This window comes from Mustelus asterias, chromosome 19 (assembly GCF_964213995.1).
Source record: "Mustelus asterias chromosome 19, sMusAst1.hap1.1, whole genome shotgun sequence".
Classification (NCBI taxonomy): domain Eukaryota; kingdom Metazoa; phylum Chordata; class Chondrichthyes; order Carcharhiniformes; family Triakidae; genus Mustelus; species Mustelus asterias.
In genome coordinates, this window is record NC_135819.1 from 54381497 (window position 1) to 54512945 (window position 131449).

General features: G+C 44.6%; 1 protein-coding gene across 2 annotated transcripts; it reads right to left on the reverse strand.

Annotated features, from left to right (window-relative positions):
* Positions 1-35118: 35118 nt before the first annotated feature.
* LOC144507572 (interleukin-17 receptor E-like protein) lies at positions 35119-89785 on the reverse strand. Of its 2 annotated transcripts, XM_078234720.1 has the most exons (18): positions 89535-89781; positions 78693-78726; positions 75289-75435; positions 72745-72854; positions 65553-65667; positions 64010-64054; positions 62113-62252; positions 60802-60870; positions 60064-60118; positions 58382-58545; positions 54735-54779; positions 53944-54001; positions 51710-51858; positions 50595-50660; positions 50051-50108; positions 39846-39956; positions 38286-38340; positions 35119-37192 (listed from the first exon to the last, which is right to left on the reverse strand). In XM_078234720.1, the coding sequence occupies exons 1-18, from the start codon at positions 89649-89651 to the stop codon at positions 37156-37158; spliced, it is 1575 nt and encodes a 524-aa protein (XP_078090846.1). In that variant the 5' UTR covers positions 89652-89781; the 3' UTR covers positions 35119-37155. The 2 variants fall into 2 exon arrangements, 1 of the variants encoding a protein (XP_078090846.1); XR_013500118.1 differs by lacking the exon at positions 50051-50108 and having other exon boundaries at positions 35120-37192; positions 89535-89785.
* Between the last annotated feature and the right edge of the window lie 41664 nt (positions 89786-131449).

Here is a 131449-nt window from a genome sequence, read left to right on the forward strand (position 1 = left end):
ACTCTAGGCTGCCATGAATGGACAATGCAACTGTGCACTCTGGAGGACCAGATTTGTCCCATAGATAGCTGACTGACATAGTCAAAGACAGTTTTGACCATTAACACACCCCAGGAGCACCCCTGGCACAGGTAGGCCACAGTGGTGGGCCATAACACTAGCAAAAGGAGCTGGAAATTTGGCCTCCAATTACATGTCGAGCCACCAAGATCATTCTGCTTTCCAACTGTAAACTTAATCCTTTTCCCAGGTACTTTTCCACAGTATGACAAACCAAAGGACAGAAATCGACTCAAATTCACTTAGAATCATAGAATCCCTACAGGAAGCCATTTGGCCCATCGAACCTGCACCGACCACAATCCCACCCAGGCTTTATCCCAGTAACCCCATGTATTTATCCTACAAATCCCCCTGACACTAAGGGACAATTGATCATGGCCAATCAACCTAACCCACACGTTTTAAACAAAATGTTTCCCTTTATTCAATACTTTAGTACCAATGTTCCTACAAACTTACATCAGTTGTAACACTTTAACTCATTTAACTTTAACCCTCTAACTCTAAGCTTTTAACTGAAAACAAATACTACCTGGTTTGAGCGATCTGGCCAGGCTGCTCTCCGATGTAGATCTTCCCTCATGGTTCTTTGTATAGGTACTCTGTAGAAAACCTTCAGAGCACACTTTGCGAAGGTGATTCTTGAGTTTTTGCTGAAGACAAAATAATCAAACATCTCTTTTTATCCTAAAACTTCTCCCATCCTTCCAGAAAGTTCTCTGGCACTCAGCCAATGATATCATGGTAACTGATCACAATATTCAATTATAGCCAATGGAGTTACTCAAGCAACTCCCAATGTTTATGCCAAGCTGCATGTAAGTTACATAGCCTCACAATATATGGTAACAATGGCTCTGGCATGTCTGGCATAGCCCAAACAACTATCCTTATTTGGGCAACACAGGAAGTGTCAGGTCACAGCACCCAGGACAGGTCATGACTCACTGCAGCCTTTCTGACCTGCATCTGGTGTTTAATTATAACTTGACCAAAATTCCCAACATGCTTGATTCTCGTTGTCACTGTTGCCCTCACTGTTGCCATTGGCCACCCAGCCACAATGCTCTCCAAGCTTCTGGTGGTGGAGGTCTGATTACCTTCCTGATATTCTGAGAGCATTTAGCCATGATTTCAATTGGGCGTGATGTGGATCATTGGCCTCTTCCTAGGATCTCCTGTGTCACTCAGTGAGCAATGTCCCAGGAATATGAAGCCATCAGGAATGCCTGCTGTCAGCTCACGAACATGTTTACAATGAGCCTTCATGCCGGCTTAAGAAGGCTGACAAGGTCAGAAACTTTGCTCTAATCAGTTGGCAGTATGGTGTCACAGTGGTTAGCACTGCTGCCTCACAGCTCCAGGGACCCGGGTTCAATTCCTGCCTTGTGTGACTGTGTGGAGTTTGCATGTTCTCCCCATGTCTGCATGGGTTCCCTCCAGTTTCCTCCCACAGTCCGGGTTAGGTGGATTAGCCATACTAAATTGCCCCTTAGTGTCATAAGGTGTTTAGGTTAGATGGATTAGCCATAGTAAATGTGTGCGGTTACAGGGATAGGGCAGGAGCGAGGGCCAGGATAAGATACTCTGTCAGAGAGTCAGTGCAGACTTCATGGGCTGAATGGCCTCCTGCCCTGTGGGGATTGTATGACATTCGAACAAACTATCTTCCACCTGTAACATTGGGTGGAATTCTCCCAAGCTGAGGGAATGGGTTTGAAAAGAGAGATTGAGATTCTAATGCGATCCAGTTCCCTTCTGGCACTCTCAGGGGTGAGTTAGGAATGCAGTGAGAACCCCCACAACTGAAGGAGGAACTCATTGAGGTAATTAAAAGGGAAATTATTAGCAGACATGTACAGGCTGTGGAAGCCCCAGCTAGGGGTAAGATGCTATTACTGTTCTCAGAGACTGCAATCATTGCTTGGCCGATGATTGTCAGGTGCTTGGAAGCTAGTTCAGTTGGTCAACACTTCATCCATCTTCAGTTGTCCTTCTCTGTTGTTAGCCTTCTCCGTGGCATGGGAGCTGTTTAGGAAGATCCACTGTCTAACTACTGAGTGTCAAGTTTAGGGGCTACATGATTCCAGCAGCAGGAGTTAACTTCAGCGACAGCAACCTTCTCTTTAGCCATATGCTGCATCATAAGGCCAAGGGTTAGCCCCGAGATCCAATTGGAAGGCAAGATGCCCAAAAGGGCCTTCAGGCAGAGTGGATCAGTGGCCCAGGCTGAGATTCTCATGGCAGGTCACTACTGACGTCTGCATCTTCATGGAGCAAGAGCCCCTTCCCACTGGACCAGATGGACATGTGTTGCCAGTGCTAAAAAAAGGTTGTCTTTCACTGGAGGCCCAACCTCCCCCTGTGTCATAAGACTATAATACCATAAGACCATAAGACATAGGAGCAGAATTAGGCCACCCGGCCCATCGAGTTTGCTCCGCCATCCAATCATGGCTGATATTTTTCTCATCCCCATTCTCCTGCCTTTTCCCCATAACCCCTGATCCCCTTATCAATCAAGAACCTATTGATCTCTGTCTTAAAGACTCTCAATGACCGGGCCTCCAAAGCCTTCTGCGGCAAAGGGTTCCACAGATTCACCACTCTCTGGCTGAAGAAATTCCTCCTCATCTCTGTTCTAAAGGATCGTCCCTTTAGTCTGAGGTTGTGCCCTCTGGTTCTAGTTTTTCATACTCGTGGAAACATCCTCTCCACATCCACTCTATCCAGGCCTCGCAGTATCCTGCAAGTTTCAATAAGATCCCCCCTCATCCTTCTAAACTCCAACGAGTACAGACCCAGAGTCCTCAACCGTTCTTCATATGACAAGTTCTTCATTCCAGGGATCATTCTTGTAAACCTCCTCTGGACCCTTTCCAAGGCCAGCACATCCTTCCTTAGATACGTGGTCCAAAACTGCTCACAATACTCCAAATGGGGTCTGACCAGAGCCTTATACAGCCTCAAAAGTACATCCCTGTTCTTGTATTCTAGCTCTCTCGACATGAATGCTGATATTGCATTTGCCTTCCTAACTGCCGACTGAACCTGCACGTTAACTTTAAGAGAATTTTGAATAAGGACTCCCAAGTCCCTTTGTGTTTCTAATTTCCTAAGCATTTTCCCATTTAGAAAATAGTCTTTGCCTCCATTCCTCCTTCCAAAGTGCATAACCTCACATTTTTCCACATTGTATTTCATCTGCCATTTCTTTGCCCACTCTCCTAGTCTGTCCAAGTCCTTCTGCAGCCTCCCTGCTTCCTCAATACTATCTGTCCCTCTACATATCTTTGTATCATCTGCAAACTTAGCAACAGTGCCTTCAGTTCCTTCTTCCAAATCGTTAATGTATATTGTGAAAAGCTGTGGTCCCAGCAGTGACCCCTGAGGCACATCACTAGTCACCAGCTGCCATCCTGAAAAAGACCCCTTTATCCCCACTCTCTGCCGTCTGCCAGTCAGTCGGTGTCTCTACCCCTCACCAAGCTGTTGCTTTCTCTGCCAGCAGGAAAATAAATTAGAGAGTTTTTTTTAAATTCGATTTAATTTGATTTATTAGTATACAGTGAAAAGTATTGTTTCTTGCGTGCTATACAGACAAAGCACACCGTACATGAAAGGCATAGATAGGGTGAACGGTGGGAAGCTTTTCCCCAGGTCGGTGGTGACGTTCACGAGGGGCCATAGGTTCAGGGTGAAGGGGGGGAGGTTTAACACAGATATCAGAAGGACATATTTTACACAGAGGGTGGTGGGGGCCTGGAATGCGCTGCCAGGCAAGGTGGTGGAGGCGGACACACTGGGAACGTTTAAGACTTATCTCGATAGCCACATGAACGGAGTGGGAATGGAGGGATACAAAAGAATGGTCTAGTTTGGACCAGGGAGCGGCACGGGCTTGGAGGGCCGAAGGGCCTGTTCCTGTGCTGTATTGTTCTTTGTTCTTTTGTTTTGTTGTACATAGAGAAGAAACAGAGAGGGGTGCATAATGTAATGTTACAGTCATAGCTAGGGTGTAGAGAAAGATCAACTTAATACAAGGTAGATAAGAGATTGAATTAAGAGCATTGTTAGAGAGATTATGAGAGTTAAAATAGAGTTTTAAAAGCATAGAACAAGAGTAAAAGACAGAATTAGAGGGAATGGTGGCTCAGCTCACAAGAAGTCGCCTCACTCCAGCATCATCTTGATCAAATCAGTAGTGTGATTGTTGGCCTGTGTGGAGAGCACATCATTTGTGAAGAATCAGTGTGAGGCATAGGTATGAGAGGAAATTAGCCTGAGGTAAGTATGAGTGTTCAGATGGAGATGTGAGGTGTCGGCAGGGAGAGAATAGAGAGGAGATAGAGAGGTGTGTTGATATGAGGAGTGATGGGTAGAGGGGATGGTGGGCAAGTTAGAGTGTGGGGATTGTCACTAGTTTTATGCCACTGTCATGCCCTCCCAAGTTCCAAGATCTGCTTGGTACTCAGTGACAGATTGGAGGGAACAAACTCCACATCACACCTTCCGCGGCCATTACCATCTATGCCTATTTTGTTGGAAATGTTACCCTCTTCTTCCCATTCTTGGGAGAGCTCACACCACTGCAGTCACTCAGCTCCCTCAACTGGACAACTAGTTAAGAGAGAGACACTCTTCCTTCCTTCCTTCCCAGGTCTCATTGCTATTCTGGTGAATGTAGCAGCCTAAGAGAGATAAATTGGAATCCCATTTGAATATTCAGAAATATGGAGCAGCATAACAATGGGAGAATGTAGCTAGTAGGAGCCTGGGCCACTACCATAGAACCTGAGATATTGTCATATGTCTAAAAACATAACAATCTTAGCAAGTGTGATGGGGAAATCTCTTCCATGCAGGAGTCAGTTGAAATTCTAAGTGCTGGCTAACTGGGTTTAAATTCATTGATCAGTGGAGGACTCTACCAACACTAAATTAAACTTGTGGGGTGGCCAAGCTGAGAAGAGAGAGAGAAAATTCCTAAATACAAAATCCAGAGTTAGTGAATATTAAAAGGAGGAAGGTTCTGACCCTAGATAGTTATACTTAAGATGTGAGCAATGCCTGTATTGAACTGGAAATTTACAACTGTGGGATCGTTGGAGATTTGAAGGGACAACTTCAGTGGTAGTCAGAGAAAGGCCTTAGTTCGAGTGGCTGAACTTCTAATATTTGATGAGTATCAAACTTGAGCTTTTCAGGGGTTGTAAGTCAAATGGGTATAGAAGGAAACTTGAGTTAGAAAGTTTGGCTTGGAGTACAAGTAATTTGCGTTCATTGTACTTTTAATATATTTAATGTAACTGGCTATTTACGATAGAGTGTAGTTATTAGTATGCATGTTCTTTGATTTCTGTGGAGTAAAATACTTTCGTTTTGAACCTTGTGGTTTCATTATTTTAGTGAATACCTGTGTTTTCCTCATTGGCCTCCCACGACGTGCAGCGCACTGAGATGCATTGTGTCGTCATGGGAAAGGAGCGCTAAATTGCCTTGAGCAAGTGTCTTGCCTGGATTACCCAACACTACCTCTGATAATGGCAACAATTCATCAACCACGTTGATTGTAAAAAGTACAATGGGTTACTAGGGAATTGAAAGTGTGCTTGCACAATGAAAGGTGGGGCTTAATTTCCACTTTCATCACTTGGATGATGAGATGAAGGTCAGGTGAGTTCTCAAACGAGCAATCCATTCTGCAAAAGTCTAGCCCAAATGTGGCAAATGAGAAAATGCCACTTCCTGTATCTGTCTATGCACTTACTCAACGTTTTCATTGAAGAAACAGGCCAGCTGGAAATGTTTGTATTGGACAAAGAGAAGCTGAGCGAGGCAACGCATTTGAATTTGGCAACTCAGTTTAGTTTTGATGCCGAAGCTGAGGTTCATCATCGCTGCCTCTACAAAAAATAAGAACAGCTTTTGTGTTTGTTCTTGAGCAAGATTCAAGCCAAACTTTGAAGTGGGATTTGTAAGCTGTAACTCGCAGTCGAAGGTCTTTACTGAACTCATTTAATTTTCCTTTCACAATGCACTATCTGCTGTAGAACGAAAGTGAATAGTTTTACAATAGAATGAATGAATCTGAAAGCCCTGTTTTGATATGACATGGCCTTTGATTCAATGCAGATATTTATGGTTGGGAATGACAAGCCAGAGTTCAGTAATTTTCGGTAAGTGCAACAGAATTACTCTGAAGGACGTTTCAGTTAGGATTAGCCTTAGAATTATCACACTAACTGGAGTAAAATAGATTTTTAAAGACAACTGCCTCTAATCTGAAGCTGAATTTATTATGATAAAAAATAGCAGTTGCCAGCTCCCTTTAATGACCAACCTCATGTAAATATAACATCCTGATTGAAGTGCCGAAGACCTGTCTCCCAGTACTAACCACACAGATTTTGTCATCGAGCATTTACTGTCATGACATGATTAATGCCTCAAAAATTAACATGATCATTATGTTACGGAAAGCTGTTGTTAAACTTACTGAACTTGCCACATTTAAACAAAAGCAGTGTGTAAATAAGTAGCTCTAGGTCGCTAATCCTTGCAACGATTGGGAAATTTATTTTGCTTTAACCTTTTAAATGGTGCAGAAGTTATTACACATTCCAGGAATATTGAATGAAAATTCACACAAGGAAGAAACATCAAAGCTGTTTTACATCCTGCTTTCAGAATCAGCAGATATGTCCACAGAGCAGATCTTGTGCAATAATACACCATCAGATTTATCTCAAAGCGAAAGAATACCATGCAAGATTTGTCATTTACTCAACAAGCTGCCAGAGGTAGTCGTAGAGGCGGGTACAATTTTATCTTTTAAAAAGCATTTAGATAGTTACATGGGTACGACGGGTATAGAGGGATATGGGCCAAATGCGGGCAATTGGGATTAGCTTCGGGGTTTTTTTTTTAAAAAGGGCGGCATGGACAAGTTGGGCCGAAGGGCCTGTTTCCATGCTGTAAACCTCTATGACTCTATGACTCTAACAGAGGTAAAGATAATATGAAACATATATTAACAATTCCATTAATGCAAATGCATAAGTTAAGAACTTAAATGTAAATCATGGCAAATACTACCTCTCCCGCCTGACAGACCATTGAGCAGGAGGTCACTGTGGCTGCCACCCACTCACTAAGCGCCACACAGTGCAAAAAGAAGATGAATGATCTGATCTGCTCCGCCAGGGTAAGTCCTCTCTCAGCTCGCTCCACAACCAAACTCTCATCCTGGCATCATGAACTCAAATGGCTACTCTCTCCACTCATCTTGCACGTCCATTCACTGGGCAGTGGGCGGACATATCAACACTTAACTCTTTAAACAAGACTTTTGCAACACCACCATCCCATCTGTCTTGTTCCTTATACTCTTTGCCTTCTGGATAGGGCACACCACACACAGGGGACATGTATTTCACCCAACCTCCCTCCACCCTCTCTGATCATATCTCCTTCTTTTATCTCCATGCAGGCCAAACTCGCACAACAAGCGAGAGCGAGCCCAGATAGCATAAGAACATAAGAACATCAGAAATAGGAGCAGGAGTAGGCCATCTAGTCCCTCGAGGCTGCCCCGCCATTCAATAAGATAATGGCTGATCTGAAGTGGATCAGTCCCACTTACCCGCCTGATCCCTATAACCCCTAATTCCCTTACCGATCAGGAATCTATCTATCCGTGATTTAAACATATTCAACGAGGTAGCCTCCACCACTTCAGTGGGCAGAGAATTCCAGAGATTCACCACCCTCTGAGAAGAAGTTCCTCCTCAACTCTGTCCTAAACTGACCCCCCCTTTATTTTGAGGCTGTGCCCTCTAGTTCTAGTTTCCTTTCTAAGTGGAAAGAATCTCTCCATCTCTACCCTATCCAGCCCCTTCATTATCTTATAGGTCTCTATAAGATCCCCCCTCAGCCTTCTAAATTCCAACGAATACAAACCCAATCTGCTCTGTCTCTCCTCATAGTCAACACCCCTCATCTCTGGTATCAACCTGGTGAACCTTCTCTGCACTCCCTCCAAGGCCAATATATCCTTCCGCGAATAAGGGGACTAATACTGCACACAGTATTCCAGCTGTGGCCTCACCAATGCCCTGTACAGATGCAGCAAGACATCTCTGCTTTTATATTCTATCCCCCTTGTGATATAGGCCAACATCCCAATTGCCTTCTTGATCACCTGTTGCACCTGCAGACTGGGTTTTTGCGTCTCATGCACAAGGACCCCCAGCTCCCTCTGCACAGCAGCATGTTGTAATTTCTTTCCATTTAGATCATAATCCAATTTGCTATTATTTCTTCCAAAGTGAATAACCTCGCATTTGTTAACGTTATACTCCATCTGCCAGATCCTGCCAGATAGCAGGAGGGATGACAGAGATTGTCGGCCTCACTGAGTTCAAGGAGGCTGCCGCAGAGCTCGCCACTGAGGAGAGGGTTCATTCCTATAGTGACGCAGAGCTTGGTCTCTCACAACCTTATGCAGATCTCAGCTCTGTCACTTCAGCCAATCCTGCAGTTCAAAGTGAGGACCGATATATCCTGAAGTACCTTCAGCCCACCCACTAAAACTGTCCTCTTGTCTTTTGCTGGCACCAGCAGACCACAGCCAGCTAGCCAGCCCAGCAGCAATCCGAGCCCCTGAATCGTGTCAGAGGATGAGGGATGAGGGGGCTCTGGAAGAACCACCATAGCGCTCACCGGCATCCCCCACAGTGCAGGGACACGGACTTCGGTGGAGTGTAGTTCAAGGTTAGACTCGTGGTCACTTTCTGCAGGACACCTTACAGACACGCTCCTACAGTAGTCAGAGACAGGGGCACTGCAGGTCTCAGGCACTTGGAGGCACTGCTGGGGACCAGCCACCCATTCATTCCCAGTCAGATGATGAGCCTCTGGAAGTGACTGCCAGCTCACTGATGGAGATACAAAGAGAAGCAGCAGAACATCGGGCAGATCCACGACAGTCACCCATCAGAGTAGAGGACATGATGGAGGAGTTCTTCCGCGTTCTGTCGGATGTTGTGGCGCTGATACCCAAATGTCTCGAGGTCACCATGGGAAGGTTGGACAACAGCCATGATGACCTTGATCCAGTGGGTTTTGCTGGATTTGCGCTTGGCCCTGCACTCCATGGCATCATCAGGATGTAGGCAACATGGGGACCAGGCACCTTGACCTCTCTCCCATTGTGCCACCACCTCCAATAGTCATGCCGGGGCCCTCTGGCACCCATAGGAAGTATAAGCATCAGCCAGACACCCCAGCGGCCTCCACTCAGGACACTCCAAAGGTGTACGGCCACTCAGAGTTCCCTCTGGCTGTGCTCACTGCAGCAAGGCAAGTCACTGAGAGTTCTTCAGCCCCTGAGCAAGAGCCAGTTATGAGGCCGGACCCCTTCAGGGCTCAGGCCATCACAGAATGTCCACCAAAGTCATCACAGGCACCAGGATGTAGCAGTTGGCTGGCTGTCTCCACCCCTGTTGTGGATGTCGGGCTGCACCAAGGTGTAGTGATCGGGTTAAGAAAATTAAAAAGCTTTGATATCACCTCAGGATCACGGGTGCTCTATTACTGTGAATAAATCAAACTTTTTCATAACCATTCCAAGGGTATATGAATGTAATGGTCAGATGAAAGCTGGTTTGGATCTTTGCAATCCTCTTAGTCCAAGGTTCAACTTTTCTTACGCTCAGAATGTCTCTTTTTAAGATTAACATTCATGTATTGCCAAAGCTCAATGCCCCTTGGCACCGTACACAGCAACATGGAAAGTAGGAGCAGGAGGAGGCTATTCAGCTCTTTGAGCCTGCTCCACCATTCATTATGGTCATGGCTGATCATCCAACACAATAGTCTGATCCCACCTTCCCCCATATCCTGTGATCCCCTTCGGTCCAAGAGCTGTGACTAACTCTTCCTCCAAAACATACACGCCGGAATTCTACCACCCTGCCCTGTCCGCCATGGGAATCGGAGCGGGCGACGGGCAGACAATGGGAAGGTCCGTTTACCTCGGATGGGATTTTACAGTTTTGGGGCGAGCGAGGCCATAAAATCCCACCCATTATGTTTTGGCCTCAACTGCTTTCTGTGGTAAAAAAAATTCCATAGGCTTATCATTCTCTGGGTGAAGAGATTTCTCCTCACCTCAGTCCTAAAAGGTTTACCCCGTATCCTTAGACTATGACACCTGGTTCTGGACTCCCCCACATTCGGGAACATCCTTTCTGCATCTACCCTGCCTAGGATTTTATAGTTTTCTATGAGATCCCCCCTCATCTTTCTGAGCTCCAGCGAATATAATCCTAAATTACTCAATCTCTTCATTATGTCAGTCCTGCCATCCCAGGAATCAGTCTGGTAAACCTTCTCTGGACTCTCTCCATCACAAGAACATCCTTCTTCAGAATAGGAGACCAAGACTGCATACAATATTCCAAAGCCCTGTTTATTGCAGCATGTGAGTTCCCATTGGCATGACACAAGATTGAAAGGCCGACGGGATTCCAGTGGGCAGCTGTTTTAATGAGAATTCATGAGATGCAAATGAATGCAAATGGCATTTGCAGCACCTGCCAGCGGAAAGACAGACTACTAACCCGCCATTGAGAGAATTGCAACAGGATTTTACTCCTTTTTGGTTCCTGCCAGATTCACTGCACCCACTCGCCACCAAACCTGCCATGGGCGGCCTGGGAGAATTCCACTGTAGGATTGGGCAGACTGCACAGCAGCTCCTCTGTCCCCTGTGTAATTGCATTGGATAAAGGGGCAATGGGGAAGGGGGTGAGTCCAGCACCCATTGGATTATACATGCTCTCCTGTATACCTGTCGGCAGGAGGGAGTGTGTAATCTAGCCCCATGGCCCCCCGATTGGAAGCTTAAGCAGTATTGAGTCTGTGGTTAGTAAACAAGATGTGGAGATGCCGGCGTTGGACTGGGGTGAACACAGTAAGAAGTTTAACAACACCAGGTTAAAGTCCAACAGGTTTATTTGGTAGCAAAAGCCACACAAGCTCCGAAAGCTTGTGTGGCTTTTGCTACCAAATAAACCTGTTGGACTTTAACCTGGTGTTGTTAAACTTCTTACTGTTAGTAAACAAAACAGAAGAAATAACTAAACGTTTTATGAATTTCTGGGAAGCCCTTTTCCTATTATGGCTAACAGAAATTATTCTCTAGTTATTTTTAAGCCACGGAGTCGTGAACTTGTGGAAGAGACTATTTGTATTCTTTGAGAGATCGCTGCTAAAACTCTTTAGCTGGAATTTTACTAGCCCACGGGAATCGGAGCGGGTGAGGGGCGGACCATGGAAAGGTCCGTTGACCTCAGGCAGGATTTTATGATTTTGGGGGAAGCAAGACTGTAAAATCCCACCCATTGGGATTTTTCTCCCCCTCAATGGTGTGTTTCTCAGTGGCAGGAGGCGGTGCAAACTCAGTGGAGGTGGGATATTATGGTCCTGCTGTAATCAATGGGGTTTCCCATTGAATACACTCCCTCACCGCCAGGAAACCCACAGCGGGGGTGCGTTGTCAGCGGGACCGTAAGATCTCACCGGTGTGAACGGGAGCAAGACTTCGTCGCCTGTTTTTTCCACAATGTCCCATGGGATCTTTTAATGTGTCGGGGGGCAGCGTGGTGGCACAGTGCTGCCTCACAGCTCCAGAAACCTGGGTTTGATTCCCAGCTTGGGTCACTGTCTGTGTGGAGTTTGCACATTATCCCCGTGTCTGCGTGGGTTTCCTCCCACAGTCCAAAGATGCATGGGTTAGGTGCATTGGCCATGCTAAATTGCCCCTTACTCTCCCGGGGTGCATAGGTTAGAGGGATTAGTAAGGTCAATGTAGGGATAGGGCCCGGGTGGGATTGTTGTCAGTGCAGACTCGATGGGCCGAATGGCCTTCTTCTACACTGTAGGGACTCCATGATCCTTTTATATCCAGGGGATTTTCACATTAATTCCATTGCAGTGTGAATGTAAGCCTACATGTGGCTAATAAATAAACTTTAACTTTAAGCTGAACAGGTAGACAGCATTTTGGTTTCATACCTTACTTGAAAAAACAGATTTACCTGAGAATGTGACAGCCCCTGTTGTCTGCACTGACCTTTCACTCTAAATTATGTACTCAAATCCGAGAGCGGGGCTTTAACCCAGAAGTATTCCGAATCAAAGGTAATAATGCTACCATTGTGGGGAATACCGACAAGAGGGGGGAGATTATATCAAAAAGGAAATGAAATTAGGGCGAAATAAGTACATAGAGGAAGTCTGAAGCCACAAGAATCAGGAAGACAAAACCTGAATAAGTGAAAACAGGAAAATAAAGCAAAGAATGTCGAAAAACGCAATGAATGCGTTCATTATTATGTCAAGAGGCAAATATTCTTATGATTGCAAAGCATTCAAAATGCTTTATAGATTCGAACTGCTTGTGCAATTAAGGGATACATGTAATTTCACATCTGTCATCGGTGTTGGAAATAATCCAGTTACTCACCCTCACCTCATACTCATGCTCGGAAATAACGCAATGACACCACCACAGCACCGATATGATCTGATATTCAACAGCAATCACATCTTCAATATTCAATTATAAACCCCTTGAAACTAGTTAATTAAGAGCTGTGCCTTTTTGTCCCTTCCCATGGACTAGATTTATTTGCAGGATTTTAGTGTTACCTCAGAAGGTTTGACCAGGTTTGACGGTAATCCTATCACACTCAGAAGTTCTCAAAACCCACCAGGCCCTTCAGTAGAGAAGATTGACCCGAATAATTTATTTAAAATGTCAAAAGGACTTGTTTGGTCAATGCAGACACGCTATTTGCAAGGGGCAGCACAGTGGTTACAACTGCTGCCTCACCGCGCCAGGGATTCAGGTTCAAGTCCAGCCTCGGATCACTGTCTGTGTAGAGCTTACACATTCTCCCCCGTGATCGCGTGAGTTTCTTCCAGGTGCTCCGGTTTCCTCCCACGGTCCAAAGATGTGCAGGTTAGGTTGACTGGCCATGCTAAATTGCTCCTTAGTGTCAGAGGGACCAGCAGGATAAACATGTGGGGGTACGGGGATAGGGTCTGGGTGGGATTGTTGTTGGTGCAGGCCCAATGGGCCGAATGGCCTCCTTCTGCATTGCAGGGATTCTATGATTCTATAAGTGGAGAATCCAGAACACAGGATACAATCTGAAAATTAGAGAACGGGCTATTATAAGGTGGGCAGCAAGTATGTTTTCCACACAGGGATGCTGCAACAATTGTCACTTTCAAGACAGAGACTGATAGAATTTTGAATGGGCATTAAGAGATATGGAGGTAAGGGGGGTAAATTGAGTTGAGATACAGATCAGCCATGTTCTAATTGAATGGAAGAACATGCTCAAGAAGCAAAATGGCTGACTCCTGAACCTATAGTTCTCTCACCAGTAGATGTTTAACAAGTTAGTCTCAGAAATGAAAGAATTGGCTTTAAGTTAAGATGGGAAAAATAGGCCAGTGTTCCTATTTTTGACTGCTATGCAGCAAACCCTATAGGATCTTCACATGTTTGTATAATATCAAAACCAGAATAGTGAACATCTGGGAGCGACCAATGGTCAAATGTTAACACTTAATGTTGTTGATGAATGAAAAGGATCCAGGAGGGCTTCCTGAAACAGTATGTAGATAGTCCAACCAGGGAAGGGGCCATACTGGACCTGGTATTGGGGAATGAGCCCGGCCAGGTGGTCGATTTTCCAGTAGGGGAGCAGTTTGGGAACAGTGACCACAATTCAGTAAGCTTTAAGGTATTGATGGATAAAGATAAGTGTAGTCCTCAAGTTAAGGTGCTCAACTGGGGGGAGGCTAATTACAACAATATTAGGCAGGAACTGAAGAATGTAGAATGGGGGTAGATGTTTGAGGGCAAATCAACATCTGGCATGTGGGAGGCTTTCAAGTGTACGTTGATAGGGATTCAGGACCGGCACATTCCTGTAAGGGTGAAGGATAAGTATGGCGAGTTTTGGGAACCTTGGATAACGAGAGATATTGTGAGCCTAGTCAAAGAGAAAAAGGAAGCATTTGTCAAAGCTAGGAGGCTGGGAACACATGAAGTAAGTGTGGAATACAAGGAAAGTAGAAAGAAACTTAAGCAAGGAGTAAGAAGAGCTAAAAGGGGTCATGAAAAAGCATTGGCCAGTAGGATTAAGGAAAATCCCAAGGCTTTTTATACATATATAAAGAGCAAGAGGGTAGCCAGGGAGAGGGTTGGCCCTCAAGGATGAGGGACGGAACCTATGTGTGGAGCCAGAGGAAATGGGTGAGGTATTAAATGAGTACTTTGCGTCAGTATTCACCAAAGAGAAGGACTTGGTGGATGATGAGTCTGGGAAAGGATGTGTAGATAGTTTGAGTCATGTTGAGATCAAAAAGGAGGAGGTATTGGGGTTCTTGAGAAACATCAAGGTAGGCAAGTCTCCAGGGCCTGATGGGATATACCCCAGAATACTGAGAGAGGCAAGAGAGGAAATTGCTGGGGCCTTGAGAGAAATCTTTGTATCCTCACTGGCTACAGGGGAGGTCATGATGTGGAGATGCCGGCGTTGGACTGGGGTAAACACAGTAAGAAGTCTAACAACACCAGGTTAAAGTCCAACAGGTTTATTTGGTAGCAAAAGCCACTAGCTTTCGGAACAGGCTGTCCCTTCGTCAGGTGGGTGGGAGTTCTGATCACAAACAGGGCACAAAGACACAAACTCAATTTACATGAATAATGATTGGAATGTGAGTCTTTACAGCTAATCAAGTCTTAAAGGTACAGACAATGTGAGTGGAGGGAGCATTAAGCACAGGTTAAAGAGATGTGTATTGTCTCCAGACAGGACAGCTAGTGAGATTTTGCACATCCAGGCAGGTTGTGGGGGTTACAGATAGTGTGACATGAACCCAATATCCCGGTTGAGGCCGTCCTCATGTGTGCGGAACCTGGCTATCAGTCTCTGCTCAGCGACTCTGTGCTGTTGTGTGTTGTGAAGGCTGCCTTGGAGAACACTTACCTGGAGATCAGAGGTCTGATGTACGAGGCAGATTTTTTACACAGAGAGTGGTGGGTGCCTGGAACTCGTTGCCGGGGGAGGTAGTGGAAGCGGATACGGTAGTGACTTTTAAGGGGCGTCTTGACAAGTACCTGAATGAGATGAGAATAGAGGGATATGGTCCCCGGAAGCGTAGGGGGTTTTAGTTAAGTCAGGCAGCATGGTGCAGGCTTGGAGGGCCGAAGGGCCTGTTCCTGTGCTGTAATTTTCTTTGCTCTTTGTTCTTTGTTCTTTGAAAACCACTTGGAGGAGGCACCATTATTCAACTAATGGCCATATCCCTGTGGAATACCAAAGTTATTGGAAGAGGAGGGGCAGGTACAAGCTGCTTAGAAAAACTAGTAAGAAAGCAAGAGTCAATTTACCTTCAGAGAGGTCATGGAGAACCTTCGAAGTTTATCCCCAGAATAGACTGCTAATCTCATGAAAGAAGAGCATTTTTTCCCCAATACAATAATCATATGGCACGGGTGGCACAGTGGTTAGCACTGCTGCCTCACGGTTCCAGGGACCTGAGTTCAATTCTAGCCTTGGGTGACTGTGTGGAGTTTGCATGTTCTCCCCCGTGTCTGTGTGGGTTTCATTTGGGTACTCCAGCTTCCTCCCACCCTCCAAAGATGTGCAGGTTAGGCGGATTGGTCCTGCTAAGTTGCCCCTTAGTGTCCCAAGATGTGTAGGTAAGGGGGATTAGCCATGGGAAATATGTGGGATGACAGGGATAGGGCAGGGGAGAGGACCTGGGTAAGTTACTCTGTCAGAGAGTCGATGCAGATCTGATGGGCTGAATGGTCTCCTCTGTACTGTAGGGATTCTATGATTCACAGCTCTATTAGTTCATTACCGATTTAGTCCACAGCATTTATGGATTTTTAAAATTTTAATTTAGATATCATATATTTGCTTCCTTGCATATTTCAATGAATCAGAAGTACTTCAGTACAAATATGAAGTAACTCAGTCCATTGTCTCAAACGTGGATCAATATCACTGGAGCACGATTAACAAATAATGAGGAGAGGCTCGGCAACTGAATTCAGGTTTCTTCCAGAATTATAGAATCCCTACAGTGCAGAAGGAGGCCATTCGGCCCATCAAGTCTGCACCGACCACAATCCCACCCATCCCTATTTCCATAACCCCATGCATTTATCCTGGCTAATCCCCCTGACACTAAGGGTCAATTTTGGATGGCCAATTCACCTAACCCGCACATCTTTGGACTGTGGGAAAGCCAGCTTTATTTACAGGCCCAAATCTCTATTGGAGAGGGAGTGTTCTGGAAGAGTTGGAGCCCACGGGCAGATAGATTTCCTGTTGCTCAAGATAGAGATTGTGGTTGGGGAAGGAGTGAATACAGCGTGTTCTGGAGAGCAAGCTCTGGATCAGAGCAAGGCGGGAGCCAAAAATCGCAGAAGAATGGGAGTTAGATTTTTTTTCTGTGTGTGGAGGGGGTGAGGGGTGGTGGAGGTAGCAGAAGTAAACACTCCACCTCCTCCTGGCCTGCAGGGAATACTAGATTAATATTTACTTTTCCTGTGCAGCAGACCTTGCCTCCCTTTCGCTGGAGGATTTCCTAAGGACGATTACCTGACAGCCAAGTACAATAAAACATTTAGATGAATGTCCCTGTCTCGTAAGAGTGGGTTAGTTGTCTGTTTTCTCAGTTCATACCTATTAAAATGGGAATCATGCGAATTCAAGGGGAGTTAAGTCCAAATGTGTGGCTTTTTTTAACATCCCACATGTCACAAACTCACCCCCATTTTGGAAGATAAGATTCCCCCATTAGCTTTGTCCAATTATGACTTCTTTTTTACATTACCTTGGTATGTCTTTATTTCTCAACTGTTTGCTTAGCATAGAGCAAAGCAGGAAGATGGCTGTGGTGGTTGGGGACCAATCATCTCAACCCCAGGACATTGTTGCCGAAGTTCTTCAGTGGAGTGTTCAAGGTTCAGCTATTTGCAGCTGCTTCATCAACCACGCTCCCTCCACCATAAGGTCAGATGTGAGGCTGTTCATTGATGACTGACTGCACAACATTTAGGTCTGTTCACAACTCAGGCAGGTAGTGAAGCCCATTCCCACACATAGCAAGACCTGGACAATATCTAGATTTGGGCTGACAAGTGGCAAGTAACAGACTTCAAAAGGTTTGAGAAGATAAAGGTCCACCACCACTTTCTCGGGAGGTATTGGATGGGTAATAAATGTCAATCTTTCCAGTGATTTCGATATTCCAAGAATGAATGACAAAACATTAAAAAATCCTCTTAAATTTTGCAATTGACTCAACTCTAATTGCCACTTCCCCTGAGAGTTATTCTTCAATGACTCTGATTAATTTCTGCACTACTTCTAGATTTAAGCCTCCTTCTTGCTAATTTGCAACTGCAAAATGAACTTCCATTATTCGCCTATCATTACTTGCCTCTTTCCTGGGCATTTTTACTGCAGTGGACTGGTTCATTCATCTTGTGAGTAGATGATGGAAGTAGCAGTAATCGCTTCTTTTTGTCCCAGTCAAACAAATGTTTGGATTCCTCACATATTTTTCTCATATTGACAAATAATTTCCTGTGCAGATGCACTTGTAAGAGCAAATGTTACCATCCACAACTGCAGTCACATTGGACAAGAATAGGCCAATCAAATATGTAACCATGAATGGGGGTACAGAATTTCCTGTGACCTTTGGATGTGGTTTCAAATCCGATCTGAGGTTCATAGGCGAAAATACTATTCTCATTGCTACCTGTTACCTTTCTGGGGGAAATAGGTTTTGAATTGGGCTCATTGTGCAAGCCCATTGTGCAAAAGTGCTCTATTATTCTGTTTGGAATGGTGCCATCAGATTGACTTGTAACTTTGAGAATCAATGAATAATGATTCTGGATTCCCCAGATAGCCGATTTGGAACAATCTTTTTCCCGTGAGTGAATTTTTAATAATTTTTAACTAGAATTCAACTGCATTCAGTCCTTCAAACAACTGCACTAAAATAGTTATACAAAGGTAATAGAAACTACACATTGACAGGGAACCAAGAAATAACAATAGAAGCCCAGAGATTTGCTGAGTTTCCTCTTGGCGCAGCATTTACTCTGTAACTAATTGTTTGGCTTTTCACATTTTTGCCATTTAAATGTTAGCTAAACGTTCAGGACTAGGTTTTTGCTTACAAAAACAATTCAAAGGTTTTTAGTGTTTACTTCCTTGATCCACATCAATGTGTAAAATAGAATCACAGATACTCGTATATAAAAATCTAACAAAAATTACTCTGAAAATAGGCCTTGTTACTTGTAAAGACAAGAGTTTACACTGAAAATGCAGAGGACACCAGCCTATTGCAACCAAAGCTCCAGGAATCATAGAATCTCAAGCACAGCATGAGGCCATTCCGTCCATAGGGCCTGCGCTGGCTGAGAGGGATATCTGAGGTCATAAATGTTCAGTTGCATCAAGCCACCTCATGGTCAAACTGGATGGGCTTGCTGCTGCACTTTTCTTGCCTGTCATTTTTGAGCATTCATCTGAGAATTTCAATCTATCGTACAGCAAGAATGAAACACACCTTTAAGCAGTAAATCAATGTTTATTCAGTTTAAAGTACCCATCTGATCGATATATCTGTCATGAGAACGTTTAATAGCTGATGGCTTTCATTTATGCAAAAATCTTCCAGCAACGGTTTAATTAGTGACTCTTTAAAATGAATACCGTGCTTCTATTTAAAAACGCTGCAGATGGTTTAATTAAGGTGATTTTCCAAAATAACTGGTCTGTTTTTTTTCTACACTGAACAAGTTTAAATTTGTCCACCTCATCAGTTCACACTTGGTTACCACTTTGTCACTTGTGGAAGAGTATTAGAAATATACCTTTGGTTTTCTAAAAGAGAACACAAATTCTGATGGCCATTACCAGGCCCGGTATTTAGGGTCAGATTTTTGCAGAGTTTGGAAGATTCTCCAGCCCTTTAAAAAATTGTGGATGTGACTCAGATTCAGAAGCCCCATCTCTGTTTCCAACAGATCCAATCTTTGCCAGCAGAGGAAAAGGAGGTAGGTATGACTCACACAGACTGGAAACCCGAAATCAGCAGGGCCATCAGTGCTGAGTTCAAGCAGACTAATTGTGGCTTGTCTGAGTGTCTTAATCCGCAGAGTGGGAGTCACAAATTGATGGAATAGACCTTGAAGGGTAGATAAGATCTGCATAACTGTCATGATCTGAAAATTTTTATTTTAATTCTCTAAGCCTTAAAAAAGTTACAACTGTTGTGAGTTTAAAAAACAACCCAGTTGGGCTGCTTTAATTGACTGGCATAGGTTAGAAAAAAACCATCTGGTCACGTATTGCAATCAGAGCTCTTTGCTAACATTTCCGCAAGAACTATCATTGTGTTTTTATGAACGCTTGGCTGAGTTTCAAAAGCGACAATTATCTCAACAAGGGGTTCTGAGTTCACAGTTTGCTTGACAGCTTAAATAGGGTATTAAAGGATCAGCTGTTTTTGATGTGGCTACTGAATGGAAGTTTGTTTGTTTTATAAGAGATTAACCACTTGAGGTGATTGAATGATTTGAATGAATTTTATTAGGGGAGACGATGGCCTAGTGGTATCACTAGACTATTAATCCAGAAATTCAGCTAATGTTTTGGGAACCCGAGTTCAAATCCCATCATGGCAGATGGTAGAATTTGAATTCACTGAAAGAAAAATCTGGAACTAAGAATTTACTGAAGGTCATGAAACCATTGTCAATTGTTGAAAAACCCATCTGGTTCACTAATGTCGGTTAGGGAAAGAAATCTGTCCACCTTACCTGGTCTGGCCTACACGTGACTCTCAATTGCCCTCTGAAGTGGCCTAGTAAGCTATCCAGTTCAAGAGCAACAAGGGGTGGCAATAAATGCTGGCCAGCCAGCGTCACATGTCCCATGAATGAATTAAAAAAATGAATTTTATGAATGGGAGTTATTTTCACTATCAAGTGTGTAGGAATAAAGCTGCATTCAATTGTTTGAAGTTTTTTCACCTCCACATGGCTCCTGAGGTCTGCCCATGGTTGAGTAGTATGGGAGTGGCATGAAGTGCGATAGGGTCATTAGGGTGGGTGGGGGGATGAGTCGGTATTGAGAGTATAAGGGGCAATGGGGGATGGTTGTGGGGGATGGCTAGTGGCTTAATATCTTCTAGAAAATTGGGACAAAGTCCCAGAGAACTGAGCCATTCCTTATAGAAAGCCTGCCTCAGCACTTGCCCATGTACGCTCTGCTTCCATGTTTGGGCCTGACTCTATCCAGAGCAAATATCGTGCATTTCAGGGTACTTTTTAGCGAGGTGAGTCAATCATTTTAATGAGTTGGAAAATTTCCTAATTCAAGCTACCTGCTTCGGTAACCAACCCTTAGGACGAGATTTTCTGGCTCTTCCTGCCAGCAGGATCTTCCGGTCCCATGGAAGGCGACCTCCTGGCAGCGGGACAGATGAGCCATGCAAAACATCATAGATATCAGCGGCTCAGGTTAAATCACCACCAGTCGGCTCTCCCTCTCAAAGGGGAGAGCAGCCTATGGTCACCTGGGAATTATCGCGACTTTACCTTTCCTAAAGATATAGGAGTGGAAATCTGGACTCACTTTTCTCTTTTTTTTGAAAAGTTTATTTATTTGTGTCACCAAAAGGCTTACATTAACACTGCAATGAAGTTACTGTGAAAATCCCCTCATCGCCACACTCCGGCGTCTGTTTGGGTACACTGAGGGAGAATTTAGCATGGCCAGTGCACCTAAGCAGCATGTCTTTCAGACTGTGGGAGGAAACCGGAGCACCTGGAAGAAACCCGCAGAGATCCAGGGAGAACGTGCAGACTCCGCAAAGACAGTGACCCTGGTCCCTGACACTGTGAGGCAGCAGTGCTTTCAAGGGTGTACCCTCTCTCCTTATTTGTCTCGACCTTTCAGCTGTCTCTAATACTTTTGACCACACAATACAAAGCAAAACCTTGTTGGTTTTGTTGAAAAATTTGTGGTTGCAGATTATGTTCTGACATTCTGCCAGTTTCACCATTCAACTCCACCAGTGGGTATCAGGTTATCTTTGTGGCCTAACTAATCAAGGATATACAACTTCTAGTGCAACACTGTGACATGTTTCACATAGCTCACTAAAAATAAGGTACCTCCTCTGATTTTAAAGGGAGGACTTTTTCAAAATGACAGACATGTTCACCTAATCCTGTGACAAGATAGTTCATACAGGCTGCCAATGAGTATAACAATTCCTTTAGTGAGAGTTTGTAAGGTAGTTGGGTTTGTGCTTGGCTCAGCAATACTTTTTCTTACGTCAGAACATCATTAGCTTAAGGCCCATTCCAGGATCTAATTGAGGCTAACACTTCATCTAGTATGTCTGCCCGAGGCATCATCTTTCATGCCAGATATAAGCTGCTTGCTCAGTTGGATGTAAAAGGGCTCATAGCACAACTCGAATATCAGGTTGGTTCTCTCAGGGTCCTGGACTTTATTTACTCCTTAAGTAAGGCTGACAAAAGTAGATTAAACTAATTATTTGTCTTCATAACTTTTGATGCCCTTGCTGTGAATCAAATGACTATACATGGCACAGTGGCAGAGAGGTTAGCACCGTTGCCTCACAGTGCCCAGGACCCGGGATCAATTCCGACCTTGGGTGACTGTGTAAAATTTGCACGTCCTCCCTGTGTCTGCGTGGGTTTCCTCCGGGTGCCCCGGTTTCCTCCCACAGTCCAAAGATGTGCGGGTTAGGTGGATTCATAGAATCCTATAGTGCAGAAGGAGGCCATTCGGCCAATTGAGTCTGCACCAACAACAATTCCACCCAGGTTCTATCCCCATAACCTTATGCATTTACCCTGGTTAGGCCCCCTGACACTAAGGGGCAATTTAGCCAAGCCAATCCATTGCCCCTTAGTGTCCAAAGATGTGTAGATGGGGCAATTATCGGGGAAAAACATGGGGTTATGGCGATAGGTCATGGTGGGATGCTCTGTCAGAGAGTGGATGTAGACTCGGTGGGCTGAAAGACCTCCTTCTGCACTGTAGGGATTCTATGATCCTTTGATTCTGTAGAATTTATACAAAGCATCAGCGATGATATTTAATTCATTGGCTATAATCTCTTTATACAGAACAACTGAGTGCAAGTGCAAACATATGTTTGCTGGTGATAATGCATAGCATAATTTCACCTCATCAATCTCAATCACAGCCCTCGCACCCTCTTACTTATTGTGGATACTAATTAAGTCAAACATTGGAGTGCAAAATTCTGGCTGTAAATTTGGGCCTGTAAATATTTTCTACAAAAGGTACTGCAGCAACATTTCCCAAACCTTTGCCACCTAGAAGGACAAGGGAACACCATCACCCTGATGATCCCTTCAATGTCACACATGATCCCACCTGGCGCCCTCATTTCCAATCCTTCATCATTGCTGGATGACAAGCCTGGTACCTCTTACCTAACAGCACCGTGCGACTACCATTGCCACATGGACTGTGGCAGTTCAAGAAAGTGGCTCACCACTACCTTTCCAAGGACAATTAAAGATAGGTAATAAATGCTGGCCTTACTGGCCAGCCCACATCACATGAATAAACACCAAAGCAGTCACAGGACATTTCCTTGAAGAGAACAAAATACATTTCAGAGAGAGACACATTCCTGGGACACTGCTATGCATTTTTAATGGGAAGGAATGATCAACCTATTCATCTCACATGAATTTGCAATTTGTGCATGGTCCCCAGGGAGACAAGGGGAAAGGAAGGAAAGCAAAGGGACCCTCATCCTTAACTATTAAACACTGAATCAACACAATATTTCTTAATTATATCATAGAATCATAGAATCCCTACAGTGCAGAAGGAGGCCATTCGGCCCATTGAGTCTGCACTGACCACAATCCCACTCTATTCCCGTAACCCCACATATTTACCCTGCTAATCCCCTAACACTAAGGTCAATTTAGTGATGCACCATCAATCGAGCAAAGACTAGTTTATATGCAAGAACAAATAGGCTCTTATTAGCACAAGACTTGGAGCACACCCATGCCGATGAACTGGTCCAGACTGAGGCAGGGGGGTGGGGAGCAGTTGCCTTTATACCTGGACCAGGGGGAGGAGGAGTCTCGGGTAGGGCCAGCAGGGATGTGTCCAGGCATGTCACATATACAGGTAATAAGCTAACAGTGGTTTACTACATTTAGCATGGCCCATCAGCCTTACCTGCTCATCTTTGGACTGTGGGAGGAAATTGGAGCATCTGGAGGAAACCCACGCAGACACGGGGAGTCCACACGGACAGTGACCCAAGGCCAGAATTGAACCCAGGTCTGTGGCACTGTGAGGCAGCAGTGCTAACCACCGTGCCACCATGCTGCCCCAAATCAAAAATCAATTTGATTAAGCAAGTTTTTACTCATAATTTCAACATGAAATTATGCAGAATTAAGAATATTTCATTAGACTGGATATTTTGGTGTCGATGATTACAAAACTAAAAAAGAAATATAATTTCAGCATTTTGAGTTTCCATGCCAAGCCTGAATCTGAAATACAATAACAGGTTAGTAATAAAAGAATAAATAATTTCCTTTTGGCAAGCCAACTTCCTTCATGTGGAAACTCCCTAAATAACACTAATGCAACATAGAATTCCAGAATCGCTGACAAAATCATTCAACCTTTTTAAAAAAGCTGGCACTAACCCCAAGAGAGAAATCATTAATACATCAATGTGGCTGTGAAGGTTTTCCCCCAACTTTCTTCTGTGCTCTTGGTGATTCCTGCTCGGGCACATTGAACATTTCACAATAACTGGCCTGTTTTGGCCTCTCATTAAGATTATGGCTGATTGGAGTGGGCCCTCAACTCTACTTTCCTGCCTACCTCCAATACCCTTTGGGTGCGACCTTACCTGCCACTCTCCTGCCGCAGCAAGGTTAGAGAATTTGGGGGCCAGCCAAATCTCCGTTCACTACAGCTGGATGGGAAAATCCCTCCAGCATGAAGGATGATAAGATTCTGGCCTTTGACTTCCCTGGTAGTCAAGAATCTGTTTACCTCTGCCTTGGAAATATTCTGTTTTATTTTAATGGTCTGTTTTATGCCACAAATCAGTTTTCTTTTTCATTCACCTCTTAACCACTTTCACCCTTGTCAAGTCGTCTGTGCGACAGAATTCTACAGCCTCGCCTGTCACAGAATCAGAGCGGGCAAATGTCCATTGACCTCGGGTGGGAATTTCCAGTTTCGCTCAAGCGAGGCCATAAAATCCCACCCATGATGTCCCCATATCACTCAATTTGGCCAGACAATGCATGGAAGTTACAAGAGAGGCCTTTCACCCCAGTTAGTCTGTGTTGGTACTCATCCTCCATATGTGCAAATAATCGTAATCATATTTACCCATCCTGATCCCAGCTTCAGTCACCCACTAATCTTTCATCCACTCATCCAATTCAAACTTGAATTTGATTCTTCCTCCACCATTAACACTAGAACTTATATATAGTGTGAAGTTTCTCTTGCTCTAAGTCTCTTGCTGTATCCATTATTGTATCCATCATCTCTCATTTTAGGCTCTTCAACTACTAGTAAGAATCTAATATTATCAATCCTGCGCTATTCTATTCATTGTTTAACACACTTCTATTACAGAATTTATTAATTTCGAACAAAAAGGCATCAATTTCTTGATTTTTATACTTCCTCATACCAAGACAACATTAGTTAAATATCATCTCAGCAGGTCTGACAGCATCTATGGGGAGAGAATAGAGCCTTCGTTTTGAGTCGAGATGACCCTTCGTCAGAGCTGTGATGGAGGGTCATCTAGACTCAAAACATTGGCTCCATTCTCTCCCCACAGATGCTGTCAGACCTGCTGAGATTTTCTAGCATTTTCTGTTTTTCTTTCAGATTCCAGCATCCGCAGTATTTTGCTTTTATTTTAGTTAAATGTCATGATCTCCTATGTCTTGAGATAGATCTGAAAAAACTCATGAATCCACAATACCAATGAGAGAAAGTCTTCAGTGTATTTAAAGAACAATACAATACTCAGTCGGAGACTGGCAACTTCCCATTGTCGGTGGTGCCACTGGGAGTGGTGAGTGCTTCTCTTAATGATTTAAACAAGAGGTCTAGGATATCCGAGGAACCCAGGCCACACGTGAATGAGGAGCGGGGCATAGGTCTCAGATAGGGAGGTTTCTGACTGGAAGGCAGTCACCAGCTGGGCAGGGAGGTGGTGGAAAAGCTGTGAAGAGCGGAAGGGATCAGCCATGATCGAATGGCGGAGTAGACGCGATGGGGCTGAATGGCCTAATTCTGCTCCTGTTTCTTATGAACTTATAAGGAGATAGCTTTCAGCACCCCCCATTCCTGATGCCAGTTGCTTGGATCAGGCACCATGTCCCTTTAAATGAGTGAACCCCCCAACCCTAGGAGGCCTCAAGGAAACCATACACATCAGCCCCCTGCCCACCATTTGTTGAATACCAGCAGTGGTGGGCTGTGGTCTCCAGTATCCATACAGGAAGGCTATCCACTAGCCTCCTTGCCCCAAGCACAATCGGGCAGAGGTGGCGGGGGGGGGGGGGGGGGGGGGGGGGGCGGGGGGGTTGGGGGGGTGCAATGGGATACCCATGCTCACCCTCACGCCTGATCAAATGCAGCCTCCACCTCTGATCAATCCACTTTGTCTTTCCCAGAGGAAAGAGCACCCATCTGCTCAATCTTTCTGACAGTAATAACCACTCCACTTGACTGAATAGTAACCTTGGTTCGCAACGATAGTGCCGGAGTGCTAGCCCGGCTCAGGACTACACACTCACAAATCCACCAACTGACAAGGCGGAAAGCAGCCAAGATCCTGACCACAAGATGCCAAAGCAAATCTTTTTTTAAAACTGCCAAGCGCTGCACTGTTGCTCCTCCTGACCTCACAAGAATACCTCAGGCTTCCTTTGCCCCATTTTGTTTTTCTCGGTTAACTCCTGATCTTTTCACCTCCCCTTTTGAGGGACTGCTGCAGGACCACTAACTAGTCTTGTGCCCCATCCGATTTCCCAGGCTCCCCAAGAGTGAGTGGCCTACGGGCAGCACACTTCAGACTGGCAACTCCCCCCATCAATTCAAATGAGGTCTGAAAATGGACCAGATTTCCCATCGACTTCACTGCAGGGTGGGGGTGACACTCATTCAGCCCTGCCGCTCGATTTACAATAGACGTGAAGACTGACAGCGTTTATTTATCTAAAAGCTCCATTTAAGAAATGAATGCTCTCTACATTAGTGTAGCAATGGTAACAAGTCACAGGGCACATAATTTTCATCTACAATGTACTGGTAGGTGAACTGGATCAAAACCAGAAAAATGCTGGGAAATCTAAGCAGGTCTGCCAGATTCTGTGGAGAGAGAATAGGCCGCTGCCCTCAACTTGACATGTATGCCCAAGCCATCAGGAGGTGCGTCAACACCAAATTCATCAGCCGCACTCACAAGACAGCCCCGAACATCACCCAAGCACAATGCAACGCCATCCACGCTCTCAAGACCAACCGCAACATTGTCATCAAACCAGCAGACAAAGGAGGGGCCATCGTCATACTGAACAGAACAGATTACTGCAAAGAAGTGTACCGACAACTGAACAACGAGGAACACTACAGACAGTTACCCACAGATCTGACCAAAGAACACACCCGTCAACTCAACACTCTGATCAAAACCTTTGATCCGGACCTTCAAAACACCCTCCGTGCTCTCATCCCACGTACTCCACGCATTGGAGATCTCTACTGCCTCCCAAAGATACACAAGGCAAACACACCCGGCCGTCCCATCGTTTCAGGCAATGGAACCCTGTGCAAGAACCCCTCCGGCTACGTCGAGGGCATCCTGAAACCCATTGTACAAAGAACCCCCAGCTTTTGTCGCGACACTACAGACTTCCTACAGAAACTCAGCACACATGGAGCAGTTGAACCAGGAGCACTCCTCGTCACAATGGATGTCTCGGCACTCTACACCAGCATCCCCCACGATGATGGCATTGCTGCAACGGCCTCAGTACTCAATGCTGTCAACTGCCAGTTTCCAGATGCAATTTTACAACTCATCCGCTTCATCCTGGACCACAATGTCTTCACCTTCAACAACCAATTCTTCATCCAGACACACTGTGGTGAACCATCGTTGGTTACCACTGTGGGGTTATTCTAATGTTGTTGTTGGGCTAGGGTGTTCACACTGTGGGGTTGTTATAATGTTGTTGTTGGGCTAGGGTGTTTACACTGTGGGATTAATATACCTGTGGTGGTTGCTGTTGTGGCACATCCCAGTCGGGCCCCGCCCCCTGGAAGAGGTATAAGACCCTCTGCTCGGGCGGGACCCCTCCAGTCTGGAATGGTGTACTCGTGTTTAAATAGTTCCATTGTTAGACAATAAAAGCCTTCAATTACAGAAGCCTTGTGTCTCGTGCTCGATTGTCGTGCATCAATTTTATTGTCTAACACGAAACTCTCGACAGAAAGGAGAGTATGGAACAAATGCTAAAGCCAGAGCGTCTGACGCTGGATCCACGTGCGGTCGGCGCCTCTAACACCTTCGACCACTGGCTGAAGTGTTTCGAGGACTACCTGGCAGCCTCTGCAGCAGTCACCACGGATAACGACAGACTCCAGGTCCTCCATGCGAGGGTAAGCGACACTGTCTACCTCGTGATTCGTGCGGCCACCACTAACCCGAGGGCCCTCGAGCTTTTGAAAAAGCGATACACAAGACCTCCCAACGAGATCCACGCTCGTTACCTCCTCGCTACACGACGTCGGCAGTCGGGCGAAACCATGGAGGATTACGCCAATGAGCTCTTGCAGCTTGCCAGGGGCTGCGACTGCAAAGCTGTGTCGGCTGAGCAGTACATGTACGACCTCGCCCGAGATGCATTCGTGGCAGGGGTAGGGTCTTCGTACATCCGGCTCAAGCTGTTGGAGAAGGGGAATCTCAACCTGACCCAAGCTATGGAGATGGCTGAAATGCTGGAGGTGGCGTCGAAGAGCTTGGCCCTGTATCCAGAGGACCAGGTGGAGACAACGTGGCAGGAGCAGGCACAAATCCCTCCTCGCCCCACGGGCTCGCGCTCCCATATCGACCCGACGACGGCGGCAGCCCCAGGCGGCCCGCGGTGCTACTTCTGCGGAGGAGCCAAGCATCCACGGCAACAGTGTCCTGCTAAAACGGTGGTCTGCAATCAATGCGGTAAAAAGGGGCACTACGCGAAAGTCTGCAGATCGAAGCCCAAGAACGGCAGTGCAGCCTGTGACCCTCCAGAATGGAGATCATCTCCATCGGCGTCGCAGTACCCACGAGGTCCGTCCACGTGCGAGCCCAGGACGACGCCATTGTGGCTGGCGGAGTCGGAGGAGGATGACCACCAGGAGTCGCTATGCTTGGCGCCCTCAACCATGTGCGATTCATGGGGGTGGCCATCTTGGTCGACGACGACCAGGAGCGACCAGCAGGGGTCCTCAGCATCAACCTCGGCTGCCTGCAGTGACGTCCAAGGGCCAACGGTGGCGTCGATCACCCTGGACCAGGCTAAGCACCACAGGCTTGACTGTTCAATGATGAACATTAAGGTAAATGGTCGTACTGTTTATTGTCTGTTTGACAGCGGGAGCACCGAGAGTTTTATTCACCCTGACACTGCAAAGAGGTGTGGACTCCGGGTTCTACCTGCCAAACAGACAATTTCTATGGCATCACGGTCCCGGTCTGTACCGATCCAAGGACGTTGTGTGGTAACTCTGAAAGTGCAGGGCACAATTTACGAGCGATACAGGCTCCTTGTGTTGCCGCATCTTTGCGCGCCAATTCTCCTCGGACTAAACTTTATGGTCCACATGAAGAGTGTGATCCTACAGTACGGTGGGCCACTCCCTTCGCTGACAGTAGGGGATCAGCCGCAGCCTCCAAATTGTCCAAAGCGCCCCGCATGCAATCTTTCCACACTAAAGATCACCACACCCTCTTTATTTAAGAATCTGGTACCAGGCTGCAAGCCCATCGTTACTAAAAGTAGGCGTTACAGTGCTGAAGACCGGATCTTCATCAGATCTGAGGTTCAGCGACTCCTCAAAGAAGGGATCATACAGTCCAGCGTTAGTCCGTGGAGAGCACAGGTCGTGGTGGTTAAGAGCGGGAACAAACCCCAGATGGTCATCGACTACAGTCAGACCATTAATCGTTATACGCAGCTGGATGCGTATCCTCTCCCGCGCATATCTGATATGGTCAATCAGATTGCGCAGTACCGGGTGTTCTCCACCATAGACCTTAAGTCCGCCTACCACCAACTCCCCATCCATCCAGAGGACCGACATTACACGGCTTTTGAGGCGGATGGTCGTCTGTATCAGTTTCTTAGGGTTCCATTTGGTGTCACCAATGGGGTCTCGGTCTTCCAGCGTGCTATGGACCGAATGGTGGACCAGAACGGGCTGCGGGCTACCTTCCCGTACCTGGATAATGTCACCATCTGCGGCCATGACCAGCAGGACCATGACACAAATTTCCAGAACTTTTTGCGCACTGCATCTCGCCTGAATCTGACCTACAACAGGGAGAAGTGTGTATTCCGTACGCGCCGGTTAGCCATCCTGGGATACGTAGTGGAAAACGGGGTCATTGGCCCCGATCCCGACCGTATGCGCCCCCTTGCTGAACTTCCCTTGCCCACTAGCGCAAAAGCACTGAGGAGATGCCTAGGCTTCTTCTCCTATTATGCGCAGTGGGTCCCCAACTACGCGGACAAAGCCCGTCCGCTTATTAAGTCCACAACTTTTCCACTCACGCCAGAGGCCCAATTGGCCTTCAAGGCATTGAAAAGCGACATTGCGAAAGCCACGATGCACGCGGTGGATGAATCCATCCCTTTTCAGGTGGAAAGTGATGCATCTGATTTCGCCCTGGCCGCCACACTAAACCAGGCAGGCAGGCCCGTCGCGTTTTTTTCCCGCACCCTTCAAGGTCCCGAAATTCGGCATTCAGCGGTGGAAAAGGAGGCCCAGGCTATTGTGGAGGCCGTCAGACACTGGCGCCATTACCTGGCAGGGAAGCGGTTTACCCTGATCACGGACCAGCGGTCCGTGGCATTTATGTTCAATAATGGTTGGTTGTAGGATTCGCATTCTAATCAGTATTCTGCAACTTGATTCTGTCTGTTTGCACTGTTTGAGAGCAGATTTCCACTCCATCTGATGAAGGAGCAGTGCTCCGAAAGCTTATGGTATTTGCTACCAAATAAACCTGTTGGACTTTAACCTGGTGTTGTGAGACTTCTTATTGTGTTCACCCCAGTCCAACACCGGCATCTCCACATCGAGAGAGAATAGAGCCATAGTTTCAAGTCTAAATGACCCTTCTTCAGAGCTAAGAGGAAAGAGAGTCAGCAGAGATTTATACTCTGAGGGTGAGAGAGGTGGTGGAATTGGACAAAGGGAATGTAAATGAGCATGCAGAAGTGTTGAAAGTGTCCATTAAGTGATCTGAATGTATTAATAGCAAAACAATGGATCATCCACCTGTTATAGAACCCATCAAATTTTAATCTGTTCATTTCAGTGGAAATATACATCCAGCAGATTCTGCAATAGACAGATGCTCTAACACACAAAGTTATCACCTATGTGGTGAAGGCTAAAAAAACCGACTAAAATTACTCAATGCCTTTAAACCTGTATGAGCGGATTTCTTCCAAGAAGAGGGTAAATAAATTTACGTACAAGAGGAAATCAGAACCTTAGAAATCAGAGAGATGAAAGAAATGTCATGCCCAAGGCATGTCCAATTTATAACTTCAAACAAAAATAGGCTGTATTCCTGTGGAGGTTTCTGAAACTATCTTTTATATTTTAAAATGGACACTCACCTGTCGGGTAAGGTGGCTGTCAAGAACCCGGTGACCTTTGCAAAAATCCACACAATCTATTCCGAGCATCTGGAAAGTTCCGAATTGAATCATACTAGTTGAGGGCCTCCCCACTTTGAAAGGGCATGATCAGAGGGTACCCTCTCTGGGATTTACATTTGCCATTGTTCAGGCTTTACTCCAAATGCAGCATCGATGAACTCTGAGACCACCCTCCTTGGAGCCTTTCATAAAATCCATGCCAACGTATCCCCCTTAATCATAGCCCTCATTACCCCCTCTGCCAATCTCGTGTCAACTTCTGCCAACCCATGCCTCCTGCCATCCACCACCTTATGCCCTTACACCCTCCAAGTCAACTCACCCAGTATTCACCATGGGCAGACCTCAGAACCCACACAGATATTAAATAAAGTTCAAAGTGTCCATTGATGACTTCACAATACCAGTACTGGTCATGTGACCAAACCAGCTGGCAGTAACAAGTTTTGATCTGGCTACCCAGAGAGTCTGCAGAAGAACGCTGAAAGAGACGGCTTTGTCATCTTTGCCTTTAAGGAGCTGGAATACATCTAAAAGGACCTCCCAACTTGATTCCAAATCTCCAAAAATCCATCTGTGGAGAAATTAGATCTCATAGAACGAAAACCACAAATATTCATCTCTGAGGGAATTGGATATCCGACTTCAGCTATTTGAACTCATCTGAACTACAATTCAAGATTGGGAAAGGAGTTTTTAAAAAAAAATCAAGGCCCACTTTTCTCCTACAACAAGCCAAGTGTGTGAACTGATAGCTATTCGTTTTGGTTGAACACTTGTGGAAGTAGGCTATTTTCTTCAATTTTATTATTCATGGATGACTGGGTATTGTAGAGTTTAGAGTCTGGGTGAGTGTGTGAATAAATCATCTCCTTTATATTTAAATCCAAACAAGTCTGCTGCTGGTTCTTTACGTTGACTATATGCTAACAGGGTCTTAAAAACACTTTCCAAAAAAAAAACATGCAGATTACAAACTGTAAGGGGAGGGAATTGGGGCATTTCACCTTGTTTCTCTTCTGTCCGTAACAATAAGCATTAAAAGGTTCTTTTGTATGGAGAGTTTGGCCAGAATCCTATCACTGTCCATGCCGGTGGGATTTTCCCATCCCGCTGCAGCGTGATCAGGGAATTTGGCACTCAGCCAAACCTCCACTCATTGCAGCGGGATCGTGGCGTGAACAGAAGGTAAGATCACGCTCCCTGTCTTTCTTAGGTTTAGTGAAGTATTATAGAATCCCTACAGTGCAGAACGAGGCCATTCGGCCCATCAGGTCTGCATGAGCAACAATCCCACCCAGGCCCTATCCCCATAACTCCACATATTTACCCTGCTAGTCCCCCTGACACTAAGGGGCAATTTAGCACGGCCAATCAACCTAACCCGCACATCTTTCAACAGTGGGAGGAAACCAGAGCACCCGGAGCAAACCCACAAAGACACAGGGAGAATGTGCAAACTCCACACAGACAGTCTCCCGAGGCCGGAATTGAACCTGGGTCCCCGGCGCTGTGAGGCAGCAATGCTAACCACTGTGCCATGGTACCGCCCCAAGGGAGTAGAAGTAGTAGACTACTGCATGGAGTTTCATTAATTTGCAGAATCACGGTAAAACAAAAGGTTACTCTGTTGTCTGCATAGATTCACGTCTTGGTGAATCCCATTCACAGTTTGTAATTGGAGACCAGTTTTTCAGTTAATGAGCCTCAAGGTATCCCACATCAATCCCAATTGATGCCTCAATACCAAAAGGACTCATTGTACACTCCACAGCGAACAATTGCACACAAGTTTGTATTAGATCATGCTTCAGGTTATAGGAAGCATGGGTTTCCCCTATGAAATGGATCCTTGCAACGAATAAAGAATCTGGATTATGACCAGATTATGACAACAGGCATACTTAGGTTTCCCAATGCAATGTTTTAGAAGAGTCAACAATTCTTGCATTGGCTATACAGAATGCAACTTCGCAAATTAACTGTACGAAAGATATTAAGCACAAACATTTCAGACCAAAAAACTCAGAATAAAAAGTTGGCAAATAAATCAGGTTTCACGGTAGCACAGTGGTTAGCATTGCTGCTTCACAGCTCCAGGGACCTGGGTTCGATTCCCGGCTTGGGTCACTGTCTGTGTGGAGTTTGCACATTCTCCTCGTGTCTGCTTGGGTTTCCTCCGGGTGCTCCGGTTTCCTCCCACAGTCCAAAGATGTGCGGGTTAGGTTGATTGGCCATGCTAAAAATTGCCCCTTAGAGTCCTGAAATGCGCAGGTTAGAGGGATTAGCGGGTAAATATGTAGGGATATGGGGGTAGGGCCTGGGTGGGATTGTGGTCGGTGCAGACTCGATGGGCCGAATGGCCTCCTTCTGCACTGTAGGGTTTCTATGATTTCTATGAAAAGCAAAATGTAACTGACCTGCATAAAAAGATTTGGTAAGCAGCTGTTCACATCTTTGCATATCTAATAACTCTTTAATTAGTACCTGGAACAAGCCTTTATACCTTAATGAACAGATTTAATAACCCAGACTTTATAACTGCTGACCGACAATTGGAGACAGAAGAAAGTTCAAGTTTGTTAAAATCAGGAAATGTGAATTGAAATACCTGTGAAGCATGCCATCAGGGTACAGAGCATTTAACTAGAAATTCAATCAGTTTACGCGATAGTCCTGTTGAAATCAAACTTGAATTTTATTAATCCTGCGGGGATTTATCCTGCTAATCCCCCTGACATGAAGGGGCAATTTAGCATGGCCAATCAACTTAACCCGCACATCTTTCAACAGTGGGGGGAAACCAGAGCACCCAGAGCAAAGTCACAGGGAGAAATGTGCAAACTTCACACAGACAGTCTCCCGAGGCCAGAATTGAACCCGGGTCCCCGACGCTGTGAGGCAGCAATGCTAACCACTGTGCCATGGTACTGCCCCAAAGGGAATGTTTAAGGGAGATGTGCGGGGTGGGGGGGGAGGTTTTTCACACAGAGTGTGGTGGTGCCTGAACGCGTTGCCAGAGGAGGTGGTGGAAGCAGGTACATTAGCAACATATAAGGGGCATCTGGATGGGTACATGAATAGGGAGGGAATGGAAGGCAGAAAGTTTTTTTCAGTTTAGTTAGGGCATCATGATCAGCATAGGCTTGGAGGGGGCTGAAGGGTCTGTTCCAGTGCTGTACTTTTTTTGTTTTTTGTAATAAATAGTGAACTTAATTGAGCAGACAACCCTTTGACTGCTAAGTGGTCTCTTACAAAATTACTGTCTTCTGAGCTGCCTGGTTTTGAAAAATTTAAATCCATTTAAGTTCATTCATTGTGAAATTGAAACAAATATTTTGTGCTACTAAAGTGACTTGAATGCCACGATTGATAGACTTTCTAATATTAGCTGTAAACTAAAATATTCAAACTCATTTTAATTTTAAAATATTCCACTCTCATTCTGTTTGTCTTGTCCTCTCTCATTCCGTTTTCTTTTGTCCAACTTTGTTCTAAATTCCTGTTTTTTTACATTCTATTGTTTGCAAATAAAAGCAGATAAACCATTCCTGACTGATTCAAGCTTTCCTTTTGTTAACGATTTGATTCCAGGCACAAGGTTTTGCTGAACCCCTTTCAGGTTCAGAATGTAATCAGAGGTTCAAGAGAGAGGAATACATTAAAATGATGAAAGGCATTTTCCAACCAGGCCCAGAGCGGCGGGAAATCTGGCATTTGGCTGGTTTTGTCGGTTTTATGATAAAGTGCATTGTAGCACATGAGTCGTTCACCTCAGATTTGCCATCCTGCACTAAACCAGTGCTATGAGCTCCACAATCACCACCCCGTCGGAATAAATATTCTAACAGTGAGAGAAAACGACCCACAGCGGTCACTCAAAAACATCAAATTAATAGAAATGCAGAAATATAAAAAATAAGTTTCCTTTATTCATGTTTTTAAAAAAATTATATTGGAATTCATATCATATACTTAGCAAAATGTGTTCTATATTTACACAATTAAAAATGTGACAAGTTAATACTGTAATTATCTTGTATTCTCCTATCCTCTTACCAATGCATTTCCAGTTTATGAATACAGATAGAGAAATATTTCAATCACCAAGGAGAACAACCACTCAAGCATATTTTATTCGTTCATGGGAAGTGGGTGTCGCTGGCTGGGCCAGCATTTGTTGCCCACCCCTGGGGACATTTTAAGAGTCAACCACTTTGCTGTGGATCTGGAGCCAGACCAGATAAGGAAGGCAGATTTCCTTCCCTACAGGACATTAGTGAACCAGATGGGTGTTTACGACAATGGTTTCATGGTCATCATTAGACTTTAAATTCCAGATTTTTATTGGATTCAAATTTCAACATCTGGTATGGCGGGATTCGAATCCAGGTCCCCAGACTGGGTTTCTAGATTACTAATCCAGCGACAATACCACTACATTACTGCCTCTCCCACTTTTTAATATGTTTAAGAACAAATCAATATGGTATTTGTCAAATCAAAGCCAATCATAATGTTTGTGGTCGTATCTTATATCGCTTGTATGTTTTACCATGAGGTCTTTTACAAAACTGTTCCTTAACATGGTAAGGGATATGGTTCATACGAAAAAATTACAAGTGCTACTGAACAATATAAAGATTTTATTTTTTTACAGAGAGGTCTCTTAACATTTTAAATAAATCTCTACGAATTGTGCACAATTCCGAGTTGCAGCTTCACTAATACTTGTTTCACTGTTGTAGCATTGAGAGAGAAAATTCTTAAGAGGAAAAGATGTTCAGATAAAAACATTTTCAAATCTCAAAATGTTTTGTTTCAAATTTAACACATTAGCAAATGCAACATTGTTGTACAAGCTACTTTTGACAGTTGCTTAGAATATCTGTCTAGTGGAGACAAGTTACATATTTAATACATCGCTGATTTATTAATTCAGTGCTAGATTAAGTTATGGCTTGAAACATATTCGTTTGCGCATTGTACACTGGTCACCAAAGCAGTCCACTTTTCCAAACAGATCGTCACAGATGGTCCTTAAAAAAATACATACATATTGACCGGGACTCTCCAATCTTGTTCTCCCTGCCACCGTGCCAGAGAGAACGGAGAATTTGGCCAAAACTCCATTCATTGCAGCAGGACCAGAGAATCCCAGCCACGGGTGAGGTCAGGGATTTCTGGCCATTAAGTGAATGTAGCTAGCACTCCAAGGCTTTACAAATGATATATCCTGGTTCAAGAATGGAACTAGTACTTGAGCATTTTGCACACATTTTATACTTCATTAATGCCACTAATGTTTTGGAGAATGTGAGAAAATGTGACAGGCTTTCTGCCAACAGATAAGTATTTCCAATTCTCTGTACTAAGCAAGGATAAGTCTTCCCCTGCAGAATCAAATTGACTCAGATTTGCATCACCCTAGACTTACGGATGGATTCACATAAAAGGATTTATTACTCCACAGCTACCACTAAGCTACATAAAGAGTCATTATTCTAATGGAAAAAGATGAAAAACATTCCCATGTTCTATATTCATAAGCACCAGTCAGTAACGCACAAATGTACACTTGATTCAGCGTACGCCAGTCAAATAAATAACTAGATGTGGATTTGTCTGCACCTTTTACATGCTCAGACCTGAAAACAAAATTTTGTTTATTCTCAAGTAACATAATAGCAAAATATCCAGTCTTAAGCTTATTGGCCTTTCCATTTTTCTTAGCTAAGCATTGAAGTTTTTTTCTATGCAGACTTCTGATCAAACAAGATTAGCAGTTGCATCCATGGTCTTGCAAAACTTCTGCTGCAATAAATAATGGAACATCTGCTGATGTTCCGAAGCGTTCTCTCACACAAGCAGCTTAGGGTGAACTCCTGCTCATTTCACAGAGGAATGTCACAAAACCTTTGGTTAGCTCACTGTAGCTGCCACAATCTTCAGAAGAGAGATGTTCCTTGTATTTCCACAGACATTCTGAAAATAGAGAGATGCAGATCAAAGTTGTGAATTTCCTCTGAAATGCACTCCAAGGGGGCAACTTTCAGCCCGCCTTTGGCATCAGAGAGAACGGTGAGATAGGTTGAAAATCTGGAGAGAATTGGGAACCGTGATTCTCTCTGGAGAGATCGCATTCAACGATATACTCCGCCCACTCGCCAGTGACATAGCAAGGTTCAGACCCAAAAAGGACAAGAACTTGACTTAAATGTATTTTAATGAATTCAAATATACCTCTCAGACCACCCCCCTGAGTGCAAAACATTTTTCAAAATAGGAACTCCACCCCCATATATTGATAACCAACCAAAATGGAATTTGTTTGCTAAAAAAAGTAGCAATCAAATGTATCGGTCAGGATTCTCTGACCTCACCCACGGCTGGGGTTCTCCTGTCTCGCTGCTGTGAATAGATATTTGGCTGAGCGCCAAATTCTCCGCTCTCACTGGCAGTGGAGGCAGGGTGTGCAAGATCGGAGAATCCCGGCCATTATCTCTAATATGGCTTGACCAACGTTGGAAGGAGGAATTCATAAATTCTCAGGATTGCTGACAATTTTTAAATAGCAATCCATAGGCGGGATTTTCCAGCCTCGCTCGAGCAGGACTGAAAATTCCCACCCGAGGCCAACGGAGATTTCCGTTGTCAGACCCTCGTTGCGCCAATTCTGTGGCGGGCGAGGTGGTAAAGTTCCAGCCTCTGTATCAGCTCATTCCAATGTTATCTGTAATAATTTTCTAGATTCTCTTTAAAGGAATTAAATAGAGGGATTCAGATGGGTGAGTAAGAGATTCTTTAGGCGTGGAACAATAAGTAGTCCCAAGAGAAAAAGATTCAAGTCCAGTTTAAAAAGTTATGCTTCCAAATGTTATCCTGTTGGATTAAATAATAATATTTCAAAGTGAACAAAAATAAAATTTTGATCATTGTTACTTTCTAATTAATAAAAGAGGCTGAAACAAAGTCATCCACACATATCTACACTATTAAAAAAAACTCAAAGCATTGATGACTAATAAGAAAACCTTTGTTTTGTGTCTGCTTTTTTCCACCATTATAGGTTTCCTACCTTTTGGATGATTGGGTCGAATGCAGAAATACTTTTCTGTAGGGCTGATGAAGGACTATATAAACGATGAGTGGCATGAAAGAAAAAGAAAATAAATCTTTTAATATTAAGAACATACAATGTTATTTTTCCAAAGCACAATTGTGAGACAAATGCTGGATGTGGGCATTCCATTTGTAATGGCTTAGTGCAGTTGAATCTACACAAAAGCTATTTTTATGCTGGCCTTGCGGAGGACCGTTAGTGACACTGGCCTTCGACTCACAGGTATCCAGAAGCCTGCCATAAACCCCACTAAAATCTGTTGGGGTGAATTTTCCCATTGGGAATCGCAGCAGGCGAAGGGTGGACCATGGAAAGTCCATTGACCTCGGGCAGGATTTTCCAGTTTCGGGGTGAACACGGCTAGAAAATCCTGCCTGTTGTCTTTGCAAAATCTGGCTGATAATAAAAACAGGTAGAATGATTAATTTGCCACACTCATTTTCTTTTAAGGAGATAAAGACAAGTTGGATTGAGGCTTTATGATTTGACTTTCACTTTTCAAGAACTGATGAAAAGTATTATTATGTGCAAGGAAAATATTAATTTTCCAGGGACTGAACAAGAAACACATGTAGATATCTCAAATGGTTATAAAATCCTTTCACCAAATTGGCAGAATTTAATGCCAACCCTCCACCCCCAACCCCACTTCCCGACAAATTTGGAGGTGGGCAACCATGTGATCGAGTGGAAAAGAGCAGTGTGGAGATCTCGCCACCTCCCACAAATTAGATCTGGAGAGGAGGAAGGCTACCTGTACAGATGCCAATTGAGGCCCAATTAAAGGTCCCATCCTGCTACCATTGGTATTCCACAGCTTGCAGTGGTGGGTGGCATCTTTGCCAACCAGGCCAGCAAGAAGGTGGATCTTGGAGGTAAGCAGGTGTGAGGATATTGAACCTGTGGTGTCCACATAGTCACTTTCACATTTCTTGGCCCATCCACTGCCTCTTGTCCAGCTTGTTCTGACGAAGGAGCAGCGCTCCGAAAGCTAATTGCATTTGCTACCAAATAAACCTGTTGGACTTTAACCTGGTGTTGTTAAAACTCTTACTATCTTGTCCAGCAGGCAGGCTGTGTTAAAAGATGCAGCACAAGCTCAAGCCAATACGAATTTAAACCGACAAAAGCGTCCTCACAAAAATGGTGGAATGGAAAATTCACTAGTATACAGTGATACAGGATTAACCCAAGTGGAAGATAAATACTAAATTAGGAAGTATATTTAAAAGACAGTAGAATTTAAGATTTAGACCTGCCTCACTGAAAACTGTGGCCTATTTTTGGATTCCAATAAGTTTTAAAATGTTAGTGACTTTGAGAAGAAAAACTGGACCCTTGAGAGAACAAGACTGAAAAATGTCTGTTTGTACTGTAAATAATCACCCGAGCACACTGCACAGAGCAGCAATCAGCTTGAATCATTTATATTTTTACTATTTTCAAGGCCGAGAAACACACAGCCAATAATGGCCACAGTTCAAAAATGATTATTTTTCCTTTATTATTCCTCACCTCTGCAGACCATGTACCCAATACAAAACGTCACAGTCACGAGAATCAATAAAATGGCAGTGACTGCAATTGGCCACAAATAATGCGAGGAGATAATTGTAGAGTTTCGTTCTGGAAGAAGAAACAAATAAATGTTGAATAACATTTTTGTACAACATTCAATGTGTAAAATCTTCAAAGGGGCCACATCACTCCAATCTCAGTTTACCTCTCCCTGAAGCCCCCCCCCCCCCCCACCCCCCCCCCCCCCCCCCCCCGAACAGTGGCCTGTCTCTTGCCCACAACGTGTGAGTTCAAGTCAGGGTGGGGAAAGGTGGAGCCTGGTCTCTATTCCCAATTTCCCCTGGTCTGTCCCTCTCACTAAAAGACTGATAATGTTGTTTCTCCTCAAGCTGTAACTTTAGCCAGAGTGTTTAAGGTTTTATGGTTTGCTCCTATTCCCTTTGAGATTTTCCTGTGACGCACCTCATGTACAGAGAATGATCCGTCTGAATTTTATTCCCGTTCTGTTGCTTTCAACTCAGCTGCTTCAGACCACAGTGTGGCTAATAAACCCTCTAACTCCCAATGGTGAAAGCTTAATCCAGTTTGCTACTTATAGCAAAATCACATGCTCCAACTTGTTTTTACCATTTTGTTACAATTTGCAAACAGTTCTCTTTCTCCCCTCAGTACATTTCTATCCTAGTTTCAACAGGCTTGTTGGACATGCTCTGTCATGAATAGAGTCAACCGTTCACCTTCATATCACTTGGCACATTTATAAGATTTTTTCTGGCCACAACGCGCAAGTGAAATCATTAAGGTAGTAGGAAGATTTTCTGTGAATGTTAGTGACATGGAAACAGTTTTGCTTGTAACTGCACACAGGTAGTGGAAGGTGGGGGGAGGTAGTGGAAGCAGATACGATAGTGACTTTTAAGGGGCGTCTTGACAAAAACATGAATAGGATGGGAATAGAGGGATATGGTCCCCGGAAGGGTAGGGGGTTTTAGTTCAGGTGAGCAGCATGCAGGCTTGAAGGGCCTGTTTCTGCGCTGTAATTTTCTTTGTTCTTTGAAACGTTCTCACTATGGCCCAGATTCTCACTCCCGTGTTGGGTGCCCAGAAACTGGAGAATTCCCAGCTCCGTGAATCCAAACCTCAAAAAAATGCCCGTCCGGAGATCAGAATTTCAATCTAGGGAATGGGTTGGATTAGAATTCGGGTGGGCGACTGAGGAGAGCTGAGCGGGGTGCCAAGTGCGGAGGTTAACTGCACGGAAGGCCTGACTCAGGGATCTGGCACCATGTCCAAATGTTTAAAAATAAAAAAATGAAGTATCCCCCCACCTCGAAGACATAAGAACATAAGAAATAGGAGCAGGAGTAGGCCATCTAGCCCCTCGAGGCTGCCCCGCCATTCAATAAGATCATGGCTGATCTGAAGTGGATCAGTTCCACTTACCCGCCTGCTCCCCATAACCTCTAATTCCCTTTCCGATCAGGAATCCATCTATCCGTGATTTAAACATATTCAACGAGGTAGCCTCCACCGCTTCAGTGGGCAGAGAATTCCAGAGATTCACCACCCTCTGAGAAAAGAAGTTCCTCCTCAACTCTGTCCTAAACTGACCCCCCTTTATTTTGAGGCTGTGCCCTCTAGTTCTACACCCCATTCCCATCACCCCACCCCTTTGGCAGACAAGGGGAACCCCCTAACCCTCAAACACAAAGGGCCAACCTTCCCCCCACCACTCAATGGTCAGGTCAACCTCCCCCACCCACACAATACCACACATGTATCAGGGTGCTCTGACCACACCCCCCCCCCCATCTTTGCCAACATCGTGGGGCACTCCCCCATTCTCAGTATCCCCTCCCACTCCCAACCACCGACATGCCAGCACAACCCTTCCCCTCCCACTTCACCATTGTCCCTCCATGTAATGGGAAGATAATGGGAACCCCCCCCCCAATGGAGTACCCTGGAAGCCCTGACCTGGCCCCCACTCCCTGGCAGTTTCCTGGGACAAGATCTAAAGTGGGACACTTCCACTATTTTCCCCACAACATGGATCCTCTCCATTGTGCCAGAATCCGAGACTATGAGCAGGAATGTCTGACACTTCCCATCAGCAGAACTGTCTGGCCCTGCCGACAGCAAGCCCCCACCATGTGTCCCCCAGCGGTGGAGGGTGCAATCAATGGGAAACACCATTTACAGTGAGTATATATACACCGAGAAAATATCCACAGCCGACTGACTATATAGGATAATGAGTATAAATGTAGGATGGGATTTTGTGCTCTTCCGCCCGCAGCTGATCTGCTATGGCAGAGGCTGCCTGCCATTGGCTGGCAGTGGGATCTTTTTGATTCAGTTGGTCACAGCTGACATATATGTGATCAGATGGAATTGTCACATTGATACTAATATTCCATCTTGGCTATGCGCTGATTTGAGTTGCCGTGAATCTCCACTACTGACTCTACAATAATTCTGTGGGGTGGGGGAAGTTTGTGGGATTTGATTGTGGGATGGGAGAAGTTTCTGTGAATTGAATGCCTTTGTCAGGCTATGGCCGCAACTGGACTCACCTCTACCTTGCTGCAACAGCAGAGGCCAGAGCACCAGAACTTAGTCCATTTGATGTACTCATGAAACCAGCACCCTTCCCTCACCAATCCTGACTAGAATTTCAGAGGTCGGTAACCTTATCAGAGTAGTCCTAGGTTCTGCCCCGACGAAGTCACCACAGAAAGCCAGGGCCCAGCACACTTTGGTCGCAGCTTAGTTTCTGGCACTCTGTTGAAGCTATGGTGAGAGCCTGCCTCAGTCGCTATGTTATACTATCACAGTTATGATCACTTATCGATTATGGTACTGGACTTAACCACTAGGATGTTAGGAGTTCAAACCCAAATTGTGCAACTGAATTCACCAAATCTGGGAAATTGTGGGCTTGTCACCAATAAAATAACCATGAAAGTTGATGGACTGTTATAAAAAAAACTAACTGGTTCACTGTTATCACCCAGGAACAGAAACCAACAAAGTCCAATTCATTTAAGGGGCATCTTGACAGATAAATGAATAGGCAGGGAATAGAGGAGTGTTCTCTGCGTAGAGGCAATAGGTCTATAGTTTAGAAAGACATCATGTACCGGCACAGGCTTGGTGGGCCAAAGGGCCTGTTCATCTGCTGTACTGTGGTGAACCATCGTTGGTTACCACTGGGGGTTGTTCTTAGGTTACTGTTGGGTTAGGGTGTTGTCACTGTGGGGGTTGTACAATGTTGTTGGGTTAGGGTGTTTACCTGTTGTTAATGTTATTATGGCACATCCCGGTGGGGCCCCGCCTCCGGAGGAGAGGTATAAGACCCTCTGCTCCGGCAGGACCCCTTCAGTCTGAACTGGTGTATTCGTGTTAGTAGTTCCATTGTTAGACAATAAAAGCCTTCGATACTGAAGCCTTGTTCCACGTGCTTGATTGTCGCGCATCAATTTTATTGTCTAACAGAAAACTCTCAGCTGTACAAAAAAAAGAGTATGGAACAGATCTTGAAACCAGATCGTCTGGCGTTGGACCCACGTGCGGTCGGTGCCGCTAACACCTTCGACCACTGGTGGAAGTGTTTCGAAGACTACCTGGCTGCCTCTGTGGCTATTACTACAGACAGCGACAAACTCCAAGTCCTCCACGCAAGGGTAAGCGACACGATTTATCTCGCGATTCGTGCGGCTCCCACTTACCCGAGGGCCATCGAGCTCTTGAAGAAACGATACACGAAACCACCCAACGAGATACACGCTCGTTACCTCCTCGCTACACGACGTCGGCAGTCGGGCGAAACCATGGAGGACTACGCCAATGAGCTCCTGCAGCTTGCCAGGGGTTGCGATTGTAAAGACGTATCAGCCGAACAATACATGTACGACCTCGCCCGAGACGCGTTCGTAGCAGGGGTAGGGTCCTCGTACATCCGGCTTAAATTACTGGAAAAGGGGAACCTCGACTTGACCCAAGCGATGGAGATGGCTGAGATGCTGGAAGCGGCGTCGAAAAGCTTGGCGCTGTACCCCGAGGACCACGTGCAAGCTCAGCTCCCTCCTCACCCCGCAAACCCGCGCTCCCAGATCGATCCGACGACGGCGGCAGCTCCAGGTGGCCAGCGATGCTATTTTTGCGGTGGGGCCAAGCATCCACGGCAACAGTGTCCGGCAAGAATGGCAACCTGCAGCCAGTGCGGTAAAAAAGGCCACTACGGTAAAGTCTGCAGGTCGAAGTCCAAAAACGGCAGTGCAGCTTGTAACCCTCCAGAACGGAGACAATCTCCTTCGGCGTCGCAGTACCCACGAGGTCCGACCACGTGCGAATCCAGGACGGCGCCATCGTGGCTGACGGAGGAGGAGGAAGACCACCAGGAGTCGCTGCGTTTGGCGCCCTCGCCCACGTGCGATTCATGGGGGCGGCCATCATGGTCAACGACGACTAGGAGCGACCAGCAGGGGTCCTCAGCATCAACATCGGCGGCATGCAGTGACGCCCAGGGGCCAACGGTGGCGTCGATCTCCCTGGACCAGACTAAGCACCACAGGCTTGAGAATTCAATGATGGATATAAAGGTAAATGGTCGAACTGTGAATTGTCTGTTTGACAGTGGGAGCACCGAGAGTTTCATACACCCTGACACTGCTAAAAGGTGTGGACTCCGGGTTCTCCCTGCCAAGCAGACAATTTCCATGGCATCACGGTCCCGGTCTGTACCGATCCAAGGACGATGTATGGTAACTCTAGAGGTACGGGGCACAATTTACGAGCAATACAGGCTCCTTGTGTTACCTCACCTTTGTGCGCCAATTCTCCTCGGACTAAATTTTATGGTCCACATGAAGAGTGTGATCCTACAGTACGGTGGGCCACTCCCTTCACTGGCAGTAGGGAATCAGCCGCAGCCTCCAAATTGCCCAAAGCGCCCCGCATGCAATCTTTCCACTCTGAAAATCACTACACCATCCCTATTTAAGAATCTGGTACCAGGCTGCAAGCCCATCGCTACTAAAAGTAGGCGTTACAGCGCTGAGGACCGGATCTTTATTAGATCTGAGGTTCAGCGGCTCCTCAAGGAAGGGATCATACAGGCCAGTGCTAGTCCGTGGAGAGCGCAGGTCGTGGTAGTCAAAAGCGGGAACAAACCTTGGATGGTCATCGACTACAGTCAGACCATTAACCGTTATACGCAGCTGGATGCGTATCCTCTCCCGCGCATTTCTGATATGGTCAATCAGATTGCGCAGTACCGAGTGTTCTCTACCATAGACCTTAAGTCCGCCTACCATCAACTCCCCATCCGCCCAGAGGACCGACAATATGCGGCTTTTGAGGCGGATGGTCGTCTATACCATTTCCTCAGGGTTCCATTTGGTGTCACCAATGGGGTCTCGGTCTTCCAGCGTGCTATGGACCGAATGGTGGACCAGAACGGGTTGCGGGCTACCTTCCCGTACCCGGATAACGTCACCATCTGCGGCCATGACCAGCAGGACCATGACACGAATCTCCAACACTTTCTGCGCACCGCATCTCGCCTGAATCTGACCAAAACAGGGAGAAGTGCGTATTCCGTACGCGCAGGTTAGCCATCCTCGGATACGTGGTGGAAAACGGGGTCATTGGCCCTGATCCAGACCGTATGCGCCCCCTTACTGAACTTCCCTTGCCCGCTAGCACGAAAGCACTGAGGAGATGCCTCGGGTTCTTTTCGTACTATGCGCAGTGGGTCCCCAACTACGCGGACAAAGCTCGTCCGCTCATCAAGTCCACGACCTTCCCACTTACGCCGGAGGCCCAATTGGCCTACAAGGCTTTGAAAAGCGACATTTCGAAAGCCACGATGCACGCGGTGGATGAATCCATCCCTTTCCAGGTGGAGAGTGATGCATCTGATTTCGCCCTAGCCGCCACACTAAACCAGGCAGGCAGGCCCGTCGCGTTCTTTTCCCGCACCCTTCAAGGCCCCGAAATTCGGCACTCAGCGGTGGAGAAGGAGGCTCAGGCCATTGTGGAGGCAGTCAGACACTGGCGCCATTACCTGGCGGGGAAGCGGTTCACTCTGATCACGGATCAACGATCCGTGGCGTTTATGTTCAGCAACACGCAGAGGGGCAAGATCAAGAACGATAAGATCTTGCGGTGGAGAATTGAGCTCTCCACCTATAATTACGATATTATGTATCGTCCAGGGAAGCTCAATGAGCCCTCGGATGCCCTCTCGCGCGGAACATGCGCCATCATGCAGGAGGACCGCTTGAAGGCCCTCCACAATGACTTGTGTCATCCTGGAGTCACCCGACTCTACCATTTCGTCAAAGCCCGCAACCTGCCCTACTCGGTGGAGGATGTCAGGTCAGTGACGAGAAGCTGTCGGATTTGCGCAGAATGCAAACCACACTTTTATCGACCAGACCGGGCACAATTGGTCAAGGCCACTCGCCCTTTTGAGAGGCTGAGTGTGGATTTTAAGGGCCCCCTTCCCTCAACGGACCGGAACGTCTATTTCCTCAACATAATAGACGAGTACTCCCGGTTCCCGTTTGTTGTCCCCTGTGCGGACACGTCGACTGCCACCGTCATCAAGGCATTCGGTGAGCTTTTTACCCTGTTCGGGTACCCCTGCTACATTCATAGCGACAGGGGCTCGTCGTTCAGGAGCAACGACTTGAGGCAATTCCTGCTCTCATTCGGGATTGCCTCTAGTAGAACCACGAGCTACAACCCTAGGGGTAACGGACAGGTGGAAAGGGAGAATGCTACAGTCTGGAAGGCTGTCCTACTGGCACTGAAATCCAGGGGCCTTCCAGTCTCCCGTTGGCAGGAGGTCCTTCCAAATGCGCTCCATTCTATCCGCTCCCTCCTGTGTACGGCAACCAATGCTACTCCCCACGAGAGGATGTTCTCATTCCCTCGGAAGTCGTCCTCGGGGATCTCATTACCAGCCTGGTTGACGTACCCAGGACCCGTCCTTCTGCGGCGACATGTGAGGGCTCGCAGGTCCGACCCCTTGGTCGAACCGGTCCAACTCCTCCACGCCAACCCTCAGTATGCCTATGTGGCATATCCTGACGGGCGAGAGGACACTGTCTCCATTAGAGACCTGGCGCCCGCAGGGGACGTAGCAACTCCTGTCGCTCCCATACCCCCTGTCACGAATCCCCTACTACTCATTTCTTCCCCAGACGTGGCGCGGTCAGCACCGGGACCAGTGCATAACAGTTCTACTCCCATGTATAGCTTGCCTGAGACTCGGAGATCGGCGCCACCACCGAAGGTTCCAGGATCCCCTGCACCATCGCCTCACCAGGGCCAACCGGCCTGGGAGTCCTTGAGGGGACAGCCAGACGTTGTTTTGGAGAGAACGCCACCGCAAGCACCTGCTCCGGTTTCGCAACCGGTGTTGAGGAGATCACAGCGACGGTGCGGTCCTCCAGACCGTCTGGACTTGTGAATTTTGTACATATGACCTGTTTTTTTTTTGCACCCCGCCGGCCTTGTTTTTAAAGGAGGGGTGAATGTGGTGAACCATCGTTGGTTACCACTGGGGGTTGTTCTTAGGTTACTGTTGGGTTAGGGTGTTGTCACTGTGGGGGTTGTACAATGTTGTTGGGTTAGGATGTTTACCTGTTGTTAATGTTATTATGGCACATCCCGGTGGGGCCCCGCCTCCGGAGGAGAGGTATAAGACCCTCTGCTCCGGCAGGACCCCTTCAGTCTGAACTGGTGTATTCGTGTTAGTAGTTCCATTGTTAGACAATAAAAGCCTTCGATACTGAAGCCTTGTTCCACGTGCTTGATTGTCGCGCATCATGTACTATTCTTTGTTCTTTGTTCATTTGGTCTGTATTTGACTCTAGTCCCACACTTCCTTCTATAAAATATCCTCAGAGCGTGTAAGAGTAGATAATAGGGCATTTTCCACATACCAAGAATCAACTCAGAAACTTATGTCGTGACAAATGGATATATTCTAATTACAATTACAGTGCCACAACTCAGAGCAAACCTTTCAACTGCATTTGTTTTGCTTACACATTAAATGAGTGATTTGCTTCCCATGATGACACACACGGAATACTTCTGACATTTCCTCATTCTGACTATTCAGCCTATCCTCCTCCCATAGTCAAGAATGTAGGTCAGAAACCTAATCTTCAAGTGTTAGGGTTTGATAAGCACTTTGGATCCGATGCTAATCCATCCCTATCATTTGGGCAGCACAGTGACACAGTAGTTAGCACTGCTGCCTCACAGTGCCAGCAGCCTGGGTTCAACTCCAGCCTTGAGTGACTGTCTGTGTGGAGTTTGCACGCTCTTCCAGTGTCTGTGTAGGTTTCTTCCCACAGTCCAAAGATGTGCAGGTTAGATTGATTGGCTATGCTAAATTGCTCCTTAATGTCCCAACATGAGTAGGTTAAATGGATCAGCCATTGTGTGGGATTACAGGGATTGGGCGGGAGGAGAGGGCCTGGGTAAGATACTCTGTCAGAGAGTAAATGTAGGATTGATGGGCCAAATGACCTTTTCTGCACTGTAGGGATCAGTGTTGGTAAAGGCTCAAATATGCCAGTCCTCTGATCAGTACAACTCTGCACGGAGCAGGTAAGATCAGAAAATCAGTACAGTATTGGTGTCTCCTCACTTAGAGCGTTGGTGAACTTCTCAGTGAGTCACAGGATTATGCAGTTTAGAAGAAGCCCTTCGGTCCATCGGGTCTGCACTGACACAGGAAAAACACCTGACCTCCCATCCAATCCCATTTACTGGCAATTTAGCCCATTGTCTTGAAAATTATGATGTGCCAAATGCACATCCAGATACATTTTAAAGGATGTGAGGCAACTCACCTCCACCACCCGCCGAGGCAGTGCACTCCAGGCCGTCACCACCCTCAGGGTAGAAAGGTTTTTCCTCACATCCGCCTAAATCTCCTGCCCCTCACTTTGAACCTATGTCCCCTCGTGACTGACCCTTCAACTAAGGGCAACAGCTGCTCCTTATCCACTCTGTCCATGCCCCTCATAATCTTGTACACCTCAATCAGGTTGCCCCTCAGTCTTTGACAAAGGGTCATCTGGACTCGAAACGTCAGCTCTTTTCTCTCCTTACAGATGCTGCCAGACCTGCTGAGACTTTCCAGCATTTTCTCTTTTGGTTTCAGATTCCAGCATCCGCAGTCATTTGTTTTTTCGCCCCTCAGTCTTCTCTGCTCCAACACAAACAACCCAGGCCTATCCATTCTCTTTTCACAACTTAAATGTGCCATCCCAGGCAGTGTCCTGGTGAATCTCTCTGCACCCCTTCCAATGCAATCACATCCTTCTATTAAGGTGGCAACCAGAACTGCACACAGTTCTCTAGCTGTGGCCTCACATACAGCTCCAACGTGACTTCCCTGCTTTTGTAATGTATCCCTCAATTGATAAAGGCCTTTTTCATCACCTTACCACAGTGCCACCAAGCCCCGTGCTATTCCAATAATGTTTCTTTTCCAACTTGGCTGTGACCCAATTCAATCTATTTTACATATTGTTGCACAGATTAAAAGTGAAAAGGTAATTATTTATTCTCACTTCAGATTGGCATTATCATTAGTGCACTTCTAAGTGATAGTCCACAACTGTTATGGAGATCAAATCAGGTGAAATGCTTTTCAATCTTTACTTAATATCACAAATATTTCAGCCTAATTTTTTCCACAGTCTCAATTACTAGAAGTAACTTTTAATTATCCAGTGCCATTCATAACCTCAGGCTTTGCATCCATTGAAGTATTTTCAAAATGTAATTGTTATAATGTAGGAAACTCAAGCCACCAATTTGCATGCAAGCAAGCTCTCTCATACAGCTGTGTACAAATGACCAGAAAATCTGTGTTTTTTGTGATGTTGACTGAGGGATGAATATTGACCGGGACTCGGGTAGAACTCCCTTTCTATTCTCAAACAGTACCATGTGATATTTTATGTCCATCTGAGAGGAATGGGGCCCGAGTTTAACGCCCCGTCCAAGAGATTATGCCTTCAACGGTGCAGCGCCCTATCTGCATGAACTGCGTATTGTAACAAGCTACTTGAAACAGATTTCTCAGCAGAAATTGAAAAGCAGAATACAGTGCATCTTAGCTACATTGGATCTGTGTTGGCAAAGAAGATAAATCAGCTACTTACTGCACATAATGTCACAGAACTCAATCCGAACAGAATATTCTATATCCGTTCGCCACCCCTGTCAAGGCAAATTATTTGGATTTGTATTATCAATTGTTAATTAGTGCATTTTTTAAAAAATCAATGAAACCCTGACAGCACAGTGGGTAAATGTACCAGACTATAAGTTCATGAGCTACAGTAGTACATGGCCTGCAATTAGTTGGCTGACCTCAAGCAAGAGGCAGTGAGTGAAAGGCCAAAACAGCATAATCGTCCCTGGCTAGAGAAATGATCCAGGTTTTCTGCTCTGAATTGCAATGGAGCAAATCCCCCGCTGGATGTATTCTGGTGAAGATAGAGCATGCACTACATGGCTGAACCAAGATCAAGTGGCACCCACTTCCAAAGCCTGACTTGTCTCCTACAGGAATAAGATATCAAAAAAGGACCACGGCCACTTGAGTTTAATCACAATAGGCCCCAGCTTCAGAACAGGAACTGAAAACTTAAGAAGGAAAAATTAAATTAATCTATCTTTACTTAAGAGATGGCACTCACGTACCTGCACACAATAATTGCTGCCACATTCTTCGTGGGACAAGTTAAAAACTCTAGAAAAGGCACCAATCTGTAATACAGCAAAACATTTTAATGTGTTATTGTTTTGACACCGAAACTAAAATATAATCAATAAACAACTTTCAAGCTATTGCAAATCTTTCTATTTAAACATCTACTTTAAAACAAACAGTATTTAAATTATATATATATTACCAAACACAATGTGATTTTTCTCTTTGAACCATTTTAAATGCCGAACCAGATTACTTCTGAATGTTACCTCTGTTCTACTTTCTTGGAAGGCTAAGGAAATTTGGCATGTTCACTACGACTCTTACCAATTTTTACAACTGCACCATTGAAAGCATCCTGTCCAGATGTATCACAGCTTGGTATGCCTCCTGCTCTGACCAAGGCCGCAAGAAACTACAAAGCGTTGTAAACGAAGCCCAGGCAATCACACAAACCAGTCTGCCATCCATTGACTCTGTCTACACTTCTCGCTACCTCAGGAAAGTAGCTAGCATAATCAAGGATCCCACACAATCGAAATATACTCTCTTCCACCTTCTTCCATCGGGAAAAAGATACAAAAGTCTGAAAACATGTACCAGCCGACTCAAGAACAGCTTCTTCCCTGCTGTCATCAGACTTTTGAATGGTCCTATCATATATTAAACCAATTTTTCTCTTCACCCTACTTGTAACTGCAACACTATATTCTGCACCTTATCCTTTTTCTTTCCCCCTATGTACTCTATGAGTGGTATGTTTTGTCTGTATCGCACGCAAGAAACAATACTTTTCACTGTATCCCAGTACATGTGACAATAATAAATCAAGAATGTGTACCATAATAATAAAAAAAATCAATGTCTTAATTGTGTGATGCAAAAAAGCAAATGTTAAAAGTTTTACGTTAAATTTAAGGTTTATTTCATTGGGAAAGACTGTCTTTTGAAGATATTTTATATATTTGAATATCGATAAACCTTCCCAAGTCTTCGGGGGGAAAATATTCTATTGTATCAAAAACCGTATTATGTTAACATTTATAGTATCTTTCAGCCCTATTGATTAACCTGTGGTCTAATCAACAACTCAACATGAACTCACTGTATTTGCTGTAACATGTAGCTCCTTCAGCGGTTCACACTCGTAGGATGTGGTTCTGTTACACAGAGCCATCTTGAACTCAGCCTTATCCTGAGTCATGAACGTAAGCTGCAGTTTCCCCAACTGCCCATCAGTACTCATGTTCCAAACTATAAATATATAAATACAGTCATTAACCGTGACAATTGTGGTTAGATGTCTGTTCTCAAAATAGTACGCTAATAGCTTTGAGGCAGGCACATCTCATTCATGACCAGAATTTTTACATTATGAATCAGCGCCGGACGCTTCATGCTACAAACATTTGCGCGACAGTGTGAAATGAGTGATAATAGGTTAACAGCCCGTTTTACATCTCTCCTATTGAGATCAATGGAAAGCTAAATTGGGAGCCACATAAAACTGGCAGCCCACCTCGCTGCCATCTTTTTTGTACTGCCAGGCAAAGTCAAGATCTATTCCAATTGTATACACTTTACACAGAGTCTGTCATCTCCTGCACAAGGCTTTTGTGTCTGAGTGTATTTGCTTCACAGTAGGTCTGCTGACACTTGTAGCAGCTTCCAGTCAAAGTGGTGCTGGGGTGGGAGGGGAGGAGGAGAAGGATAGTGTTTCTATTAAAATGAAAGGAAACCTGGTGGCAACAACAATCAGTTAACCATAAAACAGTCCTCTTGTCGTGGAATGATCAGGTAAGTGGGTGGCACGGTGGCACAGCGGTTAGCACTGCTGCCTCACAGCGCCAGAGATCCGGGTTCAATTCCAGCCTTGGGTGACTGTCGGTGTGGAATTTGCACATTCTCCCTGTGTCTGCATGGGTTTTCTCCAGTTTCCTCCCACAGTCCAAAGATGTGCAGATTAGGTTGATTGGCCATGTTAAATTGCCCCTTAATGTCAGGGGGATGAGCAGGATAAATACATGAGGTCATAGGGATAGGGCCTGGGTGGGATTGTTGTCTGTGCAGGCTCAGTGAGCCAAATGGCCTCCTTCTGAACTGTAGGGTTCCATGAAGTAAATTCCCATCCTTTAATTTTTTTTGTGTTCTTTTGATTAAAGGAAGCAAATCCTCAGTCACAAGATTATGGAAATTCTTCATATTTCTGGTGGAAGTGTGAGAGATTTAACAAGGTATACTTTTGCACCATCCTATCATTATCTCACTCAAACATGTTTGCACACCTCAATGTAAGTATAAATGTAAACAATGCCTTTTTGAACTCTGTCCTTTAGGTGTTTTTCCTTTTGTTGATTGCTCTTTAACTCCATTCAGAGCATGCCAGATTGTTTTTATTTCTGGGCAGCCTCCCTTGCCTCAGGAGCTGTGAAGAAATACTTGTTTTTTTTCCAGATGTCTAATTTACTAAAAAAAAGTCCCCAAGATATCCCCGTCTCTTCACTCCGATATAAAAATTGATTTTTTAAAATCTCAGCCAATTCAAAACTTGGAGAAAAACCCAGGAGTCAGCTCAGCAATTTGACAACTTTTGAACCTGTATTTCCAATATTTTTAGTGTTATTAGAGGGTCCAAATGTTCCAGCTCGAAGAAAATGTCAACAAATTATCAACCTTAGAGAGTATCACAGCTGGATACGGTCCAGCATATTTCTTAGTGTGGTAACGTGGCCTCTTTAAAGAGGCGATCCTTTGCAGACCATGTGATTGGGCCTGGCGCTATGGAAAGGCAGCATGGGAAACCGAGCCAATCAGGAGCAAGGGCGTGCATCCGGGGATGGGGGGGATCCTCAGTTGGAGCCAGGAAAGAGATGAGAGTCGAGTTACGTATCAGTTCCATCAGACCCATTTCTTATATATATATATAATATTAGTAATAAATCGTTCATTGTTGAAGCCACAACATGTCGCCTTCGAATTTATAACACTTAGCCAAACTGTCCACATGTATGCATATTTCCACCAGAAAGTAATCATGGGATTTAATTTCCTCCAGCCACTTACTGGTTAACAGATTCACTTTAAATTTCCTAAATGCATCGCTGACAATGTCAAACTAGTGCACGCAGTTTTTCACACAAGCATGTAAACCTACACGCCATGCAGAGCGTGAACCGCAACTATCTAACCCAGTTGCAATCTTGCAACCTCTGCTCTGACTGAGGTTAGCGAACTCTGATCAGAAGCAACCAGAGATCAAACCTGGGACATTACAGGATGTGTGTGGCTCAGTGCCAAACCATAGGGTGAGTACATTTCCTTTTTAAAATGCAAAGTTACCTGGTAAATATCCAGAAGCAAAAGGACATCTGACCCAAAAACCCTCATCTGTGGTAAACTGTAAAGCAAATTTAAAATGTACATTCAGGTTAGTATGAATGTGTTTAAAACATTAATAGCCTGTAAAATCTTTATATTTTAGCACCTGCATGCATGAGGATGGGCAGCTTAATGCAGCATCAAAGAGATCAGTGTAGATTCCCTTACATCATTTAGAGTAGCATTGAAAATAGAAGCAGGAGTAGGCCATTCGGCCCTTCGAACCTGCTCCGCCATTCACTTTGATCATGGCTGATCATCAAATTCAATAGCCTGATCCCGCCCCTTCCCTCCATTTCCCTTGATTACTTTCAAAGACTTTATCCTGTTCCAAAATAAAGTCCCAAGAAAGTTGCCATTATACTTCCAGCTCTGGACATTTGATCGTCGAGCAAACATAAAAAAATGCTCAACTGGAAAACTTAGCATTTAATGCAACCGCACATATCAAAAGATCCCAGCTTCGACCCCCCTCCGCCCCCCCCCCCCCCACTCTCCCAACCCCCCTGTCTGCACTCAAATTGACTGATTTCAACAATCCAGCAACAGTGGGAGAGAGTATCACAATTCACCTTCGCAACTCTTAAAGCTGGATCAATAAATAAAAACCATCGGTCAGGATTCCACAGCTGGGAAATGTGGGTGGCAAACAGCACCAAGCTGGGGGTGGGGTGGGGGGAGGGGTGGGGGGTGCAGCAATTACTGGAAAGTAAAGAATTCTATTTAAAATGAAAGAACGGAAAATGTTTTACCTTCACACAGAGCCTTGGGTGTGGGTCAACACGTGAATACCTGACCTGTTCAACAAAGTATTTGAAATAGCCAATATTATTTTCAGACAAGAATTGACTATTGAGTGTTTAAAAACAAAATTATTTGCATGAAACATTTACCTCTTCTTATAGTTCATTCATCTAGACTGACCCTTAATTTCCCTAATTCAATCTAATAATTGATGAGGCAATGCCAGAGTTTCAGCTCCACCCTAACCAGGAACCAATTCCTTGCATTAATCAATCTTTCTATGAAGAAAAGTTTCCTACTATCAACCCTTAATTGGTCCTTCATTGTTTTGGATCTATGGACTTGTACACTGTACTTGTCATTTAAAATGATTGCACGGGTCACATGAAACGGTTCTATTTGTTATGTACACAGCATGAACTGGCTGTTCAGGGTAGAAGAGCTTGACAGAAAAGGCCAGTATTAAGTGCAGTTCTACAGCCAATGCCTTGGAAAAGGGAGGGAGTGTGAACAAAGGAAACAAATGAACAGACACTAAATGTTTGAGATTAATTGATGACATCTATTGGCAAATAAGGCCAATATTTAGAAATGGGTGGAATCTTCTGCCCCCATCTGATATGAGGTGGGAGGCCTGAAAGGTTTGGTGGCTTGGCAGCAGAACCAACACCGGACACCTTTCCGTCTCCACCAGAAGGAGGTTCTGAGCGGGAAAACCCCTGGTTGACCTCCTCCCACTTGAGATCCTTTAGTGGCTAATTGATGATCACTTCAGGGCCTCTCCCACCTCCGCTGCAATTTGCTCCGTACCAGCCGGGCCTGCCAACCGGCAGTCTGCACCTCCGATTGACTGGCAACTCTAGGAAGGTGGCATCTCCACCTCCAGGGCTTCAAATTTGGCATGTCCGCTACGACTCTCACCAACGTCTGCAGATGCACCATAGAAAGCATTCTTTCCAGATGTATCACAGCTTGGTATGGCTCCTGCTCTGCCCAAAACTGCAAGAAACTACAAAGAGTTGTGAGCATAGCCCAGACCATCACGCAAACCAGTGTCCCATCCATTGACGCTGTCTACACTTCCCGCTGCCTTGGGAAAGCAGCCAGCTTAATTAAGGACCCCACGCACCTCAGACATATGCTCTTCCACCTTCTTCCGTCGGGAAAAAGATACAAAAATCTGAGGTCACGTACCAGCTGACTCAAGAACAGCTTCTTCTCTGCTGCCATCAGAAATTTTATTAAGTTGTTATTAGGTATTAAGTTGATCTTTCTCTACACCCTAGCTATAACACTGCATTCTGCACTCTCTCATTTCCTTCTCTATTAACCGAATGCTTTGTCTGCAAAGCGCATAAGAAACAATACTTTTCACTGTATCCCAATAAACATGACAATAATAAATTAAATCAAATCAATTCTGGAAGGAGGCCCGCTGGTGTCCTTGAATTTGCCTGATGGACATAAAACTGATGGGCTTTCCAGCTGGTAGGCAAGACCCCCACCTCCAACATAAGATTCAGCTTATAGATGGCAAAGTCTAGTACGGACTGATTTCATGCTGGGACTGAGTAAAAGCAAACATTTTAGCCCACCAATCAGAACAGGGTGGCATGATTTCTTATTGATGAAGGAGGGACCCCTTAAGACATGATTGAAGGTAGATTTAATGTATTTGTTGCTGTGTGTTCACTTATTGGCTGTCAAATCAAACAGTGTAATCATAGAATCCCTACAGTGCAGAAGGAGGCCATTCGGCCCAACCATCCCACCCAGGCCCTATCTCTGTAAACCCACACATTAACCCACTAGTCTCCCTGACACTAAGGGGCAACTTAGCATAACCAATCAACCTAACCAGCACATCTTATTATTCATTGCATGAATAACAATTCATATTCGGCCTCATCTTAATGAAGGTTAAGCCAGTCCACCTGCTGGAAATATGAAGCAGTGTATGTGATGGTATGTGAAGCTGTGTATTATATTCTTCCTCATGTAAAACTCATTTTGAAGAAACAAGTGATTGCAAATACAAAGAAGGAAAATCAAAATAAACCAAGAAATTTGCTGTTCGAGCCACACATTTTTAAAACTGAACTGCAGTTTGACCTTTGCTTATCAAGACTGACTTCCGCAGTCGATTCTCTAACAAAACTGCCTTAGTATTTCAAAACTCAAAGTTGTAATATTTAGATATGCTTATATTGTTACGGACATGTGTGAATTACTCTTCCGAGCTTTGGAAATTGCCCTGTAGGAATTTGGACTGCATCTATTTTCTGCTGTACTCAATTTCCTGGAAACTCCAGCTCTCCAGAACTGACCTCACATTTGAAGTCTGCTCGGAACGTGATTGGCCAAGTGTCTTTTGGGAGAACTAGTAAAATCTTATCACCCACCAGAAAATGAAAGTAACTTTGAAGAAACATTGTTAAAAGATAAATAAATGTCATCCCATCATCCTGATTTATATATTGGGCGTTGGTGAGCCCACACCTCGAGTATTGGTGTCCTTATCTGAGGAAGGATGACCTTGCTGTAGAGGGAGTACAGTGAAGGTTTACTAGCCTGATTCCTGTGATGACAGGCCCGTCATATGAGGAGAGACAAAGTCGGTTAGGATTATATTAATTGAAGTTTAGAAGAGTGAAAGGGGAGCTCATAGAAACTTATAAAATTCTAACAGGATTAGACAGGGTAGATTCAGAAAGAATGTTTCCGATACTGGGGGAGTCCAGAACTAGGGGTCATTGTTTGAGGATAAGGGATAAACCTTTTAGGACTGAGATGAGGAGAAATCTTTTCACTCAGAGAGTGGTCAATGTGTGGAATTCACTACCACAGAAAATAGTTGAGACCAAAACGTTGTCCGATTTCATGAAGATATAGCACTTGGGGTTAAAGGGATCAAGGGATATGAGGGGAAGGCGGGATCAGGGTATTGAATTTGATGATCAGCATAAATGGTGAAGCAGGTTCAAAGGGCCAAATGGCCTTCTCCTGCTTTAATTTTCTATGTCTGTTTCTATGTATCTGTGTATTTCTAAAGTAGAAAACATCAACACAAGGTAATCAAACTTAAAAATTGGAAACAGTTCAAGTTAGAAAGCATTTATGATGTTGAACTGGTGTCAAATTTCTGGTTCCAAAGTTTGATTCCTAAAAGGGGAGTTACATTAGCAATCTATAAAAAACTGTTTTCTTCTGTTTCAAAGTGTACTGTATAAATTGCTGATCTGTTAATTGCCCCCCAAAATAGTCACATGCTGAATTAAATTCCCCTAACCTTTCAATTCTCATTGAAAAAAAAAGTTCATCCACTTAATAGTTTTTCCCTTCATTCCTTTGTTATTTTCAAAATCATGCCTTCTAGTTACTGACTCATCAAGCAATGAGACTGATCTAGTCAACCTCAGTGAAAATATTTATCATCTCTCCACTCAGCCGAGGCTTTAGTGATTTTTCAACCTCGTCCGCGGTTAGGATTTTCCGGTCCCGTTGCAGTGAATAGAAATTAGGCTGAGCACCAAATTCTCCATCCTCGCTGGCAGCAGTAGCAGGGCATACAATTCCGGGGAATTCCGGCCTAGGAAAATATGATGCAGGATTTCTCATGTTATCAATTTCTGCCTTGCATTTAACCTGTACTTACTTTTTGTCGTACTTTGTGGAGAGAGTCTTGCAAGTCAGTGCAATGGTCATTGCTTCCAGTCATCCAGCAGATGTTTACACCAACCTCCACAGGGCAGGCAGGTTCCCAGGCCAACTCCTGTGTTACATGATCATAGGTTATGCCATTCCAGAGTTCAGCCATATCTGAAGTCAGACATCAGAAACTGGGTTGAAGAATATTTGCAACTACAATACAGGCAGTTACAGTCGGCTCAAACAGGCATTATATTACATGAACATGAAACTATCAGCAAAAGGTAAACATTTTTAATGTGTGTCTTGTTCTCCGCCTGTGAGTAACCAGATTAAAATTCACCAAAAATTACCTCTAAAAACTCAAACTGAACCAATAGTTTAATTGGTGTGCACTAGTTGGGTTCTTGTGGTGGAATTTTCCATTCCCCCCTGCTGCAGGAAACATGGCAGGTGGGGAAACCAGATTTGCTAAGAGGCCACAAATCAGTTTCCCCAACATTGGGAAGTTGGTTTGGAATCTTGTTCTCCCAGCTTTCATAGCAGGTTAAAGACGGGTCAAAGGGTGTCCCGCTCTTCTAGGTCGGGAGACCCACTCGCATCTCATGAATGCTCATTAAAAGCCCCCACACACCGGAATCCTTCCCCCTTCCAAATGTAGCATACCACCAGCAGGAAATTAAATGGTTCTGTTTCATGGCAAGGTAGACTACCTGCAGTTCAATACACACTGCTTTCCACTTCCTTCCCGCCCATGATGTGCACCCATTTGTGAAACCTTTCACTTTAATGGGGTGTAATGATATTACAATCATTTTGTCCAAAAATAAGTGCATAAAACTTCGAGTTAAGATGAATATTCATCCAATCTATTAAACCCAGTGACTGTATAATCTACCAGGTAAAGTTATTGAAATAAAAGTATAAAGAGACCAAAGAAACAAGAGGTTTTTTTTAAGTTGGGAAAGGATTGAGGTGACGAGAAAGCAGGTATCTGGGTTATAATTATCAAGCCATTCCTAAGGCCCTTGGTGTGTTACTTCTTCAAGGACATACGTTTATTCTCAGTCTAAACTCTTCCATTGTTCAGATACATTGGGCCAAATATTACAGAGGGGCAGACATGGAAGCCAAGTTGCTATGGCGCCAACCTGCCCCACGCCAGCCAGCCCCGCAGCTATAACAAGCTGCTGACGGGCGAAACGAGGGATGAGTCGGACATCCACCCCTCACAGGGGAGAATGCCTCACCCTCAAGAGCTGCTGGCCAATTGGATTGGCTGGTAACTCACGTCAGTCTCAGCAGCACCAAGAGAGCATTATGGATGGGGCTGCTAGAAGACAGTCCATGGATTCCCAAAAAGTCTGGGGCCTTGGGAAGGGAAGGTTTGGGCAAGGGGCGGGTAGGAAGACAGGGTGGGTTCTAGCTAAGGGGAGTTGACCCCGATTGGCAAAGAGCAGCCCCTGAAGATTAAACCTCCCTTCTTTCCTGCCCTTTGAAAAATGGGCTGCCCACTCCCGCCCGAGTGCCAAATGTTTTATGGCATGGGCAACGTATTTTTTTAATTCATTCGTGGAACATGGGTGTTGCTGGCTGGCCAGCATTTAATGGTTAATTTCACCCCAAATGTAATTAACGCAGTCACTTCGAAAGTACACAAGAATGGTTTTAATTAAATGCCGGACTTACAGTTTTTAAATGGACAAAGTTGCACCCTCCTGGCATCAGGCAGTGCGGACCAGCCCTGGAAACACAACAAAGCACAAATACAGAGTGTTCATTAGAAAAAAGAAGATTGTTTACAAGTGGAAAACAAGTTGTTGCTACAATAAAAAGCAATAAAATGAGAACCTTAGAAGAATATAATCATAAAAGAATATTTACTGATCTTATAAGAACACTGAAGGTTTTTCTTCTTTCATGGATTTGGGTGTCACTGGCAAGGCCAGTATTTGTGGCCCATCCCTAATTGTCCTAGAACTGAGGGGCTTGCTAGGCCATTTCAGAGGCAGTTAAGAGCTAAGAGCATCCCACTCTCTGCCCTATCTCCATAACCCTATGCATTTACCATGGCTAATCGACTTAATCTACATGCATTTGGACACCAAAAAGCAATTTAGCATGACCAATCCACCTAATCTGCACACCTTTAGACTGTGGGAGGAAACCGGAACGCCCAGAGGAAACCCATGCAGACACAGGGTGAATATGCAAACTCCACACAGTCACTCAAGGCCAGAATCAAACCCGGGTACCCTGGCATTGCTACTCACTGTGCCACTGTGATGCCCTCAGTACACAACAACTGATTGATTTATTTTCCAGACATAACAGATGAATATTTCTCCTTTAATATTTGAAGGACAAGGGTATTTACTTCTTCAATGGAACGATGGAAATACAACACTGTAACAACACATGAATTACCTCAATACACAAACAGGGCAATATCTGAGAGTATGGCAAAGTGACCTCTTTGGAGTCTTGGACTTTAATCTGTAAAAAAAAAGTTACTTTTAGCAATCCCATGGTGACAATAAATATCCAATTACATTAGAGCAGTGGTTCCCAAACTTCTTTCACTGGGCCGCACTTTCAGAATAAAAATTTGCTCGCGCCACACCAAATATTTTATTGATAAGAAATACATTCAAAAACAAAAAAAAACAACTCCGAGCAGTGCTTGATTCATAACATAGAACTCAACTACTTTATAATATGATCATGGGACATCCAGAGAGTATAAAACAATGCTTGTTTAAACCATGTTTAAATGTTTCTTTGATTGTCCTTGAACCTTCCCATCCTCTCTCGCCGCACCAGTGTGGCGCACCGCACCCTTTGGGAACCACTGCATTAGAGAGTAAGGAATCAAATATGCAGCACCAAAGATTATGGAGCCTGGAGAGGACTGAGTTAGGGATGAGGACGACACTTGGTGTGGAATCTGAGTGCAGGAAGATTCTGCTCCATTTTCTGTGGCCTTTCCATTTATCCAGGATAAATCGCCAGCCTCCAAAGTTTTAGTTTATTTAAGTTTATTTATTCGTGTCACGAGTAGGCTTACATAAAAACTGCAGTGAAGTTACTGTGAAAATCCCCTAGTCCCGCCATATTACAGCGTCTGTTCGAGTACACTGAGGGAGAATTTAGCATAGCCAATACAGCACATCTTTCGGACTATGGGAGGAAACCAGAGCACCCAAAGGGAACCCACGCAGACACAGAGAGAACTGTGCAGACTCCGCACAGACAGTGATCCAAGCAGAGAAAGGAACCTGGGTCCCTGGCGCTGTGAGGCAGCAGTGCTAACCACTGTGCCACCTTGGGGGGAGCTCCAATGCTTTCCTGAAAAGTTACATCTTTTAAAACCTGTAAAATGCTTCAGTGGAATTCATGGGTGACTACTGCAGTTCCTTTCAACTGAAGTAATTGATCTTGGGGTGAGCTGGATTATCTTATCCAATGGCAACAAAGCTACAAGAACAGCCAAACGATAAGGCTTGGGAGGGCGACATGGCATCACTCCAATTCATAAAGGCTAATTAATAGGACACAGCAAGGCCTTGATAAAAACCCACCCTTGGAAAGTGGGATAGGGTATGCAGCCTGAGGTTGGAGTGAGTTGGGGTTGTAATCAACCACACTTGAACCAGTAGAACAGACCACGCAGAACTTTTGGGGCCTAAATTCCATTTCCTCGGATAAATGTTGAAAGAAAAAACGGTGCTTATTTACCAATGCATTGATTCCCAAATCTTCACAGGTAAACCATTTGTGACATAAACGCACATTGTAAGCATGATCTTCTGCGAAGTCAGAAACTTGAATGGATAAGGTCTTCTGTTTTTCGTTAAGAACATAGTCTAATTTACCAGCTGAAATACAATAAGAAAGCCAATAGTAATTTATTGAATATTCAAACTCTAAAACCGACTGAACTGTCAACTGATAACTTGAGCATTTCAATGACTCTATGGCAAAAGTCAGTTTTGTTTCAAAGGGTATCAAAAAAACATATGTACCAACATGCAATTTGCAAATTATAAATCATACGCATCAAGAGCCAGGCTTGAGAGACTAACACATTTTTATAATGTGTTGTTCTTTGATAAAATGTGCACTACCAAAGCCAGTGATCATGTTGGAATTCAATCCCTATATATCTTAAACTTTACTCTGTGATGTAATTGTAAATCCCCAGCACAACTCCCTGACTTAAGCCATTCCGTTGCAGTGTTATTAGGCATAAAACAACAGCAAAGGGTAAAGTAAAATCATGGTTTTGTTTACAGTATTTGTAATACAGAGGCCTCTAAGGACCCAGATATACAAGTTTCAAATCTCATGACTAGCTGAGGAATTTGAATTTAATTAAATATCCAATCTGGAATTAAAAAAACAGTCCCAGTAATGGTGACCATGAAACATCCCAATTATTATAAAACAAACTCTATCTTGTTCATTAATGTGGTTCAGGGAAGGAAATCCTCCACCTTTAACCCATATGGCCTACATTTGACTGCAGACCCATAGCAATGCGCTTTGCTATTTAACTGTCCTCTGAATTGGTAGCCTGCCAAACTATTCAGTTGTATTCAAGAGAGGACAGCTCATTCTGCCTTCTCGAGGGCAACTGAGGAAGGGCAAAAAAATTTTGGCTTCATCCACGGTGACCACGTAGCAATAAAATAATTTAAAATGGACTTCTCCAGGGTGGAATGGGCAAAAAAACCCAAAAGGACTAGCCACCAATTTGGAGGGATTAATTTTTTTGGCCATGTGATGGCAGGTTTAGAGGTTGGGGAGCCAGGAAAATAAGGGGAGGCAGCATCGGAATGACACCCCAATGTATTCGTGTTGGTCTCCGAAATTCCTCAGGGTATACTGGGAATCGGATTGACTGCCCACTCCACGGAGATGGGCAACTAATTACACTGGTTAAGACCCCCATTAGGGTGACATTGTGGCCTCACCATCACTTTGTCATCGCGGAGGCTGTCAACTCAATGGAGGACGGGGTTCCTCGGAGCCAAGGGCGCCATTCCAAAATGGAATGCGAGCATGAAAGGCTCCAATCACAGCTGATCCTGATCCAGTACCGGGGTTTGCCCTTTTGGCCTGGATTTAGTTTACTACTTTACAGCTCTGCAGCCCAATAAGGGCACCCTCATGTTGAAGTGCCCTTGCCATTCTCAAGCTGACTCAGCAGCACTCAGCTCTCCAGAGCGGCTGACACTATGGGCCAACATCATAGGGATCCCGCTCATCATCCTTAATAAAGTAAAGTTTATTTATTAGTCACAGGTAAGGCTTGCATTAACACTGCAATGAAGCTACTGTGAAATTCCCCTAATAGGACAGTAAACGTGGAGGCAGCCACTTAGGAGGCTACCTCCTTGCAAGATTCCTGAGCCAACCTCGCTGCTGACAAGAGGGGACTCGACACCAGGGTCCCGAAGCCTGCTGCAAAATCCAGCCTTGAATGTTTCAATACAGAGGCTAAGGAACAGGTTACCCACCTGCCCTTTAGATCACACAAAGGGATTTCAGAAACAAAACAAAAAAGAAAACAGTGAAATAGCTTGAAATACTTATCACATGAATCATCTAATTTATTAGAGTATTACTGTACCTATGCAGGATGGGATATTTCTTCCAATCTCTTTATTAGTGCAATCTGAAATTTTAAAAAAGAGCCAGTTAAATTCAAGTGATGTCAAACTCCGTACACGAAATAAAGGACAATGCTACAGCTCTATATTTTCCCTCAAGATAGAGAAATCCACCTTCTTGTCATGGAGAGTAAGAGGCACCAATTATAATTTATGTATTCATCCACATGTGCGGCATGATGGCACAGTGGTTAGCACTGCTGCCTCACAGCACCAGGGACCCGGCTTCAATTCTGGCCTCGGGTCACTGTCTGTGTGGAGTTTGCACGTTCACCCGATGTCTACGTGGGTTTCCTCTGGGTGCTTCGGTTTCCTGCTACAGTCCAAAAGATGTACAGGTTAGGTTGATTGGCCATGATAAATTGACCCTAGTGTCAGATGATTAGCAGGGTAAATATCTGGGGTTATGGGAATAGGGCCGGAGTGGGATTGTTGTTGTTGCCGACTTGATGAGCCAAGTGGCCTCCTTTTGCATTGTAGGGATTCTATGATATCATTATTTGCATCCAAAGTTATCAAACAACTATGGTAAGAGGTCACTATCAGCTTAAGATGGCAGCAATACTAGTTTCATATTGGGAACGTTTGCCTCGACTAAATTTCACCCAAGATTTGCACAACAAAAGGGAAACTTCAGTCAAGAATGGAAATGATTTTAAGTCACACACGATGTTCATGAATCTCCAGCATATATTTACCATTTTGCCTCAACTGGCCAAAGATAAAGGCCCAGAACATCTGGTCACTAGATGGCCGTACCCTGGAGGTACCCCTGTGCTTGGAACCCGCCGAAGCTTTTGAATTAAAGTCACAGACTTCAGCAGTCCCGATGGCTACTCACAAGGATAGTTCCCCAGGAAAAGTTAGAAGGATGAAAACTAGTGCTAACATCTGGGTAACTACACTACTGACACCCCCCCCACCCTGCCCCTGCAACCTCCCCACCACCTCACACCGCCCCCCCCCCCTCCCCCCCAACACCCCACCAGCTCCATAATGGACTACTCCCCCAATCATACCTGCACCTCACACCCCCACACCAATTACTCTCCCCACCACTTAACAAAGAACAAAGAACAATACAGCACAGGAACAGGCCCTTCAGCCCTCCAAGCCCGCGCCGCTCCCTGGTCCAAACTAGACCATCTGACTATCCACCCCATCTACTTACCTGCCATCCAACCCCCCCTCATCTTATGCATTTACCATTTTATCTTTTCTCCGTAGAAGTCCAAGTGCCTTGGGACATGTAAACTTACAATATATATATGGCAGTCGGCGTCATAAAAAGGGGTTGTGGCTTGAATTCCCCGACACTGCTACATCACAAAGGAGTTACTCGGAGCCAGAAATATGGAGCTACAGCGCAAGGTGAGTATAAAGGAGTGGAGTGAATGCCACTCCTGAGAAGATTCAAGCTGATATATTGCATCAGAAATAACCCAATGTAATATCAAGGCAGGGTTGATGTGACACACGTCAGTAAGTTACATTTGTTCTTACCTCCTACGGGGTGCTCCTGTTTTAGGAGAACATCACAATAGTAAGGGATTGTTTTCAGTGTCACATAAATATAATCGGCCATTGCAGCACTGAAACAGTCATATTCAATTTCTACCTGTAACAAAAACATTAGAAATGTTATTTGCCATTTCCTCATGCAATATTATTCATGACAATAGAATTTGGTATTCAGGGTCATATTTATTTGAACCTGCGAAATTTTAAGATTTCGGCCAAGATTCTCCGTCCTCGCCCACGGCTGGGATTCTCCAGTCCTGCTGCAGTGAATGGAGATTTGGGCCAAGGGAGCGGGTCCGTGCAAAACCAGAGAATTCCAGCATTAGCCTAGAAATTCTACCATGCTCAAGAAACACTGTTGTTTGCAAGCCTCAAGTTTAGCTATTCTCAGCAGCAAATTTAAAAAATAAATAAACATATCAATGTTCACAGTGGGAACAAGAGTAGGCCATTCAGTCCTTCAACCCTGTTCTGCCATTCGCTTAGACCATGGTTATAGAGTCATAGAGGTTTACAGCATGGAAACAGGCCCTTCGGCCCAACTTGTCCATGTCGCCATTTTTTTAAAACCCTTAAGCTCGTCCCAATTGCCCGCATTTGGCCCATATCCCTCTATACCCATCTTACCCATGTAACTGTCTAAATGCTTTCTAAGAGACAAAATTATACCCACCTCTACTACTACCTCTAGCAGCTTGTTCCAGGCACTCACCACCTTCTGTGTGAAAAAATTGCCCCTCTGGACGCTTTTGTATCTCTCCCCTCGCACCTTAACCCTATGGCCTCTAGTTTTAGACTCCCCTACCTTTGGGCAATGATATTGACTATCTAACTGATCTGTGCCCCTCATTATTTTATAGACCTCTATAAGGTCATCCCTCAGCCTCCTACGCTTCAGAGAAAAAAGTTCCAGTCTATACAGCCTCTCCTTATAACTCAAACCATCAAGTCCCGGTAGCATCCCTAGTAAATCTTTTCTGCACTCTTTCTAGTTTAATATTTCTTTCTATAATAGGGTGACCAGAACTGTACACAGTTAACCAGAACTGTACACAGTTAATCTGCATCTTCACTTGATTCACCCTCAACTCCATATCTCTAATAAAATCCTATCAATCTTAGTTTTGATATAAATAGACCAAGATTCAATAATTTTTTGGAGGGAGGAGTATTCCATATTCACACTGCCCTTTGAATGGAGAAGTGGTTCCTGACATAACTCCTGAATGCTTTAATATTAAGGTTATGCCCCTTTATTCTTGATTTCTCCCCCACCAGAAATTGTTTCTCTCCAATTATCCTATCAAATTTTTAATCAATTTAAACATCTCCATCAGATCACCCCTTAATCTTCTATTCTCAAGAGAATGTAGTCTATTTAACCCTTTCATTCTTTATCAGCCTTTCCGAATGCCGCGGATGGGAAAACACCAGCAAATCATACGGCACAGCAAATTCAGAAAATGCATCTGATTTATCGTTTGTATAAAACCAAAAAGATAATTTAAGTTGTCACAAATCAGGCTTATGGAATGTTTATCATTTCCACCATTTCAGACGTATTTCCATGATTTTCCCAAAACTGTACCAGAATGAAATTATACCCCAAACAGCAATGTTGACAATAGTGTGTGACTATAAATTTAAAAGCATCATCACCCCTGTTAAAATAGAGGAATGTGATACACATGTGCAGCACTGCGATCAGCAACAGTAATCGCTACCTAATAAAAGCAAATTACTGTGGATACTGGAATCTGAAACCAAAAGAGAAAACGCTGGAAAATCTCAGCAGGTCTGGCAGCATCTGTAAGGAGAGAAAAGAGCTGATGTTTCAAGTCCAGAAGCTTTGACAAAGGGTCCTCTGGACTCGAAATGTCAGCCCTTTTCTCTCCTTACAGATGCTGCCAGACCTGCTGAGATTTTCCAGCATTTTCTCTTTTGGTAATCTCTGAAGCTAGCAGAACATTAAGGCCAATAATAAATAATAAAATTATTAACTTTATAAACTGAAGCACAGAGTACAAATAAAACGGTTAAATCACTGGTTAGGCTTCAGCTGGAGAACTCTGACCAATTCAAGCACCGCAGCAACACGACACAAGAAGATCAAGGACTTAGAGAGGGTGCAGATGAGACTGACTATAATGATACCAGTATAAGGAACTTCAGTTATGTGGAGGGACTAGAGAAAATTGCATTGTTCCCTTTAGAACAGGGAACATTAAGGAGAGACTGATTAGAGGCATTCAAAATTATGTGGAATTTTCACAGCACCAAGTTAAAGTCCAACAGGTTTATTTGGTAGCACAAGCTTTCGGAGTGTCGCTCCTTCTTCACCTGATGAAGGAGCAGCGCTCCGAAAGCTCGTGCTACCAACTAAACCTGTTGGACTTTAACTTGGTATTATGAGACTTCTTACTGTGCCTACCCCAGTCCAATGCCGGCATCTCCACATCACGTGGAATTTTGAGAGAGTAAATACGGAGAAAATATTTCCATTGGCAGGTGGATTGGTTACAAAGGCAGTGAAGGAAGTGAATCAACCCATCATGCCGATGCCAGTTCTTTGAAAGAGTTACCTAGCTAATCCCACTTGTAGCTTGTACAGTCAACAGGCTTATGCTAATTGGCAAAAAGAAACAAGGGCGAGATAAGGGAAAGCATTGTTATGCTGCAAGTCACTATGATTTCATAGAATCCCTACAGGGCAAAGGGAAGCCATTTGACCCATTGAGCCTGCACCGACAACATCCACCCAGGCCCTATTCCTGTAACTCCATGTATTTACACTGCTAATTTACTCTGACACAAAGGGGCAATTAGCATGGCCAATCAACCTAACCTGCACATCTTTGGACTGTGGGAGGAAACCAGAGCACCCGGAGGAAACCCACGCAGATACAGAGAGAACATGTAAACTCCACACAGACAGAAGCCCAAGGCCAGAATTGAACCAGGGTCCCCAGCGGTGTGAGGCAGCAGTGCTAACCAACCTGGCCACCATAATTTCCAGAGCACTGCTTGAAAAGTTGGGAGAGGCAGATTCAATCGCAATTTTAAAAATGAAATTAGAGCAAAGCTTGTTGAGCCAACCAGAAAGAACATGGAGTGGGATTAGTTAGGTAACTCTTTCAAAGAACTGGCATTGGGATGATGGGTTGATTCACTTCCTTCACTTCCATATTGTTTTGTTAATTGTATTATTCATTACTTGCTGGGTGTTATGAAATATTAGAGCCTCTGAGCTTGAATAGATTATTGATGGGATATTCAACACCAACAGGCAAATCAACATTTCAGTAAGTCTGGTGACTGGTGAAGGAAATATATCCCAAATACTCATTATGTCTTCCTTCCTGACAGGAATCATTTTATATTGCTGACATTTCACTTCTAATTTCCAGTGTTTGCATATAATTTCCCCTTTTTTTTAAATCGCCATGATTCACTCACGCCTATTGGTATCTTCTTCAGGACATAGGTGTCCATTGGACATATCTGCTTTAGTAATATGTCACGTCTGTCAGCAAAACATTCAGCAAATGACTAATGATCAAAGAGAGGATACGAACAGGGAGATCTTCAAATACAAGATGGGAATATTTAAGGCACTATTACTAAATTCCTGCCGGGATTATTTTAAGGCTAAGGTATTTAAAATCAGCACATTAGAACCGTCATAAGTAACAATGGCAGGAATTTGACCCAATTATCTTAAATACTGGAAGCTTGCCAATCAGGGATTTCCTCATACTTATGGCACACCTACTGAAGTTGTATTTATAAGGTGATCAATCAACACAGCTAAAATTACTGTGTAGTTTGAGAAAAGGGCCATACAAGAAATGTTAAACACCCTTTTGTACAGAGTATACAATGAACTACCATTTTGTATAAAGGCAATGCTGAAACTTTACTGACTCATTCATCTAACACCATTGCTTTAAAACTGCTTCATAAAGGGTAACTGGGGTTAAAACCTCCCCAGCTGGTCCTCTTTTCAAAGCTAAATGTCAGACTGAAACATATATTTGGGCATTCATTTTCCAAGCCCGTACCAATCAAAACCAAAAAGGTCAGTGATGATTCCCTATATTAATTCACCTCAAGGTACACTGAACCTAAAATTCTGGTTGGGATCTCATCAATATTTGGAGTCAGATCCTTTCCTAGGACTTTAAGAGTAAAGCTGACAGATTTTTGGGAGCTCCTATATCTTCCTTTAAATAAATCAAAAATATCAAACAAATTATACAGGCAAGTTGTTAAATATGTTGTCTGAATCTTACTTTGTGTCTGAATAGAATGAATTCGGAAACTTCCAAATAGATTCCAATTTGAATTTAATCAGCCTCATGAGGAAAATACCCACTTTCTTCTCTGTTGTTTTAATTGTCAGATTATTTTGCACCCAGTGTCATCAATCATAATGATTTTAATTAATTTTTGAGACATATAAAGTACATCGCTTGTACCACCTCAGTCTGTGTTATAAGAACAGAGGAAATAGAGGTGGGAGAAGGTCACATGGCCAGTCAAGCCGGCTCTCCCATTCAGTATGAACATGGCTGATCTCGGCTTCATGAGAACATAAAAACATAAAAAGTAGGAGCAGGAGTAGGCCATCTGGCCCCTTGAGCCTGCTCCGCCATTCAATAAGATCATGGCTGATCTTTTTGTGGACTCAGCTCCACTTACCTGCCTGCTCACTATAATCCTTAACTCCTTTACTGTTCAAACATTTATCCATCTTTGCCTTAAAAACATTCAATGAGGTAGCCTCAACTGCTTCACTGGGCAGGGAATTCCACCGATTCAACCCACTTTCCCACTCACTCCCCATATCCCCAATCTGTTGATCCCAGCCTTAAATATGTCCAGTGATGCAGCTTCCACAATGCTCTGAGGTAGAGAATTCCAAAGATTCACAACCCTTTGAGCGACTAAACTTCTCCTCATCCCAGGATTAAATGATCAGCCCACTATCCTTAAGATGTGCCCATTTGTTCTAGAATCTCCAGCCAGGGGAAAAACGTCTGTCAAGCCCCTTTGTAATCTTGAATGTTTCAATGAGATCACTCTCACTCTTCTAAACTTCAGAGAATGTGGATCCAATTTACTCAGCCTCTCATGACAGAACAACCCTGTTATCCCAGAGTGCCATGTGTCTTCCAGTCATTAGGTATGTCTAAGTGACATATAAACCAGATTACAGTCACATATCGGTCAAGATGGGCAAAAACAGCAGGTTTCCTTTCCAATGGATTAGATTGATTTTTATATTACATTTACAGAAGCCAGCTTTTTAAATTGGCAAAATGTATAACTTGAATTCTCCTTCTCGGAAGAACCATGTACCTTTTTGGACTCCTTTCTCAAGGGAGGGTGCAACGAACGTTTGATTCTTGAAAGAAGAATGTTATCCAATGGGGAAGAGATTGAGCAGAATGGGCCTATTTTCCCGGGAGTTTAGAAGAATGAGAGATCATCTCAATGAAATGCTTGACAAGGACAAGTGCTGAGAGGTTGCTTCCCCTAACTGGTCATTTTGAACTGAAAAGAAGAGAATTTCTTTGGAAACCTTCAGGGCTCTCCATCCTAGAGGGCTGTAATTTAAGTGTATAATTAGCCACAGTCCACAAAGGCTTTTCTCGAGGAAATCTTTTAGATATAGTATGAGAGGCACCATTCTGCAAGCATGAGGCAAGGCCTCTGAATGAATTACCCACAGCCAATATAAGGGTTGAACCCACGCCGTTGGCATCATTCTGCATCACATGCTGGCCAATTGAGCTAACCAACCCCCAATACTCAACCACTGAGTGTTCAAGACCAAAACTGACAGATATTTGAACATCAAGGGAGTGATGGGCAATAGGAAGAGGGTGGGAAGGTAAAGTTGATCAGCCAATATCGTACTGAATGGCAGAGCAGACTCAGGGAATCAGACAGCCTACTCACGCTCGAAATTCCTATGTTTTTCAGGACCTGTTGCAGAAATAATTAGCTACAGAAACAGACTAAAGTCTGATCCTGGACCCTGGATTACAAATCCAATAATTATAATCCCTACTCTCCTGTACTATTACTATCAAACATAATGGGTCAGCTTTGTGATAATTTAAGATAATAATGTCTAAATGACACATGCAACTATTAATGTACAAATCGACCAGCAAATTATAGATACTCTGAATTGTAAATCATCACAAATTATTGCAATTTGTTACCTTCAGAAAAATCATATCTTCCATTTGACATTTTATGATTTTCATTAAGTTGCTGCATTTGCACATTAATCTTCCATTAAACTCTCCACAGAAAGTCGTAGCAGTAATTGCACTATCTCAGTAATTAGCAATTCCTTCTTTCATAGATAGCAAAAAATTATCAGCATGGAGTCTCATTCCTTCGGTTTGTCAGTTGTTTTAGGAGATTTTTTGAAAAGTAGAAATGTTTAATATTTTCTTACTTTTCACTTCAGTCTCTTTCTTTCTCTTTATTAATCCAATCCTTTAGGGGCGGCACGGTGGCGCAATGGTTATAGCCCTGCAGTCTCACAGTGCTGGGGACCCAGGTTCAATTCCAACCCTTAGGTCACTGTCTGTGTGGAGTTTGTACTTTCTCCCCCTGTCTGCATGGGTTTCCTTCAGGTGCTCCGGTTTCCTTCAGGTACTCCAGTTTCCTCCCGCAGTCCAAATTAGATTAAATTGATTGGCCATGCTAAATTGACCCTGGTGCCAGGGGGATTAGCAGGGTAAATGAGGGTTTCAGGAAGAGGGATTGTGGTTGGTACAGACTTGATGGGCTGAATGGCCTCCTTCTGTACTGTAGGAATTCGATGATTCCTCTATATTTTTCGTAAGTCATTTGATATTGAATTCACCGTCCTCCTTATTCCCGCCCATATTTTTCTTTCCAATTCTTTAACCTCATATGTTAAGGAGACACTTTGGTGGTCCCATTGTTCACCGATGTTCTGTTCCCTTCAACTGTTATCAACTCTCACTTCCAATAATATTGTGCACGAGAAAAATTAGAAGCTAGACATGCAACTGTAAGTCTGATCATTGGGATGTGTGGCGTTATGGCAGAATCTGGCCCAATACAGAGTTTTTACATCGCAGCGTAATCAATATTAAGATTTAAACATTGGGAGATTCATACTTACAGGATGTGCTGTAAACTTCTTGTATGCGTGTTTGCTGAATTTCACAATAACGCACTGGTATTGTGAGGTGCTGATTGAAATCGAGCACATTTCCACACCACGGATATGTTCTGAAACGCAAGAACAAAGGAAACGTAAGATCCTTCTTACCCAACATGACAATTGAGAGAAGTGGAGGGGAAAGAGGCAGTATTCTCAAAGACAATGTTGGTACTTTGATTAGGAGATGGGTCACTTACTGGCTGGGATCTGTGAAGATTTAGTGCTTCCCAATAGGAGTGTTCACCTCCTCATTAGCATCCATTTGGTAAGCTCTCACACATCCCCACAGGCCAATCAAGTACAGTGTGTTCAGGTCACACAAGGTGTGCTGTACTTGATTGGCTTGTATCTCGTGTGTGATCTGAACATACGGTACTTGATGTGTACTTGATTGGTCTGTATCGCAGGCAGCATGGTGGCACAGTGGTTAGGGCTGCTGCCTCACAATGCCAGGGGCCTGGGATCGATTCCTGGCTTGGGTGACTGTCTGTGCGGAGTCTGCACATTCTCCCCATGTTTGCATGGGTTTCCTCCCACAATCCAAAAGACGTGCTGGTTAGGTGCATTGGCCATGCTAAATTCTCCGTAAGTGTACCTGAACAGGCACTGGAGTGTGGCGACTAGGGGATTTTCACTAACTTAATTGTAGTATTAACATAAGCCTACTTGAGACACTAATAAATAACCTCTAAAACTTTAAGTACAGTGCATTCAGGTCACACTGTCATTTTTTTTCTTCAGCAGCTAAGGGTCATTAAAACATCTTTAACACATTACAACTTAGGATTTAACCAAAATTGAGTACTTCCCCTTTCTTCAGCCTCATTCCTTATTTTCTTTGTAACTTCCACTAGTACCTTTGATTGCCATAAGAAGCTCTTGTTATTGCTCAGCTGGCAAATGCTACACTTGTCAGAGGTTCCACTTTCATCTCCCTACTATTCATCACAAAAGGGAATCAAAGTACATGGGATAGGGGCAGGGAATTTGATCTGAGATGAAAGATCAGTCATGATCTTATTAAAGGGTGGAGTAGGCTTGAAGGGTTATCTGGCCTTCTCTTGCTCCTATTTGTTATGTTTTATCTTCTTATGATCATACGCTCATCTCTAACCCGGCAGAAAGAATTGTTTTGAGTTTCAGATGACAGTGTTAGAAATGCAGGCATCTTTAAGAGTAAATCAGGGCTAACTTCAGAGTGTGTTGAGAGCAGGTAATGCTCATTGAAACCTGTATTTAAGAGCAGGGTTTTTTTCCAGTATGGAGTGGATGGGAAGGGGATCCAGAAGAGACGAGAGGAAACTGATATTTGTACTGAACTAGCTCTTTCTCTCTATCTTTTCACACCCTGATGGTCAGACTTTCATCTGTTTCTGTAGCTAATTATTCCTGGAACGGGTTGCCAGTCTGTCGCCAGGGGCTTATAGCACAAGGTGTTTTACACCTCATCGATGCATAGCGCCACACACATGGACACATAGACAAAGGGGCAATTTAGCATGCCCAATCCACCTAACCTGCACGTCTTTGCACTGTGGGAGGAAACCAGAGCAACCGGAGGAAACCCGCGCAGACATGGGGAAAGCATGAAAACTGCACACAGATCCCAGGCTAGAATCGAACCTATTTTCCTGGTGCTATGAGGCAGTACTGAACTATAGTATGACAATAAAACAGTAAGGAATCACTGCTGCCTGATTTGGAAAATGGAAATCCACCTGTGAAACATCAGATGTCTCCATATCCATGCTGTTCTAGAAATCTACAGTAGCAAGCGTGATACTAGCAGAGCGTTTTGAGTAACATTCATTGCCATTTTCTCCCCAGATATACAACAATAACGCAATTTCCACTTTGTGCTTCTTCTGATAGGAAAAACCAACAACATGATGAAGGAAGTTATAATGCTTGGCGTTTAAATTCAAACTTGTGATCAATTTATTGGAAACAAAGAATTCAACTGCTTGAGATTTGGGATTGTCAGCTAGGTCCATATATCATATTTAGATTGGGGTGAACTTTACTGTTCCACCCACCAGGGGAATCGGAGTGGGCGAGGGGACAGACCATGGAAAAGTCCACTGACCTCGGGCGGGATTTTACAGTTTCGGGGAGAGCAAGGCCGGAAACTCTCACCTATTATCTTTGTTGTGGGTGTATCGGCAGAAGAAATGAGACAATAAAGTTGATGACTTGTGTGGTCTTATCACAAGATGTTTTCTCGCAGCAAGTTGAAAATTAACTGAAATTTCCACAAGGATTCTCTGATGTGCGGTTGGCTAAAAACATCCACAGAGAAACAAATGTGCCTGGCTAAAAACAGCTGCTAAACAGCTGGGAGAATCTTACAGAAATTTTCCATCAGAATTTAAAAACTAAAGAATATAAACCTATGCAGTTTTCAGAATCTAGATGGCTGGGCACACACACTCACTGCAATAAGGATGTGATTTTCTTCCAAATTTGTTTTCAAGTTTTTGATGAAAGTACAAAAATAATTACCTTCGAGTGTCAATGTCCCTTTAACTTTCAGGTGTATGGAACATTGCCTCTCCTTGATGCATTTCACCACTGTAAATATTTTGAGATCCTCCACAATTTTTGAGGACAGGGATGATGAACGTTTACGGCAGGGTCTATCCTGTTCACCTACAAAGGAAATACATTGCACAATATTGTTGGACATGTTCGTGTTATCACACATTTTAATGTAAACCATATTTAGTGGTTAGCCTCAAGTTTGGTTGTCAGGATGTCCCATCCACTCCTAGTTGTGAGCTAAGCACTTGAGCTCCAACTGTGCCTCGAGTTTCCTTACTTATCTTTGTAGGAACACTTATACCACAAGGTCAAGGAAAAGACCTCAAACTAACTTCTCAGGGTAACTAAGGATGGTCAATAAATTCCAGCATTGCCCACAAATACATAAAAGAAAAGAATTCTGATGTGTGCAGAGTGGAAAATGATGGAAAGATTATGGGGCGAATTTTTCCATTCCGCCCGCCACGGGAATTGAAGCCGGCCGGGGCCATGGAAAAGTCCATTGACCTTGGGTGGGATTTTCCGGTTTTGGGGTGAGTGCAACCGGAAAATCCCACCCTATAATTACAATATGATTTTTTGTTCCGTACGTAAGTCTCTATCAATGCAGATGTAAAGCTAGACAATGCAACAGCACAATATATAAATCCAGTGCCTTGACAGTGGGAATCCATGGGGCCGGATTTTCCAGCGGTGTTCGCGCCGAAACCGGAAAATTCTGCCCAAGGTCAATGGACCTTTCCATGGTCCGCCCCTGACACGCTACGATTCCCGTGGTGGGAGGAACGGGAATATTCATCCCCAACTTTCAGAGATCAGGCAACCAACAGGTTTGAAATATGAAATTTCACTTGGAACTTAAATGTTATTTTGTGCCACAGCGGACAACACAATAACACAATGGTGCTGAGAGATAAGTTGGATGCAGTTTACACCAGGATTACAGAAAAAAGCTAAATAAAAATGATTAGCTGTTAATCATAGAATCCTACAGTGCAGAAAGAGGCCATTCGTCCATCGAGTCTGCACCGACCACAATCCCACTCAGGCCCTATCCCCATGCATTTACCCTAGCTAACCCCACTGACACTAAGGGGCAAATTTAACATGGCCAACCCACCTAACCCGTACATCTTTGGACTGTGGAAGGAAACCAGAGTACCCGGAGAAAACCCACACAGACACAGGGAGAATGTGCAAACTCCACACAGACAGTGACCCAAGCCAGGATTCGAACCCAGGGCCCTGGCGCTGTGAGGCAGCAGTGCTAACCATTGTGTCACCAGGAGAATCACAGTAAAATAGCCCCTCTAATGGCAATTTACTGCTTTACCATCATGATGGTATTGTGAACAGTTTTCTAAAAAAGAACTGTTTCATAATTTTTCTAGAATTACTGGAATAAATCTTCATGTGTGTGTTTACATTGGTCACTAAGCATAGAAACAAACAAATCTGAACACTGATGTTGGTGAAACGATCAGAGAACAGAATCAACAGGACAGAGTTACTTGTTCCCCACCACTATACTTGATAGGAATAGTGCACTTCTGTTCCTTGAGATCCCAATTAAGATCACCAGAATTTCTTGCCGCGGCACAAGGACACATTGCTCCTGGCAGGACCTAGAAGTGGAGATCAACAACTAGAAACCCTGATTAAGGTCCTTCCCAAAGACTTTGAGGATCAAAGTTTCGAGGAGGCCAACTTAAAAATTTCTAATTGGCCATCTATCCTGAATCAATATTCAAAACAGAGAGAAGAAAAACTATATTTTGTTTTCCATTTGAATGTATTTCGTGATTACTAAGGTGTGGGATATTCATGTTGTTAAACTAACATTCAGGCACTCAGTGTCAGCATTGAATAATCCCTGGCAAGGTACAGAACAACTTGATGCAGGATAAGGCTTTTGCCAATCTTGTTACCCAGTAAGAACATTACTGCCTCAGCTTCAGAAGAGTGCCTCCCGGAGCTCAAACGATTTCATTATTAGTTCATTCTCCTGGGCAACTGGATGAAGACTATTCAAATTCATTCCCTTAGAAGTGGCAGTGACTCATTAATTAGCCTAGTTCTAAATTGAATGAGAGCGATAACCCACTGCACCATCCAATTCCCATATCATTAGGAATTTCGTAATGCTCTTGTTCTGAAGGCCAGCTTGTGCTGGGGGCTATTTCCAGTCAGTGCGGAGTACGCTGATAAAAATTCAGATGGCTGTTCTTCATGCAACAGGGTCAGAAGGGTGGCAATAGTGAAAGGAATCATAGTTGAGCTGGCTTGTTTTTCCATTTCTCTAGGATCTTAGCAGTGCGGCCAAATAATTAACTCGCTCAACATGAGGAACCTTGCTGATCCATGTAACATAGTGGAAGACTAGATGGTGCCTCATTAAGCTGTTGGAGGAGTTACTTCGCATCATCTTTTTCAGTTTGATACAAGAGTAAATAGGCAAATGCAATGGTTGGTGTTCCCCATAGCATGATGCCCTTGAGGAAATCCATGCTGAGTCATAAGCAAGCAATGTTTACTGTTTAAAATCAATGAGGCATTAAATTTGCTCATGATTGAATCAGCAGAAATAATTCTCAATTAATTGAGAATGCCGATAATAGTATGTATGACAGGAAAAAGGTAATATAAATTCAGCTTCGATTAAATCGATTTCCCATGCACGGGGTGGTGGGTGGTGGGGGGGGAGGGGGGTGGTGGTGGAGTGGTGAGTGATATGATCAACAATTGAGGACAGGAGTTAACTGGAAAAAGGTGAAGCAAATCAATGTGGTGGCACGGTGGCACAGTGTTTAGCACTGCTGCCTCAAAGCGCCAGGGACCAGGGTTCGATTCCGGCCTGGGGTCACTGTCCATGTAGAGCTTGCGCTTTCTACCTGTGTCTGTGTGGGTTTCCTCCAGGTGTTCTGGTTTCCTCCCACAGTCCAAAGATGTGTGGGTTAGGTTGATTGGCCATGCTAAATCGGCCCTAGTGTCGGGGGATTAGCAGGATAAATGTGTGAGGTTGCGGGAATAGGGCCTGGGTGGGATTGTAGTTGGTGCAGATTCAATGGGCCAAATGGCCGCCTTCTGCACTGCAGGGATTCTATGATGTGACTGTGACTGCAGTAAATGGCTTCTATTCTGCCCTGGACAGCATTCATCCCTCAATTAACAGCAACATCTCGCAGGGCAGAAGAGATTTCACTTCCAGCTGAGACGGGAACACTCAGTAACAGCGCCAAAGCTGCCACCAGGAAGCCTGAATTAATTTGGATTCAGGCCTCACCGAAATGGCACCGGCTTATTCAGACCCATTTGCTCCATCAGTAAATTGGAAATTATTTTATTGTTTAAAAAGTAATACTTACTAAAAGTCATGTTTTTGCTTTTGCACTGGAGACCCTGAAAGAACAAAAACCAGAATTAAAGATATTTTCTGCCCAGTTTGTGCGTGTGTAAATGCATGTTTCAATGTGCATGTGGATAAGTATGTATCTGTGTTATAGTTTATCCAGAGTCACAATTGTCATGGCAACATGCACCTTTTACATACATGTTGCAGTCAGGTGCTATGGATAGTGATGGTAGAGGCTCCAACTTTCTTTCCATCATATGGCCGACCAGGTATCTCCCCACTCTTACCGCCATTACGGTAAAATGGAAGAAAAGTGGGAGCTAGCAGCAGAGCATGTTTGCCAATAAACCAAGCTGCAACTCAGCTCAGTAGCAAGTAGAATTGCTTGGAGGGCAATTGTCCTGGATCACCTTTAATTATCTTGACTGGTTTTGTATTTATATAGCATGTCAAAACATCTCTTAGAAGCATCTTAGAGCACATAGCATATTGGGAATTGTTTTGAGGTAAAAAAAAATAAGTTCTTCCCCAAGACCTCAATTAAGTATTGAAAGGCTTGGATAGAGTGGACATGGGAAAGATGTTTCCATCCCTGGATGTTTCCAGGAGAGACTAGGATCAGAGGGCACAGCCTCAGAGCAAAGGGATGGCCCTTTAAAACTGAGATGAGGAGGGATTTCTTCAGCCAGAGAGTGATAAATCTATGGAATTCACTGCCACAGAAGACTGTGGAGGCCAGGTCATTGAGTGTATTTAAGGCAGAGATAGGTTTTTGATTGGTAAGGGGATCAAAGGTTATGAGGAAAAAGTGGGAGAATGGGGTTGAGAAACTTAACAGAAATGATTGAATGGCAGAGCAGAGTCGATGGGCCGAATGGCCCAATTCTGCTCCTATATCTTATGGTCTTAAACATTTTACTGAGCTTCCTCTGTCATACACTAATCAAACTGCTGCGGACATAACTAGGAAGTAGTTCATTGTTGCATATTGCTGAGGAAGTGGTTCCACACTGTGGTTCAATTGCTTTTCCTTCAAAGGAAATGCATACCAAAAAAATTCATATAACTGCAAAATGAAAACAGCACAATGCACACAATAAGACAAGATCAATACACATCAAAATTGTCCCTCTGTTGAATAGATGATATCTCTTACCGTTTACAATATCTAGGTTATACTGCCAGAATATCTAGGCTATAAAGTAGGTTACCTGAAATCAAATTAAGATGCTAACAAGGGCTTCTCGCATCATTGTAAGTGATCTTTTGAAAAGGGAAGGAAATAAAATAATTTCCCCTTAATGCTGTACAGTATTAGAAATAGTTACCTGTAGTCTTTCAATACTAAAAGAATTGGGAAGTTATACGAGCCAGATGAATGATTTAGGTTTCATTCACATTTAGATCAGTAAATACTTGAGCTGCTTTTATACAATTGCCTGGGTCTTGAGAGATGCTCAAGTGTGCCATTGACACATATTTATATCCAAATCATATGAACTCTTAAAGCGAAGCCCATGCACAGACTGCCTGTGGCAGGTTGGCCAGCGAACACATGTGAACCATGATGTCAGCAGGAAGTGATATTGCGATATCCACGTATCCAAGGTTTGACTCATGCTGACAATGTAGGGCATTTTGCTGGAATTGCAGCCACCTGTTTTACTGATAAAAGATACAATTTCCACATTGCTGCCAGGCTCTCAAGAAATGGATTTTCCTTTTCCTCGTTCTTTTACTAAAACTGAGAATTTACCAGAAGAGCTGCCAATGACTGTCGAAGATCTTCCCATCATGACCCCAGTGCTCCAAAGGTACCACTGAAACAACTTGAGAGCTTTTAGAAGGCAAGTGGTGCAATCAGCAAGTTCAGTTTCCATAATAATGTGCTGAAAATGAGACTTTGGGATGGTCCTTAACCGTCAGAATGATCCGACAAATGCAAGATGATTTGACTGCATTAAGGGAGAGACAATACTGCCCGAGATAGTCTGGCCAGCTCTAGCAATGAATCGCGAGTACATGAAGGTGAGTACTTTACCAGGGGGAAAAGACCATGTGGAAATTGATGCAGATGAGAATCCCCTACCCCATCAAAAGTAAAAGCAAGGTAGGGTTCAAGGAGGTTGATGGACACGATGATAATGTGCTGATTGAAGGAAAAGAACAGGAGTAACAGAGAGTGCTAATGAAGGATAGTTTCTCCCATCGTCAGATGGTAAAGAAAGAATGAGTTGACCATGGGTGAGGAGATGTGAATAGAATGGGAAATGAGAACATGATCAGTGAAGACATTATCCATTGTCAAGATATCACTGAGTAAAAATCCTAATATTCCATAGACAAATCATAGAATCCTTACAGTGCAGAAAGAGGCCATTCAGTTCATTGAGCCTGCACCGACAACAATCCCACCCAGGCCCTATCCCCATAATCACCCTGTTAATCTCCCTGACACTAATGGGCAATTTAGCATGGCCAATCCACCTAACCAGCACATCTTTGGACTGTGGGAGGAAACCGGAGCACCCGGAGGAAACCCTAACAGCACTGTGGATATTCCTACATCATATGGACTGCAGCAGGCTGCAAGGTGGGCAGTGAGGGATTGGTAATAAGAACAAAGAACAAAGAACAAAGAACAGTACAGCACAGGAAACAGGCCCTTCGCCGCTCCTTGGTCCAACTAGACCAATCGTTTGTATCCCTCCATTCCCAGGCTGCTCATGTGACTATCCAGGTAAGTCTTAAACGATGTCAGCGTGCCTGCCTCCACCACCCTACTTGGCAGCGCATTCCAGGCCCCCACCACCCTCTGTGTAAAAAACGTCCCTCTGATGTCTGAGTTATACTTCGCCCCTCTCAGCTTGAGCCCGTGACCCCTCATGATCGTCACCTCCGACCTGGGAAAAAGCTTCCCACTGTTCACCCTATCTATACCCTTCATAATCTTGTATACCTCTATTAGATCTCCCCTCATTCTCCGTCTTTCCAAGGAGAACAACCCCAGTCTACCCAATCTCTCCTCATAGCTAAGACCCTCCATACCAGGCAACATCCTGGTAAACCTTCTCTGCACTCTCTCCAATGCCTCCATGTCCTTCTGGTAGTGCGGCGACCAGAACTGGATGCAGTACTCCAAATGCGGCCTAACCAGCGTTCTATACAGCTGCATCATCAGACTCCAGCTTTTATACTCTATACCCCGTCCTATAAAGGCAAGCATACCATATGCCTTCTTCACCACCTTCTCCACCTGTGTTGCCACCTTCAAGGATTTGTGGACTTGCACACCTAGGTCCCTCTGTGTTTCTATACTCCTGATGACTCTGCCATTTATTGCATAACTCCTCCCTACATTATTTCTTCCAAAATGCATCACTTCGCATTTATCCGGATTAAATTCCATCTGCCACCTCTCCGCCCAATTTTCCAGCCTATCTATATCCTGCTGTATTGCCCGACAATGCTCTTCGCTATCCGCAATTCCAGCCATCTTTGTGTCATCCGCAAACTTGCTGATTACACCAGTTACACCTTCTTCCAAATCATTTATATATATCACAAATAGCAGAGGTCCCAGTACAGAGCCCTGCGGAACACCACTGGTCACAGACCTCCAGCCGGAAAAAGACCCTTCGACCACTACCCTCTGTCTCCTATGGCCAAGCCAGTTCTCCACCCATCGAGCCACTTCTCCTTGTATCCCATGAGCCTTAACCTTCTTAACCAACCTGCCATGTGGGACTTTGTCAAATGCCTTACTGAAATCCATATAGACGACATCCACGGCCCTTCCTTCATCAACCATTTTTGTCACTTCCTCAAAAAACTCCACCAAATTTGTAAGGCACGACCTCCCTCTTACAAAACCATGCTGTCTGTCACTAATGAGATTGTTCCGTTCTAAATGCACATACATCCTGTCTCTAAGAATCCTCTCCAACAACTTCCCTACCACGGACGTCAAGCTCACCGGCCTATAATTTCCTGGGTTATCCCTGCTACCCTTCTTAAACAACGGGACCACATTCGCTATCCTCCAATCCTCAGGGACCTCACCCGTGTCCAAAGAAGCGACAAAGATTTCCGTCAGAGGCCCAGCAATTTCCTCTCTCGTCTCCCTGAGCAGTCGAGGATAGATGCCATCAGGCCCTGGGGCTTTGTCAGTTTTAATGTTCCCTAAAAAACCTAACACTTCCTCTCTCGTAATGGAGATTTTCTCTAACGGGTCAACACCTCCCTTCGAGACACTCCCGGTTAACACGCCCCTCTCCTTCGTGAATACCGATGCAAAGTATTCATTTAGGATCTCCCCTATTCCCTTGGGTTCTAAGCATAATTCCCCTCCTTTGTCCCTGAGAGGTCCGATTTTCTCCCTGACAACTCTTTTGTTCCTAACGTATGAATAGAATGCCTTAGGATTCTCCTTAATCCTGCCTGCCAAGAACATCTCGTGCCCTCTTTTTGCCCTTCTAACTCCCCGTTTGAGATCTTTCCTACTCTCTCTGTATTCCTCCAGAGCTCCATCTGTTTTCAGTTGCCTGGACTTAACGTACGCCTCCCTTTTCATTTTAATCAGATCCTCAATTTCCCTGGTTATCCACGGCTCTCGAATCCTACCTTTCCTATCTTTCCTTTTTACAGGCACATGCCTATCCTGCAGCCTTATCAATAGTTCCTTAAAAGACTCCCACATGCCAGACGCGGACGTACCCTCAAACATCCTCTCCCAATCAACATCCACCAATTCCTGCCTAATCCGGCTATAGTCAGCCTTCCCCCAATTTAGCACCCTGCCCGTAGGACAGCACTCATCCTTGTCCATTACTATCCTAAAGTTAACAGAGTTGTGGTCACTATTTGCCACATGTTCCCCTACCGAAACTTTGACGACCTGACCGGGCTCATTTCCCAGAACTAGGTCCAGTATAGCCCCCTCTCTAGTCGGGCTATCTACATACTGTTCCAAAGAACCTTCCAGTACGCATTTTACAAATTCCTCCCCGTCCGGTCCCCCAGCTCTAAGCACTTTCCAGTCTGTGCCAGGGAAATTAAAGTCCCCCACTACAACAACCCTATGTTTTCTGCACCTATCCAGAATCTCCTGACATATCCTTTCCTCCACTTCCCGTGGGCTGTTGGGTGGTCTGTAGTACACCCCCAGCATAGTGACTGCACCCTTCCTGTTTCTGAGTTCCACCCACAGCGACTCAGTACATGACCCCTCTAAGTTGTCTACCCTCTGCACCGCGGTAATATGCTCCTTAACTAATATCGCTACTCCCCCACCTTTTTTAGCCCCTCCTCTGTCTCGCCTAAAACACTGATACCCCGGAATATTCAGCTGCCAGTCCTGTCCTTCTTTTAACCAAGTTTCCGTCACCGCAACCACATCCAAATTCCGCACAAGCATTAAGGCCCTAAGTTCGTCTGTTTTACCCGTTACACTCCTCGCATTGAAGCAGATGCACTCCAGACCTCCAGGCCCAGTCAGGTCCTCCTCCTCCAGAGTGCTCCTCTTCTTAGCTAGCCTTGCCCTGGCCCCCAGCTCGACCCCAGCCTCAGTATTTACTGACCTCCTGTTTTGTTCCCCACCCCCCTGCCACACTAGTTTAAATCCTGCCGAAACACTCGAGCAAAACTCCCAGCCAGGATATTTGCTCCCTTCCAGTTAAGGTGTAACCCATCCTTTCTGTACAGTTGCCATCCTGACTTGAAGATTTCCCAGTTATCTATGAATTTAAAACCCTCCCTCTTGCACCAGTCCTTTAGCCACGCGTTCAACTGTAGAATCTCCCTGTTCCGAGCCTCACTTGCACTAGGCACCGGGAGCAGTCCAAAGATTGCTACACTGGAGGTCTTACTTTTTAGCCTAGCACCCAACTCCCTGAATTTCTCTCGTATGACCCCCCTGCTCTTCCTACCTACATCATTTCCCCCAATGTGTACAATCACATCCGTTTGACTACCTTCCTTTTTAAATATGCTTCCTACCCTCTCGGAGACATCCAGTACCCCGGCACCAGGGAGGCAGACTACCATCCTGGATTCTCGTTCACTCCCACAGAAGCGCCTGTCCGTGCCTCTAACTATTGCGTCCCCCACAACTATCGCTCTCCTAAACCCCTTCTTTCCCTTCCGGACCCCTGAGCCTGTCTCCGTGGAGGCGATCTGGTCCTCGTGGCTTACCCCTGGAGGGTCATCCCCCTCCACAGAATCCAAAACAATATACCTATTGTGGAGGGGGACAACCACAGGGGATCCCTCCACAGACTGCTCACTCCCTTCCCTTCTCCCATCTGTTGCCCATCCCTTTCTCTTATGGGAGACTGCCACTGGGGTGCTTTCTGGCACATCACCCTTCTGACTATTACCCCTCCTAACCGTGACCCACGTGTCTTCCTTCCGAGACCCTGGTGTCACTACCTGACTATAACTTTTATCTATGGCTCTCTCATTTTCCCGAACTAAACTGAGTTCATCGAGCCTCAGCTCCAGCTCCCTTACACGATCCTTCAGGAGTTGCAGTTCCACACATCTGGCACAGATATGGACTTCCGGGAGGCAAGTTGTCTCCAGGAACTCCCACATCCCACACCGAATGCAGTATACTGGCCTCCCACTCATACCAGCCATGTCCTTTTTAGTTTTGGGGATAAAACAAAAAGGGGGTGTAACCGAAGAAAAACAAACAAACAACCTTCCTCGCCGAAGCCCTGTGAGCCAAAGCCCTTTAGCTCTCACTCTGTCCCCTGCTCACTCCGCTGCCCGCTAACGACGCTGCCCGCTCAAAGGTGCGGCCTACTTTTAAACCCTCCAAAATCTTCCCAGGCTGCTGCTGGGCCTATTTCCTGTTTAGAAAAAAAACCTCCGATTTTATTCACTAATTTAACTGAAAAATAATTAAATAAATTAGTGCACAAACAAGCTCCCTTACCCTCAGCCTGCTCCTGTGGAACAAATGTTAGCCTAGCCAGTTAAACCCACATTTCAGGAACAAAAAAAGTCTCAGAGGTGACGAGGCTTTAAATGAAGGTAAGGTCAAGGAGGAGTCCATAAATATAAGGAGGAGAGTTGATCTGCAGGCAAAACAGAGTTTGGTGAGGTGTGCAGAAAGTTCCCAAGGAGTAGGGGAGAATCTGGTTGCCAAGGAACCAGAGTCACTTATGCAAAGGCTTAGGTGAAGGAAATGGGAAAACATTTCAGTGAAGGAATTACTGTCATATGTGGATGGGTTGGGATGGGCTTTGCTAGGTTACAGCCAGTAAGTTTAAAGGAGATAGTTTAGCAGTTGAGATGTTAAACAAACAAGATGCTGCAGAATTAGGATACAGGGTGATTGATGTAAGGACTCGAGATGATGGTCACTCCATTACCTTGGCAATTTCTATTCCTAAGTTTTATTTTTATCTTTGTGTACCAGGTACAATTCTAAACTATTAAATATGTAAGTATGAAAAATCTGCACCCTACGCCATAAAGTATTCCTGATTTAAATGCATGAGTGAATAAAAAAATATAAGGTCATTACAAGTTTACTCAAATTACATTTTCTTTCACAATCATGAATGAACACCAACAGACGTACAACATCAATTTTATTGCACCGTTAGCTTTTCTTCATCCCATTAATATTGATGTACTTAATGAAATAATACACATTGTTTTCAGTAATTCCCAAATGCAAAATGTTGCTGTTCTCAGGATCAACATTGACTGATGTTGACCACCCAAATGCGATGCTACTGCCAGGTCCATGGAGCCCGACTCTTTGTAATGACCTCCTTTATCACTTAGTTCCATTTCCTTTGAAAGTTGCCCTTGAGGCTTCCTGCTTTCCCTACCCCACTAAAACATGTGACCTCTTGCCTTCCGCCCACCTCCACTAGCAAGGCCTCCAGCAACAGGTTATGAGCCCAGGAACCCCACCCTCCCTGGTGCTCCATTTTTACAGCTCCAACATAGAGCCAACATCAGTGCAGGAAAGCAGCAACAGCTCCCTTCCACAGAGGGTAGCTGCTCTTTAAAAGGGCATGCTGCCTTAAAGTAAAACAGAGTAAACAGAAGCAGAAAGCCAGCAGGGTAGACCCCACTCAGACCAATGCTACATTCAGCTAAGTGAGAAACAGCACAAAGTTTATACGCTGCCTGTTTCAATGACAATGGGCAGCGGCTGGTCAGAAAACACAACCCTCATACCTGAATACAGGCCAATTTCTAGCTCATAATGTCAAAGGAAAAGAAATGTGCTTCTTTTTAACTAAGTGGTCAGATGTTATCAAAGATGAGGCACATGGTTTCACTGTATAGAAACTTTGTATATGAACAGGAGACCCCAAACACCAAGTGAACAGATAAAGATGTCTAGTGAAAACCCAAATCACTGAACAAACATTCGCATTAAAAGATGATGAACCATTTGTACCACTGGTAATTCTTTAATTACCTATTGAAATACCTTGAAAGCAGCTGAAACTGTACATATCATGTTGCACATCAATTTAGTCAAGACACTGTTACTGGCAGAATTTTCCACCCCTGCAAACTATGTACTATAAAATGGGTAATTTTGAACAGATGTGTGTTTTAAAATCTGCTTATTTAACACAAGGATGTAATCAACGACCACGTCTGCTTGGCAATAATCTTCTCAATGTCTTTCTCAGTTAAATAGTGAATCATCCTGAGGTCATGAAAGCCAAAAAGTTTTAGAGTAAATACAATACTTCCGAAGTAGGAAACACAGGTGCCAATTCGTGCACAGCAAGGTTCCACAAACAGCAATGGGATATTGACCGAATGATTTGTTTTTGTGATGTTGGTGGGGAGATAAATATTGGACAGGACACTGAGGTTAATAACTCTGCTTTTCGAGATAGTCCTGTGGAACCACTTACATCCACCTTAAAAGATCAGATGATTTAATATCTTAACTGAAAGTACACAAATGCATATCTGCACACATCTATTTTCTTAACTATCTTCCATCTATTTCTACATCCTGTGTGAACAACTTGCCCTTTTTTTGTCGACTTCTCCCATCATAACTTTCTATATCCACATTTATAATCAGTCACGTCTTGGCTCTTATCACTAGGTTCACACAAGATCACTCAAAATGGTTCGAAAATTGTTTTTCATTTGTGTTTTAATCTTAGCTCAAATTTGTAACATCTTCTCAGCAATAGGAGTTTAACTTGCAAAAAATGTAAAATGTTGAGCATAATTACATCTCCTGTTTCTATTGACAGCCTGCAATTAGAAAGAATAGAAACATTGAAAGGAAAACAGAAAAGCAATAAATAGGGTAAGCGTGAAGCTGAGAAGAAAAGGAAAAAGACGGAAGCTGAAGATGACAAAGTAACAGAAACAAGGCAGGTGAGAGAGTACCCATGATCGCCAATTCAGGCTGTACATCTGCAGTTCCATGGTTAAACCACTAGATGGAACTTCATGGACTCCTGAAACTGTGGATTATACCTGTACCTGGAGCATCACTCATCCCCCTTAAGAGAGAAAGCCAGCTGTGACGAAGGGTCGTCCAGACTTGAAATTTGGCTCTATTCCCTCTCCACAGATGCTGTCAGGCCTGCTGAGATTTTCCAGCATTTTCTGTTTTGTTTCAGATTCCAGCGTCAACAGTATTTTGCTTTTACCCTTTTTACTTATTTATTTTTATTAGTGTCACAAGTTGGTTTACATTAACACTGCAAAGAGATTACTGTGAAAATCCCCTAGTCGCCACACTCTGGCGCCTGTTCGGGTATACTGAGGGAGAATTTAGCATGGCCAATGCACCTAACCAGCACACCTTTCGGACTGTGGGAGGAAACTGGAGCACCCGGAGGAAACCCACGCAGACATGGAGAGAACGTGCAGACTCAATACAGACAGTGACCCAAGCCTGGAATCGAACCTAGGTCCCTGGCGCTGTGAGGCAGCAGTGCTAACCACTGTGCCACCTAATCCTCCTGACTTTCATCCATAGCCCATCTAATGGTTATGCTAATGTTATGATGTGGAGATGCCGGCGTTGGACTGGGGTAAACACAGTAAGGAGTCTAACAACACCAGGTTAAAGCCCAACAGGTTTATTTGGTAGCAAACGCCACTAGCTTTCAGAGCACTGCTCCTTCGTCAGATGAAATTTCCAGCTATTTCCACTCCATCAGATTTCCATTCCATCTGACGAAGGAGCAGCGCTCCGAAAGCTAGTGGCGTTTGCTACAAATAAACCTGTTGGACTTTAACCTGGTGTTGTGAGACTCCTTACTATGTTAATGTTTACAGCTTTGTTACTTTTCACAATCTGAGGAAAAGGTAGGAGACCTAATTAGTGGCAAAATATTTGTCAATTTTAATTCTCGCATAGTAAGTATGATTACCCTAAGTATGTTTACCCCGAATCAGAACTGAACAATTCAAATTATGTGGCAGCTACTGTGAAAAAATATAATAAAAGGATGGATTAGGTCCAAGTGCTCCTGTGCGTTACTTTGGCAACTGGGTTCAGCTCTGAACCTCAAAGTGTTCCCGAAAACCTACATCCCCATTTCATATGAGTTCTGCCTTCATTCAAGATTCCCCAGAAACATCGCCCCAAATATTTTCCATCATGCATTTTAATCTCAAATAACTAGAACGTCTGAACTAACTCAGGATAACATTTGACAAGAGAACACTGAAAATCTTTCCAAACATTTCGGGAGGCGGTGTGGGGGAGAAAAAAAAGCATGTTAAAAATCAACATTTAAACAGGGCGAAACGTTATCAGAGCATATTGGAAATGAAGACATGATTTCAAAATTAACATTGCTGGCGTGATAGAAAATCATTGCTTTTGCAACTTTACCTGAGGACACCTGAGTCCACATTTAGTGATGTCCTCAATAGCTGGACAACAAAGAATGTTCAACCCCAAAATAATGAGGAGGCAGCTCAGACGATTGCAACGGTCCTTCCAGGACATTTTGCCTTTGCCACTTGACTAATTAAACGTGTATGGTGCAAGGCACAGGCTCGTTATTTCAGCAGAGGCGCTGGCAGCCGCATGCAGTTCACCGACTGTCACCGTCTCCTTTTAAACACTGCTCTCATACGAGTGGTACGATCCCTCCAGCACTGACTCACCGCCGCCTCCAGATCGTATCTAAAGAGCCAACCCCAAGTCCCTGCCCCGCCTTCCCCTGGGCGCTGCCGTTCCTTCGGATGTCAGATTTCTTGGAAAAAAACGTTTTAACAGTGTATCCCGACTCACTTGAACGTTTGCCCATGTCATTCAAATTTTTACACTGTCATAAAAGCACTGCTCTCATGTGCAACCTGTCGGTTACATTAATCCGTGGCATTGGTTAGACCAATTCGTCCAAAATTTGTACTCAATTCTGAGCAGCTTGCAGGTCAATCATTGCAGAATCCCGACAGTACAAAAGTAGGCCATTTGGTCCATCGAGTCTGCACTGACTCTCCCACACAGCATCTTACCCAGACCCACCCCCTGTCCTTTCCCAGTAACCCCATACATTTATCCCACTATAGCACCATAAGATATAGGAGCAGAATTAGGCCATTCAGCCCATCGAGTCTGCCCCGCCATTCAATCATGGCTGATATGATTCTCATCCCCATTCTCCTGCCTTCTCCCCATAACCCTTGATCGCCTTATTGATCAAGAACCTATCGATCTCTGTCTCAAAGACATTCAATGACCTGGCCCCCACAGCCCTCTGTGGCAATGAGTTCCACAGATTCACCACTCTCCAGCTGAAGAAATTCCTCCTCATCTCAGTTTTAGAGGAGCGTCCCTTCACTCTGAGGTTGTGTCCTTGAGGTCTCGTCTCTCCCACTAGTAGAAACATCCTCTCCACAATCAATCCATGTCCATTCTATCTAGACCTCTCAGTATTCTCACTAATCCCCCTAGCCTACACATCTTTGGTCATTAAGGGACAATTTCCTCAATTTGGTTCTTAATTGTAATGCAATACTTCCATGTCTATGGTTTTATTAGTTTTTTTAAAATGTCATGGCTTAACAGCTCAAAGTAAAATCATGCAACACATTATTATAGCTAATTGGTGCGGCAAATACAGGAAGAATTCTCTTCAGGTGAAGTTATTACTGTTCAGTGAGTAGTGAGTGGGAATGGAAATGTCCAGTGTAACTGCATTGTGTTCACTGGTGAGAAATAGGCTCCTCACCCCAACTTGAAGTCATCTTACAAAAGGGTTCAGTCCTGTGTAAATATGAACACCCTCAAAATCATTTCTGAATGTTTAATAATTTCTGTACCCCACAGGCTCAATAGCCTTTTTTAAAAATCCCAACACAGTGGAGTCGAACCAACATTTGAATGCCTCACCAGCAGCAATAATTAATCAGGCATCAAAAGGCCAGTCTGTTCTGCAGAGACACACCATAGAATACATGCAAGTGCAGGAGGAGGCTATTCAGCCCATCAAGTCTGCACCGACTCTCTGACAGTGCATCACTCCCACGCTATAACCCTACTTTTTTACCCCACTAATCCACCTAACCCACACATCCTGGGGCACTAAGGGGCAATTTACCATGGTCAATCGATCTAACCCACACATCTTTGGACTGTGGGAGGAAACCGGAGCACCCAGATGAAACCCACGCAGAAACGTGGAGAATGTGTAAACTCCATACAAATAGTCACCCAAGGCTGGAATTGAACCTGGGTATCTGGCGCTGTGAGGCAGCAGTGCTAACCACTATTAAATTGCATTAGTAAGTCTTCCTACGTTCAGATACAGAGTTCTATGATTAGGACAAAACATGGTATTTTCAGAGCCATACACACCACGATCAAGAAAAAGGACTTATGAACAGAATTAGAGAGAATCCTAAGATATTATATAAATACATCAAAAGAAAGAGGTTAACCAGGGAAAGAGAAGGGCCCCATTAGGCACCAAGGGGACAATGTGTGTGTGAGGCTGCAGGATATTGGAAGGGTGTTAAATGAATACTTCTTTTTGGTCCTCACTCAGGAAAAGGAGGACATAAGTATGGAATTCAGGAAAAGGGATTGTGAGGAACTTGCACAGTTTGACTTAGGAAGTGGGGAGGTATTGGAGGCTCTGACAGGCTAAAAAAAGATAAACCCCCTGACCCAGATGAATTGCATCCCAGGCTGCTTTGGGAGGCGAGGCAGGAAATTGCAGGGGTGCTGACACAAATTTTTAATTCCTCTCTGGCCACGGGGGATGTGTCAGAAGACTGGAGGATGGTTAATGTGGTTCCACTTTTCAAGAAGTGTGATAGCGATGAACCAGGAAATTACAGACCGGTGAGCCTTACGTCAGTGGTAGGGAAACTATTGGAGAAAATTCTGAAGGAGAGAATTAATATCGATTTGGAAAGGCATGGGCTAATCAGGGATGGTCAGCATGGTTTTGTCAGAGGGAGGTCATGTCTAAAGAATTTGTTAGAATTTTTCAAAAATGTAATCAAGTGTGTGAATAAGGGAAGTTCAGTTGATGTAATTTATATGAATTTTAGCAAAGCTTTTGACAAGGTCCCACACAGAGATTGATTGAGAAGGTTAAAGCCCATGGATTTCAGGGAAACTTGGTGAGATGGATCAGAAATTGGATCAGTAATTTGACACAAAGGGCTATAGAAGAAGGCTGTTTGAGTGATTGGAGGCCGGTGTCCAACGGTGTACCACAAGGATCAGGACTGGGAACTTTATTGTTTGATATATAAATGATATAGGTGAACATGTGGGGGGAATGTTAAGAAAGTTTGCAGACGACACCAAGATTGGTAAGGTAGTTAATAGTGAAAAAGATGGTTGTAGGTTGCAAGTAGATATAGATGGGTTGATCAGAAGGGCAGAGCAGTGGCAGATGGTATTTAACCCTGATAAGCGTGAGATGATGCACCTTGGAAGAAGAAACAAGATGAGAGACTAGTTAATGAATGGCAAGACGTTCAGTAGCTCTGAGGAACTGAGGGATCTTGGTGTAATTATTCACAGATCCCTGATGGCGGCAGAGCATGTGAATAGGATAGTTAGGAAGGCACATGGAAAACTTGCTTTCATCAATCGTGATATAGAGTATAAGAGCAAGGAAGTAATGTTGGAGTTGCATAGAGCATTGGTTAGGCCACAGCTGGAGTACTGTGTGGCATTCTGGTCAGCTCACTATAGGAAGGATGTGATAGCACTAGACGGGGTAAAGAGCAGGTTCACCAGGATGTTGCCTGGGATGGAGTATTTGAGCTATGAGGAGAGACTGGATAATCTTGGATTGTTTTCTTTAGAGCAGAGAAGGCTAAGGGGGGGGACATGATGTGGTATATAAGATTATGAGGGATATGGACAGTGTGATTAGGGAGCACGTGTTTCCCTTAGTTGAAGGGTCAATCACGGGGACGCATATTTTTAGGGTAAGAGGGCAGGAGATTCAGAGGGGATTTGAGATTTGTTTTTACTCAGAGGGTGGTGGGAATCTGGAATGCACTGCCAGGGAAGGTAGTGGAGGTTGGAAACCTTACAACCTTCAAAACATATTTGGATGAGCACTAGAAGTATCATAACATTCAAGGATATGGGACAAGTGCAGGAAATTGGGAGTAGCAGGCCTTTAGTAGTAGTTATTGTCAGTGCAGATGCAATGTGTCGAAGGGCTTTTCCTGCACTGTATGACTCTATGACTCAACCCGTTAATGTCTGCTTTTTTACTGTCTATCTGTGGACATCAGGTGAGGAAAGTTTCGATCAGGCTGAGAGATGATTTCCATGATCAACTGATACTCAGCATCCTGACTCATTCATTAGGAATGGTCACTTGAGATCTCTCTCCAGCAATGTCATTCTACCTCAGCTTGGATTGCCATCTCCAGGTAAAGAAGAAAATCAGTACAGGGGAGAAATTGATTCCATTATTTAAATGTTCAAATCAATCCAAAGGCTGCCATCGTCCTCGCATCACCTGTCACATTAAAAAGTAACGATTCAATCATATATATTAATTTACAGATCATGCCTGTTTCCTCTGCATATGTGCCTAGCTCTGTCAAATATAACCAAAACTGAAATAGAATCCATCTTCTTTTAAGTTGAAATGTGATAGAGGCGATTTTATAGAATATCTTTCAAAATTTTTGAGGCTCTGCAAAGTGGTAGAATATTTTAGGGTGGCACGGTGGCACAGTGGTTAGCACTGCTATCACACAGTGCCAGGGACCCGGGTTCAATTCCAACCTTGAGTGAATGTCTGTGTGGAGTTTGAACGTTCGCACCATGTCTCCGTGGGTTTCCTCTGGGTGCTCCAGTTTCCTCCCACGGTCCAAAAATATGCAGGTTAGGTGGATTAGTCATGCTAAATTGTCCCTCAGTGTACCAAGATATGTGGGTTAGGGGATTAGCGGGGTAAATGTGAGGGGATACGGAAAAAGGGCCTGGGTGGGATGCTCTGTCGGAGAGTCAGTGCAGACTCAATGAGCTGAATGGCCTTCATTTGCACTGTAGGTATTCTATGATTCTATGATTTCTGCCTTGCCAAAGAGTATACCTCACTATTACTGTGTTACAGCAATTCTAACTCACGCCTGAATGGTGTACACTTAATAAATGCTCCAAACAGCGGTGAGTTATTACACTCCTTTCCAACAAGTGAAGGAATGAATGGAAGTCTCCAAACACTGATAAAATGTATTATATATCTTCTCGGTGCCTGGCTTGTAGTGCAACCTTAAGCATGTCTTCCGAAGTGTTTTGGAACATGACTAAAATGCTGCAGGTTGTTAAATAAAAATTTAAAAGATGGCGCAAGTGCGAGGCAACTTCTTGCCAGCATACCCTCTAATTCCATCTTTTACTCTTGTTCTATGCTCTTAAAACTCTGTAATTGTAACACTACATTCTGCACCCTCTCCTTTCCTTCTCCCCTATGTACTCTATGAACAGTATGTTTTTGTCTGTGTAGCACACAAGAAACAATACTTTTCACTGTATCCCAACACTTGACAATAATAAAGCAAATCAAATCAAATGGTTCTTCACATGTGAATTTTAATATTTATGGTTGCGAAATATTGACCATGGGAACATGGACATCTCTAATGGTATATCGAAGTGTACATGTGGTGAAAAAAGTATTACTCTGGAATTGCTCTTCATAGAAGAATCATAAAAACTTACAGCACTAAAAGAAGGTAGTTATTCCACCTACCTCGCTTTTGTTAGATCTGAGAAAGAACAGTCATGTTTAATCCCACATAGAATCCGTCATAGAATGCCTACAGTGCGGAAGGGGACCATTTGGCCCATCAAGTCTGCACTGACAGCAACCCCACCCATGCTCTATGCCCGCTCTATCCCCGTTACCCCACACATTTACCTTGCAAATCCCCCTGACACTAAGGGGCAACTTAGCATGGCCAATCAACCTAACCCGCACATCTTTGGACTGTGGGAGGAAACAAAAGCACCCGGAGGAAACCCACGAAGATACAGGGAGAAACATGCAGACTCTGCACAGACAGTGACCTGAAGCCAGAATTGAACCCAGGTCCTTGGCGCTGTGAGGCAGCAGTGCTAACCACTGTGCCACCGTGCCGCCCATCACTGCCTCTTGACCATAATCCTGTAAATTCCTAAATGACTTCAATTGAAATTGTACGTTATGCTGTTGTGCGCTATGCTGTGGATGGCATGGTGGCAAAGTGGTTAGCACTGTTGCCTCACAGCGCCAGGGACCCGGGTTCGAATCCCGGCTTGGGTCACTGTCTGTGTGGAGTTTGCACATTTTCCCCATGTCTGCGTGGATTTCCTCTGAGTGCTCTGGTTTCCTGCCACAGTCCAAAGGTGTGCGGGTTAGGTGGATTGGCCATGCTAAATTGCCCCTTAGTGTCAGGGGGAATAGCTAGACTAAATACGTGGGGTTATGGGGATAGGGCCCGGGTGAGATTGTTTCGTTGCAGACACGATGGGCTGAATGGCCTCCTTCTGTACTGTAGGATTCCATGATTCTATTTCCAGCCCAGGCGGATGTATATCTGTTTACTGTATGCTTAATCAGGCTGGAATCATTTTAGAATCATAGAGCGCAGAAGAGGGCCCTTCAGCCCATCGAGTCTGCACTGACACGTAAGAAACACCTGACCTCCCAGCTAATCCCATTTGTGAATTTATGATGTGCCAAATGTTTATCCAGGTACTTTTTAAAGGTTGCGAGGCAATTCGCCTCTGGCACCCTCCCAGGCAGTGCATTCCAGACCGTCACCACCCTCTGAGTAAAAAATATTTTTCTCACGTCCCCTCAGCTTGAACATGTGTCCGCTCGTGACTGACCCTTTTTGATGAACTAATTGATCATATATACTTTCTCCTTACATGAAACATAATTACTGGACTGTAAGAATTATCAATGTAATGTTTAAGATAGGAAATGAAGAAGACTTATGAATATTGTTGTCAAGTGGAGCTGAGCCAAACCACAGGTGCTGTGTGTGAACATTGATATGAGGAAATTATTGTAGGGAACATCCCATGTTATTTTAGAAAAGATATGTTCTCAAATGTCTGTATGCTTTTTTCCAGAGCGTAATAAATTTAACCTGTTCTTACATTTTTACAAGGGAAGCAGATCTTGCGTATGCAGAGGAAATTCCCAAAAATAAAAGTTGAAAGTAAAGCAATGGACCCCTTTAAAAATTGTTGAATAAAAATTTGTTTGGGGTAGGGATAGTTGTGTAGAAGCCCTGGGTTCTAATAACTGGTGACCAAGGACTTATAACAACAATGGTTTATTAAGTACTCTGAGCAGCTCTTACTTACATGCTGTAGTGCTCTGTGGAGAGCTCAGACGCTCCCAACACGTGACAACTTAAGTAGCTGCATCATCATGGCATCCACGTGATCGCTCAAGCTACATCTTTCCCATTTAATATGGGACAGGTACTGAGGTGTACCAGAACAGTCACTGGATAGATCATCATTTTACAACATACAAGTTGAACATGCGAACAACGCATAACTGTTTAAATTGTGTGAAGCATGGATTAAACTGCTACAACTGGTGCATAGGTCAGCATATCTCTTTCCCCTCCCCTCCACCTTTTATTTTACAGGGCGGCACAGTGGCACAGTGGTTAGCATTGCAGCCTCACAGTGCTAGGAACCCGGGTTCAATTCCCGGCTTGGGCCACTGCCTGTGCGGAGTCTGCACATTCTCCCTGTGTCTGCGTGGGTTTCCTCCAGGTGCTCCGGTTTTCTCCCACATAGTCCGAAAGATGTACTGGTTAGGTGCATTGGCCATGCTAAATTCTCCCTCAGTGTACCCGAACAGGTGCCAGAGTGTGATGACTAGGGGATTTTCACAGTAACTTAATTACAGTGATAATGTAAGCTGACTTGTCACACTAATAAATAAACTTAAACTTTTCTTTAAAAGATGAAGGCCTATTGTAGACTAGTCCGTGACATAATCCTGGAACTTCATAGTTGGTTTAGTCATACCCTGAGCATGATATTGTGTGGGTTGGCCGTGATGGAGATGCTTTCGGGATAGTGGATGACATCAGGCATTCCTTCGGTGTACCCAGTGGCTGTAGGGCCTGCTGTGTAGGCCTCTGGAGGAGCCTCTATTTCCACTGATGCAGAGGGGCTGCATTGTAGGCTGGGTGGCTGGGCACTGTGGCATTTGTGGGGATTGTTCCAATACCTGCAGTAAGTAACACTGGTTTCGGACGTAGTGGGAACCATCTGCGGCTACCACATAGTTATTTGGCTGTGGGACATGGCTGTGTACCACCGTCAATTTGTCACGGCTGCATGTGGTCTAGATCCAGATCGTCTGACCAGGTGTTAGAGTCTGTGAGCATTTCGATCAGAGTGCCGTCTCCCCCTTATTCAGCACACCATGAGAACACCACTCAAATTGGTTTTGCTATTCGGCTGCAAGAGGGTCTTGGTGACGGGGATTGGGGCCTGGTGTACCTGGAAAGCAGTCACTGTGCTGACAAGGGCAGACTCTGTCTCGGCACGGTTCGCAGGCTGAGGTGTGCAGCACGGTAATCGGTGTGATCTTGGGCACAGGTGTTTGGCTGAGCACACCCCCAAGTCCATCAGACAACTGAACTGTCGCTATAGAGGGCTGCCCGTGATGTGTGCAAAGTCCATGTGTGTGCAAAGTTCCTAAATTCACTGGAGACGAACTGGTAAAAGCTGTCCATCATTATCCTCTGAGGGATGCCTTGTGTGGCAAAGTGTCTCTTGAGCTTAATTATGACTCTTCATATCTAGAAGGTGGTCGAGTTCAAACCACCCGGAGTACGAGTTGACTGGGGCCATTCCATTCGAAAATGTCAGCCACCATAAGTGACCATAGGAAGTCTGATACCTCATGCAGGTTCAGTAGTTCTCTGGCTTGAGGCAATTTGAGTGCGTCGCATTGTGCACATCTGGATATTTCCTTCTCCGTGTCAGCACGCATGGAGGAGCAGTGTAGTGATTTCTTTGCCCTGCAATGGAGAGTGAGCACACTTTCCGTGTGGATGGTTTGTCTGCCACAGACTGTGAAGTCCACCTGGGTGTTAGGGTCTGGTGCTTGCATATGGGTCTAGTTCATGCAGCAATATATTGCACTTTGCTCCAATGTCAACAGTGTTGACACTGTAACAATAGAATATTTCTGGCGGCTCAGTGGTTTCTGTTGTCCACAATATTTTCGTCAAACATGAGCAGGTCGATGCAGCAAAGCCCCTGTGCCATTCCGCCAACTCCTGACACCATGTAGAAGTTCTTGGTTCCAATGACTGGCGACCAAGGACTTACAACAACAACAGTTTGTTAAGCACTCTGAGCAACTCTCACATGCTGTAATTCTGCCCACACTCCAGGGGGAATTCCCACACTCACGACACCTGATCCCTTAAGTAGTCGCGTCATCATGGCATCTGCTCAGTCTACAAATTGGTTTTAATAATAAGCAGACTGAGGTGACCAAATATTCCATGGGACATGGAAAGAGAAAGTGTGGAAACTCTCAACAGGTTGGGCAGCGTCCGTGGAGAGACATATTCAACTCAAGATGCTGATTCTGTTTTTCTCTCTCCACAATCGCTGCCAGACATGTTGAGTTTTTCCAGCACGCCCTGTGTTGATTTTAGATTTCCATCACCCATGGTATTTTGCTTTCCTTCCAGGGGACATAATGGCTTCAGTACTGTGAGAGTGATGGATGCTGTCTGATATCTGGTAATGAGGTGAGGCTGGGTGGATATTCTAGAATGTTGCTTGATTACCTTTGAGACGGGTGGGATTTTGTGCAGAGCTTTCCTTCACAAATGGAAATGGGAAGGGTTGAGTCGTTGGAAAATAGGGCCATAACCTCTGAACTCCATGGTGTTGTCGTTAAGAGGGTGCCCCAAAGATGCGTTGGGGAACAGCCCTCCTGGGAGGGTCCCAGGGAAGGATTGCGTGGCAATTGCCTGGGAAGTGCAAACTTCCCCTGGCCAATTACACTGCACTGGGAACCATCTGAAAATCTAATTGAAATTGCAAATGCTGATAGCTCTGAATATATTAAGGCAATTGTTACCCAGAAAAAGTTAGAAGGATTAAAACCACTTCTAACTTCTATGTAACATTTGTAGAGACCTACAATCCTCCCCCAATACCACCACGGGACACCTTCACCCCCGAACACCTCCAGGGGACTCTCCCCAACTCCCTCCACCCATGACTACACCCCACGGACACCCATCCTCCCACCTTGACGGGACCACTCCACCTTACTGGGATACCCCCACATTACTGGGGCTCTTTCCACTATCTCCTACCAGGCCTGACCCAAACCGCCCCCCCCCCAGTGACCTGACTCTCCTCCCAAAAAGGGCCCATGGCCAGCATCCCCCCAACCCAACCCAACCCAAAGCCTGAGGCATGAAGTTTACCACCCTCCCCCCCCACCCCCCCCACACCCCGGGGCAGGTTCTTCCCCCTTCCCAAGACCTGACACCCCCACCCCACACACACAATCCTACCCACTTATCCTTATACACTGACCTTGTCAAAGAACTTTAAACCTGGCTGTTCCTTCAACCTTACCTGATTTATGGCAGCTAGTGTCATAATGGCAGCTCATCCTCGACACTAGGCCTCAGGGACACAATGCACTATCCAAACCGCGCCAGGCCTGAGTCGGAAGATCGGGTGAGATAGGATCGCCTGCAATTCAAAGAAATAATTTACAAGTAGAGAATTCAATTCAATTCAATTCGGTTCAGTTCAGTTCAATTCAATTCAGTTCAATTCAGTTCAATTCAATTTAGTTCAATTAAACTCAATTCATTTCAATTCAATCCAATCCAGTTCAATTCAATTCAGTTCAATTAAATTCAATTCAATTCAAGTCAGTTTGGTTCAGTTCAGTTCAGTTCAGTTCAATTAAATTCAATTCAGTTCAATTCAATTCAATTCAATTCAATTCAATTCAGGTCAATTCAATTCAATTCAATTCAATTCAGTTCAGTTCAGTTCAGTTCAGTTCAGTTCAATTTAATTCAATCCAATTCAGTTCAATTGTGCCTATCAGAACTTACGGCCACATGGGGTTTGTGGAAGGCTGGATTAGCTGAATGTCCTTTTCATGTCTCATGCTTTCTCACCTGCAATCATTTTATCTTCCAGCAATATGAATTCCCAGGATTCATCTCTAACCAATGTCAATATTGATATCATATATCACTCTCAATCCCTTTGCACCTCGCTTCAAACAACGTTAAATTTACTCATCAATTGCTTAATTAGGAAAGCTGATCATTCTATTAATTGTTATACAGTGAAATCCAAATACTTTATTTTCTCAGAGTAAATTCTTGCACATTATTATGAGTTTTTATCATTGCTGATTGTGCACGCCTTTTCCTTCTCCTGTTTTGATCTGATAATCACTTTACTATCAATTCCAACCCTCTGTCACTTTGTCAGAAAAAAAAATTACATACACATTTACCTCCATAATAATTTGATTGGCAATCAGTCAGATTGCTTATATGTCACAATGGGTTTTAGCCTCTGTTGTCAACAAAAAAACCTGGTCACACTGCCAAGACTCAGACATGTATATTCATAGAATCCCTACAGTACAGAAGGAGGCCATTTGGCCCATCAAGCCCGCACTGACAACAATCCCACCCAGTCCCTATCCCCATAAACCCACATATTTATCCTGCTAATCCCCCTGACACTAAGGGTCAATATAGCATGGCCAATCCACCTAACGCGCACGTCTTTGGACCGTGGGAGGAAACCAGAACACCAGGGGGAAACCCACGCAGACACGGGGAGAACGTGCAAACTCCACACAGACGGTGACCCGAGGCCAGAATTGAACCAGTGCCGCCACTGCCAACCATATTGGTCACTTGGGAGAGGTATATCTCTCAGGGTACCTCATGTCCAGGAAATTGTGCCTGGGCCTGGAGGTCTGGAGTGCATCTGTTTCAATGCGAGGAGTGTAACGGGTAAAACAGACGAACTTAGGGCCTTAATGCTTGTGCGGAATTTGGATGTGGTTGCGGTGACGGAAACTTGGTTAAAAGAAGGACAGGACTGGCAGCTGAATATTCCGGGGTATCAGTGTTTTAGGCGAGACAGAGGAGGGGCTAAAAAAGGTGGGGGAGTAGCGATATTAGTTAAGGAGCATATTACCGCGGTGCAGAGGGTAGACAACTTAGAGGGGTCATGTACTGAGTCGCTGTGGGTGGAACTCAGAAACAGGAAGGGTGCAGTCACTATGCTGGGGGTGTACTACAGACCACCCAACAGCCCACGGGAAGTGGAGGAAAGGATATGTCAGGAGATTCTGGATAGGTGCAGAAAACATAGGGTTGTTGTAGTGGGGGACTTTAATTTCCCTGGCACAGACTGGAAAGTGCTTAGAGCTGGGGGACCGGACGGGGAGGAATTTGTAAAATGCGTACTGGAAGGTTCTTTGGAACAGTATGTAGATAGCCCGACTAGAGAGGGGGCTATACTGGACCTAGTTCTGGGAAATGAGCCCGGTCAGGTCGTCAAAGTTTCGGTAGGGGAACATGTGGCAAATAGTGACCACAACTCTGTTAACTTTAGGATAGTAATGGACAAGGATGAGTGCTGTCCTACGGGCAGGGTGCTAAATTGGGGGAAGGCTGACTATAGCCGGATTAGGCAGGAATTGGTGGATGTTGATTGGGAGAGGATGTTCGAGGGTAAGTCCGCGTCTGGCATGTGGGAGTCTTTTAAGGAACTATTGATAAGGCTGCAGGATAGGCATGTGCCTGTAAAAAGGAAAGATAGGAAAGGTAGGATTCGAGAGCCGTGGATAACCAGGGAAATTGAGGATCTGATTAAAATGAAAAGGGAGGCGTACGTTAAGTCCAGGCAACTGAAAACAGATGGAGCTCTGGAGGAATACAGAGAGAGTAGGAAAGATCTCAAACGGGGAGTTAGAAGGGCAAAAAGAGGGCACGAGATGTTCTTGGCAGGCAGGATTAAGGAGAATCCTAAGGCATTCTATTCATACGTTAGGAACAAAAGAGTTGTCAGGGAGAAAATCGGACCTCTCAGGGACAAAGGAGGGGAATTATGCTTAGAACCCAAGGGAATAGGGGAGATCCTAAATGAATACTTTGCATCGGTATTCACGAAGGAGAGGGGCGTGTTAACCGGGAGTGTCTCGGAGGGAGGTGTTGACCCGTTAGAGAAAATCTCCATTACGAGAGAGGAAGTGTTAGGTTTTTTAGGGAACATTAAAACTGACAAAGCCCCAGGGCCTGATGGCATCTATCCTCGACTGCTCAGGGAGACGAGAGAGGAAATTGCTGGGCCTCTGACGGAAATCTTTGTCGCTTCTTTGGACATGGGTGAGGTCCCTGAGGATTGGAGGATAGCGAATGTGGTCCCGTTGTTTAAGAAGGGTAGCAGGGATAACCCAGGAAATTATAGGTCGGTGAGCTTGACGTCTGTGGTAGGGAAGTTGTTGGAGAGGATTCTTAGAGACAGGATGTATGTGCATTTAGAACGGAACAATCTCATTAGTGACAGACAGCATGGTTTTGTAAGAGGGAGGTCGTGCCTTACAAATTTGGTGGAGTTTTTTGAGGAAGTGACAAAAACGGTTGATGAAGGAAGGGCCGTGGATGTCGTCTATATGGATTTCAGTAAGGCATTTGACAAAGTCCCACATGGCAGGTTGGTTAAGAAGGTTAAGGCTCATGGGATACAAGGAGAAGTGGCTCGATGGGTGGAGAACTGGCTTGGCCATAGGAGACAGAGGGTAGTGGTCGAAGGGTCTTTTTCCGGCTGGAGGTCTGTGACCAGTGGTGTTCCGCAGGGCTCTGTACTGGGACCTCTGCTATTTGTGATATATATAAATGATTTGGAAGAAGGTGTAACTGGTGTAATCAGCAAGTTTGCGGATGACACAAAGATGGCTGGAATTGCGGATAGCGAAGAGCATTGTCGGGCAATACAGCAGGATATCGATAGGCTGGAAAATTGGGCGGAGAGGTGGCAGATGGAATTTAATCCGGATAAATGCGAAGTGATGCATTTTGGAAGAAATAATGTAGGGAGGAGTTATGCAATAAATGGCAGAGTCATCAGGAGTATAGAAACACAGAGGGACCTAGGTGTGCAAGTCCACAAATCCTTGAAGGTGGCAACACAGGTGGAGAAGGTGGTGAAGAAGGCATATGGTATGCTTGCCTTTATAGGATGGGGTATAGAGTATAAAAGCTGGAGTCTGATGATGCAGCTGTATAGAACGCTGGTTAGGCCGCATTTGGAGTACTGCGTCCAGTTCTGGTCGCCGCACTACCAGAAGGACGTGGAGGCATTGGAGAGAGTGCAGAGAAGGTTTACCAGGATGTTGCCTGGTATGGAGGGTCTTAGCTATGAGGAGAGATTGGGTAGACTGGGGTTGTTCTCCTTGGAAAGACGGAGAATGAGGGGAGATCTAATAGAGGTATACAAGATTATGAAGGGTATAGATAGGGTGAACAGTGGGAAGCTTTTTCCCAGGTCGGAGGTGACGATCACGAGGGGTCACGGGCTCAAGCTGAGAGGGGCGAAGTATAACTCAGACATCAGAGGGACGTTTTTTACACAGAGGGTGGTGGGGGCCTGGAATGCGCTGCCAAGTAGGGTGGTGGAGGCAGGCACGCTGACATCGTTTAAGACTTACCTGGATAGTCACATGAGCAGCCTGGGAATGGAGGGATACAAACGATTGGTCTAGTTGGACCAAGGAGCGGCACAGGCTTGGAGGGCCGAAGGCCTGTTTCCTGTGCTGTACTGTTCTTTGTTCTTTGTTCTTTGAAGGGGGGCAGGTTTAATACAGATATCAGAAGGACATATTTCACACAGAGGGTCGTGGGGGCCTGGAATGTGTTGCCGGGCAAGGTGGTGGAGGCGGACACACTGGGAACGTTTAAGACTTATCTAGACAGCTATATGACCGGAGTGGGAATGGAGGGATACAAAAGAGTGGTCTAGTTTGGACCAGGGAGCGGCGCGGGCTAATTGTTCCTTGTTTCTCGTTTCAAGGCTTCATTCTATGATCATCTTGCTGGTGCCAGTACAGAGCGAGACTGCGGATAGTTGGGAACCTGTCTCGGGGGCAGGGAATTCATATGGTGTTCATGGAAGTGGAAATGACTAGGGTTGGGAAGCATTTTCCGATCAGGGCCATTGTGATCTCCTGGACTCGTTTCGATCGCCTCAGGGGGTCGGAGAGGAATTTCCCAGATTTTTTTTTTCCCCATATTGGCCCTGGGGTTTTTCACTCTGGGTTTTCGCCTCTCCCTGGGGATCACATGGTCTGGAATAGGGGGGTGGGGGTGAGTTAATAGGTTGTAATGAACAAAGCATCGTAGCTGTGAGGGACAGCTCGGTGGATAGGATATTGGTATGTAGATAGGCTGGAAAATTGGGCGGGGATCCTGGATTCAGGATTCAATCCTGGACCGGGGAGCGGCGCGGGCTTGGAGGGCCGAAGGGCCTGTTCCTGTGCTGTATTGTTCTTTGTTCTTTGTTCTTTATTCCCTTTGAAATAGAGGCCAACATTCCATTTGTCTTCCCTATTATCGACTGAACCTGCATGTTAGTTTTCTGTGATTTATGCATGAGGACCCCCAAGTCCCTCTGTGCTACAGTCTTCTGCAGTCTTTCTCTATTCAAATAATATTCAGCTCCTTATTCTCCCTACCAAAATACATAACTTCACATTTTCCTGCATTATATTCCATCTGCCGAGTTTTTGCCCATTCACTTAACCTGTTTCTACATCCTTCTGTAGGTGGTTTGTGTCATCCTCACTACTTGCCTTCCTGCCTCTTTTTGTGTCATCTGCAAACTTGGCAAAAGTACATTCACTTCCGTTGTCCAAGGCATTAATGTATATTGTAAACATATTGGGCTCCAGTACTGATCCCTGTGGAATTCCACTAGTTACAGGTTGCCATCCTGAAAAGCCTGTCTTATCTCATCTCTTTGTCTCCTATCTGTCAGCCAATCTTCTATCCATGCTAACATACTTCCCCCAACACCATGAGCCTTTATCTTGGTAAGTAGCTTTTTGTGCAATACCTTATCAAATGCCTTTTGGAAATCCAAGTATATTATATCTACTGATTCCCCTTTATCTACAACTTACAGGGTTAATACCAGCGGCAGCAGCATGAGGCCCTTAAGTGAGCATTAATTAATTACTTAAGGAGTTCAATTGACAGTGAGGTGGAAAGATAGTCCACAGGCCTTCTCGTCTTAGATTGAATCAGGGTGGAGGTGGCAAGGTGGTGGGATCCACATCCAGCACCCTCCTGCCTAATTAAATGACTTGTTGGCCACCAAATCTGCAATGAGGGAGGACAGTAAATTCCCACACCTGGTTTCCGGGGCAATCAAATTTAGCTCCTTTTATATCAAATACAGAAACCCAAAATTAAACGTACTTAATGATATACACTCTTTCTAATACTCACAAATACAAATATCGATTACCTCTGATTCCTGACAGCCGCAACAAAAAGATTTAACTTTACACTGAATTCAAAACAAAGAAAATGTTGAAACAAAATGCAGGGCCAGTTTTCCAGCAGCGTAAAAATATTTAAGAACAGGTAACTTATATTCATGTTTAGATTCTTCATCATTACATTGTATTCTGTCTATGTCAAGGAATCTAGCCTGATCCTCTCAAACTTGGCAATGCCACCAACTGCTTAGAGCATGCAGTACATGTGAATAAAAGCTTGTCATTTTTGTACTGCATTCAGACTGAAGCTACTTGGCATAAGTAGGCATGAATATTTCCCTTTCCTTAGTAGGTGCCACAATGTTGTACCGAAACTTCCAGATTAAAATTAAAAGTCTTGCATCTTCCACATATCAAGAGTGCCAGACCTTTCAAAGGTAAGACATCTCAAGTGCCTTACCTTAAAAGCATTGCAGTTCAAAAGTGCCACGTTAACAGCCAAAATTCATCATAACTCAAAATAATCTGTACATACAAGGTCAGTTTCACTGATGCTAGAATATGATTTGCTTTATTATGAATGCGCTGCATTAAATGTTCCACTCATGTATTTTACTGGACATTTTATTGCAGTTACATAAGAACATAAGAAATAGGAGCAGGAGTAGGCCATCTAGCCCCTCGAGCCTGCCCCGCCATTCAATAAGATCATGGCTGATCTGACGTGGATCAGTACCACTTACCCGCCTGATCCCCATAACCCTTAATTCCCTTACCGCTCAGGAATCCATCCATCCCCGCTTTAAACATATTCAGCGAGGTAGCCTCCACCACCTCAGTGGTCAGAGAATTCCAGAGATTCACCACCCTCTGGGAGAAGAAGTTCCTCCTCAACTCTGTCTTAAACCGACCCCCCTTTATTTTGAGGCTGTGTCCTCTAGTTTTAACTTCCTTACTAAGTGGAAAGAATCTCTCCGCCTCCACCCTATCCAGCCCCCGCATTATCTTATAAGTCTCCATAAGATCCCCCCTCATCCTTCTAAACTCCAACGAGTACAAACCCAATCTCCTCAGCCTCTCCTCATAATCCAAACCCCTCATCTCCGGTATCAACCTGGTGAACCTTCTCTGCACTCCCTCCAATGCCAATATATCCTTCCTCATATAAGGGGACCAATACTGCACACAGTATTCCAGCTGCGGCCTCACCAATGCCCTGTACAGGTGCATCAAGACATCCCTGCTTTTATATTCTATCCCCCTCGCAATATAGGCCAACATCCCATTTGCCTTCTTGATCACCTGTTGTACCTGCAGACTGGGCTTTTGCGTCTCATGCACAAGGACCCCCAGGTCCCTTTGCACGGTAGCATGTTTTAATTTGTTTCCATTGAGATAGTAATCCCATTTGTTATTATTTCCTCCAAAGTTAAGTTTTAAGTTTATTTATTATTGTCACAAGTAGGTGTACATTAACACTGCAATGAAGTTAATGTGAAAATCCCCTAGTCGCCACACTCCGGCACCTCTTCAGGTACACTGAGGGAGAATTTAGCATGGCCAATGCATCGAACCAGCATGTTTTTCGGACTGTGGAGGAAACCGGAGCACCCGGAGGAAACCCACACAGATACGGGGAGAATGTGCAGACTCTGCATAGACAGTGACCCAAGCCGGGAATCGAATCCGGGTCCCTGGCGCTGTGGGGCCCACCTGAAGACTCAGCTGAAGAAAGAGCGACACTCCGAAAGCATGTGCTACCAAATAAACCTGTTGGACTTTAACCTGGTGTTGTGAGACTTCTTGCTGTGGGGCAGCAGTGCTAACCACTGCGCCACCATGCCACCCATGCTGGGGGGTTACGGAAGGCACCTGAATCTTCTTGGTGCCTCAAGATTCAAGCAAATTCTTAAATTGGTTCCATGGGAGACAATGATCACAGAACGATCAGGTTTCACACAATCCATTGAACCCACGATCAGGAACCAGGTGCAAAACTTTAAAAGAGCTAAATTCAGGGACAAACAAACATTTGGATTGAAGGAAGATGGATAAGCAACACTTCAGTAGAAGATGACTTGAAAAACATTCAAGGCGTAATGTTCAGTATGCATGACAAATACATACCCAAAAACCAGTAAACGCTGACTAAACAATCATTGCCTTTAATGAATTAACAAATACATTGTCCCAGATCTTGCAGTCATCGGCAAAGGAATGTTGCCAGCCATTCAATAAACTTACACGTGAGCAGGGACTTTCTAAAGGCTCTTGTCATTAGAATTCATCTTGATACAGAACCTTCTAAAGGAGATCCAGAGCCTGCATAATAAACTAAGCAATTGAGTATCCTCTGAACCAATCAGATTGTGGAAGAGCAGCGCAAAGTCTGAACCAAGAAGATTAAATTTTTAATTCCATGCCAAATCATGTATAGAAAACAGAACAAAGAGGGCAAAACGAAAGGATTAAGAGAGTGCGATAAAAGAGGCAGTAAGAAAGCATTTTCAAAAAGATTAAGATTTTATTTGTTTTTACTCTCCTGACTTGTAAAAGTTAATTTCCCTTGCCAGAAAGGCTGTTTGGTGGTTACACAAACATATTGAAGTTTAAGTTTATTAATTAGTGTCATAAGTAGGCTTACATTAACACTGTAATGAAGTTACTGTGAAAATCCCATATCCGCTGCTGCTGGTCACTATTCCCACCAGGAGGCATGCTGTCATGGTACGTTACCCTCCTCTGCCTTGCACCATCCTCACATATCCATTGTAACCAGTCTGCAACCACCCGGAATCCACCCACACCAAGGTCGACGCCTTGCAGGTGCCCTCCATTTTGCCTTCCAGAAAAGATCTCTGTAGCTTTCCAGCTCTGATAAAATGGCCAAAATATTGATGTTTTCTGTTCTGGGTTTCACTTTTTTTTCCTCCTGAAATTTCAATCACCTTTTCATTGGTCGAGTGACCCGTAAATTGAATTCTTAGTACACACATTATTTCAAAGTCTTCTTATTTTCTTTCACAAATCTTTATTTATTGTCCAGCTTTCTGAGGTGTACAGGAAAGTGGATATAACATAGAATCTTAGAAGTTTTTCTTTGTTACTATCTTGAGTTTTCTTATTGCTAACGAATCCTTCATTTTCCCAAAATTACTTGTGGCTACATCAATCCTTCTCCTAATTTCGGCATCACATCTACCATCTTCTATTATCATTTGTCCTAAATATACAAACTTATATACTTGTTCCAGTGTGACTTCAATCTTTACTCGTGCATTCTTTCTAATGACCATTGCTTGTAAAAGCAAAATACTGTGGATGCTGGAATCTGAAACAAAAACTGAAAATGCTGGAAAGTCTCAGCAGGTCTGACAACATCCGTGGAGAGAGAATAGAACCTCAAGACTCGAAACGTTGGCTCTGTTCTCTCTCCAAAGATGCTGTCAGTCCTGCTGAGATTTTCCAGCATTTTCAGTTTTTGTACCATTGTTAGTGTCTTTTTGGTGTTCATGATCACTCCATATTCTAAGCTTAGAAGAAACATAGAAAAAACTACAGCACAAACAGGCCCTTCGGCCCACAAGTTGTGCCAAACACATCCCTACCTTCTAGACCTACCTATAACCCTCCATCCTATTAAGCTCCATGTACTCATCCAGGAGTCTCTTAAAAGACCCTACTGAGTTCGCCTCCACCACCACTGACGGCAGCCGATTCCACTCGTCCACCACCCTCTGTGTGAAAAACTTACCCCTAACATCTCCCCTGTACCTACCCCCCAGCACCTTAAACCTGTGTCCTCTCGTAGCAGACATTTCCACCCTGGGAAGAAGCCTCTGAGAGTCCACCCGATCTATGCCTCGCAACATCTTATACACCTCTATTAGGTCTCCTCTCATCCTTCGCCTCTCCAAGGAGAAAAGGCCGAGCTCCCTCAACCTATCCTCATAAGGCATGCCACTCAATCCAGGCAACATCCTTGTAAATCTCCTCTGCACCCTTTCAATCTTTTCCACATCCTTCCTATAGTGAGGCGACCAGAACTGAGCACAGTACTCCAAGTGGGGTCTGACGAGGGTCTTATATAGCTTCTGGGTGGAATTCTCCCAAAATTTTCGAAGCGTCGAATTCGTGGGAAAACTGGAGTAATTCTCGCTGTTTTTTTTCAGTGGGAGTTCACACTAGAATCTCCCACATTCTGTGCAATGCGGAGGCCACCAGCGTGAACATCATTGAATTTCAGGGGTGGGGCCCATCCTTGCTGGAGAGGCTGAAATCCGCAGGCCTCTGCACATGTGCAGTGGCCCCAAGCTATCAGCCTGCAGTTTACTGGCCAGCTCAATCGTTGGCCAGCCCAGGACTCCTGCCGTGCTGCCCGCCTCCCCCCTCCAACCCCCGATCGCGGCCCCACATCCATCCACGGGCCAGCCCCAAACCCCTTCTCCATCCCGGCCCACCCAGATCTACAGCCTCATCCCCCCCCCCCCACCACCAGCAGTGATGACCCCCCCCCCCCCCACAAGCGGATCCCCACCCCACCAGCAGACCTCTGCTGCCAGATCCCCCCCCCCCAATCCCCAGCAGACCCACCCTTCAGCAGATCCCCTGGCTGACAACCCTTCCCAGCCCGCCCTGATCGTTGGCCTCCTTCCAGCCCCAACCAGATCCCAACGCAGAGTGGCAGCGGGACCCTCACACCCACCTATCACCCCTAGGCCCCGCCCCCAGCAGGCCCAACCCCTTAGGCCCGTGCCCCAAATAGGCCCTGCCCCCTTGGCACTTCTCCATGCCTGGTGGGCAGTGCCGTTGTGCCCCCAGGCATGGGCACTTGGCCCCTTGGACAGTGTCAGGGGTATAGGCTGGCACTGCCAGGGTGCCCGTGCCCAGGGCGCACCACCCCCCCACCACCTGACCTCCTGGGGGGGCCCCCGATTGCCACCCCCTTCACTCCAGCGGGGTCAGGCCAGTAGTTCCCCGAAATTGGGAGCTAGTCTGAACCCCGCTGGAGTGAAATACTCCTGGCAGGTGGGAGATGCTAGCGGGCCTGGAGAATTCAGTCCCGGTCCCGCTAAAAGTATTTAAATAGTACGTAAAATGCTATTTAGATGCTATTTAGATACTAGTGCTGCCTCCCTGCCGATTTCCAACGCTGCACAAACGCCACCAGAAATCCGGGCCTGGGAGACACAAGTGCAGCGCAAACACTCGTGGGTTTCCCGCAAATCGGCCGACGTACCAGTTTCCCAGCCCGCTGCGCTGATTTTTTAGCACAGCGGGATTGGAGAATCGCACCCCACCCCCACCTAGATTTTACTTAATCATTGGTTGACTTGATCTTCTGATTCTGCAAGTAATGCTGTGTCATCAGATTTATTCTGTTCATGCTTTCACATTTAACCCCGGAAGTACATCTAATTCTCTGACTATCTATATTGTGTACAGGTCGAATAATTTTGGCGACAATACACAGCCTTGTCATATTCCTCTCTTGAAAAACCTATCACGGCATCAAAAATTCACTTACATTCGAATGAATGCTCTCTGGTGAGGTTAGTGAGTGTCTAATGGGTAGGTAAAATTTCACACATTTCATGTGTTTTCAATGGCAAGTGTCTATGCACAATTCTTGTAATAGCAAAAGGAAATGGGAAAGTCAGACAGTAACTTCTTAATTTGTGTATTTAACTGCTACTGTCTAATTTATTCTAAATTAATGGTCAGTGCTGAAAGCCTCACCATTATTCCTCCCGCACAGTTCAGGTCAGTAAAAGTAAAATAAAGAGGAAAGGTGACCTCTGCTACAGAGATGAATGGGGTGGCATTCGCTGGGATCATTTATATTGACTTAGACACAGGAACTTGATGCAAACTGATCAAACTTGCTAATGGTACCAAACTCAGTGGCACATTAAATTTAGCAAGAAGTCTCACAACACCAGGTTAAAGTCCAACAGGTTTATTTGGTAGCACAAGCCACTAGCTTTCGGAGCGCTGCCCCTCCATCAGGTGAGTGGGAGTTCTGTTCACAAACAGAGCATATAAAGACACAAACTCAATTTACAAAATAATGGTTGGATTGCGAGTCTTTACAGGTAACCAAGTCTCAAAGGTACAGATAATGTGAGTGGAGAGAGGGCCAAGCACACAGGTCAAAGAGATGTGTATTGTCTCCAGCCAGGACAGTTAGTGAGATTTTGCAAGCCCAGGCAAGTCGTGGGGGTTACAGATAATGTGACATGAACCCAAGATCGCGGTTGAGGCCGTACACATGTGTGCGGAACTTGGCTATCAATCTCTGCTCAGCGACTCTGCGTTGTCGTGTGTTGTGAAGGCTGCCTTAGAGAACGCTTATCTGAAGATCGGAGGCCAAATGACCGTGACCGCTGAAGTGTTCCCCAACAGGAAGAGAACACTCTTGCCTGGTGATTGTCGAGTGGTGTTCATTCATCCGTTGTTGTAGCATCTGCATGGTCTCCCCAATGTACCATGCCTCGGGACATCCTTTCCTGCAGCATATCAGGTAGACAACGTTGGCCAAGTTGCAAGTGTATGTACTGTGTACCTGGTGGACGATGTTCTCACGTGAGACGATGGCATCTGTGTTGATGATCCGGCAGGTCTTGCAGAGGTTGCTGTGGCAGGGTTGTGTGATGTCATGGTCACTGTTATCCTGAAGGCTGGGTAGTTTGCTGCGAACAATGATCTGTTTGAGGTTGTGCGGTTGTTTGAAGGCAAGAAGTGGTGGTGTGGGGATGGCCTTGGCGAGATGTTCGTCTTCATCAATAACATGTTGAAGGCCCCGGAGAAGATGTCGTAGCTTGTCAGCTCCGAGGAAGTACTGGACGATGAAGGGTACTCTCTCCGCCGTGTCCCATGTTTGCCTTCTGAGGAGGTCGATGCGATTTTTCGCGTTGGCGCGTCGGAACTGTCGATCGATGAATCGAGCGACATATCCTGTTCTTATGAAGGCATCTTTCAGCATCTGGAGGTGTCTGTTGTAATCCTCCTCATCTGAGCAGATCCTGTGTATACGGAGAGCTTGTCCGTAGGGGATGGCTTCTTTAAGTGTTTAGGGTGGAAGCTGGAGAAGTGGAGCATCGTGAGGTTATCCGTGGGCTTGCAGTACAGTGAAGTGCTGAGGTCCTTGATGGAGATGCGTGTGTCCAAGAATGCAACCGATTCCAGAGAGTAGTCCATGGTGAATCTGATGGTGGGATGGAACTTGTTGATGTCATCATATAGTTGCTTCAGTGATTGTTCACCATGAGTCCATGAGTCCAAAGGAAGAAAATGTCATCGATGTATCTAGTGTATAGCATCGGTTGAAGGTCCTGTGCGGTGAAGAGGTCTTGTTCGAACCTGTGCATGAAGATGTAGGCACATTGAGGTGCGAATTTGGTCCCCATGGCTGTTCCGTGTGTCTGGATGAAGAACTGGTTGTTGAAGGTGAAGACATTGTGGTCCAGGATGAAGCGGATGAGTTGTAAAATTGCATCTGGGGATTGGCAGTTGTCGGCGTTGAGTACTGAGGCAGTTGCAGCAATGCCATCATCGTGGGGGATGCTGGTGTAGAGTGCCGAGACATCCACTGTGACGAGGAGTGCTCTTGGTTCAACTGCTCCATGTGTGCTGAGTTTCTGTAGGAAGTCCGTAGTGTCGCGACAAAAGCTGGGGGTTCTTTGACGTAGCCGGAGAGGTTCTCGCACAGGGTTCCATTGCCTGAAACGATGGGACGGCCGGGTGTGTTTGCCTTGTGTATCTTCGGGAGGCAGTAGACATCTCCAACGCGGGGAGTACGTGGGATTGAGAGCACGGAGGGTGCTCTGACGGTCCGGATCAAAGGTCTTGATCAGTCTGTTGAGTTGACGGGTGTGTTCTTTGGTCGGATCTGCGGGTAACTGCCTGTAGTGTTCCTCGTTGTTCAGTTGTCGGTACATTTCTTTGCAGTAATCCGTTATGTTCAGTATGACGGTGGCCCCTCCTTTGTCTGATGGTTTGATGACAATGTTGCGGTTGGTCTTGAGAGTGCGGATGGCATTGCATTGTGCTTGGGTGATGTTCGGGGCTGTCTTGTGAGTGCGGCTGATGAATCTGGCATTGACGCACCTCCTGACGGCTTGGGCATACATGTCAAGTCGAGGGCAGCGGCCTTCCAGAGGAGTCCAATTCGACTCTTTCCTCTTCGGTTGCTGCATCGCGGGTCTCTCTGTCGGCTGTTCTGGTTCATTGGCTGTCTCATTGTGTTCGCTGTTGGCCTGTTGGGGTTTGTGGAAGAACTCCCGCAGCCTCATTCGCCTCTGTGTCTGCTGCGAGACTGATGGGGTCTATTTTGGTGGTGGGGCAGAAATTGAGGCCTCGGCTGAGAACTTCGATTTTGTCTGGTTGAAGTGTGTAGTCTGACAAATTGACAATGGACTTCCCTGCAGTGGTACTGTTTTCTATTGTGGTACCGGGTTGCTGCTGGTGGTGATGCCGAGTTTCTCAAGTTTCCTGTTCTTGGTGTGCATGTAGATGGCGTAGTTCACAGAATCACAGAAACAGAATCACAGAAACCCTACTGTGCAGAAGGAGGCCATTCGGCCCATCGAGTCTGCACCGACCACGATCCCACCCAGGCCCTACCCCCACATATTTTTACCTGTTAATCCCTCTAACCTACGCATCTCAGGACTCTAAGGGGCAATTTTTTTTTTTAACCTGGCCAATCAACCTAACCCGCACATCTTTGGACTGTGGGAGGAAACCGGAGCACCCGGAGGAAACCCACGCAGACACGAGGAGAATGTGCAAACTCCACACAGACAGTGACCCAAGCCGGGAATCGAACCCAGGTCTCTGGAGCTGTGAAGCAGCAGTGCTAACACTGTGCTACCGTGCCGCCCATTGGCTGTCTGTTCCTTTGTCTCGTCTGCTTGGCAGAGTTTCGCAGCTGGTCTGCGTCCTGAGCGCAAGTTGAGAATATGGACTCTATCTTGGTTTCCAGGATGCGGCGTTTGCTGTAGAGCTGGTGTATGAGGTGGTTGAGGAGTGTGAGAGAGGTGCAATGGCAAAGTCTCTCAGCGTAGTCTGTGTTATAGGTTGACCTGAGTGGGTTCATTAAATTTAGACAGGAGAGATTCATTGGAAGCTGATATGATGAGTTAGGACATTTTCAAGAAAACTCACAACTGTGCATCGGAACACTGTTAATGAGGGCTGTACTACAAATGATTATGGATTCCCGTGAGTATTCACGCAGTGCTTGCGTTTCCTGGGCCCGGATTTCCAGCGGCGTCTGCTGGGCGCCGGGAATTGGCTGGGAGGCAGGGCTAGCATTTAAATAGCATTTAACATACTATTTAAATGCTATTAGCAAGAGCCAGACCAAACTGTGAAAGCATTCTTTCTGGTTGTATCACAGCTTGGTATGGCTCCTGCTCTGCCCAAGATTGCAAGGAACTACAAGGGATTGTGAATGTAGCCCAGTCTATCCCACAAACCAGCCTCCCATCCACTGACTCTGTCTACACTTCCCGCTGCCTTGGCAAAGCAGCCAGCATAATTAAGGACCCCACGCACCCCGGACATTCTCTCTTCCACCTTCTTCCATTGGGAAAAAGATACATAAGTCTGAGGTCATGAAAAACAAACTCAAGAACAGCTTCTTCCCTGCTGCCATCAGACTTTTGAATGGACCTACCTTGCATTAAGTTGACCTTTGTCTACACTCTATCTATAACTGTAACACTACATTTTGCACTCTCTCATTTCCTTCTGTATGAACAGCATGCTTTGTCTGTATAGCGAGCAAGAAACAATACTTTTCGCTGTATGCTAATATATGTGACAATAATAAATCAAATCAAATCAAATCAAATTAAAAACCAGGACTTGGACTGCAGTTCTTAGAAGAATTCAGACACAATTGAACAAATGTGAACTCCACTCTCCCAAAGTCCTTGCAGAGTGCTTCCCAAGCAACTTCGTCAGTTGACAACTTTGTCAGTTGTTTGTATGCAGGTTCTGGATGGCAGTAATTGCAGAGCTCAACATCTGAGACTTTAGCTGACTCTTCGGTTGCCCCTGTCCTGTTCTTCTGTTTCCACCTGCAATTGCTCCTCTTGCACTCCGTGCTTAACTTGGCGCATCCTCCTCAACAAGACAGTGCTATTGCCACTGGACTATTAATCCAGAGACCCAGGGTAACATTGTGGGGACCTAGATTCAAATCCCATCACGGCAGGTGGTGAAATTTGAATTCACTAAAATTCTGGAATTAAAAATCTAACGATGACCGTAAAACCATTGTAAAATGGCTGTCAGCAAGGAGGAGAGAACATTAAAATATGCAAATAAACTTAAAACACAGAATGAACAAAGGACAGTAAATGTTCTGACTGAGTATCTCTTTCAAGTTTTCACAAGGGATAATATAAACAACTTGCTTTCGGGCAAAAGTATTCAAGGCAAAATTCACAGTTTAGACACAAGTGACATCAAGGCCCAAATTGAAAGTTCTTAAAATGAATAAATTCCCAGATAGTTATCCTCGAATATCGAGGGAAACATGGCACGAAGATTTGCATAGATCTGATGGTAATCTGAGGGAATCAATGGATAGTGGGGAGCTGCCACCAGTTTGGAAACTGGTTAAAATGAAACTTAAATTCAAAAATAATCTGGCAAAACAAACATAAAGCAATTAATCAATGATAAGGAAGAAACTTGGATCATATGTAGAGTAACTAACCTCCCAAACAACAGCTGACATAGCTCGAGAAAGAGATCCCTCCTGACCAACCACCCTGATTTTTCTGGAGATGTGAAACCAATAGTGATTACATACTTAGGCATCTGAAAGGCATTTGCCAAAGTTTCACATAAAGGTTCACAAATTTACCCTAAAGCACCAGGGATTCAGGACAAATCTCGAGTATGATTATTTATTCATACTAAAGTATGAATAAGTAATTAACTGGAGTAGAAAATAATGGGCACTGGTTAGAAGAGCAACGTCAGGATGAGGGGACAAGTACTGAATGAGGTGCCCTGGATTCAGTACTGAATACAGTAAGAAGTTTAACAACACCAGGTTAAAGTCCAACAGGTTTATTTGGTAGCAAAAGCCACACAAGCTTTCGAGGCTCTGAGCCCCTTCTTCAGGTGAGTGGGAATTCTGTTCACAAACAGAACTTATAAGACACAGACTCAATTTACATGAATAATGGTTGGAATGCGAATACTTACAACTAATCCACCTGAAGAAGGGGCTCAGAGCCTCGAAAGCTTGTGTGGCTTTTGCTACCAAATAAACCTGTTGGACTTTAACCTGGTGTTGTTAAACTTCTTACTGTGTTTACCCCAGTCCAACGCCGGCATCTCCACATCTTCAGTACTGAAACCACTGTTGTTTCTATTTTATATTGACTTGGACACAGGAACTCAGTGCAATTTGATTAAACTTGCTAATGGTGCCAAACTCAGTGGTACATTCATAGACATTGGAAGTCAATATGGTGAGCTATTTTCAAGAAAACTCACAATTGTACTTCACAACTCTGTTAATGGGGGCTGCACCGCAGGTTCCATGTTTCAGTGGACTGCAGTTCTTAGCAGAGTTCAGACACAATTGCACGGGTTTGAACTCTCCTCTCCCAAAGCCTTTGCAGAGTGCTTCCCAAGAAACTTTGTCGGTTGATGATGCTAAGAAAGAAACCTTTGTTTGTGTGCAGGTTCTGGAGGGCAGTAATTGCAGAGCTCACCATCTGAGACTTCAGCTGGCTCTTCAGCACCCCATTCTGCTCTTCTGTTTCCATCTCTTGCATTCTGTGCTTAACTTAGTGCACTCTTCTCAACAAGATGATGATGTAGTGGCATTGTCACTGGAATATTAACCCAGAGACCCAGAGTAATACTGTGGGGACCTGAGTTCAAATCCCTTCGCAGCAGATGGTGAAATTTGAATTCATTAAAATTCTGGAATTAAAAGTCTACTGATGACCATGAAACCATTGTTGATTGCTGTCAAAACCCATCTGGTTCACTAATGTCCCTTATGGGAGGAAATTTGTCGTTCTTACCTACATGTGATCTGGCCTACACGTGACTCTTAAATAACCCAGCAACCACTCAGTTACAACTAGGGATGGTCAATAAATACTGGCCCAGCCAGTGACGCCAACATCCAATGAATAAAAAAGACTATTTCCTTTGCTGGTGCTTGTTGCAGGCAGAGTAAGTGCTACTGTGTGTTGTGACATTGGGGGGATGGCTTTTTGCTGGGCAGTTTATGGAAGTCTATGAAGACAGCTGTAGGATATCAGGACGCTGAAATCAAACACTTGCATGGTGTAACATGACGACCCATGTCACATTAAGAAATTATTGAGAATCTGAGTATATTAAAATTTACAAGATAGAAGAATAAGCATGAATGATGAGTACAAACATGCGGGCATATAAGATACTCCCCACCAAGTGACTCATTATATACGACCCACATATGTTAACTCCTTTGAATCTAGTTAAGGGTTCACGGTTGGATGGGCCAGCTTTCCCATCACTTTGTTACCTACAATAACAAACATTTCATTAAAGTGTCACAAGATTTACGAGCCCTGAAATGTTCAGAACACTCAATCTAAGGGGCTGTTGGAACATTGTGCACTATGCAAAGTAGATTGTCCGATTGCCAAACCTCTGATTCAACATTATGGCTGAAATATTAATCACTATGTTTACAATTAAGAGTCTTTTTTAATATTGTGATGAAATCTTTTTTTTTCCATTTGCGTATTTATTACGTTTGTCTTTGATTTCTATTGCAGATACTGAATAAGGAAAATTGAGACATTAAAATACATTACTTTGCATGCATTAGGGATTCTTTCTGCACATTGGCAGCTATTCTGTCTACCTGGCCAGTAGCTATATGTGGGAGTTCACTGTGTACCAGCTGACTGATGTGTTTCCCTACGTTATAACAGTGACTGCTACATGAAATGGTTTGTCTCTACAGGGCGCAAGAAACAATATTTTTCACTGTGTCCCAATACATGTGACAATAATAAATCAAATCAAACACCTCACAAAGTACCTCATCAGCTGTAATGTGCTTTGGGATACCCTGAGAGTGGGGTGCTGTGGTATAAATGCAAGCTCTTTCATATTTACATTCATAAATATTAGCGCCTGGCACCACTTCATATGTGAACAAAAAGGCATAACATACTGTTTTCTTGAAAGGACAGAAGGAGATCCCTTCAAACGACTCTAATGTTTCTTCTCACCACCCATCCATAAACAGAAAGGCACTTTGATTTGTTTCCCTCTTTATAAGCTCATCACCAACTCTTTATTTCCCAACCCCTCGGTTTTTGTGTGATCCAACCTTTACAAATAAACCCGCAGCAAGCCCAGGGTAGGATGAACTCAAAAAGTTTATTTATTGCACACATTTGAAAACCAGGAAAAGGAGGTCCTCAACGTCCCCCTCTACATTTATAAAGAGAGGGACAGATAAGAGAAAAAGATACACACACCACAGAGAAAATAAATATTGGTTCACGTGAGTACCCGAGTCCAGAATCAAAGTCCCACAAGGAGATGATGACCGAGTGCTGTTATCACTAAATCATTAATCAGAAACTCAGCGAATGACTCAGGTTCGAATCCCGCCATGGCAGACGGTGGAATTCTAATTCAATAAAAATAATCTGGAATTAAGGATCTACTGATGACCATCAAACCATTGTCGATTGTCGGAAAAACCCATCTGGTTCACTAATATCCTTTAGGGAAGGAAATCTGCCTTCCTCACCCAGTCTGGTCTACATACGACTCCAGAGCCACAGCAATGTGGTTGACTCTCAACTGCTTGGGCAACTAGGGATAGGCAATAAATGCTGGCCCAGCCAGCGATGTCCATGTCCCATGAATGGATCAAAAAAATTCTTTCACAGAGGTCAACGAGCTGAAAATGGGGCTGACTTCACAAGGTGAAATAGGCACACACAGATGAATCAGTTTGTACGCAATGGTACAGAACTTTCAGCAGGGGTAGGGTAGATGGGGCCAGTTGTCCAGCCAGGCCAAAGCTGTGGCCTGCGAGTCAGATATTAGAGCAGCAGATTGGAGCTTGCAGCTCAGGAAGGCAACATTAACTTGATTAACAAGCTAGAGCCTTAGACAATGTGACTGTACCTCTTCCCAAAGTCTTCAACAAAGGATGTTTATGCAGTGTCTGTAAATTTGCTTCTGTTCCAGGCTGATAATGCCACAGCCATTTTGAGTTGAAAGATGTGTTACTTGTTGAGGATCTGGTATTTGTGAAATCATCGTCTTTGTCAACTCCCTGATTCTGCTGCAAATGGCCTTCCTGCAGCTTCCTTTTAAGTTGGGCTGTGCTGTCTCCAGGTGGTCTGTTAGTAGCTCCTCAGAAATAACGAGGTGCGAAATATCAGAAACTGCAAGAGGCTTCTTTTGTTCTGTAGATATTTCCCTCCGTTATCCTTGAGTGGGCCTACTCTTTCTCTTGCTACCCTCTTGCTCCTAATATATGCATAAGAAGCCTTGGGATTCTTCTTGATCCTGTTTGCTAAAGATATTGCATGGTCCCTTTTAGCTCTCCTAATTCCATGTTTAAGTTCCTTCCTGTGCCACCACAGACAAACCCAGCCGTCTGAGTGGTCTTTGACAACCAAAAGGTTCAATTTAAATTTAACAAGTTGCATTGGGTATATACACATTTATAAAAATATAACATTAGGATCTATTCCATCACAGTTTTAAAATCTATTATTGTTTAGTCTAATAAAGGTTACCATGGCACTGTGGCACAGTGGTTAGCACTGTTGCCTCACAGCTCCAGGGACTTGGGTTCGATTTCTGGCTTGGGTCACTGCCTGTGTGGAGTTTGCACATTCTCCCTGTGTCTGCGTGGGTTTCCTCCGGGTGCTCTGGTGTCCTCCCACAGTCCAAAGATGTGTGGGTTAGGTTGATTAGCCATGATAAATTGCCCCTTAGTGTCCTGGGATGGGTAGGTTAGAGAGATTAGGGGGAAAATATGTGGGGTTACGGGGATAGGTCCTGGATGGGATTGTTCTGTCCTAGATTACTGAGAGAGACAAGAGATGAAATTGCTGGGCTTCTAACAGAAATCTTTGTTTCTTCATTGGACACAGGTGAGGTCCCAGAGAATTGGAGGATAGCAAATGTGGTCCCGTTATTTATGAAGGGTAGCAAGGATAACCCGGGTAATTTTAGGCCAGTGATCTTGACATCCTTGGTAGGGAAATTGTTGGAGAAGATTCTTAGAGATAGGATCTATACACATTTAGAACTGAATAGTCTCATTAGCGATAGACAACATGGTTTTGTACGAGGGAGGTCATGCCTCACAAATTTGGTTGAGTTTTTTGAGGAGGTGACAAAAATGATTGACGAGGGAAGGGCCGTGGATGTCGTCTACATGGATTTTAGTAAAGCATTTGACAAGGTCCCTCATGGCAGGCTGGTGCAAAAGGTTAAATCTCACGGGATCAAAGGTGAACTAGCTAGATGGGTACAGAACTGGCTTGGCCATAGAAGACAGAGGGTAGCAGTGGAGGGGTCTTTTTCTGATTGAAGGTCTGTAACTAGTGGTGTTCCGCAGGGCTCTGTACTGGGACCTCTGCTGTTTGTGATATATATAAATGATTTGGAAGAAGATGTAGCTGGTCTGATTAGTAAGTTTGCGGACGACACAAAGATTGCTGGAGTTGCGGATAGTGATGAACATTGTCAGAGAATACAGCAGGATATAGGTAGGCTGGAAAATTGGACGGAGAAATGGCAGATGGAATTTAATCTAGATAAATGCAAAGTGATGCATTTTGGTAGATCTAATGCAGGGGGGAGCTATACAATAAATGGCAGAACCATCAGGAGTATAGACACACAGAGGGATCTGGGTGTGCAAGTCCACAGATTCTTAAAGCACAGGTGGAAAAGGTGGTGAAGAAGGCATATGGCAGTTGGCATGCTTGCATTGAGTATAAAAGTTGGCATATGATGTTGCAGTTATATAGAACGTTGGTTAGGCCACATTTGGAATACTGCATCCAGTTCTGGTCACCACACTACCAGAAGGACGAGGGGGCTTTGGAGAGAGTGCAGAAAAGGTTTACCAGGATGTTGCCTAGTATGGAGGATATTAGCTATGAGGAGATTGGGCGGGGATCCTGGATTCAGGATTCAATCCTGGACCGGGGAGCGGCACGGGCTTGGAGGGCCGAAGGGCCTGTTCCTGTGCTGTATTGTTCTTTGTTCTTTGTTTGTTCTGAGTAAACTAGGGTTGTTCTCCCTGGAAAGACGAAGGTTGAGGGGCGACCTAATAGAAGTTTATAAAATTATGAAGGGCATAGATAGGGTGAACAGTTGGAAGCTTTTACCCAGGTCAGAAATGACAAACACAAGGGGTCACAAGTTCAAGGTAACCCCCAAGGTTCAATACAGATATGCGGGGGACGTATTTTACACAGAGTGTGGTGGGGGCCTGGAATGCATTACCAAGCAAGGTGGTTAAGGCAGACACACTAGGATCATTTAAGGCTTATCTAGATAGCCACATGAGCAGACTGGGAATAGAGGGATACAAACGGATGGTCTCATAAGAACATAAGAACATAAGAAATAGGAGCAGGAGTAGGCCATCTGGCCCCTCGAGCCTGCCCCGCCATTCAATAAGATCATGGCTGATCTGAAGTGGATCAGTTCCACTTACTCAACTGATCCCTTTAACCCCTAATTCCCTTACCGATCATGAATCCATCTATCCGTGATTTAAACATATTCAGCGAGGTAGCCTCCACCACTTCAGTGGGCAGAGAATTCCAGAGATTCACCACCCTCTGAGAGAAGAAGTTCCTCCTCAACTCTGTCCTAAACTGACCCCCCCCTTTATTTTGAGGCTGTGCCCTCTAGTTCTAGCTTCCTTTCTAAGTGGAAAGAATCTCTCCACCTCTCCCTATCCAGCCCCTTCATTATCTTATAGGTCTCTATAAGATCCCCCCTCAGCCTTCTAAATTCCAACGAGTACAAACCCAATCTGCTCAGTCTCTCCTCATAATCAACACCCCTCATCTCTGGTATCAACCTGGTGAACCTTCTCTGCACTCCCTCCAAGGCCAATATATCCTTCTGCAAATAAGGGGACCAATACTGCACACAGTATTCCAGCTGCGGCCTCACCAATGCCCTGTACAGATGCAGCAAGACATCTCTGCTTTTATATTCTATCCCCCTTGCGATATAGGCCAACATCCCATTTGCCTTCTTGATCACCTGCTGCACCTGCAGACTGGGTTTTTGCGTCTCATGCACAAGGACCCCCAGGTCCCTTTGCACAGTAGCATGTTGTAATTTTTTTCCATTTAGATAATAATCCAATTTGCTATTATTTCCTCCAAAGTGAATAACCTTGCATTTGTCAACGTTATACTCCATCTGCCAGATCCTCGCCCACTCACTCAGCCTGTCCAAATCTCTCTACAGACCTTCTACGCCCTCCACACAATTCACTTTTCCACTTATCTTTGTGTCGTCTGCAAACTTTGTTACCCTACACTCAGTCCCCTCCTCCAGATCGTCTATATAAATGGTAAATAGTTGAGGCCCCAGTACTGATCCCTGCGGCACGCCACTAGTTACCATCTGCCAACCAGAAAAGCACCCATTTATTCCAACTCTCTGCTTCCTGTTGGATAGCCAATCCCCAATCCACGCTAACACCCTACCCCCAACTCCATGTGACCCAATCTTCTTCAGCAACCTTTTGTGAGCCATCTTATCAAACGCCTTTTGGAAATCCAAAAACACCGCATCCACCGGTTCCCCTCCGTCAACTGCACTAGTCACATCTTCATAAAAATCCAACAAGTTCGTCAAGCACGACTTTCCCATCATGAATTCATGCTGCATCTGCTTAATCGAACCATTCTTATCCAGATGGCCTGCTATTTCTTCTTCAATGATGGATTCCAGCATTTTCCCAACTACAGACGTTAAGCTAACCGGCCTGTAGTTACTCGCCTTTTGTCTATTTCCTTTTTTAAACAGCGGCGTAACATTAGCCATTTTCCAATCCGCTGGCACTACCCCAGAATCCAACGAATTTTGATAAATAACCACTAACGCATCCGCTATTACCTCTGACATTTCTTTCAGTACCCTGGGATGCATTCCATCCGGGCCCGGGGACTTGTCCACCTTTTGTCCCATTAGTCTACCAAGCACTGCCTCCCTGGTAACATTAATTGTATTGAGTACCTGTCCTCCTACCAACCCTCTATCGTTAATATTCGGTAAACTATTTGTGTCTTCCACCGTGAAGACCGACACAAAAAACTTATTTAAAGTTTCAGCCATTTCCTCATTTCCCACTATTAAATCCCCCCTCTCGTCCTCCAAGGGTCCAACATTCACTCTTGCCACTCTATTCCTTTTTATATATTTGTAAAAGCTTTTACTATCATTTTTTATATTTAGAGCTAGCCTAGCTTCATAACCTATCTTTCCTTTCTTTATCGCTTTCTTAGTCGTTCTTTGTTGTTTCTTAAAGTTTTCCCAATCTTCCGATTCTCCACTATTTTTGGCCACTCTGTACGCATCGGTCTTTAATTTAATACTCTCCTTAATTTCCTTCGTTATCCACGGCTGGTTATCCCTTTTCTTACAGTCCTTCTTTAGGAACAGTCTCGTTAGGAACACATGATCGGTGCAGGCTTGGAGGGCCGAAGGGCCTGTTCCTGTGCTGTATTGTTCTTTGTTCTTTGTTGTCGATAGGCTGAATGGCCTCCTTCTGCACTGTAGGGATTTTATGATGTAGTTGCTAATGGATCCTGAACTGATCAACTGCTGCCCACTAAAATCAGGCAACTTTTGAATTCTCCTGGTGTAGCCCTGCAGTATGTTTTATGCATGAACATTGCATTTGTGTAATTCATTAAGTTGTTTCCCATTAACACAGGGGGTCAAACTCATCACCAATTCAGTGCAATCTAGAAAGGTATCAAATTTGTTCCTTAGTCTGTACTGATACAAATCAGGCTGTAACACTGCTTAATTGTCCTCAATGCCCGAGGATAGTGAATGCAACACTGAACCAGGACCCCATTCCTGATCACACTTAAGTTAAGTTTAAGTTTAAAGTTTATTTATTAGTGTTACAAGTAGGCTTACATTAACACTGCAATGAAGTTACTGTGAAAATCCCCAAGTCGCCACACTCCGGCGCCTCTTCGGGTACACTGAGGGAGAATTTAGCACGGCCAATGCACCAAACCAGTACATCTTTCGGACTGTGGGAGGAAACTGGAGCACCCAGAGGAAACCTATGCAGACACCAGGAGAACGTGCAGACTCCACACAGACAGTGACCTTAAGTGCCCCTTTTGGAAAATACCAATGAGTGGGTGTTCACCGAGATCAAATTTGGGTCAGTGATGCCCCTTTAGTCACCAGTCTGCTGTTTACTAATTAACTTCATACATATAGAATGGCGAATTGACCAAGGTGCTGGAAGGTCGTTGGTGGCATTATAAGCAGAACCAGTCTGAGTCAGTGGGACGTGAAAGAGCTTTGTCAACATGACTTACATGTGATTTATCATCTGTTTCCTGTCTAATCGATTCCCGTTGCTTGTACAATGTTTCCTTCCTCCTTTCACAGTTTCCTGCTGCAAGTTCTGGTATCACTCCTTGATTAATCTTCCTCCTCGTCTTCCCCCTGCAATGACCTCTGACTGATTTCATATGAATTACACTGAGGTAATCCACAGTGTGCTTTACAAAACCTGTCGATGAGTCACCAAGTAACCATGGGAAAAGGAAAAGACCAGCTGTGAGAAACCAGCGGACAAGATTATAAAATGAGTCTATGTGATTAACTAGGGACAATTGCTCTGTGAGATTAACAGTAAAACATGGAGTGACAGGGTTGGATCCAGCAAAACTCACGCAGCTGCTAGAATTTAAATAGAAATTAAAATGTACACCACAGAGGAGTAGTGAAGACATTAGACAAATGCTATTGCTCTATGTGATGACCCCAATGAGTTCCAAGGGGATTCTCTAATTGATCTCCCTGGGATCGTTGAATACGAGTTCCCTTGGAACAGGCAATTGCCTATCCAGGTGCAATTCTTACCTAAGCCCTTTGCAAGGCAGACACCAGGAAGGGTCTGCAGAACTATTGGCCTGGATGGGACTTACGCATGTATACCACGCAGTAGTGATTTTACTTTATGATTTGCAATAAACACTGTTCCTTTCCAGTCAGCGTCCTGAGTTATTAAACTCTATTAAAGCTTTGGCATCAGTCCTATACAAAACTCTTTGTGACACTGGTCTTGAGAGTGTACCAGTGCACTCCTTTTAAAACAACATGTGAAGTTGCAACTGCATTTGATTTTAATTTGGATTAAATTCCCTTTACCTGGTTCACTGCTGTACAAAGCAGTAAGAAAAAAATCAGGGCTCAAGCATCTCTTCCAGCAGATTCCACCTAGGTGGGACTATCGCAAAGCAGCAGACACTAGACAAGAAATAAGATAATGCCAGGTTTCAGTCCTGCTAGATTCTAGAATATCTTGTTTAGGACCAAAAGCCTCCTGTCCACTCCAACTATGGTGCCCTATATCAGTAAGTAGTCTCACAACACCAGGTTAAAGTCCAACCTGTTGGACTTTAACCTGGTGTTGTGAGACTGCTTACTGTGCCTACTCCAGTCCAACGCTGGCAACTCCACATCGTGCCCTGTATCAAAAGCGAAGTGCTTTTTTTTTTTAAAATATCTTTCTAGGAACAATGTGCACATTTTACTTTTTCGCGTGCTCCAAAATTTGGCCGTCACATGAACTAGGCTGGTATACAGTATTGTCAGAGTGCTGCACTGTCAGAGGTGTCATGTCTTTCAGATGATACATCAAACCAAAGCTCCTTTTGCCCTCTCAAGTGGATGTAAAAAAGACCACGTCACTATTCAAAGAGGAGCTGTCCAGATATTTGAACCATGATTCATCCTTAAAGCAACATCACTAAAAATCAGGTTAACTGGTGATTTACCTGACTGCTGTTTGCGAGCACTCTTCATGTTTTGAACCAAACACTAATGGGTTTTGATGTATTTCTTCCTAAAATAGACATTGGGTGGAATCTTACGGCTGTTCAAGCTGGCAGGATTTTCTGGTCATAGTGCAGTGAACATAGGTTTGGCTAGGCGCCAAATTCTCTGTCCTTGCTGCAGCAGCAGCTGGGAGTGAACACACGGTAAGATTGTGCCCATGATAGCAAATGTTGCCTTGGCTCAGTTGTAGAGTGCAATTGATTCAGTCAGGAGTTCCAGATTCAAACTTATTGGCGACCTTGAGCATATTGTACAGGTTGCCAGCTCAGTGCAGTACTGTATTGCTGCTGAAGGTGCCAAATTTTGAATAGGATATCAAACAACAATTCTCACTTTCTCATCAGATAAAAGGTCCCATGGAACTGTACGGAGATTTCCCAATTGACATTTATCCTTCAACCAACATCACCCAGAAACAGGTAAACCAGCCATTTACCTCATTACCTTTCCAAATTATAACAGCGACAACCCTTCAGAATGAATCCGTCACCTGGGAAGTGCTTTGGAAATTTACTTTTTCAGATATGGTCAGCTACAAAAAGAAGCGCCAAAAATGAAACAAGACAAAATAAAATTATGATGCAAATGGGGACAGATAAAGAAGTATCAGAATTGTATGACACAAAACAGAAACCACTACAAAAACCACAGTCCTGCAACACCAACCAGTACATTTGCAGGAAATTGCATTAATTCTGCAGGAAATGCAGAGAACTACCATGGAAGTTATTTCACGATGAAGAACATAGTCCATAACAACGGCAATCAAACCAGATTAATTTTGTCCATCTAAAACTCCTGTTTGTCACCAAACTCAACGCATAATCACACACCAAATTAGATCGGACAATTAGGTAAACAGTACAAAATAGATTATGGATTCAGGCCACAAAATTGGGGTGTTTACATCAGAATGTGTATCACCTCGTGTTCTGGCCTAGTTCTGTTACCTGTTTTTGATGATCAGTAGGTGATCCCTTCAAAGAGAACTGGTAGGAGTTTTTTAAAAATTAACTCAGCAATTGATTGCAGGTAACCGAAGCAGTGTCACATTACAGGTTGGATTTTCTTGGAGTCAGGGAGACTCCGTGGAGGGTTCGCAATGGCAGGACCAGATTCAGAAGTCCCACCACCATTCTTGGTGTTTCCGATACTGAAGGACATGTAAAAGGGGAATGGGTCACAAAGCCCACATGCAGCATTTACCAATCATCCAAGCCATTTGAAGAGATAAGAGAGAACAGAAAGTCATGATTTTCACTGTCAAACGATGCTGAGATCACTGTGTGTGTGTTCCATGACTTGGTACTAGATTATATGAATGGCTTTGGAGACCTGAGGCAAAGAATTCTAAGCCTTACACAGAGCAATGAGAGATATCACATTCAAAGCTGAATTGGCCTTTGAAATAGAGGCTAGTGTGGGGAAGGAGGGTAAGATGGCTGGAAAAGAGCAAGGGCACATCTGCAGGGGCTCCCCTTTATCATTTCTTGCCTTGTAAACCAAGTGAGCAACATTTCAGATTGCCAGTCTCATTGGGTATGCAGGGTGTTATCCAATGAAGGAATGAAGTGTAATGACTTCAGTCAGGCCATTGAGGTTAGCCTATTGGAATATGAACTCCCTGATTAAGGAGTCAATTGAGGGGCCAATCAGGGAGTCTTTTCCTTGTATTTAACCGGGAGTTTCAGTTCCTCTGGCACTCCCAAAGGTAGATGGCTGACAGCACTCTGTGTCCTGTTGTTGGAATTGTAAATAAAAGGATTCTGGAGAAGAGACTTCCGCCTCTGAAGACTTATTACAGGAAGGTTCAAGAAATGGGCACAGGACCCTCACATATGTGACATGGAGAGTAAAGGGGAAGACAGCAGCAGGCAGCTAGAACCATGCCCCATTGACATGAGGTGGGCAGCACAGCCCCCCAGTCAGAAAAGCAAGAAGGGCAAGGGTGAGGTATCACCCTGAGTGAGGGGTGTGCCACAAGAGGGAGAGCTTCCTCGAAATGTTCGAAAGAAAGTGTTGACAAAGGCTTAGAACCCCTCAGGAAATGGTGAGAGAAGGTTGAGCCAAGTTGGAGGCAGACCTCACATCTCATGTGCCCACTCAGCTGACAATTATGGTGGCTCTCAACTTAATGCAGCCAGACTTTTCTGGGGGCTCTGCTGCAGACCACCACAGCATCTCTCCATTAGCTACCCACAAGAGTGACCGGATATCCTCTTTGCTAAGGTAGGGGAGCACTTTAACCTTCCACAAATGATGGAGACTCTGAGACAAAGAGCACTGGGGTTTGTATCAATAACTGGCACTCAACAAGTGATAGATTGCACACACATCACCATCACAGAAGGCTCACAGATATATGAATGGAACTCTCCTCATTTAATCAATGTGCAGCTTGTGTGTGACCACAATAAGATTTTCCTCCACATCTGCACACAATTCTCTGGAAGTTGCTATGGCTCGTTCATCTGAAGGAGTCAGACATGCCTCATCTTTTAAGTTTAAAGTTTATTTATTAGTGTCACAAATAGGCTTATATTAACATTGCAATGAAGTTACTGAGAAAATCACTGAGTCGCCACACTCCGGGGCCTGTGGAGAGAATTTGAGGGGGAATTTAGCATAGCCAATGCACCTAACCAGCATGTCTTTCAGACTGTGGGAGGAAACTGGAGCACCTGGAGGAAACCCATGCAGACACGGGGGGAATGTGTAAACTCCACACGGACAGTGACCCAAGCTGGGAATTGAACCCAGGGCCCTGTCACTGTGAGGCAGCACTGCTAACCATTGCGCCACCATGCCACCTTTTCAAGCTGATAGTTCAATTTCATGGCGAGCCAAATGACAAAAGTTACCCATTGAGGAGGTGGTTTCTGGGTCCAATGAACCCTAATGGCAGTCCCCTTTGAGCCAGGGAATTCATTGAGCAGGCCTTTGACCATTTAAGAATGTGTTTCCGATGCCTCTCATTTTATAAGTTCACCCCTAAGCTCCAGAGAAAAAAGTCCCAGCCTTTCCTTATAACTCAAACTATCAAGTCCCGGTAGCATCCTAGTAAGTCTTTTCTGCACTCTTTCTAGTTTAATAATATCCTTTCTATAATAGGGTGACCAGAACTGCACACAGTATTCCAAGTGTGGCCTTACAAAAGTCTTGTACAACCTCAACAAGACGTCCCAACTCCTGTACATGCAGGATCCAGAGCCTGGTGAAGAATACTGCTCTTCGGAGGAAGAGATGGTACAGGAGACCGAACCATCTGCCTCAAATGAAGATGTAACTGAGGAGGACGAGCACGAGGGAAAAATTAAGGGAATTGAGGGTGGGGACAGCATCCAACTGTCTTGAGGGCCTGACCAGGTGATGCCCTTATGACAAAGGGGAATGCGAATGTTTTGTGGAGGCTGTCAAATAGATAGTGAAGGAGTAAGCTAGTCACTAACTGAGGCCTGGCCTCTATGTCAAAAGTGCTGCTGTGCAATGACAGTTAAGCCTCAGGATGTGCCATAACATGGAAACAACAACAGAAATGCTGCGACTCAAGACTGAGCAGCAAGAAGTAATCTTATCACCACACAGGTGCCAGGCAATGGCCTTTTCCAACATGAGAGAACCGAACCATCTTCCCCTGATGTTCAACTTCACTGAATCGGTCACCATCAACATCCTCCCTCCAACGCTGACACACAGTGGCGACTGTGTGAAGACGCATGGTAGCAAATCCCACAGTCCCTTTGAAACTGCAAGCCCTACCATGTACGAGGACGAGGGTAGCAGATACCTGGGAACTCCACCAACTGCAAATTCCCAACCAAGCCCCACACCATGCTGACTTGGAACTATGTCCCATTCCTTCAATGTCGCTGGGTCATAATCCTGGGACTCCTTTCCTCAGAGCACTGTGGATGTACATACACAACACAGACACCAATGCTCAAGATGGTGCCTCATCAGCACCTTCTCAAGGGCATTTAGGGCTCGGCAATAAATGTTGACCTGTCCATCAACCCTCAAATCCTAGGGCTGACTGCCATCAGCAGTGGACATTTCAATGACACCCAACTGGACTATGACGGACATGTAGGCTTCACCTTCACAACTGTCAGGTGACTGAGGGATGGATGTCTGGGACAATACTCATTAGAATTCAGAAGAATGAGGGGAGATCTTATAGAAACATATAAGATTATGAAGAGAATAGATAAGATAGAAGCAGGGAGGTTGTTTCCACTGGCAGTTGAAACTAGAACTAGGGGGCAGGGCCTCAAAATAAGGGGGAGCAGATTTAGGACTGAGTTGAGGAGGAACTTCTTCACCCAAAGGGTAGTGAATCTGTGGAATTCCCTGCCCAGTGAAGCAGTTGATGCTACCTCATTGAATGGTTTTAAGGCAAGGATAGATAAATTTTTGAACAGTAAAGGATTTAAAGGTTATGGTGAGCGGGCGGGTAACTGGACCTGAATCCACGAAAAGATCAGCCATGATCTTATTGAATGGCGGAGCAGGCTTGAGGGGCCAGATGGCCTACTCCTGCTCCTAGTTCTTAGGTCTTATGCTCTTATGGTTGCCGTCTTCAGTGACACTGATAAGATAATGTACACAAGAATATCATTTACAT

Coding starts and splice junctions, on each gene's coding strand:
- LOC144507572 (XM_078234720.1), bottom strand. CDS start 89,651: ATGTCCTGGAAGGACCGTTGCAATCGTCTGAGCTGCCTCCTCATTATT. Junction 64,055..65,552: donor ACAGGAGCACCCCGTAGGAG/GTAAGAACAAAT, acceptor TTAAAATTTCAG/ATTGCACTAATAAAGAGATT. Junction 54,780..58,381: donor TCCACAAAGTACGACAAAAA/GTAAGTACAGGT, acceptor TTTGTTGAACAG/GTCAGGTATTCACGTGTTGA.